The following is a 141,283-nucleotide window of genomic DNA, read 5'->3' as shown; positions in this document are numbered from 1 at the left end:
CTGGCAGTGATGTCCTTTGACAGGTATGTGGCCATATGTAACCCCTTGCATTATGTCACCATCATGAGCAAAAGAGTCTGTGTCCAGTTAGTCCTTTATTCATGGATGACAGGATTCCTTCCTATTGTCGTTCTAAGTTTCATCATATTTCGGCAGCCATTCTGTGGCCCCAATGTCATTAATCATTTCTTCTGTGATAACTTCCCGCTCCTGGAACTCATATGTGCAGACACAAGTCTGATAGAGCTCCTGGGTTTTATTATGGCCAACGTCAGCTTACTGGGCACCCTGTTGGTGACGGCCACCTGCTATGGCCACATCCTCCACACCATCCTGCGCATCCCCTTGGCCAAGGAGAGGCAGAGAGCCTTCTCAACCTGCTCCTCCCACATCATTGTTGTGTCTCTCTTCTATGGCAGCTGCATCTTCATGTATGTCCGGTCAGGCAAGGGCCGCCAGGGGGAGGACAGGAACAAGGTGGTGGCCTTGCTCAACACTGTGGTGACCCCGGTGCTCAACCCTTTCATCTACACCCTGAGGAACAAACAGGTGAAGCAGGTGTTTAGCGAGCAAATGAGCAAGCTCCTTTCCTAAAGATGAGCTGAACATGAGAGTGGGAGAAAGCTGACTCCTTACCTGAATCTGTAAACATAGCTCCATCCTAATCTCCACGAATTATCCCCTCCTAGACAGTTTTATTTGTTTGTTTTGTTGCTACACCCATGGCATGAAGAAGTTCCTGGGCCAAAACCATGCCACAGTAGTGACCTGAGCTGATGCAGTCACAATGCTGGATTCTTAACCCACTGAGCCACATGGGAACTCCCATAGGCAGTTTTTTAGCATGTGCTCCAGTCTGCAGAAGTGTCTTACATTCTATCTTCGTTGGCTCATGCAGTCTTGTCAGAGAATATAAAAAACTCAGTGTACCACAACTATGTCTGCTATGTCTTAATGTTTCTGACCCTAGATTATATGTGTGTTTCTTAATCTTGCCTCATTTTTAAGTTATAGTAATTCAACATACCTTCTTCACTAGAACCTTTCAAAACCAATTCAGATATTCTCAATGAGAATGTATTTATGATAGACTTCTGAATTATTAAATGTCCAAAAAATTAATGAGGTGAAATAGCCAAGAAATATTGAACAAAAAATTTATCATATATTAAAACACTAACTCAAGAACAAACAAGTCAAACAGTGGAATCGATAGTCTAGAAAGATAAAACAGTACACATAAACATCTAATAGAAGATTAAAATAGACTTTCTAATCATCAAAGTTCAAATCAACAAATGATGCCAAGAGTATTGACTAACCTCAGTAGAAGACTTCCTTAAAGAAAGATTTGGTCTAGTACATAGTTATTTGGGTGGAGCAAAGTTTGGAGCAGAAGATCAATTTAGGAGTTCCCTGGTGGCCTAGCAGTTAAGGATCTGGCTTTGTCACTGCTGTAGCTTGGGTAAGTGCTGTGGTGGGGGCTCACAATCCCTGGCCTGAGAAGTTCCAGGGGGAGCAGCCAAAAAAAGTCAATTTAAAAGAAATACATGCCTTAAATATTTATTTGAAATTAAAACCTGGAAATACATATGTATTCACTAATCTATGTATGTATCCTTATCTTTGAAAATGAATGTAATGATTGTTGTAGTCTTTCTTGTTTAAACTACATTCATTTTTTATAATGATTTTTATTTTTTCCTTTATAGTTGGTTTGCAGTGTTCTGTTAATTTTCTACTGTACAGCAAAGTGACCCAGTCACACACACACACATACATTCTTTTTCTCACATTATCCTCCATCACGCTCCATCACAAGTGACCGGATATAGTTCCCATTGCTACACAGCAGGGTCTCATTGCTTATCCATTCTGAAGGCAATAGTTTGTATGTATTAACCCCAAGCTCCCAATCTACCCCACCCCCTCTCCCTCCCCCTTGGCAACCACAAGTCTATTCTCCAAGTTCATGAGTTTCTTTTCTGTGGAAAGGTTCATTTGTGCCATATATTAGATTCCAGATATAAGTGATATCATATGGTATTTGTCTTTCTCTTTCTGACTTACTTCACTTAGTACAAGTGTCTCTAGTTCCATCCATGTTGCTGCAAATGGCATTATTTTGTTCTTTTTTATGGCTGAGTAGTATTCCATTGTGTATACATACAACTTCTTAATCCATTCATCTTTTGTTGTACATTTAGGTTGTTTCCATGTCTGGCTATTGTGAGTAGTGCTGCAGTGAACATATGGTTGCATGTGTCTTTTTCAAGGAAGGTTTTCTCCGGATATATGCCCAGGAGTGGGATTACTGGGTCGTATGGTAGTTCTGTATTTATTTTTCTGTGGTACCTCCATCTTGTTTTCCATAGTTGGAAATTTTCAACTTTCCAATGTATGTTGTACCAATTTACACTCCCACCAACAGTGTAGGAGAGTCCTCTTTTCTCCACACCCCCTACAGCATTTGTTATTTGTTGTCTTGTTAATGATGGCCATTCTGACTGGTGTGGAGGTGTATCTCATAGTAGTTTTTATTTGCATTTCTCTAATAATCAGTGATGTTGAGTATTATTTCATATGCTTATTGACCATCTGTATATATTCTTTGGAGAAATGTCTATTCAGTTCTTTTGCCCATTCTTCAATTGGATTGTTGGATTTTTGGCTGTTGAATTGTATAAGTTGTTTGTATATTTAGTGATTAAGCCCTTGTCAGTTGCATCGTTTGAAACTATTTTCTCCCATTCCACAAGTTGTATTTTTTTTATGATTTCCTTTGCTGTACAAAAGCTTGTCAGTTTGATTAGGTCCCATTGTAAACCACATTCATAATGTGTACTTTCAGGAATTCCCATTGTGTTTCAGCAGATTACAAATCCGACTAGCATCCATGGGAGTGAGGGTCCATCCCAGGCCTTGCTCACCTAACACAGCTCATAGTATTGCCGTGAGCTGTGGGGGTAGGCCGGCAGCTGTAGCTCCATTTCGACCCCTAGCCTGGGAACCTCCGTATGCCATAAGTGCAGCCCTGAAAAGCAAAATAAATAAATAAATAAAGTGTACTTTCAGAATTTGTTTCAGTGGTGAAAAAAAAACTTTTAAAGATGCTTGAGAAAAATATCTGTGAGCATAATTCTAGAGTTTTTGCTTTTCGTTTGTCTATTTGCCAATCTTCATAGTCCATGCCCATACCTAAATCAACAACTTTTTTCATTATCTGGCTTTATGTAACCCACTGAAATGAATCAAAACTTAGTTTTCATAGAATCAGCTTTGCTTTTACACTCATATTTCACTGGCTTATCTTTAGCTAAAATATCTCATTAAATAACAAATCCAATTATGAAATCAAAGCTTGGAAGCAAACAACTGATTCTTGGTGCAAGCCAACTAGTAGGAATAAAAATATTCATGAGTACAATAGAAACCTACTAGCTGCAAAGCTGGTAGTTGCAAGGCATGCTATAGACATCAATGATTTTGAAAGACAATATAGCAGAGACTGAGAACAGCTACTAGAAGCCTGCTACCTAGCTGCCTATTAGCCGTTTGATCTTTTTTTTTTTTTGGCTTTTTAGGGCCGCATCCATGGCATCTGGAAATTCTCAGGCTAGGAGTCAAATCAGAGCTGTAGCTGCCTGCCTATGCCACAGCCACAGCAACGCCAGATCCAAGCCGCATCTGTGACCTACACCACTGCTCATGACAATGCCGGATCCTTAACCCACTGATCAAGGCTAGGGATTGAACCTTCGTCCTCATGGATACTAGTCAAGTTCATTACCACTGAGCCACAACAGGAACTCCTAGCCATTTGATCTTGAGTAATCAATACTTCTTTGCACCTCATGTATATATATGGAGATAATAATAGTAGTTACCTCATAAAATCCTTATAAATGTTAATGTCTTAATATATGTTAGAATGCTTAGCACAGGGCTTGTTATAGAAGTACCGGGTTAAGTATCAGGTTTTACTGAAGGAATAAGTGGAATAAGTGAAGATAAGTTAAAAGATTACTTAGTAACTTGGAGAAAACTTTCTTAGATCCTCACCTCATATCTTAAACTGAAATAAATTCAGGATGAATTAAGTAGATAGATATAAACCATGAAAACATTAAGAAGAAAATTAGGTAAAAATTATCAAAGATATGAGTTTTTGTGTTCCTTTGGCTGTGCCCTCAGCATGCAGAAGTTCCCAGACCAGGGACTGAACCCACACCACAGCTGTACCCAGAGCCACAGCAGTGACAATGCCAGATGCTTTACCACTGAGCCACCAGGGAACTCCCCAAAGATGCAGTTTTTTAATGGAAAAAATATGAAAATAAATTTACAACTTTGGCTTCTTTATGTAACAGCAAAAAATATAAATGCTGTATAGCCATACGTATTTTCTATCTACCTGACGTCCATTCCCCATTCTTTGTTAAATGGTTTTTATTTTCCCATTATACCTGGTTTACAGTGTTCTGTCAATTTCATTCCCTGTTCTTAAAGTAATAGGACCCTGATCTTTCTCAATAAAGCCCCTTCCCCTTCTCAGTTCATGTAGCAAGGGTGGTGGTGACTTCATCCCCAGCCAACCAGAACATGACCATGGTTATTGGCTTAGGACTGTGACTACATGGATGAATCTGGAGGGCATTATGCTAAGTAAAATAGACAGACAGAAAAAGACAAACACCACATGGTATCTCTTATATGTGGATTTTTTTTTTTTTTTGCTTTTTTTTAGGGCTGCGCTCGTGGCATGTGGAAGTTCGTAGGCTAGGGGCTGAATCAGAGCTACAGCTGCCAGCCTACACCACAGCCACAGCAATGCCAGATCTGAGACACATATGCAACCTACACCACAGCTCATGGCAACACCGGATCCTTAACCCTCTGAGCGAGGCCAGGGATCGAATCCAAAACCTCATTGTTCCTAGGAGGATTCGTTTCCTCTGCCTATATGTGGAATCTTTAAAAAAAAAAAAAAAAAAAAAATACTGGAGTTCCCTTCGTGGCTCAGTGGTTAACAAACCTGACTAGGATCCCTGAGGTTGCTGGCTCGATCCCTGGCCTCCATCGGTGGGGTTAAGAATCTGGCGTTGAGGAGTTCCCGTTGTGGCTCAGTGGTTCACGAATCCGACTAGGAACCATGAGGTTGAGTGTTCGATCCCTGGCCTTGCTAAGTGGGTTAAGGATCCGGCGTTGCCGTGAGCTGTGGTATAGGTTGCAGACGCGACTCGGATCCTGCGTTGCTGTGGCTCTGGTATAGGCCAGTGGCTACAGCTCCAATTAGACCCCTAGCCTGGGAACCTCAGTATGCCGAGGGTGTGGCCCTGAAAAGCAAAAAAACAAAAAAAAATTTGAATAGAAACAGAGAGTAGAATAGTGCTTGCCAGGGAATGGGGTAGAGGAAATAGGGACAGTTTGGTAATAGGGTACAAACTTTCAATTGTAAAATGAGTAAGGTAGGAGGATCTAATGTATAATGTGATGAGTATGGTTGGTAACACTGTATTGTATAACTGAAAGTTGCTAAAAATGTAGAATTTAAATGTTCTCACCAAAATAAAAAGGTAAATCTGTAACATGATTGATATGTTAATTAACTCTGGGGGGAATCCTTTAATAATGTATATATCTATCAAGCCATCATGTCATACACTTTTTTGTTGTTGTTGTCTTTTTGCTTTATTTCTTTCTTTCTTTCTTTCTTTATTTATTTATTTATCTATTTTTGTCTTTTTGCTATTTCTTGGGCCGCTCCCATGGCATATGGAGGTTCCCAGGCTAGGGGTCGAATCGGAGCTGTAGCCACTGGCCTACAGCTGTAGCCACCGGCCTACACCAGAGCCACAGCAACGCAGGATCCGAGCCGGGTCTGCAACCTACACCACAGCTCACGGCAACGCCGGATCCTTAACCCACTGAGCAAGGGCAGGGACCGAACCCGCAACCTCATGGTTCCTAGTCGGATTCGTTAACCACTGCGCCACGATGGGAACTCCTCTTTTTGCCTTTTCTAGGGCTGCTCCCACTGCATATGAAGGTTCCCAGGCTAGGGGTTTAATCAGAGCTGTAGCCGCTGGCCTTCGCCAGAGCCACAGCAACGCAGGATCCGAGCCGGGTCTGCAACCTAAACCACAGCTCATGGCAATGCCGGGTCCTTAACCCACTGAGCAAGGCCAGGGATCAAACCCACAACCTCATGGTTCCTAGTCGGGGATCAAACACTCAACCTCATGGTTCCTAGTCGTATTCGTTAACCACTGTGCCACGACGGGAACTCCTGTCATGCACTTTAAATACCTTACAATTTTATTTGTCAATTGTACCTCAATAAAAAAAAAAAAAAAAGGCCCACAGTTTGGGGAGGTGGAAGGAGGTAAAATTGTTTTTGTTTGCAAATGACAGAATCGTTTATGTAGAAAATCCTAAGGAATATACCCCAAAATGTTCCTAGAATTAATGAATACATGTAGTAAGATTGTAGAATACAGGATTTTTAGAGAAGCCTATATGCTAGCCTATATACTAGCAATAAACAATCAAATTGAATTTTTTAAAACCATTTAAAACAACATCAAAAATATGAAAGACATTGGGTTGAATTTGACAAAAGATTTTTCAGACTTGAATATGCAAGTCTGAAAAAAAAACTGTACTGAAAAAATTTAAAGATTTTAGGGAGTTCCCGTTGTAGCTCAGTGGGTTAAGGACCTGACACAGTGTCTGTGAGGATTGGGGTTCCATCCCTGGCTTGGCTCGATGGGTTAAGGATCCAGCATTGTGGTAAGCTGTGGCTTAGGTCACAGATGCTGCTCCAATCTGGTGTTGCCATGGCTGTGGCATAGGTTGCATATGCAGCTCCAGTTTGACCCCTAGTCCCAGGAAACTTCCATATGCCATAGGTATGGCTGTTAAAAAAAATTTTGGAGTTCCCATTGTGGCTCAGTGGTAATGAATCTGACTAGTATCCATGAGGACACAGGTTCGATCCCTGGCCTATCTCGGTTAAGGATCCAGCGTTGCTGTGAGCCATGGTGTAGGTTTCAGATGCAGCAGGGATCTGGTTTTGCCGTGGCTATGGCATAGGCCGGCAGCTACAGCTCCAAGTAGACCCCTAACCTGTGAATTTCCATATGAGGTGGGTATGGCCCTAAAATAAAAAAAAAGAAAAGAAAAAGGAAGAAGGAAAAGAAAAAAGGAAAAGAAAAAGGTTTTAAAGACTTTAATAATAAAAGGAGAAACATACCCATGAATTGGAAGACTCATTAAGATGTCACTTCTCATACATTTCTGCTGAGTTTATAAATTGGTGCAATTTCATGCTGTCCCATGAAGGTGAAGATCTGGATAACCCACAGCCTCCTAAAACCACTCATAAGCATGTGCCTTGGAGAAAATCTTGCACGTGTGTCCAAGAAACACGTCCAAAACATTCATAGCCGCACCACTAGAAACTAAGGGGAAGAAACTGAAAAAAATCCAAATGTCTGTCCAAAAGTAATGGATAAAGCAATTTTACTTAGTGGAATACTATACGGCAGTGAAAATGAATGAACAATAACCACACACCTTAACATGGATGACTGTTGGGAACATAATATTGCAGTTAGGGAAAGATAAAATTCAGGACTACAGTAAGCGCAGGTTGGGAAGGAAGATGGCATTGGAGAGGGTACACACAGACCATCAATAGTGTGATGATGTCCTGCTTCTTAAGCTGGGTGGTAGATACATGCGTGTTCATTTTACTGTTGTCCTTTTATTTTACATGTAGATTGCAAATATTTAATATTTATTTAATGTTTAATGAATTTTTTTTAATCTTTTGTCTGTTTAGGGCCACACCTGAGGCATATGAAGATTCCCAGGCTAGGGGTCCATTCGGAGTTGTAGCCACTGGCCTATGCCATAGCAATGCCAGATCCAAGCCTCATCTGTGACCTACACCACAGCTCACAGCAATGCCGGATCCTTAACCCACTCAGTGAGGCCAGGAATTGAACCTGTGTCTTCATGAATACTAGTCATATTTGTTTCCTCTGAGCCTGATGGGAATTCCAGAACTCGTCTTAAAGCACCTGCTCAGAGACACCAGCACCAGCTGTCTGGTGCTCCCTCCTCGGATCTCTGAATTCAGTTCTAGGATTCCCTTTGCTAAGCTTCAAAGTTCTACTAACACCAGCTCTTTCCCAGTTGTTTCCTCCCCGTGCGGGTAGTAGCTGCTTTCTGTGGTTGCTACTTCTGCCGTATTTTAAGAGTTCTCTTTTGCCCTCTTGGTTAGAGAATTAACAATTTTAGACCTAACTTAACAACTCTATATCCAGTTCTCTCTGTGGAAATAACTGATGTGGTTTCTGCCTCTTGACTGGAGCCTGACTGTTGCAGAAGTGAAGCTGGATTTCAGGGAAGGTGTCAGGTTTAGCTTTGGCTATCTGAATTTGCAAAGACAGTGGGATATTTAGGTAGGACTATCTTGTCCATGAATGGGAAAATGACACTAGAGTTTGTGGGAGAGATGGGAAACTGAAAAATGTTTGTCATTGTTGATACCGATGTGAGGATGGAAACTGTAAGCCTCCTTGAATTCTCCCCATGGGTGGAGCGGAGAGCCAAGGGCAGGTGGAGGACAATGGTTTCACATGCACTCACAAAGAAAAAAGTAGCAAATTAGAAAAAAAAATCACAAACTTGAAAGTATAATGATAATTTTATGATTAAAGCACTGCTAAAATGAAGCTCATACCAAGGTTTTTGGGGGGTATAGCTAACTTCTTACTCAACTGGTGTTTCCAAGCTTGTCCCAATATTGGGGTTATTGCTACACATGAAAGCCTAAGTATCCCAGGGCTCTTACTGTTTCTCCAAGACCTTTGGGGAAAGCCACCAGGTCACATCAAAGCCCGTGACTTATTTTTCCTTTTTTATCTTTTGGTCCTGCCAATCTACTGCCAACACGATAGTGATACTGCAGAAGATTACAAAAAGTGATGAAAAATTCTTATTATCTAATGAACAGATGAGACTCTCCCTATTACTTGACAATTATTTTTTCAATGTCTTATCAGTTCATTCAAACATCCACTGTGTGGCTACTTTGTGTTGGGTGTCTGTTATGTGTGGAGTTCACTGCTCACACTTGTTCTAAGCCTTTTCTCTCCTTTGGTTCCCTCTGGCTGCCCCTCAGTAGCTGTACCCACTTCTCTTTTGGTTTTGTTTGTTTGTTTTGTCATTTTAGGGCTGCACCCACGGTATATGGAGGTTCCCAGGCTCAGGGTCGAATCAGAGCTACAGCTGCCGGCCTGCACCACAGCCACAGCAACACCGGATCCAAACCGAGTCTGCCACCTACACCACAGCTCACAACAACACCGGATCCTTAACCCACTGAGTGAGGCCAGGGATCAAACCTGAAACCTCATGGTTCCTAGTCAGATTTGTTTTTGCTGCTCCACAATGGGAACGCCTAATGAAATAATTTTTAAATTAAATTAAAATCCTCATGAGAAGCACTTCCAGCCAAAATTAACAAGGCACACACCTTGCTGAGAATTAGCTTAATCATATAATCCTGCCAAAAGCTGGCTGAGGACTGCTCACTCATAAAAGGAATGTGAGTTTGACAGATAAGAGGAAAATGTAGTATTTCATTTTGAGTAATGTATAGGTCATTTTTGGGGGGGGTGGAGGGACAGGCCTTCATAATAAATAGAGAGCTTATGATATTTAAAAAGCACTAACACGAATTCCCTGGTAGCCTACTGGTTAAAGATCCTGCATTGTCACTGCTGTGGCTCAAGTCACTACTGTGGCTCAGGTTCAGTCTCTGACCTGGGAACTTCAGCATACCAAGCGCACAGCCAAAAAAAAAAAAAAAGTTTTAATAAATGTCCGGGAAATAGCAAAAGATTCCCCCCAAAATTAACTTAAAAATAAAAAATAAAAAGCATTTGACAAAAGCATTGTATCATTTGAGCCTTATAACACTTGTTTGAGATGCAGTACCTAATATTTTGGTCTCCATTTTTCAACAGGGAAGCTGAGAATCTCAGAGAATCTAAGCTCACACCGCTGTCAGTGAGTGGCAGAACCAGAACTGGATTCCAGACCTTCCGATTCCAAGTCCAGTGCACTTGCAGTGCTGCTCACCCTGAGCCTGGTGTGGAAGCATGTGGCAGGCAAAGAGCTGCCAGAGGGCATGTAGACTCAGGAGAGGAAGAGAGATGGAGAGAATCTTGGCCACCTTCACGGCTTTGCTAGGACCAAACCTGAATCGGGGGTCACATCACAGCAGAATAGAAATCTCCACTGGCTGTCTCCATTCTCATCTCCAGCCTTCCCACACCCTCTCCACACCCCTGTGCCTCTGCTTCCTGCTTCCAGCATTCTCTGCCTCTGGGTTCCTCCCTACCTGCCCCATGATGATGCCATCAGCATATTTCTTAAAAAGAGAATTTAGTCATGTCCCAGCTTTTCATCTTAAATTCTCACACACTGCTCAACAAACATTCTTAGGATATTCCGTGTCCATAGAGCAGTGAGGAACTATAAAGGATAATGTTCCTTCCCATTTTGCTGTGACACCACGCTGCAGACTCCTGGTCTCAGTGCCCAACTCATTTCCTTCAATGTGTCCCTTTATCTTTCTCCAACGTTACACTGCACACTTGAGAGTTACACTGTCTTAGGAACCTCAGAAACTTTACATTGTTCATGTAAAGGATCTAAGGCCTTTTGTACTAGAAGGTATATTACAGATACATGGTATATGTAGTATCTAGCTTTGTTCATACCACAAACCAAACAACTCCAAATTCCCTTGGTATAAAATTCATTCATTCATACAGCCATCCATCCATCTCTCCATTTTTAGCTAATATATCAACTGCTCCACTAATCCATGGAGATATGTGGCTGCATGTGGTCATATCTTTTTTTTTTTTTTCAGTTAATTATACAAGTCCTTGTCTTCTCTGTTGACATCAATTCCAGTTATCTGGTCACACACACACACACACACACACACACGTATTCACTAGGCCTTTCACCATTTCAACACACACTAGCAACTTCCAACGGTGCATTTCAAAGAGATCTAAGGGCTTTCTGTAGCCACAGGAGCCCCTCTGCCATGCTCACAGCACCAGGAGCAGGCACTCACCAACTCTCCTTTAGAAGAAACCCTTTAGGGAACTTCTGAAAGGAAATGGCCTTTAGTGAGTCCACGATCCTTTGTCTTTCCTTTTTTTTTCTCCTGTGTTTTTCTAGGGCCACTCCCATGGTATATGGAGGTTCCCAGGCTAGGGGTCGAATTGGAGCTGTAGCCAATGGCCTACATCACAGGCACAGCAACACGGGATCCTTAACCCACTGAGCGAGGCCAGGGATCGAACCCACAACCTCATGGTTCCTAGTGAGATTTGTTAACCACTGAGCCACGACGGGAACTCCTCCTTTGTCTTTCTAAAGGAGATTCCCAAGGTGCTTGTGGGTCCCCTTGTGGGAGAAATCCTGGCATAGGAGCTGGCTTCAGTGATTCAGGGAGACTTTCAAGTTTCAGCACCTCTGTCACTTTTGAAAAGGAACACTTAACCTCTGTCACTTCTTTCTTGTAAACAAACCTCAATGCCAACTTCTTCTCCCATCTCACTGCACTCACCTGATCTTCAGCATCTCTTGTGGATGAGTTGTGATGATATCTTCACTCACCTCCCTGAGCCCTCCTTTGCCTGCCTCCTGCCTCTCCTCTGCACAGCAGCTAATGTGATCTTTTCTTTTTTCTGTCTTTATTTCTTTCTTTCTTTCTTTTTTTTTTTTTTTTTTTTTTTTTTTTTGCTGTGCCACAGCTGGTGGAAGTTCTGGGGCCAGGGATTAAACCTGTGCCACAGCAGCGACTCAAGCCACACCAGTGACAACTTTCAGATCCTTAACCCACTGCACCACCAAGGAACTTCCAGAGTGAACTTCATAAAATGGAAATAAGGTCAAGTCCTTTCCTGTCTAAAACTCATGAGTAGCTTCCCTTTAACTTTCAAATTAAACCCAAATGGCTTACTTTAACCTGCAGTGTCCTTTGGTGATTCCAAGAGCGTTCAATTTTTAAGAGAGAGGTCCCAGCTGATTGCAGGGTGCCTTATCTGGCCCAGGTCTGGCTGGCCAGTGGCAACTCCTGCCCTTGCCCCTTACCCATCACCATTCAACCACACTGGCCTCCTTCTGGTACTACGATACACCAGCTCTCCCAGCACGGGGCCTTTGCACATGCCCTTTCCTCTGGAGAGTTCCTCTCCCCCCAGCCTTGCCCATGTGAGCTCAGTTCATTCCTAAGGTGTCAGCATAAAGGTCACTCCCCAGGGAGGTCTTCCCTGACCAGTCAATTTATATAGATCCTCTCGCTCAGTTTTTCTACTTCAACACCTATTTGTTTCACTGACAGCACTGCAAATTCAAAGCGAATATTTCCTTCCCTAATTCAGTGTTAGCTTCTTGAAGACAAGGACTGGTTTCAGGTCTAACATATAGTTGGTGGTCAGTAAATATTTAATGAATGGTGAGCAGCATGTTATTCATATATTCATTCCTTCAGTAATTTTTTTTTTTGCTTTTTTTTTTTTTGCTTTTTAGGGTTGCACTTGCAGCATATGGAGGATCCCTAGGCTAGGGGTCGAGTCAGAGCTCCAATTGAAGTCTTCGCCACAGCCACAGCAAAGCAGGATCTAAGCCACATCTACCACCTACACCACAGATCATGACAACACCGGATCCTTAACCCACTGATCAAGACCAGGGATCAAACCTGCATCCTCATGGATACTAGTCAGGTTGTTACCACTGAACCATGACAGGAATTCCCAGTAATTGTTATTTCAGCATCCTCTTGCTGTCTACAGACAGAACAACAAGGTCCTCCCTCATCTGTGTTTATCTGCCACTACCTACTTGTCCCTTAGGGTTCTCAAATCACATTATAGTTTTAACAATCGAGTGAAATCATTCTTTGCTTGTTCCTTGGAGAACGGAGTTGACATATAATTGTACTTCTGCCTTAATCATCAGAACAACTCATAGAGAAAAATCTCAAATGAAGGTCTGGCTAGCTTCTCAATCTGGAAGGCTCTTTCTCTGACAGAAGGATAACGCTTAGGATAAAGCAGCGCAGCGTGGCTCTCCTTCCTCCCTGTGCTGCTCACAGCTGCCTGCCTTGGAATAACTGGAGAGAGGAGGAAAGAGAGATTGGCCATGGAGAAGGCATACTAAGATGCTATTCTGCCAACTGGGAACCATGAAGTTGCGGGTTTGATCCCTGGCCTTGCTCAGTGGGTTAAGGATCCGGCGTTGCCGTGAGCTGTGGTGTACATGGCAGACGAGGCTTGGATCCTGAGTTGCTGTGGCTGTGGCCTAGGCGGGCGGCTACAGCTCTGATTAAACCCCTAGCCTGAGAACCTCCATGTGCCACCGGTGCCGCCCTAGAAAAGGACAAAAAAAAAAAATGCTATTCTGGCTTCTCTTCCTAACCTGTGACATCCAGGTGAAGCCTTCCCTTTGGGCACAGTGTCCCTTCCCCCAGAGGGCTGTGTGAGATCCTCACTGCAAAAGCCCCTGCCATCCTTAGAAACAGGTACTATGCTCAGTGGTTTGTACCAACCGTATGTTGAACAAAACCTTGCCTGCCCAGTCATTATTTGCCCAACACTTTTCACGTAATCATTATGAATATAATTTTCAACCTGTGGAGCCACATACAATTCATAACCAAGATTTCAAAATATTTTAAAATATCTTCCAGTTGTCTGTTTATCCCTCCTAATCCTCCATATCCTCTCCTCTTTTATTTAATCTACCCCTTTGCTGTACAACTCACTGTAGGGAGAGAAAAGGAGTCAATGCTGGAGGAAGACATGAGGGTGGGTAGTTGTTTTTCTCTTTCTTTCTTTCTTTTTTTTTTTTTGTCTTTTCAGGGCTGCACCCTCAGCATATGGAGGTTCCCAGGCTAGGAGTCAAATCAGAGCTCTTGCTGCTGGCCTACACCACAGCCACAACAACATGGGATCCGAGCCACATCAGCAGCCTACACTACAGCTCATGGCAACGCCAGATCCTTAACCCACTGAGCAAGGCCAGGGTTTGAACCTGGGTCCTCATGGATACTGCTCAGGTTTGTTACCGCTGAACCACGATGGGAACTCCTTTTCTTTTACTTTTTTTTTTTTAATTTTGGCCACACGCATGGCATGTGGAGGTTCCCAGGCCAGGGATCAAACTCATGCCACAGCAGCAACCCAACCCGCTATAACGACAATGCCAGATTCTTAACCTGCTGCACCACAGGAGAACTCCAAGGGTGGGTAGTTTCTAACTGAACCTCTACAGCTAGTGCAAACCAGCATTAAATTGATGCTGTGAATTAGTTTATATTGAGGCAGGAGATATATCAGCCCCAGCCTGGGCAACTAGAATCCATCCCTTGTGGACAGATAAAGATTACGGCAGGAACAAGGAGGAGTTGAGTCCTGCTTAGATAAAAGATGAGACCATATATTTCTCCTTCTTGAGGTCACGGAGACCTCCTGAACTACACCTGCACCGAGAGGTTCCTCAGGGGTCAGAGAAGACAGGGGGTGCCAGATCATAGTACATCCTGTCAACTTCCCAGAAACCCTTGTGTTAGAATCTATCTTGGCTAAAAATGCACATGCACACAGAGAAGGGCCCTGAGTCAGGCCAAATATGGACTCAAGGCCAGACAAAGCAAGACGATTGGCCAGAGGAAGCCAAGAAGAACCACCCCCACCTAAGTGATTCAACCACCCCAAAGCATGTGGCTCTCTCTGTCTGTCTCTGTCTCTCTGAGCCCACCCATGCTTTCTCTCAGTAAACACTTCACTTGCCTCACCACCTTCAGTCTCTTTCCTGAGTTTTTTTTTCCAAAGAGGCAAGACTGGGGACCTACATCAAGCCGTCAAGCCTGCTGACTCCTGTGGTCTACTGGTTAGGATTTAGCGCTCTCACCCCATGGTTACCTGAGAAAAAATACAGCATTTTTTTATGGCTGCACCCACAGTATAGGGAAGTTCTTGAGCCAGTGACTGAATCTGAGCCACAGCTGCCACCTACACCACAGCTGTGGCAATACCAGATCCTTTAACCCACTGTGCTGGGCCAGGGATGGAACTTGTACCTCTGCAAGTGACCCGAGCTACTGCAGTCAGACTCTTAACCCACTGCACCACAGCTGGAACTCCCTAGCATTTCTTACGATGGCCCCTTAATCAACCAATCAACAATTGTTTATTGAGTACCTGCCATGTGCCTAACATTCAGTCCTCATTGGTTCAACAGAATTTTATGTTGTCAGAATCTGTATTAGGCACTGCAATGCAAAATGAGAAAAGACATGGTCTCTACTCTCAAATAGCTCATTTCTGCAAAAAGAGACAAGATCACCAATTCATACAACTGAAGAATAATCTGAGTTAAATTACATGGACTAGAAATGAATGTTCATAGACAGGAGAGCTCAGTGGACTGAAATTGTAAAGTTGGGACAAAAAAAAAAAAACTTCTAAAAGGAAGAATTGCCTGAAAAGAGCTTTGAAAGAGAAGTAAATAATAGATAAGTAAAAGAAAGGAGAGAAGGCACCCCAGGCTGTGGGAACAGCTTTGGCAAAGGCCAGAGGCTGAAATAGGCCTGAAAGGCTTTAGGAGCAGTGAGGAAATGGAAAGTACAAAGTAAGCTCTTCATTAGACCCACAGACCAGTTTAAATCTCTTTCCAAAGGAATGGCGAAATTTTGATAAGATATTGTGTGTGGGTTATGAGTCTTTTAACTGTGGCAACTTATAATTAAACCATTGTTTCTAGCCATTGTTCGATAGCTACTGAGAAAAGCCAGTTACCCCATGCTAATGTATAACTTCTTTGTTTTATGCAAAATAGCCAGCTCTAGTCTAAAAAAGAACTGTGTGTCTCTATTCAAGTGAAAATGAATACCTCCCTCTGGTTGGATAATAAAAACCCAGGGCTTTCATGCTCACAGGGCCTTTCCTGGACACACACAGACAGAGCATCATGTAACTCTCTATTTCCCTTCTAACAGCATGCAAAAAGAAGCAGAAAAATTCTGTATTATGGAAGGCCAAAAATGAGCCAAGGCCTGGGCTGTCCTATTGCAAAGGAGCAATGCAGGCAGATGCAGCCACCAATCCCAAAGGCAAAGAACATAGGGGACACTGGAGGGACACACTGATGAAGAGTAGAAGGAGAGGGAGGACTTCCAAAAAGAGTGAAACTGAGGGTAAATATAAATCACCAGGAAATGCTTTTGTCTATAAAATTAAAATTCAGAGAGAACAGATAAAGAAAAACTGAAGAGGAAAATTCCATGTGGGACAGCAGGTTAAGGATCTGGTATTGCTGCAGCTGTGGTTACAGGTCACAGCGGGTGATGCAGTTTCGATCCCTGGCCCAGGAATTTCCACATGCCACGGATGCAGCAAAAAAAAAAAAGAGAAAAAAAAGGAAAATTGAAGAATGAGTAGAAGCCCAGAAATGCATTTTGTTCTTTTTTTTTTTTAATATCAGAGATAAAAATCCCTGATATTACTAATTGGTTTGCTAGCCAAAGTTTTTAATTTTGGTCATCCTAATGATGAGGGTAAAGAGAATTCAGAGGAGTGATGAATAAAGAGGACTGGCATTCAATATTCTTTCTTTCTTAATAGCGTTTCCTAATAATGGAGTCTGTTATGCTACCCATTTAGAGTGAGTAACTGAAACAGATTACATAACCTTCTCTGAAGCTTTCACAGAAAGGATCCTCCCAAAATGACCCATTACTGTAGGAAAAGTAGAGTGTATGTATGTGAAGGATCCTTAAAGAGTCTGCAGATGACGGGAGCTCATACACTGCTCGTAGGAATGCAAAATGATGTAACCACTTTGGAAAACAGCTTGACAGTCTCCCTAAGCATATCAAGATGTACCATGAAAGAGTTCCTGCCGGTTTCTGCACAGCAAAGGAAATCCTAAACAAAACGAAAAGACAACCCACAGAATGGGAGAAAATCTTTGCAAATGAATCGACTGACAAGGGATTAATCTCCAAAATTTATAAACACCTTCCGCAGCTCAATGCCAAAAAAACAAACAACCCCATCAAAAAATGGGCAGAAGATCTAAACAGATGATTCTCCAAAGAAGACACACAGATGGCCAAGAAACACATGAAAAGATGTTCAACATCATTCATTATTAGAGAAATGCAAATCAAAACCACTCTGAGGTACCACCTTACACCAGTCAGAATGGCCATCATCCAAAAGTCTACCAACAATAACTGCTGGAGAGAGTGTGGAGAAAAAGGAACCCTAGTACACTGTTGGTGGGATTGTAAATTGGTGCACTGTGGAAAGCAGTATGGAGATTCCTCAGAAAACTAAACATAGAACTGCCATTTGATCCAGCAATCCCACTCCTGGGCATCTATGCAGAGAAAACCATGACTCACAAAGACACATGTACTCCGATGTTCACTGCAGCACTATTTTCAATAGCCAAGACATGGAAACAACCTAAATGTCCATCGACAGAGGAGTGGATCCAGAAGATGTGGTACATATACACAATGGAATATTACTCAGCCATTAAAATGAATGAAATACTGGCATTTTTAGCAACATGAATGGACCTAGAAATTATCATGCTAAGTGAAGTCAGTCATACAATGAGACACCAACATCAAATACTTTCACTGACATGTGGAATCTGAAAAAAGGACAGAATGAACTTTTTGCAGGACAGATACTGACTCACAGACTTTGAAAAACGTATGGTCTCCAAAGGAGAGAGTTTGCGGGGGTGGAGGGATGCGCTGGGTTTTGTGGGATGGAAATCCTATAAAATTGGATTGTGATGATCATTGTACAACTATAAATGTAGTAAATTCATAGAGTAATAAAAGAAAGAAAGAGTTCCTGCTGTGATGCAGTGGATTCATGATCCAGCTTGTCCCTGTGGAAGCACAGGTTCAATCCCCACCCCCGTGCAGTGGGTGCAATGGATGCAATGTTGCTGCAACTGTGGCATGTTTTGCAGCTTCAGCTTGTATTCCATCCCCTGGCCTGAACAGGAACTTCCACATGCTGCAGGGGCAGCCAAAAAAGGAAAAAAAAAAATGTACCATGATTCTCTTTCTTACATATACACAGAGTCAAACAAGACTTTCCCTTCTCCCCCTGCTTTAAAGCAGTTGTCAAAAAAAAAAAAAAGCGGTTATCATATTAGGAAAGTATTAAAGTGGGGAACAGTTAAGGGATCTTTATATGAAACTTCCAAGAAATAAACATCTTCTTCCAGTAGTCATACTCAATTAATGGGGTCCACCATCATGTTGAAGTTTTTAACAATATAATATAGGTGGCCTGACATCTGTTTTACTTGAGTCAAAATACAGCCCTTTAGTGTGGGTTCATCCTTGGGAGAGGAGCAACTGAGAGAACATGAGGTTCAAGTGTTGGCCTGGATATATTTAGGCTCTGCCATCCATGCTATACCATTTGCAGCCTCCTTTGACCTCAGCTCTTGTTTTTAAAAATGAGAATAATGTTTATTTTAGCATCTAAAAATGGGGAAAAAAATTGTAATACCCTGTGTTGTAGAAGATTTGCAGGAAAGATGCTCTCCAACAGCTGGTGAGATTCTTCAGAAGTCCAGTCTTGGAAATGTGGCGGTGGGGGGAGTCATGAAATGTAAACCTACTGATCCAAGTTATTCCACTTGTAAACAAAAAATGTCACCTACCATGTCAGTAAACAAAGGATACTGTGGCCCTCAAACCATTAGCCACTGCAGGTACCCCCAGCAGTGCACTTTGAGGGGATTCAGGATGGAAATAAACAGGATACTGGCCCTAGATAGTTAAGGTGCATATCAAAGGAATGATTTCAGTGAGTCTAGATGTATGCATCTTCCCATACAAGGTGTGAAATTTATTAACTTGAGATATCTAGTTTTCTTTAATTAAGAATAATCTTTTTTTTTTTGTCTTTTTGCCATTTCTTGGGCCGCTCCCGTGGCATATGGAGGTTCCCAGGCTAGGGGTCTAATCGGAGCTGTAGCTGCCAGCCTACGCCCGAGCCACAGCAACGTGGGATCCGAGCCACATCTGCAACCTACACCACAGCTCATGGCAACACCAGATCCTTAACCCACTGAGCAAGGCCAGGGGTCGAACCGGCAGCCTCATGGTTCCTAGTTGGATTCGTTAACCACTGCGCCACGACGGGAACTCTTAATTAAGGATAATCTTTCGATATTCCAGATACCTGTTTCTTTTTACAAAAACTCGTTATCCAGACTCCTCCCTTACCTCTTCAGAATAGTCCCTTAGAGCTGAGAGTCTGTCTCCTGGGCTTAAGTCTGCCAAATAAAACATAATTCTCAACTCGTAGGTTGGGCATTTTTTTTCAGCCAACAGGTTTTGTGACCAATGAAGGGATCCAGAGCAGACCTCTCTCCTTCACCTCAACTCTAAGAATTGAGAGCCTGGTGCCAGCCAAGGCCCCTTGGGTTCGTCTGCGTCCTCAGAGTCCAGACAAATTTAAATGAGTCTCTCCTGGTTCTTGGATCTCCTGATTATTGGTTTATGATCCTGAGTTTTATTTGGCAGTGTCTAACAGGTACCTGGCTCCCCAGCTGAAAGATACTGCAGAGTGACCCCCCCACCCCCAGTCAAGAGCTACTGGAGGACTCTAGTTGAAAGACACTGGGAGTTACTCAGTTGAGACACTGAGAGGTCTGGACTGGGTGATTAGGTGAGAGGCTGGCCTAACGTCTTTGCCTCCAATTAACCTCTAGCCAGGTCTATGTATGTACAAAACACTTAATTGGGAATTAAAGGAATTCTTGCCCTGGAAATGGCCAACATGAGGCTCTTTTATTGAGTACGCAGTTGCATTACAGAAAGCTGGCTTCATAAAATATCTTTTCAGGAGTTCCCTTTGTGGCTCAGCATTTAATGAACCCAACAAGGATCCATGGGGATACAGGCCCAATTCCTGGCCTTGCTTGGTAGGTTAAGGATCCAGCGTTGCTGTGGCTGTGGCATAGGCCGGCAGCTATAGCTCTGGGAACTACCATATGCCACCGGTGCAGCCCTAAAAAGCAAAAAATAAAATATCTTTTCAGAATTTTGATCTTAAAGGAAAAAAGCCCTTCTAAGTGGAAACTTGCATTTCTCTCCTTTGAAATGTAAATATTCTACCTGATTTTCTGCAGGCTGTGTGTGTGTATGTGTGTATCTTGAGAACTTAGTCTCTGCCCTCCAGAAAGTATACATATGGCATACATCTGGCAACTGATGGAATAGACTGGGATTCTGAGCAGTCTTTTGCCTGAATGTGCCAACTCTCAGGGGCTTTTTGCCATCTTAACCTTCAGTGAATCTGAGGTAGGAGGTAGATGGGCCCCTGGGCTGAGAACAGTTGGGACTTGTTAGGCCAAGTAAATTGGGCCTTATTTCTCTCTCTTTGACACCTCAAGGAAAAAGTTAATGGCAGGAGCTGAGCTCTGCTGGAGCAGAAAGATACGATGACCAATCAATCACTCCTGGGGTCAGGGAGAGCTCCCCAATTACACATGCGCAGTGATGCTCCTAGGAGTCAAAATGAGAGGGGGTGCCAGGCCATAATAAGTCCTGATACCGCCCTGGCACCCTTTGCTCTAGAATCCTTTTTTGCCAAAAGATGTACAGACATATCGCATATCAGGGAGGGTCCTGTGTCCAGTCAGGTATGAGATAACTGGCTAAAAGTTAAAAAAAAAAAAAAAAAAAGACCAGGAAGAACTGTGCTATATAATCACCCCTCTGGCGTCCTCCTCATTGAGGGGGACACCCGCACCTGCACTCATATTTAGGGCGTGTATTACTGCTTTGCTTCTGACTTAAATAAACTACTTCTTTGTGTGCTCTCCCACATACCATACTGTGACTCTAACAATAAACTTTATGTATTTTCAAAGTCTTTGCCTCCTTGAAACATTCTTGCTTTCAAGAGGGGGCAAGAATCAGGGAAATTCTGTTTCTAGCCTCTAGTTAGTCTAGTGTCTAGGACTCCTGGTTTTCAACCAGGCTGCCCAGGTTCAATTCCTGAGCAGAAAATTAAGATCTTGCTCCATGCCAACATTCACTGCTGTTTCTCTGATATCAAATCAGCGTGTACAATGAAGGACTTTAATTTCCTAGACTCTTTGGGGAAATAAACTTTCTGGATCTTGTATAGGTGGCATTCTTTACACTCTCTAGTGGGAACATCTCTTGTATCTTATTGGTTTGAGTCACTATAAAGATATGAATGGCTATTAATGGCCAGATGATGGATCCTTTAAGTTGGAGAAACTTCTAAATTGGCAAATTTTTAAAGAGCTCTCATTATAAACATCTGTTTTACCAGTACCTATGGAGAAAAAAACAAATTAGAAGGTGGAAGTGTGTGTGTGTGTGTGTAATGGCTAACCTAAGAACTCAATTTTAAAAAATGTATTTATGATTTCTGCTTCCCCTCAGATGGGTTTTACAGCTGCTAATAAAAACATTAGAATAATTAATGTTAATTAGGCTGATTAACAGGGAAGTAAGATAAAACTGAAGAAACATCTAGAGGCTTCTTCCTAACAAGATGGAAATTTTAAAGGAATTCATCACAAAAGAATAAAAATCTTTAGATGGTTATTAAGAAATGGTGTAAATAAAATGGGTATTAATAGGATTAAAAACTTTGGGGAGTTCCCTTGTAGCCTAGCAGGTTAAGGATCTAGGATTGTCACTGCTGTGGTCAGGGTCACTGCTGTGGCAAGGGCTCAATCCCTGGCCTGGGAACTTTCACATGCCTCAGGTGCAGAGAAAAAAAAAAAGGTTTTGATACAGCACTACCTAAGGGTCAAAAGGACTCCCATTTGTCCCTAACTGTATGGTCAGGCCACTCAGGATGGCTGTTCTCTTGTTCTTTGTGTGTCCCCTGCTAGACTAGTTCCTGCTTCACCTATACCTACTCACAAGAATGTGCTCACCCCTTGGTCCTTAGGCCAGAAAGTCTCCACCTGCTTGTTTATTAAAGGGAAACATTGTTTACCTGAGGGGTTAACCTGAGGGACTAACCTGAGTGGTTGTTAACCTGAAGGACACACCCCAACTGTCGGTTTCCTTGGCAACTAATGAGCCAACCTGATGGCAATTCCCCCTATAAATAAATGGTAGCCTCCTTCTTCCCCAGGTAGCAGAGACTGCAGCCCTGTTCTGTTTGCACCCTGTCACACGCAGTGGGATGCCACGCCAGGACCTTAGGACCTTGCCTCAGGTATGTAAGATCCCCTGTCTATAAACCACTGATGTCTCTGTCGCTGTCTTGGGGCACTTTCTTTGGTCTCAAAGCTAGGCAGTTACAAAACTTTTATGCCCCCGGAGTGCAGCCCAATACCAAATTTAAAGAGTGCCAAACAAGTTTGTTCTATTTATCCCAGTTTAATGTGTGTATATGTATATATATATGTGGCTGGAAGAAAACTGTGATGAGATACCCAACCAGCAATTGCTTGGGCCAATTAATCAAGCTCAAAAAATTGAGAAAAAGGCCTGAGTCCTTTAGTTCAACTCCTCACTGGGGACCCCAGAGCCTTTTATACAAAAATAGATAAAGTGATCAGGGTAAATAGGAATGTTTTTGGTCTCTTTGTAAGACCAAGGCTTGTTGATGGGATCCTAATGAAACTAAAGTTAAAGGTATAAAAGTCGATAGACTTGAGATGAAAGTTTATAAAAATTGGTATATCTAAGCGGGCTTTATATAAGATGGTTACATCTCTTATTCCTAATTATGTTGCGGCATAGATATTATGTCTCGCTGGGGAATGCTTCCCCTGCCTGGAGTTATAAGACAGGGCATATAAATCTGCCCCTCAGTAATAGAGATTTGCTCTGGGTTAACAACAGAAATGAATCTGACTAGGAACCATGATGTTGCAGGTTTGATCCCTGGCCTTGCTCAGTTGGATTAAGGATCTGACGTTGCTGTGAGCTGTGGTGAAGGTCACAGATGCCACTTGGATCCTGAGTGGCTGTGGCGTAGGCTGGAAGCTGCAGCTCTGATTTGACCCCTAGCCTGGGAACCTCCATATGCCCCAAGTGCACCCCTAAAAAGAAAAAGAGTTCCCGTCGTGGCGCACGGAAACAAATCCGACTAGGAACCATGGGGTTGTGGGTTCAATCCCTGGCCTCGCTCAGTGGGTTAAGGATCCGGCATTGCTGTGATCTGTGGTGTGGGTCACAGACGCAGCTCCGATCCCGCGTTGCTGTGGCTCTGGCGTAGGCCAGCGGCTGGAGCACCATTTGGACCCCTAGCCTGGAAAGCTCCATGTGCCGCGGGTGCAGCCCTGAAAAGACAAAAGACCCAAAAAAAAAGAAAAAGGAAAAAAACAAAAGAAAATACAGTTGGGGAAATTAATCTTTTAATAGTTAAGTGTCTGATCAGTTCTTTGGAGGATTAAAAAGAACTGTCTGCAAATCTCTACAATTAGAAACCTGAGCCTAATTATAAAGACCTGAGCCTAATAAGCTCAATCAAGTAAAACCTGAAACCAAAGGGGGGGGGAGGAAAAGGGGCCTTTTAAAACTCAAACTGCTAATGTTGTGAGTGTGGCCCTAAAAAGCAAAAAATAAAATAAAAATAAAACTGCTAGAAAGTCCTCTCTCACTCCAAATCTAATTCATAGATTTAAGGGCTTATTAAAGGCAAATACAAATCTTAAAATCCTTTTCCGTAAATACTAAAGCCTTGGAGTTCCCATTGTGGCTCAGTGGTTAACAAATCCGACTAGGAACCATGAGGTTTCAGGTTCGATCCCTGGCCTTGCTCAGTGGATTAAGGATCTGGCATTGCTGTGAGCTGTGGTGTAGGTCGAAGACTCAGCTTGGATCTGGTGTTGCTGTGGCTCTGGCATAGGCTGGCGGCCTCAGCTCTGATTAGACCCCTAGTCTGGGAACCTCCATATGCCACGGATTCAGCCCTAGAAAAAGACTAAAGCCGTAGTCATCTAAGCAAATAAATCTGACTTAATGACAACTGTTATTTATAAACTAGTAGGTTTATATTGTAATACCTATTCATAACTAAGTTTTCGGAATGAATCTATGAGGTCTCTAAATTTGTCTATTTACATGTCTGTGTATACATAGTACATATGAGAGATCTCTACCTCCAGGAAATATTATCAAAATTAAACTGATAAAAAAATGCTATTTTACTGAGTTAAAAGTAAGTGCTTACAGAGTTCCTGTTTGTGGGGCAGCGGAAGCGAATCCAACTAGGAACCATGAGGTTGCAGGTTCAATCCCTGGCCTCATTCAGTGGGTTAAGGATCCGGCGTTGCCCTGAGCTGTGGTGTAGGTTGCAGACGCAGCTTGGATCCCGCGTGGCTGTGGCATAGGCCAGCAACTGTAGTTCCCATTCGACCCCTAGCCTGGGAATCTCCATATGCCACGAGTGTGGTCCTAAAAAAAAAATAAATGCTTATGAATTAAATGCTTCTAAATAGAAATGAAACTGGGCAGAATGAATTTCAGGTTCATGTGACCTAGAAATATTCAATATTAAGTTAATATGTATTCAATATTAATATCTGGTATTAAAGCTAGCTGCAGCTTTCTGCTTTAATCAACATAGACCTGTCTTTCTTGGCATTCCCTTGGCACGGTGGGTTAAAGATTGGGCATTGCCACTGCAGTGGCTTAAGTCACTTCTGTGGCGTGGATTTGATCCTTGGCCCAAGATCTTCCACATGCCAAGGGCATGGCCAAAAACCCCAAAAACCTGTCTTTCTTTTAGTGTACCTAGGTTTACTGAAGGTCAATAAGTTCATGTTATTTCTGTTGCAGAGTTTGTTAGTAACAAAAAAATTTACTTGGTATGGTGATATTTGTGTGTTATAAAATAAGATACCTGAGATAAGAATTCTCATGTGAACTCTGTAGGAATAATTATGTTGGGTATGTCTATCTAAATAGTTTCTCCAAAATAAATAATTTCTCCAAATTTTTGGTAACCTGAGTTTTGCTTAGTCAAGATAAATGATGGGAAATTATTGAATATCCAGGTCATTTCAAATAAAATACTGAATATTAATTGCTAAACATATCTAAATTTTACCTGCTTTTGTTTCCTTATGAGAGAAGCTAAAGATTTTTGTGTTTATTAGACACACCTTGTACCACATTGAAAAAAGGAATTAGGAGTTCTTGTTGTGGCTCAGTGGTTAACGAATCTGACTAGGAACCATGAGGTTGCAGGTTTGATCCCTGACCTTGCTTAGTGGGTTAAGGATCTGGCGTTGCCATGAGCTGTGGTGTAGGTCCCAGACGTGGCTCGGATCCCATGTTGCTGTGGCTGTGGTGTAGGCTGGCGGCAACAGCTCCGATTAGACCCCTAGCCTGGGAACCTCCATATGCTGCGGGTATAGCCCTAGAAAAAGACAAAAAAAGAAGAAAAAAGGAATTAATGCTATGAGAAAATGAATGTTTCTGGAGATTATGGAATATTCCAATCAGAAAATGCTGGTATGAGAAAAGTTCACAATTACTTTATCCTTGTTGGTTTTCACTAGAGATTAAGGTTTTTAAGGGTCAAAATTATAATATGTAATTAAAGCTACTAAAAATATTAAGGTAAACATTTCAGGAGTTCCTATCGTGGTGCAATGGAAACAAATCCAACTAGCAGCAATAAGGTTTCGAGTTCGATCCCTGGCCTCGCTCAGTGGGTTAAGGATCTGGCATTGCTGTGAGCTATGGTGTAGGTGGAAGACCCAGCTTGGATCCTGTGTTGCTGTGACTGTGGTGTAGGCTGGCAGCTACAGCTCTGATTAGACCCCTAGCCTGGGAACCTCCATATGCTGCGGGTGTGGCCCTAAAAAGACCAAAAAAAAAAACCCACAAAAAAATTTTCAGTATGCAAGGAGAGTAGGATGTGTGTCTTTAGCAAAAGAAGGTATGAGGAATGGAAATACACTGTGTTAAAGAGAGTGATTTTTTTTTTTTTTTTGGTCCTATAGATAATGGTTTCTGGATGGAAAAAGGAACTCCATAAAGATGGTTTTAAGAGTGATTTTTTCTTTCCCTTTGTGTGTCTATGTATTTTAATTTTCCACAATAAACATTGCTTTTCCAAGCAAACTTATTTTTAATAGTAGTATGTACTTTTCTCATAGAGTTGCTATGAGGATAAAACAGGATAATGCACCTGATGTTTGTGGAAAGGGAGCCCAGAAAAAGGAGTTTTATGCATGGTCAGGCTATAATTAGGTTAAATTTAATTAGGTAAATAGACTTAGTTATTAAAATTAGGCTGGTTCAGGGAGTTCCTGTTGTAGCTCAGCAATACCAAACCCAACTATTATCCATGAGGATGCAGGTTTGATCCCAGGTCTTGCTCAGTGGGTTAGGTATCCAGCGTTGCAGTGAACTGTGGTATAAATTAAAGATGTGACTTGAATCCTGCTGTGGAGTAGGCCAGCAGCTATGGCTCCAATTAGACCCCTAGCCTGGGAACTTCCATATGCCACAGGTACATCCATAAAAAGAAAAAAAAACTAAAAATATGTTCATAATACCCTAAGCAAAAAAAAGCAAGCTTAAGAACAGACTGAAGTATATAATATCCCATTGTTTAATTTAGAAATAAATAGGCATAGAAAAGCTGAGAGGCCAGCATCAAGATGTTAATAAGGATGGGTTTTTTGTTGTTTGTTTGTTTGTTTTGTCTTTTTAGGGCCACACCTGCAGCATATGGAGGTTCCAAGGCTAGGGGTCTAATCGGACCTACAGCTACCAGCCTACGCCAGAGCCACAGCAACGCCAGATCCAAGCCACATCTGAGACCTACAACACAGCTATGGCAACGCCGGATCCTTAACCCACTGAGCCAGGCCAGGGATTGAACCTGCAACCTCATGGTTCCTAATTGGATTTGTTTCCACTGCACCAGGACAGGAACTCCATAAAGATGGTTTTAAGAGTGATTTTTTTTTCCTTTCCCTTTGTGTGTCTATGTATTTTAATTTTCCACAATAAACACATTGCTTTTCCAAGCAAACTTATTTTTAATAGTAGTATGTACTTTTCTCATAGAGTTGCTATGAGGATAAACAGGATAACGCACCTGAAAAAACACTTTTGGTATTGTGTTAAAGCATCCTATAAAAATACTACTATCTATCTCAGCCTGGGTGTCCTTTCCCATTATTCATCTATAGAACCTGTCTTCCTATTTGGGCTCTCCTTTGGTATATTCTTCTATGGCTTATCTCCAACCTGGTTGACCTCCAGACAATTCATTCTTCTTACCCTCAAGCTGTACCAGACATGGTTCTTCACTCATCTTATCTTTGACCTTTATTCTTTAGCAAATGCTTATATAGTTAACAAAACTTGATGCTTTTCTCTTTTTTTTTTCATATAGAGTAGTGTTGACATAAAAAAAAAAAAAAACAATACACAACCTAAAAGTTGAGAGTTATGTTTTATTTGGCAGACATTCTTAGGACTTCATGCCCAGGAGGCAGCATCTCAACCCTGAGAAAACTCCAAGGAGGTGATGAGGGAGTTAGGACATATATGAGTTTTGCAACAAAGAGCAGGTAGTTGGAACAAAAGATTATTTTTAATAAAAGAAAACTAGATATCTCAAGTTAAGGAATTTAGTATTTTTCTACATATGGGAAGACACAAGAGTCTGGGCTCAATGAAATCATTCCTTTGATATGCACCTCAGATATCAGGGGCCAGTATCCTGTGTTTTCACAGCCTGAGTTTCCTCAAGCTGCACCCTTTAGAGAGCTGTCTGATGGCTGCTAGATGGTGATACTGTTTCCTTCCCGGGTTCCCTCAGGGCTCACCATGAGGGTGGCTGCAGTTGCTGATAACTGTGACATCCTTTGTTTACTGACATGGCAGGCAGGATTTTCTCAGTAGATTATTAGAAACCCAATGATATTACTCCGTGAAGGCCCACATTTCCATTTATCCTCTTCATGATCCCAACCCCTTCAACTGTTGCTCTGCTTTGTCTCTTCATATTCTACCCTCTCCACTATGGTCACCATCCCCATCCCACTTATAGATTTGCCCAAATCTGTAACCTCTCCTTTTCTTTCATTCATTCCTCTGTTCATCAAAAAAAGTATTGGTTGCTTAATATGTAACAATCACTGACTAGTTGCTAGGCCATGAAAGACAGAATACCAATGGGGGGAGTAGGAGGACAACATAGGGGACAGATGAGTAAAGACTCAGAAATGAACAAGAGCATGGCATTGCAGAAGACCTAGTTTTATTAGAGAGTGAGTACTGAATGAGAAGCAGCTGATTTCAAGCAATTAGGAACCTGCCAGAAGCTGCTGCTCACCCAGACCTCACAGTCCTGAATCAGCTGGGGAGCATCATGGCCACTGTGAAAGTTCACGTCTGAGAAGCCCACACATCCACTTACCAACACTGCCACACGAGATGGGTGTAAATGTTTTGGACTTATCTTCTGCTTTCCAAACTTGGCCAAGTGCCCCTCACTGGAAGAACATAAACTACAGTAAGAACCCTGAAAGCAAAGGAGTCTGGGGAATACCGTTCAGGGTTTCCAGACTTTGTGATACAAAGAAGACCACACAATGGGTGGAAGAGGCCCTGACTGCCTAGGGCACCCTTCCCCAACGCCCTTATTACAATTTCCTTCTTTCCCCCAGTTTACTATGAGATGCTGGATTCTGCATTTATTTGATTCAGTCTCGTATGACAGCTGCTTTGTTTTTCCAACTAGGTTGTGAGACTCTGAGAAGAAAGTCCACTTGTTTGAATCCTTTCTTTGAATCCCCTCAGTGCCTGGCAGGCATATTGCTTCACACTTAGAACATACCCAGTAGATAATTGCAAATAGCTACAGTATTGAAATTTGAATTCTGGCCTTCTGGCTCCCAATTCAGAGCTCCACCCAACATCATTCAGTGTTTCTTCCTCAACAGAAGAGTTTTTTTTTAAGTTAAAAGTTAAGTACAAATTTGGAGTTCCCATCATGGCTCAGTGGTTAATGAATCTGACTAGCATCTATGAGGACACAGGTTCACTCCCTGGCCTTGCTCAGTGGCTTAAGTATCTGGTGTTGCCATGAGCGGTGGTATAGGTCACAGACATGGCTTGGATCCCACCTTGGTGTGGCCAGGTCATAGTCCAGCAGCCACACCTCCGATTTGACCCCTAGCCTGGGAACCTCCATATGCTGCGGGTGCGGTCCTAAGAAGCAAAAAAAAAAAAAAAAGTACAAGTTTGAAATTGCTCAGTTCAGTTTTTCTTGACAGAGAAATCCCTCTAGAGTAGAGAGAATTAAATAGACCACAGTGATTGAAAAGTTGTCAGCAAATGCTGGGTCAGATAGTGGAACATTGGTATCTATGAAGAGCAGTTTCAACTTCCCAGTGAGAATGATGAAAACATAAATGGGATTGAAGAAAACTACAGCTAGATCCAACCAGCTATTTTCCCAGAATGGACCAACTCAGTCTCATCTATTTCAAAATAATGGAGAAGCAAATAGAGGTGCTCTCTATATATGTTCAGTCATAAACAATAAGCTCCTGATGTCAATAGGAGAACCAAGACAAAGATGATTAGATTTGTTGTGGAATTTTTTGCTAAGGATGCTTAAGATGATAATAACAATTACAACTGCAAACTGATATTTATTGCATGCTTCTCATGTGCCAGGCACTGCTCTAAAAATTGTACATATGGTTTCTCACGTAAACCTCATAAGAGCCCCATGCAGTACTTTTGCAGATGAGTGAACTGAAGCACAGAAAAGGCAACTGACATGTCCAAAGACACACGTCTAGTGAGTGCTATCAAGTTACAAACCCAAGGGAGTTCCCATCGTGGCTCAGCGGAAACGAATCTGACTAGCATCCATAAGGACACAGGTTCAATTCTTGGCCTTGCTCAGTGCATTAAAGATCCAGCATTACCGTGAGCTGTGGTGCAGATCACAGATGCAGCTCGAATCCCGTGTTGCCGTGGATGTGGTGTAGGCCAGCAACTACAGCTCTGATTTAGCCCCTAGCCTGGGAGCCTGTTTATGCCTCAGGCGCAGCCATAAAAAGACCAAAAAAAAAGATACAAACCCAAGCAGTCGGAGATGATCCTTGAACTTAGCCACTGTTCTACACAGCCAAATATGTGGTACCTCGGCTATCATCACCCACTGTTAGAAATTCAAACAACTACATCTTACAGACTGACAGTAATGACTACATCAAACAAATCTTTGTACTTAACATTAATTCATGATTTTGCTAATTGCTATTACCTATTTATAGTTATGAACCAAAGAGTCTCATATAAATATATATAGATATAACTTTATAACATTAGATAAATGTCATTTAACTTTTCTGAGTTTGATGCCAGAACATACAACTCTTATTCTTTCCAGTTTATTAGACAAAATATGGAAGAGTCTGCCAAGGAGTTCTAGAAGTTTATAACAAATGAACAAGGCAGTGGAAGTAGTTAGAGCCGATGAGCACTGGGGAAGATCACATGGTGCTCCTCTGCCCTCCAGAGGCCATTTGACTCCAGGCTGGGGGCAGGGGCCTGGGAATCTGAAGCTGCTTAAGGGTCCAGCCTGACCACAGAGCATCTAGGGAGGCCAAGTTGATTCTAAAATGTGCATTCCACTACAGGATGGATCTGAAAACCTATCTACCATCCCCATGCCAACCCAACCAGCCTTTCTATAGCAAATTCATGCTCCAGGGCAGGAGCACTGATGGGAAACATTCTCACTATAAAACTAAGACTGGAGGGGAATTCCTGTCAATGGCTCAATGGTAGTGAACCAGACTAGCATCCATAAGGATGCGGGATCCCTGGCCTCGCTCAGCGGGTTAAGGATCCGGCATTGCTGTGAGCTGTGGTGTAGGTCGCAGACACGGCTAGGATCTGGCATTGCTGTGTCTGTAGCATAGGCCAGCAGCAGCTGCACCAATGTGACCCCTAGCCTGGGAACCCCCATGTGCCACAGGTGCAGCCCGAAAAAGAAAAAGAAAAGAAAACTAAGACTGCAGTTGACCTCTAACTAAGACCCAATTGGAATAGTGATTATTTCTCTATATTTTCTTTTTTTTAATTTTATTTTTTCCATTATAACTGGTTTACAGTGTTCTGTCAATTTTCTACTGTACAGCAAGGTGACCCAGTCAAACATACATGTATACATTCCTTTTTCTTACATTATCACACTCCATCATAAGTGACTAGATATAGTTCCCACTGCTATACAGCAGGATCTCATTGCTTATCCATTCCAAAGGCGATAGTTTGCATCTATCTATTAACCCCAAATTCCCAGTCCATCCCACTCCCTACCCCTGCCCCTTGGCAACCACAAGACTGTTCTCCATGTCCATGATTTTCTTTTCTGTGGAAAGGTTCATTTGTGGCAAATATTAGATTCTAGATATGATATCATATGGTATTTGTCTTTCTAACTTAGTATGAGAGTCTCTAGTTCCATTCATGTTGCTGCAAATGGCATTATTTTGTTCTTTTTATGGTTGAGTAGTATTCCATTGTGTATATATACCACATCTTCTTAAGCCAATCATCTGTCGATGGACATTTAGGTTGTTTCCATGTCTTGGCTATTGTGAATAATGCTGCAATGAACATGCAGGTGCATGTGCCTTTTTCAAGGAAAGTTTTGTCTGGATATATGCCCAAGAGTGGGATTGCTGGGTCATATGGTAGTTCTATGTATAGTTTGCTAAGGTACCTCCAAACTGTTCTCCATATTTCCCTAAATTTTCTTTCCTACCTGCTCCTGCTTCTCTTTACCCTAGTCTCATTAAACAATGCTTAATCCTGCAAATATTAGTTACTTTAAGTCATTAAATAACCCAGTACCCTGGAATATCTTAAGGAGCCAACCTCTTGGTGGACATAAATTTTCTAAAGAGAGTCAGATTCTCACTAAGGAGCCAGATGAGTAAAACACTGGCCTAAGATTCAGAATAGCTGGATGGCTCTTCCTCTTCCCTGCCCTTCCTTTCTCATCCCTTGAAGTGCCAGTATGGCCACCAAAAACGGCAGGCATGGGAAAAGAACAAACAAAGGCAGATGCTGGACAAAGAGGTGGCATCAGGGATGGAACTGAGAAGTTGGGAGGACCAAGAAGGAAGCCAACCAAGGAGGAAGTCTTTGTGGTTGGGAGATTGGTTACATACAGGAAGTCTGAGAAATAAATAAATACATGAAGATAGGAGCCAGGCTTATCAGAGCCTGAGGAGGAATTAACACATATGGAATGGAAGGAGACTAGGAGAAAAAAAAAAAAACAAAAAAACACTGGAGGTACTGCATTGGAATTAGAGATGTTGGTGTGAACTCATACTTGATAAAAATAAATGATTGGTCTCAGCAGGTTCCTTAACCTGTCACTGCTGTGGTCTGGGTTTACTCCCTGGCCCAGGAACTTCTGCATGCCGCAGGCATGGCCAAAAAATAAGTAAATAGATGATGGGTAGATAGACAATCAGTGGATTCATGTGATACATAGTTATTATAAGCCTACTATTTACCCAGATCTTGGTTTCTAAATACATTCTCTGCTAAAAGGAACTGGGGCTCCTTTCAGAAATGACTGGTTCTAGGGCTGGGCAGAAAATGAGCTTGGAATATCTTTTTATAAGAGAAAATAAGGAAGTACTCAAAGGATATGCGTAAAAGGCAGGATTTAGCCTGAGGGGGTTCTCACTAGCCAAACCTGGGACAACCTGAACATCATCATCATCATAGTAACAGATCCTAATCCACTGACCTAACATAGGAATCCCTGGGTCCATAAAGATATGAACAAAAGAATGATTGAATAAGGAAGGAGGGAAATCTTTTCCTTACAATAGAATATTATCCAATAATGTAAAAGCAATTGTGGACTTTAAAAATCATCACTTGAGAGTTCCTGTCGTGGCGCAGTGGTTAATGAATCCGACTAGGAACCATGAGGTTGCGGGTTCGATCCCTGGCCTTGCTCAGTGGGTTAAGGATCTGGCGTTGCTGTGAGCTGTGGTGTAGGTCACAGATCGGCTCGGATCCTGCATTGCTGTGGCTCTGGTGTAGGCCGGTGGCTACAGCTCCGTGATTAGACCCCTAGTCTGGGAACCTCCATATGCCTCGGGAGCAGCCCAAGAAATGGCAAAATAATAATAATAATAATTAATTAATTTAAAAAATAAAAATCACCACTTGGCAGCCACCATATTGGTGGCTGACTGAGGAATGAATCATCAATGGATACTAAGATTGGTAGGCAAGGTTTGATAAGGAACAGGATATTGGAATAGTCTGGGACTGTCTCTCTACAAAACACTATTAAATTACAAGTAGAAAAATGATGACTTCACAGTGGAGAAACTTGGCAGTGTCAACTTAGCCGGGCAATCATGGTAAACCCCATCAGCAATTGGACTGGTTAACATTGGATGTCTCCTGATGTGATGTGCTGAGAAGAGCACAGCATCAGTTTGGGGGGGTGCTTCTGCCAAATGCATAGCCTGAGCCTGGACATGAGGAAGCATTGGACAAACCCCAATCAAAAGTACTAATAGGAGTTCCCGTCATGTTAACAAATCCAACTAGTATCCATGAAGATGTGGGGTCAACCCCTGATCTTATTCAGTGGGTCAAGGATGTGGCGTTGCTGTGAGCTGTGGTGTAGGTTGCAGCTGTGGCTTGGATCCCGAGTTGCTGTGGCTGTGGCATAGGCCAGCAGCTTCAGGTCCAGTTGGACCCCTAGTCTGAGAACCTCCATGTGCCACAGGTTCTGCCCTAAATAGGTCAAAAAAAAAAAAAAGAGTACTAACAGAATGAAATGCATATACCCTTTAAAACTATCAAGGTCATGAAAAGAAAACATTAGGGAACTATTCTAGCTTGCTGGAGATTAAAGAGATATGACATTTAAATGCAACATGATACTGGGTTGGATTCTAGACTAGAAAGAGGGAGAGAATGGGATAGTTTTCAAAATTTTAACTGGGTCTATGGATCGAATAGTAGTGTATCAATGTTGATTTTCTGATCCTGAGTGGTTATATTATGATTATATAGGAAAGTGCTGTTGTTTGGAGGAAATGCACTGTGTTATTTAAGGGATGTGTCATTATGTTTGCAATTTGTTCTCCGGCTTGTTCTCAGAAAAAAAATCATCATATACATTAGAGGGAGAGTGAAATATGGTAAAATGTTAAAATTTAGGAATCTAGTAAAGAGAACATGAAAGTTTTGTGTACTGTTCTTACAACTTTTCTCTCAGTTTGAAATTATTTCAAGATAAAATTTTTTAAATGAGATACCATAGTGACTAAAATTTAAAAAAAAACAATAATGCTTAGTGCTGCCAAGAATATGGAAGAGTGGGAAATCTCATATGTTGTTGGTAGAGGTATAAACTGGTAAAACCACTCTGGAAAACTGTAAGGCAGTATCTACTAAAGCTATCAGAAGTGTACCCTGTGACCCAGTCATTCTACTCCTAGGTATACACTCCAAAAGAAATGCCCACATATGTGCACTGCACATATAAGAAGATTCATCCAACACTATTTGAAATAGTCAAAAACTAGAAAGAATCTCTTAGATCTCAATTACTGCAAAACAAATTACCCCCAAATTTAGCAGCTAATGACAGACATTTGCCTCTCACAGAAATCCAGTGTGGCTTAGCTCACAGTCTGTTGCGATACTGCAGTCATCTCAAGCCTTGACTGGGACTGGAGAATCTGCTTCCAAGCTCACTTGTCTCTCACCTCTTGGACCTCTCCAGAGGGCTGCCTCATGACATGGCACTGCTTTTCCCCAGATATGCAATCTGAGAGAGGGGACTCACAATGGAAGCCATAGTCTTTTTGTAACTTAATCTCAGAAGTGAAATTCCATGACTTTTGCCGTATTCTATTCATTAGAAGCTAGTCACTGGGTCCAGTTCACACTCAGGGAGAGAGGATTACATGAGGTGATGAATAACAGGAAGCAATGATCACTCAGGGAGGACCTGTTGTGGCTTAGTGGAAACAAACCCAGCTAGTATCTATGAGGATTCAGGTTAAGGATCCAGCATGGCAGTGAGCTGTGGTGTAGGTTGCAGATGCAGCTTGGATTGTGCATGGTTGTGGCTGTGGTGTGGACCAGTAGATGTAGCTCTAATTTGACCCCTAGCCTGGGAACTTCTTCTATATGCTTCAGGTGTGACCCTAAAAAGAAAAAAAAATCAACTCAAATGTCTAACAGTGGTAGACCAGGTAAAATAAATTATGGCTTATTTAAATACAGTGCAATGTTAATAAGAAAATAAATGATTTACAGATACATGCAATAGGAAATGACTCTCACAGACAAAAAAGTGGGGAAAAAAACACAAAAAAATCATATGGTATGATCTTGTTTACATTACATTCAAAGAGAGGAAAAACTGTGATAATAGGAGTCATAGAAAGGCTGCCTTCGCCGAGGAATGATGCAGTAATGACTAGGAAGGGCGCTTCCAGAATGTTGGTAATGTTTTAGTTCCTGACCTGGATTGTGATTACATGGGAGGTTCATTTCATAAAATGTATGAGGCTGTATGCTTTTGGTGTCTGCACTCTTCTGTGTGCTTACTACAATTAAAGATTTTACCTTTAAAGAGGTTCTCCTGTGGCACAGCAGATTAGGGATCCAACATTGTCACTGCAACAGCTCAGGTCGCTGCTGTGGCTTAGGTTTGATCCCTGGCCCAGGAACTTTCATGTCATGGGCGTAGCCAAAAAAAAAAAAAAGATTTTACCTTTAAAAAACTAACTCCCAAAAGTCAGAATTGGGTTTATTTGGTAACTTTTTATTTTGATATAATTTTAAGTTTACAGGAAAGTTGCAAGAATCATAGAAAACACTTCAATATACTCTTTCCCAGATTCACCAAGTGTTTACATTTTGCCCCATTTGCTTTATTATTCTTTCTGTGTATGTGTATTTGCTTTTTTGAACCATTTGAAATTATGTTGCAAACATCATAGCTATTTGCCCCTAAATATTTCAATGTGCATTTCCTATGAACAAGGACACTGTCTTATATAATTATAATAAAATTATCAAAATCAGAAAATTTAACATCAGTATGATACCATTCTGTAATCTACAGTCCATAGTAAAAGTACATCAATTGTTCAACAATGTCCTTCCTTTTTAAATACAGTCTCCAATTCCAGGATTGCATGTTACATTTAGCTGTCATGTCTCCTTAGTCTCCTTTAATCTGGAACAGTTAATCAGTTTTTCATGACCTGAACTTTTTTGAAGACTACATCCCAGTTATTTGTAGGCAGTCCCTCAACTGAGATTATTTTGATGTCTCTGCATGATTAGACTGAGTTTATGCATTTGGATCAGGAATGCCAACATATCAGTGCATCACATCAGAGGGAGAAGATGCTACTTGGTCTCATTGGCAATATTAACTTTGGTTATTTGATTAAGGCAGTGTCTACCAGGGTCTATCTTTCCCTTTGTAATCACTAGATAAATCTTGGAGGAGATAGTTTGAGACCGTGTGTCATGTTCCTTAGCAAACTCCTCCACAAATGTTGGCTTCTATTGATGATTTTTGCCTAAAACAATTATTAACGTGGTGGTTGCCAAATGGTGATTTTCTAATTCCATCATTCCTTCTTTCCTCCTTTATTACATTCATTAGTTGGCATTCTGCTGGAAGGAGATTTTCCCTTCTTTATCTTTTACATATTTATTCATTCTTTTGTGTACATGGGTATGGATTCGCAGATTCTTAAGTTAGTGTATTATTATATTTCTATTATTATGAATTTTGAGGTTCTAATTGATCCCAATTTTGCTAATAGGAATTGGAGGATAAATTCTTGACCTGACTTAGTTATTATTAGCCAAGTGACCTTATACTCTGAAATTCCCTCACATGGAAATAAAAAATAGACTGTGAATTTGAACTGTACAACTCAGCTGCAACAAATGTGTAGGGAAAAGGCAGTACAACATAAGAGAAGAAAAAAGGGAAAATTAGAGAAGGGCTCTGAACCTTAAGAAGAGAAATCTCTCTAGTTTGAATCTTTAAGTTTCAGCAATGAGTGGTTAACACAAAGTAAATGACAGCAGCAAGGATGAGTTTTAAAGCTCTAGTAAAATCTGCCATGATTGAAATCAGGGATAAATTATAGTTAAAGTTCATAGAGAAACAACTTCAGCCTTCTTTTCTTTGTTGTAGAGGCTCCTTTTTCCATCAACTCACAATGCTCAGTTTTCTTTCCGTTTGGCCTAAGTCTCCACGATAAGTATCAACTAACAAAAGTAAAAACTAGAAGTTCACCTATAACTTAGCATAATACAGAACTATCTCGTTTATAAGAACAGATTTTTTTCTTATTCTTATGCAGTCTCAGTAAGATGAGGACGTTTTTCAAGTACTCACTTTGAAGAGACAATTCCTCTCAGACAGCAAGCTCTATTTTCGCATCTTGAATTACAAACATAAAATTTCCAATAAGCATTCTACTTTTCAAAATCTAGATTATGTTAAATAACTCCTACATTTAAGAGAGAAAAGCCTGTCAAACTGGAGCTTTTTTCTTACATAGAACACTGTGAGGTGACAGCAAACACCTTCAGAACTCTAAAAACTTGACAAATAAAGTCAACACATACCCTCAGGAAATACAAAGTAAAGGTCAGAAGACAGAACTTGACCATGGCCTCAATAATGGAATTAATGTAGTGGAGAAATTAGTAACTGAAAGGTTGAAATTTTGGAAAAGAAAGGGGATTGGGGCCACTGCCCTCAGCTCCCCCCAACCCCCACCTCTGGCACCCCCTGAGCAGAGGCTGGAAGGGAACCAGGCCAGAAGAGGAAGGAGGCATAGCCACCACTGCAACAGCCACACACATGATGCAAAGCCACAGGTGTGTGGCGGTGGGCGATGGTGCTGTAGGCAAGATGATGTGCCTGCTCATCTGCTACACAAACAGCGCCTTCCCCCAAGGAGCACCTCCCCACAGTGGTCAACAATACAGTACACAGAGTGCAGTGGAGGGGCATCCTGTGAACTGGGACCTGTGGGACATAGAGGGCCAGGAGGAGTATGACAACCTCTGCACACTCCTCAGACCAGCGTCTTTGTCATGTTTCTCCATTGCCAGTCTGCCCTCCTATGAGAATGTGTGGCACAAGTGGCATCCAGAAGTGGGCACCAAAAAGGGCCTGAGAGCCAAGCCTGACACCCTACGGTGTCTCTAGAAGCAGGGTCAGGCGTCCATCACACTGCAACAAGGCCACGCTGGCCATGCAGATTTCTTCTGTACACTACTCCAGTGCTCAGCTCTGCAGCAGAAGGGTGTCAAGCAAGGGTTTGCAAAGGCTGTCCAGGCGGTACTAAAGCCTACCCATCAAGGGTGGGCAGTCCTGCGTCCTCGGGTGACCCTGGCCCTCAGCTTGGAGTTGCCCTGCCCCCCTACCAGTTATGCCTTGGTGCCTTGTCTTCCCCCAGCTGTGCCTTAAGGACTAATTCTGGCACCCCTTGCTAGGGGGCTCCCCAAATACCTTTTTCTCCTTAAGGACACCCACTGGGAAAGGGGCCTTGGGCCCCGCCCCTCTGGGAACACCAGGTATTCTTGAGAGTTCACGCAGGCCAAGGTCAGCCCCCTCCCCAAGAAGCCAACCCAGTGCCCCCTCCCTACTTTCCCCTACTGACCAGTTGGTCCAGCTTTCCACACAGATGTTACTGCCTGTTGTGCCTTCTCTCGGACTGGAGCTCTTCCAATTGCTCCTGCCTTAAGATGCTCTCTCCCATCCCCAAAGAAGTAGCCAAAGAACCCTAGGAAGATAAATGTACCCTAACCTACTCCATGTGCCCAGGCCCTATGCATGCACTTACTGACTCAAGCCCCCACCCCATCCCCACAGGGCTCCTGGGGGCCTTTCCTACTCCCACCATCATCAATAAAACCCCCTGTATCCAGTGGAGGAAAAAAAAAAAAAAGGGAATTGAAATGGCAAGCTCTGTTCAGAGAAGACACTACATAGGGACCATTATCTCTTAAAAGATTGGTTACTTTAACCAGCCTTGGACACAGTCAAATACCTAGACCTTCCAAGTGAAGGATATTTTAACATCATTGGACAGCATCTTACAAAGCCTATTTGAGCAGCAATCAGCTTTTAGTGACACCCAGAATTCTTGCATGCCCTCTTCAAATTGCAACAGATATTGGAAATTAAGTTCCAATATTTAGTCATCCAAACTATTTGAAGAGGTTAGAGCAAAAAGATGAGAAGAAAGTCATATGTTGTGCTATGAAAATGAGAAAAGAGTGTTAAGGCGGAGTGGAGATCAACAGTGTCAAATTCCTCAACTATAATGGAAAAAATAAAAATCATAAAATTTTAAAAAACAGTGCCAAATACCACAGAAAAGCTAAGAGAATGAAGGCTAAGAAAAACCCACCATGTTTTGAGATAGGAAGCCAGGATGGCCTTTCAGTGACCAGTCCGAATGACAAGGACAGAGCCTGAAGGAACAGCACGGGTCAAGAGAGCAGAACTAGGAGTGACTGTGCATTGAGAAAATGAAGTTTCATTCCTAAACTTGCAATAAAAGGATGAGAAAAATAGGCTAAGAATTGCATCAAGGTCAAAGGAAGGTTGTGTATATGTGTACGTGTGTTTTCCAGCACAGGGAAAAAAGATTATGTCTGTAGGCAAAGGAGAGAAGAGGAAATTAAAGGTGCTTAAGCTAGACAAAAAAGCAGTTAATTAAGGGAGAAAATCTTTGATTCTAGATGTTGTAGCACCCCCAAGGGAGAAAACAAAGAGGACTGAGAACACAAGGATAGTTCAAACTTAAAAAGTGGAAATTCAGTTCTTCTGAGTTGGGGAGAAAGAGAGAATTATTTTGGAGTGAATTAAAAGGCTCATTTCACGTAGCTTTTTTTTTTTCCCCTGTGTTTGATTTTTTTTTATGTGGTAAAATATCCATAATATAAAATTGCCACTTTAACTGTTTTTACTTGTACGTTCAGTGCCATTAAGTACATCTACACTGTTGTGCAGCCATCACCACTCTCCATCTCCAGAACTTTTCATCACCCCATACTTGAACTCTGTACTCATTAAACAGTAATTTCCCATCTTCCCCTCCCTCTGGGCCCTAATAACTATTACTCTGCTTTCCATCTCTATGATTTTGGCTATTCTAGGTACCCCATATAAGTAGAATCAGACGCTATTTGTCCCTTTTGCTTTAAGTTCTTTTTGGTGTGCCATTTCTGTCTTAAGGTACATTCTAAAGCTCATGGTTGTAAATGAGGCTTCTGGTATTTCCCACCCACTGTTGGTTATTTTTTTTCTTTGCCATGCTTGTCTCTCTCTAACAATCCTTTTGTGGGGTGAAAAAGCAGCCAGAGATTAGCAAAGTGAGGGTTTGATGTCTCTAATTAGGACAGAAATGGAACCCCCCCACCGGTTCCTGCTCTGTATGAGGACAGGAGGGCTGTGCTAACCTGTACTCCTTGGGATGAATGGATTCCCCTTTTAAGTTTCCAGTAACCACTGCCTTCTAAGTAAATCCCTTCCGGCCCAAAGAAAAACAAGTTGAAAAGAATGATAAGTTTAGATGCTAAATTAGTATTCTTAATTTCTTTTTTTTTATTGTAGTTTTTCTATCATTTTACATGGTCTTGGAAATCTTTTTGTGGCAGAAGTGTCACATGACCTTTTCTTAATTTTGTCTGGAAAGTGGGAGGTAAGAACCCCTGTTAAAAGAGAAGTGAGTAAGAGTTCCTGTTACGGCGCAACGGAAAAGAATCTGACTAGGAACCATGAGGGTGAGGTTTCGATCCCTGGCCTCACTCAGTGGGTTAAGGATCCCGAATTGCTGTGGCTCTGGCGTGGGCTGGCGGCTACAGCTCAGATTAGACCCCTAGCCGGAATCTCCATATGCCGTGGGTGTGGCCCTACAAAGACACACACACACACACACACACACACACACACACACACACACACACACACACACACAGAAGTGGGTACAGCTACTTGAGGGGCAGCCAGAGGGAACCAAAGGAGAGAAAAGGCTTAGAACAAGTGTGAGCAGTAAACTCCACACATAACAGACACCCAACACAAAGTAGCCACACAGTGGATGTTTGAATGAACTGATAAGACATTGAAAAAATAATTGTCAAGTAATAGGGAGAGTCTCATCTGTTCATTAGATAATAAGAATTTTTCATCATTTTTGTAATCTTCTGCAGTATCACTATCGTGTTGGCAGTAGATTGGCAGGACCAAAAGATTAAAAAGGAAAAATAAGTCACGGGCTTTGATGTGACCTGGTGGCTTTCCCCAAAGGTCTTGGAGAAACAGTAAGAGCCCTGGGATACTTAGGCTTTCATGTGTAGCAATAACCCCAATATTGGGACAGGCTTGGAAACACCAGTTGAGTAAGAAGTTAGCTATACCCCCCAAAAACCTTGGTATGAGCTCCATTTTAGAGGTGCTTTAATCATAAAATTATCATTATACTTTCAAGTTTGTGATTTTTTTTTTCTAATTTCGCTACTTTTTTCTTCGTGAGTGCATGTGAAACCATTGTCCTCCATCTGCCCTTGGCTCTCCGCTCCACCCACGGGGAGAATTCAAGGAGGCTTACAGTTTCCATCCTCACGTCAGTACCAACAATGACAAACATTTTTCAGTTTCCCATCTCTCCCACAAACTCTAGTGTCATTTTCCCATTCATGGACAAGATAGTCCTACCTAAATATCCTACTGTCTTTGCAAATTCAGATAGCCAAAGCTAAACCTGACACCTTCCCTGAAGTCCAGCTTCACTTTTTTTTTTTTTTTGTCTTTTTGCCATTTCTTGGGCCGCTCCCGCAGCATATGGAGGTTCCCAGGCTAGGGGTCTAATCACGGAGCTGTAGCCGCCAGCCTATGCCAGAGCCACAGCAACGCAGGATCTGAGCTGCGTCTGCGACCTACACCACAGCTCACGGCAATGCCGGATCGTTAACCCACTGAGCAAGGGCAGGGACCAAACCCGCAACCTCATGGTTCCTAGTCGGATTCATTAACCACTGCACCACGACGGGAACTCCCCAGCTTCACTTCTGTAACAGTCAGGTTCCAGTCAAGAGGCAGAAACCACATCAGTTATTTCCACAGAGAGAACTGGATATAGAGTTGTTAAGTTAGGTCTAAAATTGTTAATTCTCTAACCAAGAGGGCAAAAAGAGAACTCTTAAAATACGGCAGAAGTAGCAACCACAGAAAGCAGCTACTACCCGCACGGGGAGGAAACAACTGGGAAAGAGCTGGTGTTAGTAGAACTTTGAAGCTTAGCAAAGGGAATCCTAGAACTGAATTCAGAGATCCGAGGAGGGAGCACCAGACAGCTGGTGCTGGTGTCTCTGAGCAGGTGCTTTAAGACGAGTTCTGGAATTCCCATCATGGCTCAGCGGAAACAAATATGACTAGTATTCATGAAGACACAGGTTCAATTCCTGGCCTCACTGAGTGGGTTAAGGATCCGGCATTGCTGTGAGCTGTGGTGTAGGTCACAGATGAGGCTTGGATCTGGCATTGCTATGGCATAGGCCAGCGGCTACAACTCCAAATGGACCCCTAGCCTGGGAACCTCCATATGCCTTGGGTGCAGCCCTAAAAAGACAAAAAAAAAAAAAAATTCTTCTGCAAGTGTTGGGGAAAATTGAAAATCAGATTCAGCAAATGCTAAGAGAATAATTACTGAGGTAACAATACATGTCTGGGATGCTGCTCCTATGAAATGCAATGAGAAAAGAAGCCCAGAGGGAATAAGCAAATCCCTTTCCCCTCTCTAAGCTTCCAGTCTCCCTCTAGCGCCCTCTACTGCCAGATTTGAACAAGCAGCCAGGGTGGAGCAGAAATGCAGTTTGTAGATTATTGCTGCGCCTCACCCCCACCCAGCATCACAAAGAGGTCAGATTGGGGAGCTAAAACAATTAACTAATAACTGACACAACTTCTGAGATATGTTAGCTAGGGTCCAGCCAGAAAAGAGATGTCAGAGGAATTTTACCATAGGGAATTGGTACATGGGTAACAGAAGGGCAATGAAGTCAAAGAAAAAACAGGGAAGCCACCCAGAAATTCTTTTTTTTAAGAAACTCCCTAGATTCTCTCGTTTATTTCTACACTCTTCAGCCAGTGACCATTGCCAGTTCTTCAGAAGCCAGACGCAGGGAAATGTAGTTCCATGTGATAGAAGACAGGGAGGGTAAGAACAGAGAAGGATCTGAGAGCAACCAAGAAAATGACTAGTGCACTAATTTATCCAGGTATGTCAGTGACACTATTTTCCTGACTTTCCTGCTCAGAATCCTCAGTATCTTTAGTCTTTTTCGACCTCAAGTCCCACAGCCACTGATCTCCATTTTTCTCTTAAAATATCTCCAATATCTGTCCCTTTCTATCACATTGGCCTGGTGTAATTCAGGCCCACTTCATTGCAGATAGGGGTAATTGTGATATTCTCCTCCTAACTGGTCTCAGACTGCCAGTTTTTTTCTGTTACTGTCTATTCAGGGGTCAGCAAACTGTAGCCAATGGTCTGTATCTAGCCCACCACCTATTCTGTACATAAAGTTTTATTGCGACACTGCCACACCCATTTGTTTACATACTGTTTGTCACTGAAACCACTGTGGAGAACACTATGGAAGTTTCTTAAAATCCTAAGGATAGAGCTACCATATGATCCATCAATCCCACTCCTGGGCATATATCTGGAAAAGAAAACTCTTAATTCAAAAAGGTACATGCATCCCAATGTTTATAGCAGCACAATTTACAATAGCCAAGACATGGAAGCAAACTAAATGTCCATTGATAGATGAATGGATAACAGAAGATGTGGTACAAATACACAATGGAATATTATTCAACCATCAAAAAGAATGAAATTATACCATTTGCAGCAATATGGATGGACCTAGAGATTATTATACTAAACGAAGTCAGAGAAAGACAAATATCATAACATCACTTATACAAGTGAACTTACTTACAAAACAGAGACTCACAGTCATAAAATATAAACTTACTGGTGTGAAACAACTAATTGTCGGTGCTAACAAGATGGATTCCATTAAGCCACCCTACAGCCAGAAGAGATACAAGGAAATCATTAAAGAGGTCAGCACCTACAGTAAGAAAATTTGCTATAAACTGACCCAGTAGCATCTGTACCAATTTTTGGTTAGAATGGTGACAACATGCCGGAGACACATGCTAACATGCCTTGCTTCAAAGGATAGAAAGTCACCTGTAAAGATGGGAATGCTAGTGGAACCTTGCTGCTTGAAGCTCTGGATTGCATCCTGCTACCAGTTTGTCCAACTGACAAGTCCTTGTGTCTGCCCCTCCAGGATGTCTACAAAATTGGTGGTATTGGTACTGTCTCTGTGGATCAAGTGGAAACTGGTGTTCTCAAACCTGGCATGATTGGAGTTCCAATTGTGGCTCAGTGGTAATGAACCCTACTAGCATCCATGAGAACACAGCTTTGATCCCTGCCTTGCTTAGTGGATTAAGGATCCAGTGTTGCAGTGAGCTGTGGTGTAGGTCACAGACACAGCTCAGATCCCATGTTGTTGTGGCCAACAGCTGCAGCTCCAATTTGACCCCTAGCCTGGGAACTTCCATATGCCACAGGTGCAGCCCTAAAAAGACAAAAATAAATAACTAGTATCCATGAAGATGCAGGTTCAATCCCTGGCCTTGCTCAATGGTTTAAGGATCCAGTGTTGCTACAAGCTACAGTATAGGTCGCAGACACATCTCAGATATGGTATTGCTGCAGCTGTGGTATAAGCTGGCAGCTACAGCTCTGATTTGACCCTTGCCTGGGAGCTTCCATATGCTGCAGGTGTGGCCTTAAAAAGAAAAAAACAAAAACCTGGCTTGGTGATCACCTTTGTTCCAGTGAATGTTACAAATGAGGTAAAGTTGGAAATGCACCATGAAGCTTTGAGTGAAGCCTTTCCTGGGGACAGTGTGGCTTTCAGTATCATGAATGTGTCTGTCAAAGATGTTCATTGTGGCAATGAGGCTGGTGACAGCAGAAATGACACACAAGGGAGTTCCCATCGTGGCTAAGAGGAAACAAATCTGACTAGTAACCATGAGGACATAGGTTCTATCCCTGGCCTTGATCAGTGAGTTAAGGATCTGGCGTTGCTGTGAGCTGTGGTGGAGGTCACAGACGAGGCTCTGGTGTTGCTGTGGCATAGGCCTGTGGCTACAGCTCCAATTCAACCTCTAGCCTGGGAACTTCCATATACCGTGGGTGTGGCCCTCAAAAAACCAAAAAAAAAAAAAAAAGTCTTCACCAATGGAAGCAGCTGGCTTCAAAACTCAGGTGATCATCTTGAACTATCCAGACCAAATCAGTGTTGGATACACACATGTGCTGAATTCTCACACAGCTCACATTGCTTGCAAGTCTGCTGAGCTAAAGTAGGAGATTGATGGTCATTCTGGGAGCAATCTGGAAGATGGCCCCAAATTCTTGAAATCTGGTGATGCTGGTTGCCATCATTGATATGGCTCCCGGTATGATTCCATGTGTGTTGAGAGCTTCTCTGACTATCCCCCTCTGGGCCATTTTGCTGTTCATGACATGAGACAGGCAGTTGCTGTGGGTGTCATCAAAGCAGGGGACAAGAAGGCAGCTGGAGCTAGCAAGGACACCAAGTGTGCCCAGAAAGCCAAGAGAATGTTATCCCCAATACTTTCCACCCATTTTAATCAGCGGTGGAAGAATGGTCCCAGAGCTATTTGTCTCAATTGGCCGCTTAAGTTTAATAGTAAAAGACTAATGGAGTTCCCAACATGGCTCAGTGGTTAATGAATCTGACTAGGAACCATGAGGTAGCGGGTTCTGTCCCTGGCCTTGCTCAGTGGGTTAAGGATCCAGTGTTGCCGTGAGTTGTGGTGTAGGTTGCAGACACGGCTCAGGTCTGGCATTGCTGTGGCTGTGGTGTAGGCTGGTGGCTACAGCTCCGATTGGACCCCTAGCCTGGGAACCTCCATTTGCTGTGGGTACAGCCCTAGAAAAGACAGAAGACAAAACAAAAACCAAAAAAAAAGTAGTTAATGATAACAATGTATCTTAAAACCTTCAGAAGAAAGGAGTATATTTTGTAGACTACTTGTTTTATATGGGGCGGTTTTAAGTCATTAGTTTTTAAATTAGTACTTTTTAATGAACAACTTGACCAAACATTTGTCACAGATTTTTTTTTCTTTTTGTTTGCTTTTTAGGGCCACACCCACATCACATGGAAGTTCCCAGGCTAGGAGCTGAATCAGAGCTAAGGCTGCCAGCCTACACCACAGCCACAGCAACACAGGATCCAAAGTGCACCTGTGACACCACAGCTCATAGCAATTCGGAATCCCTGACCCACTGAGCAAGGCCAGGGTTCGAACTGGCATCATCATGGATACTAGTCAGATTCGTTTCCACTGCGCCAAGACAGGAACTCCTATGTCACAGAATTCTGAACTCCATTAAAAACAAGCTTAACGAGGGGAGAGAAAAGTGCAAAAGACAGGCGACTTGTTCTCTGCCTCTAGAAATGTACAATCTAAAGGGGAAAAGAGGACCAATTCCCATGAAGAGGCAATAAAAACACACAAATAAGTCAGAAATTAGTGTAAACTAATATAAGCAGAACTCAGTTAGCTCTACTGATAAGGAAATGCTGGCTTCCCAAGTACAAATACCTACTCAAATAACACTAGAATACATTTCAAGTTATCTATTGCCACACAACAAAGTACTCCAAAACTTAGTAGCTTGGAACCAGGTCATTTTGTGTGCTTCTATTTTTCATGTTGGGCAAAGCCAGACAGAGAAAACAGCCTTTTCTTCTCCATATGGAGTCACCCAAAGTAGCTCCAGTAGGCTGAAGAATCAATTCCAAAACAGCCTTCTTCACATGACTGAAGAGTTGGGAACTGCTGGCTGGGAGCTGAGCTGGAGCTGTTAGTCAAGGGCCCAGTGTTCCTCCATATGGTCAAATTGGGCTTTTCACAGCATGGAAGTCTTCAAGTCAAAATTACAGTAGTGGCTTCCCCCAAATGCCCAAGCAGAAGCTATTGTCTTCTTAAGGCATAGTCCTAAAACACATTCTAAGGACTAAAGCAAGTCATAGGCCAACCCAGATTCAAGAGGAAGAAACTATCAGGGGTGCAAAATTTGGAGGCATGATTTACTTGGGGCACCAAAGTAAGTTTTTTACTTTTTTGTAAGTTGTTTTTAGGGTTGTTTTTGTGGGGTTTTGGGGGGGCATTGGTTTGGTTTTTTGTTGTTTTGTTTTGTTTTATTTGGCCAAAAGTACTGTAGCTGTCACCACCTCTAACTGTAGTAATTATTTTTTATTTATTTTTTTTGCTTGCCACACCTGCAGCATATGAAGTTCCCAGGCTAGAGGTCAAATCGGAACTACAGCTGCCAGCCACAGACACACCAGATCTGAGCCGTGTCTGCAACCTACACTATAGCTCACAGAAACACGATCCTTAGCCCACTGAGCAAGGCCAGGGATCAAACCCACATCTGCATGGATACTAGTCGGGTTCATTACCACAGAGCCACATTGGGAACTCCCTGATTTTTCAAAGTTAACTTTAAGAATATCGTTTATGGAGTTCCCGTCGTGGCGCAGTGGTTAACGAATCCAACTAGGAACCATGAGGTTGCAGGTTCGATCCCTGGCCTTGCTCAGTGGGTTAATGATCCGGCGTTGCCGTGAGGTGTGGTGTAGGTCGCAGACGCGGCTCAGATTCCGCGTTGCTGTGGCTCTGGCCTAGGCCGGGGGCTACAGCTCCAATTCGACCCCTAGCCTGGGAACCTCCATATGCCGCGGGAGCGGCCCAATGAAATAGCAAAAAGACAAAAAAAAAAAAAAGACTATCGTTTATGATAGTATCCAACATACTTGACTGATAGGTAATACCCCCAAATTACTACTAAATCTGTATCATATTCCTTTGCCTTTTTTTTTTTTAAACCATTCCTGTCAGGTACATTTATAATCAGCCTAAACTAGCAATGATTGAAAGCATTTTGGGCTATCATATCTTTCCTAAAGCTACACTTTGTTATTCCAAAAGCACTCTGTTGTTTGAGAGGCTTTATAGGGTTTCTCACATAGTCAACTCCTATCTTTCTAAGCAGTACTTTTTTCCCCCCTTTAGAGGAAAGGGACTTTACCTCATATATCTCCAGAAATGATTTCAGTTTCAAGAACCCAAGCAACAGAGACTTAAGAGTCTAGACAACAAAGACCTTTATTTATGGTACACAACAAAATCTAGAGTTAGGTGGTTCCAAGCTTGCTGCAGCAGCCCAGTGACTCATCAAGTACTCAGCGTTCTTCTATCTTTCCATACAACCACCTTCAGCAGGTTACCTTTGCATCTTTAAAGACTTGCCCCTCTGGAGTTCCCTTTGTGGTTTAGTGAGTTAAGAACCTGACATAGTGTCCATAAGGATGCAAGTTTGATCAATGACCTCACTCAACGGGTTGAGGATCCTGTGTTGCCACAAGCCGTACCATAGGTCTGCAGCTGCAGGTCTGATTCATCCCCTAGCCCACGAATTTCGTATACCACAGGTGCAGCCGTAAGTACAAGAAAAAAAGATTTAAAGATTTATGCCCTCAGTGTCACAAGATTCTCCTCAACCAGACCCTACAGGGGGAAAGGAAAAGGGAAGTATGGCGTCTCCTTTTAAGCTTTGTCTGGGAGATATATATTTCCCTCAATTTCTGTCAAACTCCAGACCACTCTCAAATTTCACTTTATCTGCGATTGCAATATTATCTAGCAACAAGAATTGAACATCACTGGGCAGGAAAAACCCACTCCAAGTACAGCCAAGACCTGACGTGGCGAGGATGCTTTTTAACTTAACAAAGCACAGAAGAATCACAAGTTTAGAGGACGAAGGAAAAGTCCCCAGGCTCACGCAGCCATTAACGAAAGCCTGTTAGAAGGCTCTGAACTTCAATCTCGGGAGAACACTCTCTGCGAGATCTTGTTAAAGCAGCTCTGTCTTCTTACCCTCTTCAAATATGGCCGCCAAGCTCCAGTTTCCTTTACCTCCTGAGCCTGCCGGCTGTGTGGCTTAACGCCCACTTCCAAAAGGGCCTCCTCTCGCGAGACTGCGGTTCTGAGTGCGCAGGCGCAAACGCAAGCCCTTTCTCCGGCGAGATGGCGATGGGGTCGGTGTGCGGACGCAGGGAGCTTCTGCGCTTGCTACGGCCTCAGCGTCAAGTAAGGACACCCCGAGACTGAGCTCTGATGCCACCCTATCCCTGTGACTCGAGCCAGGGGTGACTCGTGCTGTGTGCATGAATGAGTGGGCCCACACTTCACTGGGACTTGCGTCTCCTGACCTCAGGTCACAGGAGGACGCGGTAGGGTTACGTCCCCAACCCTACGGGCTCGGCAGCCGGGTCTCCTGGTCTGTTCCCAGAAACAGGCGTCATCCCTTCCAAGGAAACCTCAGCCTGAAACTCTGGGCCACTGGGTGGCTCTGAGGTAGCTGAAATGCAGGACTCGCTGATTATATGCCTTCACACTCGCAGTCTGAGCGCAAGGAGTAGCAATGTCCTCACCTGTGGTAGCGGACTGCCTTTTTCTTGGAAGGGTTGGGGCGGAGCGTAACTATTGACTTATCTCGGTAAAAGGACTCCATCCTTCTTTTACCCACTCAGTTCCACAGCGTCGCAGGGCTCCGCCAATGGCCACGGAAGCCGCTGACACCCGGGCTCCGGTTCCCAGCCGGCCGGCGCTGCGGACACCCACATTATGTCCTCCTCGCGGCCCCAGGCCCCCGGGGCCTCAGTACCTCTGCCATATTTTATGCAGAAGCCCAGGTAAGTGACGTTTCGACCCAGCAGCGTTAGGAGTGGTGCTGGTTTCTTGATTTGTTTTTAATCCTGTTTTGACTGGGGGAATCGTGGAGCACTCCATCTAGCTTGGGATAGGTTTTCAAATCACTAGGGAAATGATTGAGAGCCCTGAAGGAGAGACTTCATTATGTACCAGGTATTTCCACAATGATGGCAAGCCATTGATAGTGGTATGAGATGTGATTCTGTGTGTGTATTAAAAATTATAACTTGAGTTCCCGTCGTGGCGCAGTGGTTAACGAATCCAACTAGGAACCATGAGGCTGCCGGTTCGATCCCTGGCCTTGCTCTGTGGGTTAAGGATCGGGCGTTGCCGTGAACTGTGGTGTAGGTCGTAGACGCGGCTCCGATCCCGCGTTGCTGTGGCTGTGGCATAGGCCGGTGGCTGCAGCTCCGATTAGACCCCTAGCCTGGGAACCTCCACATGCTGTGGGAAGCGGCCCTAGAAAAGACAAAAAAAAAATGTCACTTGCTATGTCAGTAAACAAAGGATGTTACTGCCATCAAGCCATCTGAGGTCACCCCCAAGTGTGCACCCTGAAGGGATTCAAGATATAAAGAAACCCAATACTGGCCCTGGATAGTTAAGGTACATATCAAAGGAATGACTGCCATAAGCCCGGACTTTTGCTTGGTTTTTTCATGTGTGTGTTTTTTGTTTTATTTTGTTTTGGTGCCCCTGGCCAGGGAAGGAACCCATACCACAGCAGCGACCTGAGGCACTGCAGTGACAACACCAGGTCCTTAACCTGCTCTGCCACAAGGAAACTCTTGCATCTTTCCAAACACAGAAACAAACATTAACTTGAGATGTCTGTTTATTCTCTAATTAGCAGTAATCTATTAGTGTTTTGGGTTTTTTTTGCAGGGGTGGGGGGGCAAAACTTCTAAATATTCTGGCTCCTCTCTTACCTTTTGGCAACAGTCAGAGTTGAGAGACTGTATCCTGGGCTTAATAATGCTCCAAGTAAACCATAATTCTCAACTTTTAGGTTGTGCATTTTTTTCAGTCAACAGTTTTTTGGCTGCCAAAGAAGGGACTTAGAGCAATTTCTCCTTCGCCTTAACTCTAGGAGGAACAGGAGCCTTGGGACCAGCAGAGGCCTCTTGTGCCCATCTGTGTCCTGGGAGAGTCCAGATGCATTTGGTGAGTCTCTCCTGGTTCTCGGGTCTCCCAATTATTGGTTGATGATCCTGAGTTTTATTTGACAGTGGCTAATAGGTGCTTGACTCTCCATTTGAAAGATACTGGGAGTTGCTCAGTTGAGAGACTCTGAATAGTCTGGACTAGGTGGTTAGGTGAGAAGCTGGCCTAACATCTTTTCGGAAAGCCAGCCTCTAATTAACACCCTAGCCAGGTTTCTATACTTAAACTGACAAGTACTACTTTATTGGGTATTATGGTATTAAAGGGAGGAGTTCCGGTTGTGGCTCAGGGGAAACGAATACCGACTACGAACCATGAGGTTGTGGAGGTTGTGGGTTCGATTCCTGGCCTCCTTCAGTGGGTTAAGGATCTGGCGTTGCCATGAGCTGTGGTGTAAGTCACAAACACAGCTTGGATCCTGTGTGGCTGTGGCTGCAGTGTAGGCTGGCAGGTACAGCTCCGATTTGACCCCTAGCCTGGGAACCTCCATTATGCCTCGGGTGTGGCCCTAAAAAGAAAATAAATAAATGAATAAATAAAAATATTATGGGGGGGTTCCTGTTGTGGGGCGCAGTGGAAATGAATCCGACTAGGAACCACGAGGTAGCAGGTTCAATCCCTGGCCTCAATCAGTAGGTTAAGGATCTAGCATGGCTGTGAGCTGTGGTGCAGGTCACAAAAGCAGCTCAGGTCTGATGTTGCTGTGGCTATGGTGTAGGCCAGCAGCTGTAGCTCCCATTTGACCCCTAGCCTGGGAACCTCCTTATGCCACAAGTGTGGCCCCAAAAAAGCAAAATATGTGTATATATGTATATGTATATATATTATGAGTATTAAAGGGACTCTTGCCCTGAAAATGGCCAACATGGATCTCTTATTTCATGTGCAGTTAGGTTGCAGAAAGCCAGCTTGATAAAACATCTGTTCAGATTTCTGACCTTGCAAAGAAACAAAAGCCCATCTAGGGGGAACTTAGATTTCTCTCCCCGTGTCCTTGAGATGTGAATGTTCTACCTGGTCTTAGAGTCCTGCGTGTGTGGTGTGTGTGTTGAGAAGTTCGTCTCTGACATCCAGAAGGGTACATACATATCTGGTGTACATTTGAGAGTCACTTAGACCGAGATTCTGAGTGGTCTTTTGTTTGTGCCCACTCTCAGGGACTTTAGTCAACTTAACCTTTTTGCTTCAGCCTATACCACAAAGACCTTTATTTTCGTAGACTTTTTTTAGGAGTAGACTGTCTAGATTTGTGAAGGCTACATCCTTTTACTCTCTTCTGGGGCTGCTTCCTGCGTCTTAGTGGTTTTGAGTCATAATTAACATACTACCTGTTAATAGCCATTGGATCCTTTAAATTGGAAAGACTTCTAAATTGGTAAATTTTGAGAGTTCTCATTATAAAAAGCTGTTTTATTGTTACCACTGAAAAAGCCAAATTACAAGGTGAAAAAAATAGTGTGTATGTGTGTATATATGTCTGTTACACATACACACATACGCAAAATAGTTAACCTACGAACTTAGTTGTGTTTCGATTTGGTTTGGGAGTGTGTGTGTGTATGTTGTTGTTGTTGCTGTTTTCATGGCCACACCCATGGCATATGGAAGTTGCCAGGCTGGGAATCAAACCCATGGTGCCTCCTCAGCAGCCCAGGCCACTGCAGTTGTATTCTCAACTCACTGTGCTGCAGCGGAAACTTTCAGAACTCACTTAGTTTTTTAAAGGAAAAAAAAGGAGTTGGAAAACCTTATTTGTGGTCTCTGCTTCCCCTCAGTGGGTCTTACAGATACTGATAAAAACATGAACGTAATTAATGTTAATTAGGTTCATTAACAAGGAAATAAATTTTTAAAACCGAAGGAAAAGTCTAGAGACTCCTTTCCAGCAAGATGGAAATTTAAAGGAAATTGTCCCAAATGGATAAGTCTTTAGGTGGTCATTAGGAAATGAGAAATTCTCTGCTGGCCTAGCTGTTAAGGATCTAGCATTGTCATTTGTCACTACTGTGGCTCAGGTCACTGCTGTGGTGTGGGTTCAGTCCCTGGCCCAGGAACTGCAATGGGGAAAAAAAAAGAAAGAAAGAAAGAAATGAGATAAATAAAGCAGATGTTAATGAGATTAAAACAAAAGATTTTAGCAGAATATTAAGGTTGGATAGACCACAGAGACAACCCCACCCCCTGGCCGTTGGTCCCCAACACTGAAAAGCTCCAAACAAGTCCACTCTATTTACCCCAGGTTTTTGTTTTTTGGTTTGGTTTTGTTTTTTGGTTTGGTGGGTTTTTTTTGTTTGTTTGTTTGGGTTTTTTTTGTCTTTTTAGGGCCACACCCGCGGCATATGGAGGTTCCCAGGCAAGGGATCCAATAGGAGCTGTAGCTGCCACCCTACGCCACAGCCACACCAGATCCTTAACCCACTGAGCAAGGCCAGGGATCAAACCGCAACGTCATGGTTGGATTCGTTTCCACTGCACCACAATGATGGGAACTCTTTTTTTTTTTTTTTTTTTTTAAAGTCTGGGAGAAAATGACACTAAGGTACCTGACCAGCAGTTGCTTGGGGCTACAGTTAGGCCAATTGATCAAATTAAAAGAAAGACTAACACAAAGAGTTCCCCTTGTGTCTCAGAGGTAACAAACCTGACTAGTGTCCATGAGGTTGCAGGTTCAGTCCATGGCCCTGCTCAGTGGGATAAGGATCCAGCTTTGCTGTGAGCTGCAGTGTAGATCCCAGAAATAGCTCGGATCTGGCGTAGCTGTGGCTGTGGCTTAGGCCCGCAGCTGCAATTCAACTCCTAACCTAGGAACTTCCATATGCCCCAGCTGCAGCTCTTAAAATTAAAAAGCCTGAGTCCTTGGTTCAGCCTCTCACTGGGGACCGCAGAGCCTTTTATACAAAATAGATTAAATGATCAGGATAAAAAGGAAGGTTTCTGGACTCATTTTAGGCCAAATCTTGTCAGAATTTGTGCTGTGGCACATTGGGTTAAGAATCCAACTGCAGCGGCTTTGGTGACTGCAGAGGCTTGGGTTTGATCCCTGGCCTGGGAACTTCCATATGCCATGCAGCTATGTTTAAGAAAAAAAAAAAAAAGACCAAGGCTCGTTGATGGGATCCTAATGGAAACTAAAAGGTATAGAAGTTGATAGAATTGAAATAAAAGTTTATAAAAATTGGTATATTTAAATGAGCTTTATGTAAGATGGTTACATCTCTTTTTCCTAATTTTATTATTAGACATGTCTTACTGGAGAATGTACCCCCTGCCTGTAATTTTAAGACAGGGCAGGAGTTCTCTTCTGAAACACTGCAAGTTGCTGCTGTGGTGAGGGTTTGATCCTTGACCTGGGACCTTCCACATATGGCAGGTGCAGCAAAAGGGGGGGTGGCATTTAAACCTGCCCCTCAGACAATATTAGTTAAGCATGCTGAAGGAAACCTATAGGGTTACCAGAGCGCACACTGTATAAAGTAAAAACTGGGATCTAATGTTCAGGGGCTAATTTAAAAATAGAGACTTGGCTCTGGTCTAACTGGTGCACTCAGAAAGAGGGCCTTTATTGAATGCCTTGCACAAACTTTTATTGAACCCTAAGTTTTAGAATGTAGAACTCGTGATCTTCAGTTTAGTTGGAAAACTTCTCAGTGATATAAAAAAAAACAAGTTAAAATATAGTTGGGCAAATCAGTCTTTCAGTATCTTTTAGGTGACCTACCAGTTCTTTGGGGAATTAAAAAAGCAAGCGCCCTTTGTCTTGCACATCTCTCCAAATCAGAAATGTAACTATTGCCCACAAATACCTGAGCCTAATTAATTAGCTCAGTCAGGTAAAATTTGAAACCAAAGAGGGAAGGGGGGGTAATTCAAACCAGTGGAGTCATTTTAAGACAAGGGCATGGGTAAAGATCGGATTGCAATGTAATTGACAGGAAACTTGGATATTTCTTTGACATACAACTTCTCCCCCCCCCCCCACTTTTTAGGGCTGCACTCACAAAATATGGAGGTTCCCAGGCTAGAGGTCCAAATGGAGCAATGCTGGATCTCTAACCCAGTGAGCGAGGCCAGGGATGGAACCTCAAACCTGGTTCCTGGTCAGATTTGTTTCCGTTGCACCACGACAGGAACTCCAACATACACCATTTTAAGATAACTAGAATTATGACTGATAACATTATACCAGGATATATCAGACTTTTTAGGAATTCCATGTAAATTTTGGAGTATTTATATCAGTCACATTTACACACACAATATAACCTAAGGCTTTTCTACATTCACTTGACAGTCTTTGTCAAGTAATTTAATACCAGATAAGCCTAAATTAGTTTAATATTTCTCTCTGAGATGCCTCAGGGTTTCTTTGAAGCATCCCAGAGTTAGCTGGAGATCAAAATAACTTGAGTTAGAATTTGTTATTTTGGGAGTTCTGTTGTGGCTCAATGAAAACAAATCTGACTAGCATCCATGAGGATGCAGGTTCAATCCCTGTCGTCACTCAGTGGGTTAAGGATCCGGTGTTGCTGTGAGCTGCAGTATAGGTCAGATATGCGGCTCAGATCTGGCATGGCTACGGTGTAGGCCAGTGGCTACAGCTCCAGTTCTACCCTTGGCATGGGAACCTCCATGTGCTTTGGGGTGCGACCCTAAAAAGACAAAAAAAAAAGAATTTATTATTTGGGAGATTTGTCAAACATATCAGAAAGGTTTGAAAACACTTGGTCATAGGTTACTGTGAAACAATACTTAAACACTTAGCCAAAGTGACAAAAGATTTCAAAAACAAATACAGATTTCAAAGACACTTAAAGGCAGTGAAATTCATATAATCTATTATCAAAAGTAGTATTCCAAGAAAACTTTTCTCTCTTGACAGAAAACCAAACACCTGTTCTGCCCTAGCCTACTTTTAATAACAAAAAATTCAGTTACTTAATTCCACACAATTTTAACCCTTAAAAACCTTAATCTCTGAGGAAGCCAAGAAGCAAGTGATTGTGAACAATTTGTTATACCTGTATTTCCTGGTTAACAAATTTAGGAATATCCTATAACCTTTAGAAATATACACCTTTTCATTGTATTTTTTTAGATTTCTTAATGTGGGACAAAACATTGATATTTGGGGGTCTAATAAGCCCCAAATATCTTTAGTTTTCCTCTTGTAAGAAGACAAAAGTAGTTAAATTTAAATTTGTTTAGTAGTTAATGTTTCAGTATTTTATCTTATTTGAAATAACTTGGATATTCAGTAGACTCTCATCATTTTAATTTTGCAAAACTCTGATGTACAAAAATCTGGATAAACTATTTCAGACAGACATACCCAAAACATAATTATTCGTAAGGAATTCACCTGAACACTCTTAGCTCATTTACCTTTATTTTATAACTTATGAAAACATCACATCAGGTTAATTTTTTTCTTGTTGACAAATTCCGCAATAGAAATAACATGAACTTAATGACCTTGAGTAAACCTAGGTACAATAAAAGAAAGACATATCTGCACCACTTGAACAACTCGTGAAAAGATGTTTTATCAAGCTAGCTTTCTCTGACTTAATGGCCTACACAATAAAAGAGCCCCATATTGGCCATTTTCAGGACAAGATTTCCTTTAATTCCCAATTAAGTAGATACTTGTAAAGTTTGTACATATGTAGACCTGGTGAAAGTGTTAGTTGGAGGCAAAGATGTTAAGGCAACCTCTTAACCTAATCACCCAGTCCAGACCTGTCAGTGTCTCAACTGAGCAACTCCTAGTATCTTTCATCTGGGGAGCCAGGTACCTATTAGACACTGACAAATAAACTCAGGATCATCTACCAAGAATCAGAAGAGACTCACCCAAATTCTTCTGGACTCTTCAAGGAGGGAGGCAGGGCCCAGAGGCCTCTGCTGCTACCAGGCTCTGGATCCTCGTAGAGCTGAGGTGAAGGAGAGAGGTCTGCTTAGGATCCATTCGTCACCAAGATTGTTTACAACAACAAAAAAGCACAACCTAAAAATTGAGAATTACGTTTTATTCAGCAGACTTGCTAAGGGCTTGAACCCCAAAGACAGCCTCTAAGCTCTGAAGGATTTAACTCCAAAAACAAATAAAGGAGGAGCCAGGTTATATGGGAGTTTTGCAAGAAAACATCAGAAGATTATTAGAGTTAAATAGCTCAAGCTAATGAGTTTAGCACTTTTCTATGTGCAGAATGATGTAAGAATCTGGGCTCATTGAAGTCATTCCTTTTTTCTTTTCTTTTTTTTTTTCTTCTTTACTCTTTTTCAGCCATACCCGCAGCATATGGAAGTTCCCAGGCCAGGGGTCAAATCTGAGCCGCATCTGCGACCTACATCACAGCTGCAGCAACAGTGGATCCTTTACCTACTCCACTGGGCGAGGGATCAAACCGTCACCCCACAGAGATAAGCCAGATCATTAACCCACTGCACCACAGCAGGAACTCCTGAAATCATTCCTTTGATACAAACTTTATCTAGGGCAGGGCAGGCCGAGTGTCCTGTTTTTCTCTATCTTTAATCCACTCAGGGTGTATCATTGGGAGTGGCTGATGGCTTGGTGGCTATCCTTTGTTTACTGATACAGCTGGACATTTTTTGTCCACATAAGACAGGCAATCAAGAGAATTTTTGATTATCAACAAGGCCTAATCAAAAAATTGGCACATTGAGCGGCCTATCAACAGAATCTTTTGTCTGATTTAGGAATGATAATTCCTGGCGCCATGGGACAGAATTGGTCATGAAATCTCTCCCAAGTCAAAATTATAACCAGGTCAAATTTATAACCAGGAAGAAGGTACTAAAGACAAAGAATGTCACCTGCGTATCAGTAAACAGGATGTTAGGGTAGTCAAGCCATCAGCTGCTGCAACCCTCCCCCCGCCCCCCATGGTGCACCCTGAGGAGATTCAGTATGGAGAAATGCATGATACTGGCTCTAGATAGTTAGGCTTCGTATCAAAGAAGTAATAATTTCTAATTTCAGGGGAGTTCCCATCGTGGTGCAGTGGTTAGCGAATCCAGCTAGGAACGATGAGGTTGCTGGGTTCGATCCCTGACCTCACTCAGTGGGTTAAGGATCCGGCGTTGCAGTGGGCTGTGGTGTAGGTTGCAGATATGATTCGGATATGGCGTAGCTGTGGCTCTGGTGTAGGCAGGTGGTCGCAGCTCCGATTAGACCCCTAGCCTGGGAACCTCCATATGCCGTGGGAAAAAGGCAAGAAGAAGTAGTAATTTCAGTAAACTCAGACTCTTGAATCTTTCTGTACACAGAAAAGCACTGGATTCGGGAGTTACCAGTGTGGCTCAGCAGTTTACAAACCCGACTAATATCCATGAGGACTCGGGTTCGATCCCTGGCCTAGATCAGTGGGTTAAGGATCTGGCGTTGCCATGATCTGTGGTGTAGGTCACAGACATGGCTCAGTTACTGCATTGCTGTGGCTGTGGCATAGGCCAGGAGCTTCAGCACCGATTCAGTCCCTATCCTGGGAACATCCATATGTCTCACATTTGGCTCTAAAAAGCAAAAAAAGAAAAAGAAAAAAGCACTTAACTCATTAAATTGAGACATCTGGTTTTTATTTAATTAGCAGTAATCTCTTGGTACTTGACCACCTGGGGTTTTTTCCACAAGAACTATATCTCCTGGTTCCTTCCTTTCCTCTTTGGAACAGCCCCTCAGAGATGAGAGGCTATTTCTGGGGCTTAAATCCTCAGTAATGACCCAGATAAAAAAAAACAATTCTCAACTTTTAGGTTACCCACTTTTTTTTTTTTTCTGTTTCTGTTTTGGCCTCCCTGCAGCATTTGAAATTCCGAGCCACAGTTACAGCAATACCTGATCCTTAACCCACTGTGCCTGGCCAGGAATCAAACCTATCCTAATGCTCCCAGGACACTTCCAATCCTGTTGCACCACAGCAGGAACTCCCTGCTATGTTCCCTAGACACACTTTATAATTTTATATATGTGGTCCCGGATTTCATGGACGTTAGTATTTCTCAGGATGAGACTGAATAGATATTTGAATTTAAAACCGAATTGTTTAAAGAAGAATTATAAATATAACATTTCAATATATGCAGAATTATGCCCGTGATACTCAGATGACTGAAGTTTGGAAAACACTGAAAGAAGAAATAACTTGACAACATGAAGGAGAGTCATTAAATCTTTTTTTTTTTTTTTCTTTTTAGGGCCACACCCACGGCACATGGAGGTTCCCAAGCTAGAGGTGGAATCAGAGCTCTAGCTGCCAGCCTATAGCACACCCACAGCAACACAGGATCCTCAACCCGCTGATTGAGGCCAGGGATGGAACCTGAAGACTCATGGTTCCTAGTCAGATTTGTTTCCGATGTGCCACAATGGGAGCTCCGAGTCATGAAACCTTACTCTGAGTAAATTATCTTCCTGCCTAAAGGAGAAAATGAAATGTCCATTTTAAACTTGGAAGTATCTGGACAGTGTTTTCTGGGAGAATGAGAAGTAGAAAGTCAAAAAGTACCCCATTATTTGTTATCATAGGGGAACCTAGATTTCTATGTGTTCTCCCTATGAAGATCTCATGCAGCTTTTTTTTTTTTTTTCCTGGTACAGGTTCAGGCTCCTCCAGTTACTCCTGCAACTCCCCCACCCACAGCAGTACCTGAGGTGGCTTCTGGAGAAACTGCAGATATAGTCCAAGCTGCTGCAGAACAGAGCTTCAGTGAACTTGGTTTGGGGTCATACACCCCAGTGGGACTGATCCAGAACTTACTGGAATTTATGCACGTTAACCTAGGCCTGCCTTGGTGGGGGGCCATTGCTACATGTAAGGAGAATATATCCTGTACAAGGGTAGAGGAAATGGGGACTTACGAATAGAGTTTTAAAGATATCAGTTCTGTGAGTGGGTTGAGGAAATAGTTAACAGAAGTTTAGGGATCAGAAAAGAAAATGATTCAAATGATGGCTAGGGACTCACGATACTTAGATACACTCTGCCTGTATTTCCTTAAGGGCATTATAAAACCACTTGGTCATCTGAGATTTAAGAAGTGTAGGTATTTGAATGTTAGACTAGGGTTCAAGTAAGGGGACTTCATTAGCAGTGATGAAGCTGCTTGTTTGAGAAGAACAGAAGGTCAGGTCAGTCACTTAAAATTGGAAGACATATTGCTCCTCTTGTACACTAAAACTATGCTTAATTTCTACTTTTTCAAACAGATTGCATCAGTGATCATCCTTTCTATTCCCCTGTGTCTTCAGCTTCTCCATCTTTACTGCCCTACGCTGGACATATAAACTTGCTCAAGCATACCATGTATTTCTTGGGGGAAATTTCTCCTCATTCATTTCTTTTTTTCTTTTTTTTTTTTTTAGTATAGTTGATTTATAATGTTCTGTCAATTTCTGCTATACTTCAGTGATGTAGTCATACATATATATACATTCTTTTTCTCGTGTTATCATCTCTCATTTTCTATCATAAGTGACTAGATACAGTTCCCTGTGCTATATAGGAGGACCTCATTGCTTATCCATTCTAAATGTAATAGTTTGCATCTACTAACCCCAAACTCCCAGTCCATTCCACTCCCTCTCCCTCCCCCTCAGCAACCATAAGTCTGTTGTTCTCCTCGTCTGTGAGAATGTTTCTGTTCTGTAGATAGGTTCATTTGTGCTGTATTTTAGATTCCACGTATGAGTGACATCTTTATCTTTCTCTTTCTGCCTTACTTCACTTAGTATGAGTCACTAGTTCTATCCATGTTGCGGCAAATGGCATTATTTTGTTCTTTTCTATGGCTGAGTAGCAGTCCATTGTGTATATGTACCATATCCTCTTCATTCATCTGTCATTGGATGTTTAGGTTGTTTCCTTGTCTTGGCTATTGTGAGTAGTGCTGCAATGAACATAGGGGTGTGTGTATATTTTTGAATGAAAGTTTTGTCCATATATGTGCCTAAGAGTGGGATTACCGGATCATATGGTAGTTCTACATTTAGTTTTCTGAGGAACCTCCATAGTGTTTTCCATAGTGGTGTTACCAGTTTATATTCCCATCAACAGTGTTGGGAGATTCCCTTTTCTCCACACCCTCTCGCATTTGTTATTTGTAGACTTATTTATGATAGCCATCTTGACCTGTGCGAGGTGGGACTGCATTGTACCTTTGATTTGCATTTCTCTAATAATTAGTGATATGGAGCATTTTTCTTTTTGTCTTTTTTGTCCTTTTAGGGCTGCACCCGCAGCATATGGAGGTTCCCAGGCTAGGGGTTCCAATCAGAGCTGTAGCTGCTGGCCTACACCACAACCACAGCAACGCTGGATCCTTAACCCACTGAGCAAGGCCATGGATTGAACCCTCAACCTCATGGTTCCTAGTCGGAATCATTAACCACTGAGCCACAATGGGAACTCCGTGGAGCATTTTTTCTTTGCCTACTGGCCATCCATGTATCATCTTTGGAGAAATGTCTGTTAGGTTTTCTGCCCATTTTTCAATTGGGTTGTTCATTTTTCTTGCTGTTGAGTTGTATAAGTTCGTCTGTTTTGGAGATTTGTCATTTGCATCATTTGCAACTATTTTCTCCCATTCCGTAGGTTGTCTTTTCCCTTTTTTTATGGTTTCCTTAGCTATGCAAAATCTTGTATGTTTGATTAGATCCCATTGATTTGTTTTTGTCTTTATTGCCTTGGGAGACTGTCCTAAGAAAATATTTGTATGGTTGATGTCAGAATGTTTTACATTTGTTCTCTTCTAGGAGTTTTATGGTGTCTTATGTTTAAGTCTTCAAACCATTTTGAGTTTATTTTTGTGCATGGTGTGAGGGTCTGTTCTAGTTTCACTGGTTTATGTGCAGCTGTTAAGTTTTGCCAGCACCACTTGCTGAAGAGACTGTCTTTTCCCATTTAATATTGTTGCCTCCTTTGTCGAAGATTAATTGACCATAGGTGTTGGGTTTATTTCTGGGCTCTCTGTTCCATTGGTATGTATGTCTCTTTTTGTGCCAGTACCACACTGTCTTAGTTACTGTAGCTTTGTAATATTGTCTGAGGTCTGGAGGAGTTATGCCTCATGCTTGTTTTTTTCCCCTCAAGATTGCTTTGTCAATTCTGGGTCTTCTATATAAATTTTTGGATTGTTTGTTCTAGTTCTGTGAAAAATGTCATGAGTAATTTTGATAGGGATCCCATTAAACCTGTAGATCATTTTGTGTAGTGTGACAATTTTAATGATATTAATATTAATTCTTTCCACCCAGGAGCATGGGCTATCTTTGCATTGCTTTGAATCCTCTTTAATTTCCTTGATTAATGTTTTATAGTTCTCAGTGTGTAAGGCTTTGATCTCCTGGGTCAATTTTATTCCTAGGTATTTCATCTCGGGGCGGGGAGGGGTAATTTTTTTTTTTTTTTTGGTCTTTTTAGGGCCGCATCTCCAGCATATGGAAACTCCCAGGCTAGGGACTGAGTTGGAGCTGCAGCTATCCACCTGTACCACGGCAATGACAGATATGAGCTGCATCTGCGACCTAAATTGCAGCTCAAGGCAGCACCAGATCCTTTAACCCACTGAGGAAGACCAGGGATCAAACTCGCATCCTCATGGATACTAGTTGGAATCTTAACCTGCTCAGCCACAACAGGAACTCCTGGGGTGCAATTTTAAAGGGTACTGTTTTTTTATATTCCTTTTCTAATATTTCATTGTTAGTATACAGAAATGCAACTGATTTCTGAATGATAGTCTTGTATCCTGCTGCTTTGCTGAATTTGTTGATCAGTTAGAATAGTTTTTGTATGGAATCCTTAAGGGTTTTCTATATATATCGTATCATCTGCACATAGCGACAGTTTACCTCTTCTCTTCCAGTTTAGATACCTTTTATTTCTTTCAATTGCTGTGGCTAGGACTTCCAATACTGTGTTGAATAAAAGTGGTGAGAGTGGGTACCCTTGTCATGTACCAGATTTTAGCGGGAATGCTTTCAGCTTTTCTCCATTGAGTATTATATTGGCTGTGGGTTTCTCATAAATGGCTTTTATTATGTTAAGATTTGTTCCCTCGATACCAACTTTGGTAAAAGTTTTTACCATGAAATGTTGGATTTGTCAGATGCTTTTTCTGCATCTTTTAAGGTGATCATCTGGTTTTTGACTTTTCTTTTGTTCATGCGGTGTATGATATTGATTTGAGTATGTTGAACCATCCTTGTGAACTTGGGATGAATCCCATTTGGTCATGATGCATGACCTTTTTTATATGTTGGATTCAGTTGGCCAAAATTTTGTTGAGAATCTTTGTGTCTATAGTCATCAAAGATATTGGCCAAAATTTTCATTTTTGGTAGTATCTTTTTTTTTGTCTTTTTGCCTTTTCTAGGGCCGCTTCCTACGGCACATGGAGGTTCCCAGGCTAGGGGTCTAATGGGAGCTGCAGCCACCGGCCTATGCCAGAGCCATAGCAACGCCAGATCCGAGCCGTGTCTGCAACCTACACCTAAGCCCATGGCAACGCCGGATCGTTAACCCACTGAGCAAGGGCAGGGATCAAACCCGCAACCTCATGGTTCCTAGTCAGATTCATTAACCACTGCACCACGACGGGAACTCCGTTTTTGGTAGTATCTTTGTTTGAGTTTGGTCATAGGGTGAGGGTGGCTTCATAGAATGTTTTCAGGAGCATTTCTTCTTCAACCATTTGGAAAAGTTTAAGAAGGATGGGTATTCTTTATTTGGTAGAATTTGCCTGTGAAGCCATCTGGTCCTGGACTTTTGTTTGTAGGGAGTTTTTTTTTTTTTTTTTTTGTCTTTTTGCCCTTTCTAGGGCCACTTCCCGCGGCTTATGGAGGTTTTCCAGGCTAGGGGTCTAATCGGAGCTGCTGCTGCCGGCCTATACCAGAGCCACAGCAACACAGGATCCGAGCCACATCTGCTACCTACACCACAGTTCACGGCAACGCCGGATCCCTAACCCACTGAGCAAGGCCAGGATCGAACCCGCAGCCTCATGGTTCCTAGTCAGATTCATTAACCACTGCGCCACAACGGGAACTCCAGTAGGGAGTGTTTTTATTACATATTCAATTTCATTTCTAGTGATTCGTCTGTTCAAATGATCTGTTTCTTCTTGATTCAGTTTTGGTGGGCTGTATGTCTCTAGAAAGTTGTCCATTTCTTCTATGTTGTCAAATTTGTTGATATATAATTGTTCATAGTATTCTCTTACGGTTTTTCATATTTCTGCAGTGTCCGTTGAGATTTCTCTTTTTTCATTTCTTACTTTGTTATTATTTGGTTAGGTTCTTTCTTGGTGAGTCTGGCCAGAGGTTTGTCGATTTTGTTTACCCTTTCAAAGAACCAGCTCTTGGGAATTCCCATTGTGGCTCAGTAGAAATGACTAGTATCCATGAAGTTGTGGATTCAGTCTCTGACCTCACTCATTGGGTCAGGGATCCAGCTTGCCATTAGCTGTTGTGTTGGTCACAGATGTGACTTGGATCCCACATTGCTATGGCTGTGGCATAGGCAGGCAGCTGTAGTTCTGATCCGACCCCTAGCCCGGGAACTTCCATGTGCTGCATGTGCAGCCCTAAAAAGCAAAAATAAAAAATAAAAACAAAACACCCAAGGGGAGAAAAAAATACACAGAACCAGCTCTCGGTTTTATTTTTTTTTTTTCTTTTCTTTTTTAGTGAATTTTACTACATTTATACTTGTATAGCAATCATCACAACCCAGTTTTATAGCATTTCCATCCCAAACCCCCAGCCCATCCCCCCACCGCCCCAACCCCCCACACACACCTGTCTCCTTTGGAAACCATGAGTTTTTCAAATTCTGTGAGTCATTATCTGTTCTGCAAAGAAGTTCATTGTATCCTTTTTTTAGATTCCACATGATAATTTTTAAGGTCCATCCATGTTGCTACAAATGCCATTATTTCATTCCTTTTTATAGCTGAGTGATAGTCCATTGCATATATGTACCACATCTTTATCCACTCCTCTGTCAGTCAACATTTAGGTTGTTTCCATGTCTTGGCCTTTGTAAATAGTGCTGCAGTGAGTATTGGAGTATATATATCTTTTCAAGTCATGGTTTTCTCTGGATAGATGAGTTTTGTTTTGTTTTGTTTTTGAGGAATCTCCTTGCTGTTTTCTTTTTTTTTTTTTTGTCTTTTTGCTATTTCTTTCGGCCGGTCCTGCGGCATATGGAGGTTCCCAGGCTAGGGGTCTAATCGGAGCTATAGCCACTTGCCTACGCCAGAGCCATAGCAACACGGGATCCGAGCCGAGTCTGCAACCTACACCACAGCTCATGGCAACACTGGATCGTCGACCCACCGAGCAAGGGCAGGGACCAAACCCGCAACCCCGTGGTTCCCAGTTGGATTCGTTAACCACTGCGCCAGGACAGGAACTCCTCCTTGCTGTTTTCTATAGTGGTTGCACCAGTTTACATTCCCACCAACAGTGTAATAGAGTTCCTTTTATCCCACACCCTCTCCAGCATTTATTGTTTGTAGACTTTTTGATGATGGCCATTCTGGGTGGTACCTTGTTTTGATTTGCATTTCTCTAATAATTAGTGATGTTGAACATCTTTTCATGTGTTTTTTGACCATCTGTATGTCTTTTTGCAGAATTGTCTATTTAGATCTGCTGCCCATTTTTCAGTGGGATTTTTTGTTTTTCTTGGTATTGAGCTGCGGGAGGTATTTATAAATTTGGGTGATTACTCCTTTGTCAGTGGCTTCATTTGCAAATATTTTCTCCTATTCTGTGGGTTGTCTTTTCGTTTTGTTTAGGGTTTCATTTGCTGTGTAAAAACTTTTAAGTTTAATTAGGTTCCATTTGTTTATTTTTGTTTTTATTGTCATTACTCTAGGGGGTGGATCTGAGAAGATACTGCTGTGGTTTATGTCAGAGAGTGTTCAGCCTATGTTTTCCTCTAAGTTTTATACTATCTGTTCTTTATATTTAGGTCTTTAATCCATTTTGAGTTTATTTTTGTGTACTGTGTTAGGTAGTGTTCTAATTTCATTCTTTTACATGTATCTGTCTAGTTTTCCCAGCACTGCTTATGGAAGGGACTGTCTTTTCTCAATTGTATTTTCTTGCTTCCTTGGTTGTAGATTAGTTGACTGTAGGTGTGTGGGTTTAATTCTGAGCTTTCTATCCTGTTCCACTGATTTGTATTTCTGTTTTTGTGTCAGTATGATGGAGTTTTGATGACTGTGGCATTGTAATATAGTCCAAAGTCAGGGAGCCTGATTGCTCTAGCTCCTTTTTTTTTTTCTCAGGATGGCTTTGGCTCTTCCAGGTCTTTTGTGCTTCAAAACAAACTTTAAAATATTTTGTCTAGTTCTATGAAAAAATGTCCTTTGTAATTTGATAGGAATTGCATTGAATCTGTAGATTGCCTTGGGTAGTATAGTCGTTTTGACAATATTGATTCTTCCAATCCAAGAGCATGGTATGTCTTTCCATCTGTTGGTGTCATCCTCGATTATCAGTGTCTTATAGTTTTCAGAGTACAAGTCTTTTGTCTCCCCCCCCCCCTTTTTTTTTTGTCTTTTTAGCTATTTCTTGGGCCGCTCCCTCGGCATATGGAGGTTCCCAGGCTAGGGGTCGAATTGGAGCTGTAGCCCCTGGCCTACGCCAGAGCCACAGCAACACAGGATCTGAGCCGCGTCTGCAACCTACACCACAGCTCACGGCAACGCCAGATCGTCAACCCACTGAGCAAGGGCAGGGACCGAACCCGCAACCTCATGGTTCCTAGTCGGATTCGTTAACCACTGCGCCATGACGGGAACTCCTGTCTCTCCCTTTTTTTTTTTTTTTTTTGGTTTTTAGGGCTGCACCCATGGCACATGGAGGTTCCCAGGCTAGAGGTCAAATCAGAGCTACAGCTGCTGACCTGTACCACAGCCACAGCTATGCAGGATCTGAGCCACATCTGCAACCTATACCACAGCTCATGGCATACCAGATCCTTAACCCAGTGAGCGAGGCCAGGGATTGAACCTGCAGCCTCCTGGTTCCTAGTTGGTTTCCTTTCTGCTGCACCACAAAGGGAACTCCAGGTCTTTTGTCTCTTTAGGTAGGTTTATTCCTATGTATTTTATTCTTTTTGATACAATGATAAATTGGAATTGTTTCCCTAATTTCTCTTTCTGAGCTTTTGTTGTTAGTGTATAGAAATGCAGTCAATTTCTGTGTAGTAATTTTGTATCCTGCAACTTTACCAAATTCATTGATGAGCTCTAACAGTCTTCTGGTAATGTCTTTAGGATTTTCTTAGTATCATGTCATCTGCAAACAGGGATGGTTTTACTTCTTCCTTTCCACTTTGGATTTATTTCTTTTTCTTCTCTGATTGCCATGGCTTGGACTTCCAAAACTATGTTAAATAGTAGTGGTAGAGTAACTAGAGAGCAGACATCCTTGACTTTTTACTGATCTTAGCGGAAAATCTTTCAACTTTTCACTGTTGAGAATGATGTTAGTTGTGGGTTTGTCATATATAGCCTTTATTGTGTTGAGATAGTTTCTCTCTATGCCCACTTTCTGGAGGGTCTTTAATCAGAAATGGGTGTTGGATTTTGTCAAAAGCTTTTTCTTCATCTATTGAAAGGATCATATGGTTTTTGTTTTTCAGTTTGTTAATGTGGTGCATCACACTGATTGATTTGCAGTATTAAAGAATCCTTGCATTCCCGGGATAATCCCACTTGATCATGGTGTACAGTCCTTTTAATGTATTGTTGGATTCAGTTTGCTAGTATTTTGTTGAGGATTTTTGCATCTATGTTCATCAGTAATATTGGCCTGTAATTTTCCTTTTTTTGTGGTATCTTTGTCTGGTTTTGGTATCAGAATGATAGTGGCCTCATAGAATGAGTTTGGGAGTGTTCCTTCCTCTGAAATTTTTTGAAATAGTTTCAGAGGGATAGGTGTTAGCTCTTCTCTAAATGTTTGATAGAACTCACCTATGAAGCCATCTGGTCCTGTACTTTTGTTTGTTGGAAGTGTTTCAGTTTCAGTACTTGTGATTGGTCTGTTCGTCTTTTCTATTTTGTCTTGATTTAATCTTTGAAGATTGTACATTTCTAAGAATTTGTCCATTTCTTCTAGGTTGTCTGTATTGTTAGCATATAGTTGCTTGTAGTAGTCTCTCATGATCCTTTGTATTTCTGGGATGTCCATTGTAACTTCTCTGTTTTCATTTCTAATTTTATTGATTTGAGTCCTTTTTTTTCCTTAATGAGTCTGGCTAAGGGTTTATCAATTTTGTTGATCTTTTCAAAGATCCATCTTTTAGTTTCATTGCTCTTTTCTATGGTTTTCTTATTTCTATTTCACTTACTTCTTTTCTAATCTTTATGATTTCTTTCCTTCTGCTAACTTTAGGTCTTGTCTGTTCTTCTCTCCCTAGTTGCTTTAGATGTAAAGTTAGGTTGTTTGTTTGAGCTTTTTCTTGTTTCCTGAGGTAGGCTTGTATTGCTGTAAACTTCTCTCTTAGAACTGCTTTTGCTGCATCCCATACGTTTTGAGTTGTTGTCTTTATTGTCATTTGCTTCTAGATATTTTTTAATTTCCTTTTTGATTTCTTCAGTGATCCTTTAGTTGTTTAGTAGCATGTTGTTTAGTCTCCATGTGTTTGTGTTCTTTGCAGTTCTTTTCTTTTTGATTTCCAGTCATATTGCATTGTGGTCAGAAAAGTTGCTTGATATGATTTCAGTTTTCTTAAATTTACTGAGGCTTGATTGGTAGCTCAGAATGTAATCAATCCTAGAGAATGTTCCATGTGCACTTGAGAAGAATGTGTATCCTGCTGCTTTTGGATGGAATGTTCTATAGAATATCTATTAAGTCCATGAGGTCTGATGCATCATTTAAGGCCTGTGTTTCCTTGTTAATTTTCTGTCAGGATGATCTGTCCATTGCTGTCAGTGGGGTGTTAAAGTCCCCCATTCTTGTGTTGTTGTCGATTTCTACTTTTAAGTTTGTTACAGTTGCCTTATATTTTGAGGTGATCCTATGCTGGGTGCATATATATTTACAATTGTTATATCTTCTTCTTGGATTGATCCTTTGATCATTATGTAATGTCCTTCTTATAATATTCCTTATTTTAAGGTCTATTTTGTCTAATATGAGTATTATTACTCCACCTTTCGATTCCCGTTTGCATGGAATATTTTCTTCCATCCTTTCACTTTCAATTTGTATGTGTCCCTAGAACTGAAGTGGGTTCTTGAAGACCACCTATATATGTATATAATTGTCTTGTTTTTATATCCATTCAGCCAGTTTATGTCTTTTGCTTGGGGCATTTGATCCATTTGCATTTAAGGTAATTATTGAGATGTATGTTCTTATTGTCATTTTAATAAGAATGGCAATAAGACTTGTTTTTGGACTTGTTTTTGTTGGTCCTTTTTCTTCTATTTTCTTTTGTTTTTGTTTGTTGATTGGTTGGTCTTCTTAGGGCTACACTCTCAGCACATAGAGGTTCCCAGGCTAGGGGTCAAATCGGAGCTACAGCTGCCAGCGTACACCACAGCCACAGCAACACCAGATCTAAGCCATGTCTCTGACCTACACCACAGCTCACAGCCACACCGGATCCATAACCCACTGAGGGGGACCAGGGATTGAACCTGCATTCTCATGGATCCTAGTCAGGTTCGTTTCCTGCTGAGCCACAGTGGGAACTCCTCTTTGCTTGTGGTTTGATGACTAGCTTTAATGTTGTTTTTGGATTGCCTATTTTGGTTTTTTGGCTTTTGGGTGTTTTTTTTTTTTCTTTCTTTTTAGGGCCGCATTCATGCCATATGGAGGTTCCCAGGTCTGCAACCCATACCACAGCCCACAGCAATGCTGGATCCTTAACCCACTGAGTGAGGCCAGGGATCAAACCGCAACCTCATGATTCCTAGTCGGATTTGTTTCCAGTGTGCCATGACAGGAAACTCCTGGATTGCTGTTACTTATTTGTGTGTGTATCTATTCTAGATTTTTGGTTTGCTGTTACCCTCAAGTTTTGATACAGGAGTCTTTATATATACAAGATTGTTTTAGTTGTTGGTCTCAAAATTGCAGGTGCACCTCCAGTATCCTGCATTTGTACCCTCCTCACGATTTCTGATTTTGGTAGTATATTTGTGTGTGGATGATTTCTTACCTTTACTATATATATGCCTTTACTGAGGTGAGCTTTGTCATTGTAATATTTTTGTTTGTTTCTAGTGGTGGCCTTTTCCACCTAGAGAAGTTCCTTTAGTATTTGTTTTTAGGCTGGTTTAATGATGCTGAATTCTCTTAGCTTTTGCTTGTCTGTAAAGCTTTTGATTTCTCCATCAAATCTGAACGAAGCCTTGCTGAGTAGAGTAATCTTGGTTGGAGGTTTTTTCCTTGCTTTAAGTATATTGTACTGCTCCCTACTGGCCTGCAGAGTTTCTGCTGAAAAAATCTGCCGATAACCTTATCAGGGTTCCCTTGGATGTTTGTTTCTTTTTCCTAACTGCTTTCAATATTTTCTCTTTGTGGAATTCCCTTTTTGGCACAATGGAAACGAACCCAACTAGTAACCATAAGGTTGCTGGTTCAATCCCTGGCCTTGCTCAGTGGGTTAAGGATCCGGTGTTGCCATGAGCTGTGGTGTAGGTTACAGACTCAGCTTGGATCCTACGTTGCTGTGGTGGTGGTGTAGGCCAGTGGCTACAGCTTCTAGCCTGGGAACCTCCAGATGCCATGGTTACAGCCCCTAAAAAGAAAAAAAAGATTCTCTTTGTCTTTAATTTTGGTCAGTTTGATTAATACATGTCTCAAGCTGTTCCTTCTTTGGTTTATTTTATATGGTACTCATTGTGCTTCCTGGATTTGAGTGATTCCTTTCCCATGTAGGGAAGTTTTCGATTATGATATATATGTTTTCTTTGACAAATGTTTTCTTTGGCCCTTTCTCTCTCTCTCCTCCTTCTGGCACCCCTGTAATACAGATATTGGTGCCTTTAACATTTTCCCAGAGTTCTCTTAGACTGTATTCATTTCTTTTTTTTTTTTTTTTTTTAATTATTATTTTTTTTCCCCACTGTATAGCAAGGGGGTCAGGTTATCCTTACATGTATACATTACAATTACATTTTTCCCCCAGCCTTTCTTCTGTTGCAACATGAGTATCTAGACAAAGTTCTCAATGCTTGTATTCATTTCTTATCAGTCTTTTTTCTCTTTTCTGTTCCACGTCAATGATTTCCACTAATCTGTCCTCCACCTTGCTTATTCGTTCTTCTGCCTCCTGTAATTCTGCTGTTGGTTGCTTCTAATGAATTTTTATTTCAGTTATTATATTTTGCATGTCTGCTTGCTTAAGTTTTAAATCTTGTATATTTTTGCTCAATGTTTGCTGTAAATTATCAGTCTTTGCCTCCAGTTTATTTCCAATGTCTTGCCTCATCTTCACCGTCATCAGTCTAAAGTCTGATAATGCTGATAATCTCCAGATCACTTAGCTGTTTTTTGGGGGTTTTTTCCTTCCTCCCTTATCTAAGTCATAGTTCTCTGCCTTTTCATTTTGTATAGATTTTTGGTGTGGTCTCCTTTTTGCAGACAACAGAATTGTAGCCTCTCTTACTTATGGTGTCTGTGTCCCCCTTATGCCTGAAGTTGGTGTGGGGGCTTCTTGCGGGCTTCCTGATGGAAGGGGCTGGTGCCTGCCAACTGGTAGGTGGAGCGGATTCTTATCTCTCTGGTGGGTGGGGCCTTGTCTCTGCGTGGGATTGATTAGAGACAGCTATGGGGAGGGGGGGGGCTGCAATCCCACCTGAATTATTGTTTGTCCTGGGGCCTCTCAGCCCTGATGGGTGGGGCCAGGTATTTCCAAAATGGTCACCTCTAGAGGAACACACACTGACGATTATTCCCAAGACTTTTGCTTCCAATGTCCTTCCCCCACAGCAAGCTACAGTCACCCCTTGTTTTCCCAAGAGATCCTCCAAGAATCTTAGTCAGGTCTGACCCAGATTCCTGTGGAGACTGCTTTGCCCTGGGACCCAGTGCACATGAAAGCCTGTGTGTACCTTCTAAGAATGGAGTCTCCATTTCCCCTAGTCCCATGGAGCTCCTGCACACAAGCCCCACTGGCCCTTAATGCCAAGTGCTCTGGAGGTCCCTTCTCCCAATGCCAGATCCCCAGGTGTGGGGACCTGACATGGGGCTCAGAACTCTCACTCACATAGGTGAGTCTCTGATATAGTTTCTTGTCTGTGGGCCACCCACCCAGCAGGTTTGTATCATGTAATAGTCCCCCTGCTGTCTTGATGTGGCCTCCTCTTCATCTTCTGGAGTAGGATATCTTTTTTTAATAGTTTGCAGTCTGTTTGGTTGAAGGTGGTTCAGCAGTTGATTGTGATTTCGTTGCTTTTATGAGAGGTGAGCTCTGGTCCTTCTAGTCCACCATCTTAATCCCATCTCTGAGAAATTTCCCCTCTCATCTTTATGATTTCCTTTTTTCTGCTGACTTTAGGTTTTGTTTGTTCCTCCTTTTCTAATTTTTTTTTAATTTTGTAGCCGTACCTGTGGGATATTGAAGTTCCCAGGCTAGGGGTCAAATTGGAGCTGCAGCTTGCAGCAATGCCAGATCCTTGACCCACTGATTGAGGCCAGGGATTGAGCCCATATCCCCATGGATACCAGTCGTATTCTTCACTTGCTGAGCCGAAACAGGAACTCCTGTGGCCTTTGTTTTAAAGTCTATTTTGTCTGATGTCAATATTGCAACTCCCACTTTCCTGTCATTTCCATTCGCATGAAACATCTTTACCAGCCGTTCATTTTCGTTCATTTCACTTTTCCTTGGCCCTAAGGTGAGTCTCTTGTTGGCAGAATATTTTAGGCTCTTGTTTTTTTTATCCAGTCTGCCACTCTGTCTTGATTGGAGTATTCAGTCTGTTGACATTTAAGGTAATTATTGATAAATACGTATTTATTGCCATTTTCAACTTTGCTTTCCGGTTGATTCTGTTTCTCCTGTGTTCCTTTTTGTGTGTGTGTGGTTGCCCTGTTTTCAAGTATGTTAACCCCTTCCTATATCTGCTTGCTTTAGCATGATAGTCATATAGGCTCAAATACATTCTTTGGATGTTCTTTTTTACATCTTCATGTTTATCCTTTGGTTTTTCCTTGTGTTTATTGTCACTTTTTTTTTTTAAGGGCCGTACCCACAGCATATGGAGGTTCCCAGTGTAGGGGTCCAATCAGAGCTGCAGCTGCCAGCCTACACCACAGCAACGCAGGATCTGAGCCACATCTGCGGCCTATACCACAACTCATGGCAACGCTAGATACTTAACCCACTGAGTGAAGCCAGGGATCCAACCCACAACCTCATAGTTCCTAGTCGGATTCATTTCCATTACACCATGACGGGAACTCCCAGGTACGGAAAGTTTTCAGCCATAATTTCTTCAAATGTATTTTCAATCCCCTTTTCTTTTTCTTCTCCTTCTGGAATCCCGATTATATGTAGATAATTATATTATCCTATAGATCTCTTATATTGCTTTTATATTTTTTCATTTGGTTTTCTGTCTGCTGTCCTGATTGGGTGATTTCCATTATACTATCTTCCAAGTCACTTATTCATTCTTCTGCATTATTCAGTCTGCTCTTCAGTGCCTTTAGCTCAGCTTGTGTCTCTGAAAATGAATTTTCTCATTTTTCTTGGCTCCTTATATTTTCTAGTTCCTTTCTAAAGTAATCTGCATTACTGTTCATACCTGCTCTTAATTCATGCAATATTTTCATTTGTTTGTTTTTGCTGTTTAGGGCCGCACCCGCGGCATATGGAGGTTCCCTGGCTAGGGGTCAAATTGGAGCTACAGCTTCCTGCCCACGCCACAGCCACAGCAATGCCAGATCCTTAACCCGTTGAGCCAGGCCAGGGATCAAACCCACATCCTCATGGATACTAGTTGGGTTCATTACCACTGAGCCACAACGGGAACTCCTCCTTCAGTATTTTCATTACCTACTTTTTGAACACCGTGCCTGTTAGACTGTAGAGGCCTCTTTCATCGTTTCTTCCTTCAGGGAAATTCTCCTTTAGCTGGGGATGGTTCCTTTGCTCATTTTGCTTATAGTTTTCTTATTCTGAGTTTAAGGAAAACAGTTATCTACTGTAGTCTTAGAGGGTTATTTATATATAGAGAGTGCTCTTGGATAGTTTGTGAGGTCTTACTGATTTTTTGGTTTGTATTTTGGTATGAGGGCTTTTTTTGGTTTGGATGCTTGCTGTCACTTTCTTCGATATGTACAAGCTGTTATCCCCTTGATCGGGGGTATGCCAGTGTACAGCCTGTGTGTGCTTCCAGATGAGGGCAATAGGCAGGGCCTCTAGCCAATGCCTTGTTGCTGGGCCTTTGACAGTGGTGAGGACCTGCAGGGAGGTGGGGGCAAAGGCTGCTCCTGGTTGCCATGGCCCTGGGCAGTGGCAGTGATGCTCAAGGAGGTGGAGACAGCTCCCAGAGCCTTTGACAGCAGTGAGGCAGGGCATGTGTGTTCCCAGGGGAGTGAGGGCAATGGGTGGTACTTGGTTGCAGTGCCCTCCTTGGCAGGTGACTGGGGCCACAGGTGGTACCTGTTCATGGGACACAGTAGTGGTGATGAACCACCCCCACCTCTGGAGTCTGAGATGGCTGTCCACACAAGAGGTGCCCCACTGCCCAAGAACCCACAGATGCCCAGAGAAAGATGTTCTATGGTGTTCCTGCCCCTCCTTCTCTCACTCCTCCCAACAATGGCGCCTTGCTTCTCCTTCAGGCCCAGGACTCCTCTTGTACTCACTCTGCTGTGATGCTCCACTTCCCAGCCCTTTCAGGGAGAGCCAACCCTAGTCCTCTCCCTGGAACTGACCCAAGTCTCAGCATCCAGCCCCCACCTTTGTGTTGTGGTGTCCCATGCAGTGGTATCAGTGGTCTGTGCATCTCTCTTGGCTTTGCCCTCCTCAGTCCTGGTGCTGCACTTTAAGCTTTTTCTCCGAGACTTTGAGGTTCCCTGTCTGTCCTAGCTCTTTCTCCTTTCACAGCTCCCTCTCAGGAGTGATGGTCCCATGTTAATTCCTGTTTTCTCTTTTTTTTTTTTTTTTTCTTTTCTACCCCCACCCCACCACCCCTTTTTGCTCTGGAGGGTTTCTTGCCCTTTTTGGAGGTCTCGGGTCTCCTGCCAGAGTTCAGTAGATGTTCTGTGTAAATCTTTCTACAAGTGTATGGGTTTTGGGAAGTGTGTTTATGTGGTTTTTTGTTTTGGGGTTTTTGTTTGTTTTTTGTTTTTTTTTTTTTCCCTCGCTTCTTAGGGCCACACCTGTGGCAGATGGAGGTTCCCAAGCTAGGAGTCGAATTGGAGCTACAGCTGCCAGCCTACACCACAGTCATAGCAACAAGGGATCTGAGCCACGTCTGTGACATACACCACAGCTGACAGCAACGCTGGACCCTTAACCCACTGAGTGAGGCCAGGGATTGAACCTGTGTCCTCATGGATACTAGTCAGATTCATTACCGCTGCGACCACAACAGGAACTCCTGTTGTGGGGGGTTCGATGTGTTTGTGTGAGAAGGTGAGTGTCAGGTTTTACTCCTCCACCATCTTGATCCCCTTTCTCCTTGATCCCGTACTACCTTTTCTCCTTCCTTTTGTAGATACTATTTAAAAGAGTGTTCTGGGCGAGTTCCCATTGTGGCACAGCTTAACTCCCGTCTCTTTCCACTCCACACCATCCACCGTAATGTCAATAAAGCCTAAAGCTCTTATCTCCCCCTGGCCTTTTCTCAATCCAGGCCCACTTGCTTATCTATAGATACATAAACTAAATAAACAGTTTTTGGAATGATCAGGAATGTGAAGTGTAAGAAAAGAATAGGAAGAAACTAAGCGGTAGACCACCAGATTACCTCCTACTCCAGAGATTTCTAAGGACAGTGGCTTTCATTCTTCATTCTTGGGAGCCCCAGCCATCTATAAAAGTGCTTCTGCATAAAGCAAAGGCCAGAGCTTGAACAATCCTGTAGTCAGACTATCTCCTCACCCAGGGCGGCTTGATTTTATTTGTTATGTATATTGGGGTTCCACTTAAGAGTCGAGGCAAAAAGGATTCCATTGGTTATAGAAAAGTTTAGAAACCACTGATCTAGAAAAGTGGCTTCTGTCACCTACGTTTTTGTTCAGGGAAACAAACCAGATTCCTGGTCATTTGCTTAGAGAAGTTAATGCCAGACTTTTGATGTCAAAGCAGAAGACTGAGACTCGAAGGAACTAAGTCCTACCCGTGTCCTTTGTCTTGGGGCCCGTTGGCATGAATCAGAGGGTAGAAAAGTCTGAGCTAAGAGACCTTTTCAGTAGGACCTAAAAACCTTCAGCCTTGTAGCTGCAGAATGCTTGAATTTCACTCCAGTCCTCGTTTGTGTTTTCCAGGTACAGTCCTTGCCCGTTGCCTGGTGTTTCCTCTCATCGTGAAGGGCCAGCGAGAGGCAGCCAAGATCCACAACCACTTGCCAGAGATTCAGAAGTTTTCCGCTCGAATCAGAGAAGCCAAGTTGACAGGAAACCACACTGAGTGTGAGTCAGTTAAGAACGAGCGTGGGAGAGGACCAGAGTTGCCCTTTCCCTGCCATTCAGCCAAGGGGGAGGGACAGCCTAAGTCAGGAGTTGCTACAGTCGAGCAGGTTCTGAAGATTCACCTGTTTCTTAGGCCTGATGCTTCCGGTGACTGGCCCGGGTCAGTTAGAAATCTCACGGGCCATGTGATGAGGATGGTCACCTCCACCAACATAGCTGTTAGCCCAGCCATTAACTTCCACTCCCTTTACAGTTTACAGGGCCTCCTCGGAAATGACGTTCTACCAGAAAAAGCATGACATTAAACTCTTTAAACCTCTTATTCTGCCTTTGACTCAGGTGAGCAAATATACATTTCCCTTCGTTAACTTCATCTAGAACCAGTCAGATTATCTCCTGTTTCCTGTGCTCTAGACCCCCAGAAAGCAGATGGTGATGATACTATGCTACATGGGTTTCAGTAATGGAGTAATGCCAATGTCCCCTCTGCTAAAGGGTCCTGACACTGTTTATCCTGTACCATAGGCCCCGATCTTCATCTCCTTCTTCATTGCTTTGAGGGAAATGGCCAACCTTCCTGTGCCCAGCCTGCAGACAGGTGGTCTCTGGTGGTTCCAAGATCTCACACTATCTGACCCCACCTACATATTACCCCTGGTGGTCACTGCTACAATGTGGGGTGTTCTTGAGGTAAGCTCAGGTTTGCCAAGTGCCAGACTTGCACAGTGTGGGGACTGAGGGGAAAGTAGTTGTACAGAATGGTCATTCTTTTCGAGTTGATGGATAAGAAATATGAGCTGGGAGTTCATTCAGTGGTTAAGAATCTGACTACAGCACCTGGGGTCACTGCAGAGGTATGGGTTTGACCCTCAGCCCAGCATAGTAGGTTAAAGGATCCAGCATTGCTGCAGTTGTGGCAGTGGCTCAGATTCAGTCCTTGGGCTGAAAACGTCCCATGTCCCACGGGTGCAGTCATAAAATTCTTTTTAAAAAAGAGGAGTTCCCTTCATGGCTCAGCAGTTAACAATCCTAACTAGGATCCATGAGGATGCAGGTTCAATCTCTGGCGTCACTCAGTAGGTTAAGGATCCAGCGTAGCCGTGAGCATGTCACAGATGCAGCTTGGATCCCATGTTGGTATGGCTGTGATGTAGGCCAGCAGCTGCAGCTCTGATTCGACCCCTAGCCTGGGAACTTTCATATGCCATGGGTGTGGCCCTAAAAAAAAAAGAAATCTGAGCTAAATGCAATTAAAATTGACATGCATTTGCTATTCTTCCTCTGTGCTTCTTTTTTTTTTTTTTACTTCAGTTAGGTGCAGAAACTGGCATGCAAAGTTCTGACCTTCAGTGGATGAGAAATTTTATCAGATTGATGCCCCTGGCAGTCTTGCCCATAACTATCCATTTTCCCTCTGTAAGTAATGGTTTAGGGGCTGGCTCCAAGTCTCCTGGCAGTCTGACCAGGATGCAGCTTCTGAGTAACTTCTCTTCCTTCTCGTGCAGGCAGTGTTCATGTATTGGTTCTCCTCCAACATGTTTTCCCTGGGCCAGGTGCTTTGCCTCCGTATTCCAGCCGTCCGCACAGTACTTAAAATCCCCCAGCGTGTTGTACATGACTCTAGCACATTACTTCCACGGGAAGGCTTCATTAAGAGCTTCAAAAGAGGTAATGGCCTGTTCTCTGTGAACAAGACACCGGGGAAATGGTCTAGAAGTGGCTCCAGGACTGAGTGATTATCTCACTCCTCTTCACACAGGTTGGAAGAATGCTGAAATGGCACATCAGCTACAAGAGCGGGAACGACGCATGCAGAATCACTTGGAGCTAGCAGCCAGGGGTAAATAACCCTTGCAGGCTAAATTCTGCCGTTTGTTTCTTCCTTTCCTTTGTTCATTGAGATTTTTTTTTCTCCTCTTCTCCCAGGTCCTTTACGCCAGACCTTTACCCACAACCCTCTGCTACAGCCTGGAAAGAATGACCCTCCCATCACCACTAACAGCAGTAGCAACAAACCAAAGGCAAAGCATCCCTGGCGTGACACACTTGGCTGAATTCTGTTCCCTGCTCGTACTGGCAGGAACTCTCTCTCTTTTCAGAGAAGTCAGCCTTAGAATGAGATTTGATGCTGGGTCCTTGCCCCAGACCTAGAAACCGTGGGACATGTTGATCTTCACTTTAAAAGTGGATTCTGCTCCAGACTCTTCCACCTAAGTGTAAGAGAGCACTGGGGAACCAAGTGATCTTCCCATCCACAGAGTTAGTAGACCTCTGTACTACCCTCTGCTTTTGGATGCTTATTAAACAGGGAAATGGATTGTGTGCTTCAGAAAAAAACAATGGGTTGGGTGGTGATTGCTCTTGCTGGCCTGTGTTCTTAGGAGGTGTCTCAGTGTTGTAACCTGGCATGAAGGGCTTAGATGTGTTGTCCTGTCCATACTTACCGTATAGTCAGAAATACGTCTGTTAAGTGGAGATTATATCTGGAGGAACCACATTCATTTATTCCAAGATTATATATAAAAAGTAGATGTGCTCAAGTTTTTAATCATAATTAAGAACAGAAGTTGATAGAGCTTTTAGCTAACAAGCTAATATTTTGCTATAGCAGCTTAGGTGTTTTCTTCAGTAGAGATGGTTGTATCAGCTTTCAGCATTTGGCTTGAGAGGGAAGAAATACTCAGATACTTTCTACAGACGATTGTTTCTAGTGTTCCTGCCAGGCTAATGTGAGCTGTCCTCAAGACACTATATAAAAATGAAGCCACTGAGAGCTCAGGATCATACCCTTTTATTGCCCAGCACCTGTGACAGTTTCATGTCTCTAAAGGAGACTGGAAATTTGGAGCATTATTGGATCTTTCAACAGAAAAGAGGAATGGGCAGGCACCCCAGAGGTGAGTGACTATCTTAATACATGGCAGCGTGCTGCCAGAACAACCAAGCCCACACCTGGCATGCTCCCCATCACAGTCTGCTTTATCATCCCTTTAAAAGAAACCTGGAACAATATGTAGCAAAACAAATAAATTACTCTCTATTTCTCAAAAGGCAAGTTCAGAGGTTGGTGAAGCTGCCTAGGAGGCTTCTAGTAGCTGCCTCCAATGAAGTGAGCTTTCCTTTCAACTTCTTGGCTCTGGCTGGTAGGAGATAAAAGAGGCCCCTGCTTTCCACATCTCAAGATTCCTTGTGATGTTTAATTAGACTTGGGATCTTGTTGCTTGAGCATCTCTCCTCCATCTTCCAAATCCATCTCTGCAGCAACTGACATACACAGGACCTGAAGGTACCATGTGATGGATGCTACAAAGAGAAGTTTGAGTCAGAACTGAGAAGAGGTCAGGTGGGCTGAGTTCAAGTGGCACTGAATGGGACTAGGCCTGGGGGGGACAGTTAGGCCTTAACAATAGGTAGGCACTATAGCAAAGACAACTTGGGAGACTAGATTTGCAGAAAAAGCCAAAAAAAAAAGGATAAGAGCTGAGCCAACTTGAGGATGCAAGGCTTACCCACAATCCTGCGGAGACAAAGAGGTCGTTTGTGTTCTGGCACTCTGATGATGAAGAAATAAAAGGGCAAGCCTGAGAGGGCAATGCCAATGCCGATAAGGGAGTTGATGGTATCACTGTAGAGTGGAACAGCCACCAGGAAGATGGTGCAGAGGCAGAAGACAATGGGAAGAAAATGCTGAGCTGAGGGCACAGAAGAAATACCTGAGGTTAGACAGCTCAGGACAGACCGCTAGGGTGACCCCAGCTGCCTGTGAAGAGCAGAGCTCTGAGCCTTTTTGCCATCCCCTTCATCTCCACAGGGTACCACTCCCAAGTCCTGGGCAAAGGTTTCTGAGTAGTCCCCTGAAGCAGAGGTAGGATGGAGAGGGGTTACCTTGAGAGGACGAGGCCTGTCAGGCTCCTTCCAGCGCAAATAGAGCTGACCCACGATAGAGAGCCCCACGAAGAACCAGTAGCTGAAGCTGTAGTAGTTGATGAGCTGGAAGATGTCCTCCACGCACAAGTAGATCAGCGCCATGAGACCCTGCAGGCACAAGCCCATGTCAGCTTCTCTCACAGCCTTTACTATGCAGGACATTCCTCACTCTCCTTTATCCCCCACAAACCCACCCCCTTGTCAAGTCCTCAGTCTCCCCAACTGTCTTCCTACCCCCTTTACCACCTTAGTTTCAGCATCTCCCTCCTTTTCTATTAAGTCAGTAGCTCCTCAGTTGCTTTTCCAGCACATTTTTCAAACTTGTGCTCTTTTATAACTATATAGGTTACTTCTCTATACAGCTCAAAACAATTCCTCAAATAGCTTTTGCTCCAAACTACACCTCCAGCTCTTACCTCCTAACACCCAATTCCATACTGCTTCACCTCCAGACTCTGATGCCATTTCTCTTAACCTAAAGCCTATCCATCTCTACCACTGGCAACCCTAACCTTAAAAATCCACTTCACATTCACTTTCTCTAAGAAGTCTTGGAAGTTCCTGTCATGGCTTAGCAGAAACGAATCCAACTAGTATCCATGAGGATGTGGGTTCGATCCCTGACCTCAATCAGTGGGTTAAGGATCCTGCATTGCCGTGAGCTGTGGGTAGGTCATAGATGCCACTCGGATCTGGCATTGCTGTGGCATAGGCCAGCAGCTGCAGCTCTGATGAGACCCCTCACCTAGTAACTTCCACATGCTGTGTGTACAGCCCTGAAAAACAAGTCTTTCCTCATTCACCCTCTACCCACATGGAGGTGAATGTTTTTCCCCTTAAACAATACATCACTGTGCCACAGCAGTCATTACAGTATATTCCATGACTTTTATGCCTTATCCTAGACCAGCGGAGGTCACCATTCCTTAGAGAAGATGGTTCTCTCTCAAGCACCACTGCAGCAGTTTGCAATGTCTTGCCCATGGTGGATGTTTCGTCAATAGTTTGATTTCGTCAATAGAATCTTCTCTAGAGCTTCTGGGAAGCTAGAACAGTTTTATCTATTGTTACGAAAGTTTCCTCCACCTTCAGGCTTGCAGCCCCAATCTTGAGATCACTTACATTGAAGAGCAGAGCAGGTACCGGTGTGAACCGCTCGACATGAATCATGCAGATGGTATCAGGGAGATGGCCTTCTCTTGAGCCCACAAAGAAAAGCCTATTTTGGGTGAGATAGGAGAGGCTAAGAAATTCGTGGGACACCAGGTGTGGCCATGTTCACATGCCACAAGGCCCCCCATCTCTGCCTATTCAAAAGGATTTTAATATGGAATAGAGCTCAATATTGAGATTTCTGAGAACTGTAGGTTGCTGATGGGAACAAGAACAAAGGGGTTGTGGCGATCATGTGGGGAGTTCCGTGATTAAATTCTGTATCCTGTAAGTTCTACTCTCTCCTGGTATATAGCTCTTCACCATATACCCCAGTAAAAGATGCCACTCATACCTAGAAGCAGCCACAATGGAGGCATTGAGGCCACCAAAACAGGATAATGCAACTGCCACTGGAATTGTCCAGTTGAATATTCCAAAAATCTGGTCTGCAAAAGTCTAAGGAAAATGAACAGAAAAGTCATTAGCAGGACCTAACAGGGATGGGAGGCAAGGAAGGACAAGTATGCCCCTAGGTCCCCCCTACTACCCACCCAACCCTTCTTACATGGTGGGCCTAATAGGACTTTCCTGCAAGCCCAATATACTACGTATACTCCTTTCAAGGACTACCCCCTTTGGGGGACTTTCAAGAGCAGCAAGATACCCAGAAGCCCACAAACACACCCTCACCCTTCTGCTAGTGAAAATCCTTTACCACAGCAACAGCATCACTGGCCAGGATGTCCCTCATGTCTAGCACAGTGTAATAGGCCACGTTGGTTAAGATGTAGATGATGGTGACAATGGGCATGGAAATGCCAATGGAGAGGGGCAGATTCCTACAGTCAAAACAGAATGATGGACACATTAGTCCCACAGTCTCCCTCATTCTCCACTTCTCTCTGCTACTCTCATCTGGGGATGAGGCCAGCCCTGGCATTTCCCCAGTGCTTTTGCCTTTGAAGTTGCCTAAAATAGTGGCTTAGGATCTGAACTCAAGAACTATAAGAGCATCAAGTGAAAGGAAATGTCACATTGAAAAAAAGGCCCACACACAAAAAAAGGAAAAGGAAAAAGGATCAACAAAGAACTATGTCACAGCATAATAATCGCACAGGAAGGTTTTATGTGGTTTTTGTTTTACATCTAGAGGTCAGGATTCCTTCTCTAAGGTTGTCAACACTGGGAAATTTGTCTTAAGTATAAAAGAAATTATGGAGGTAAATTGTGAAATTTAGCATCTCCAGAAAATCAGACGGGCCCTCAGTAGGAAGAACAAAACATGTACCTGAACGAGCAATCTGGGAAATGTCCATTCCCCCAACCCCCTGCCTTAGAGAACCTTGGATGCCTTTCTAACCAGTGGCAAAGAGAAAGAGACCTTTCAAGGTTCCTCTGGCCCAATAAAGCTATGATCTTTACAGACTCTTTGCCATGAGACTGGGAGGAAAACAGGAGAGAAGGGTAAATACTTAGGTCATTCACCTTCTGTCCGGCAGGTGGAAGCACCACCCAGGCCTTGATCTGCTGTTTTCTGCTCCCAAGGTTGCAACACTGGATATGTATCAAGAGTATGTTTTGTTTCTCAAAGCCAAAAGGAGTTTATTATTATTTTGGCTTTGAAATTTACAAAAACATCTCCCTGGCAAGTCTTAGTTCCTAAAATCATTGAAGTTTAGAACCAGGCTCTGGAAAACATATAACCCCCCTCAATTACAGATAAAGATCAGGCAAAGAGATGACGGGATTCCCACAAGGTCATCCCACAAATCAGTGGAAAACTGGTCCAGGCCCTTTCACTCTTCCCTCACTGTTCTTTTCACTCTACCTGACTGCAGAGCAATCCAGAGTAACAGTGGGTAATATCATTGAATGACTGAAACAATGCCATTAGTCAATATGAATTTGAGAAACAAGGAAGGGATCAGAGGAGAGGAAGGTTTATGGTAGTCTTTGACCTAAAGTTATCTATATAGGGATAAGTGTGAAAAAAAATCAAAGTATTTTAAATATACACAAGCACATGGTACAACCTGCTTTAGTTAATACAGAAATGCATGAATATGAAAAGGCCTGTAAAAAATTTTTTTTAACCTAAGAAAGTTCACCTCTTAGCTGTTACTGTGATCTTGGTCAAGTTACTTCTCAACCTCAGCCCTCCCATCCATTAAATGAGGCTGATAAAACTGACTGGTTGTGGCATGCTGTCTGGCACACAGCAGAAGCTCAATAAGTGGTGGCTGTTGTTACGGAAAGTTGATGATGAGGTACCTACCTCTCAGGATTCTTGATCTCTTCAGTGACATAGTTGAGGGTGTCCCAGCCCGAGTAAGAGAAGAGAGCTGAGTAGAGTGCCAGAGCGATGTCACCCGTTGAAAATGATGAACCCTCAAAGGCATTCTCAAAGTGAGTCGAGGCTCCTGGAACCCAGAGAACACAGAAAAGCAGGAAGATCAGTGGCCTACACCACAACTACAAGGTGACCCAGTAAAGGAGAGGAAGAATGTGACAATAGGAGGTGTGTGGCCTAGAACTACCCTTGCAGCAAGGGTACAAGTGAAAGAAAAGGGAGCAGAAGACATACATCTACAGTAACCAGCCAGAGTGCAGGGGGCAGCACAGGGATCTCGACAGGAAAGACCCCAGTGGATTTCTAGGGTGAAGAACCACCACGGAGCAGAAGGGCTGGAGAACAGGAGGGATGCAGTTCTGTTTGCCCTCTTTCTAACTCCAGATAGCTGAAACGGGGTGGAAGAAGGGCAGGGCTCCGTGTGCCCAGCCAGCAGTGTAATTACAGGGAAGGAGTTCACCCCTGGAAAGAGGAGTGAGTACAAGAGGTTCATTCTGTTGATTCCCAAGGAGCTAACAATCATAGCCTCAGAATGGGGCTCGACAATCTTCAAAAGCCAGCTCCGGCACAAGGCTGCCAGCCCTTTTGCCAGGATGAACCTCCTCTGGGAGGCAGCACACACAGGAGTAAAAGGATAGGCTTTGGCATCAGTCTGCCAGGGTACAAATTTCAGCTCCACTATTTATTAAGCTAGGGGCTTCAGGGAGTTCCTGTCGTGTCTCCGTGGTAATGACCCCGACTACTATTCATGAGGATATGGGTTTGATCCCTGGCCTCGCTCAGTGAGTTAAGGATCTGGTGTTGCTGTGAACTGTGGTGTAGGTCGCAGACGCAGCTCAGGTCCTCCATTGCCTTGGCTGAGGTGTAGGCCAGCACCTGTAGCTCCAATTCAACCCCTAGCCTGGCAACTTTCATATGCCACAGGTATGGCCCTAAAATGACAAAAACAAAACAAAACTAGGGACTTCAGCAAGATATTTAATTCTGCAGCATCAGTTTCCTCATCTATAAAATGGGACTAATAATAGTACCTATTAAATGAAACCATGCACAAAGGTCAATTAGAGGAGTATGGCTCATAGAAAATGCTTCACAAATGTTAGTTGCTATTCCTATTATTTCTTACCCTGACCAAGTCTAACAATGCCTGCGATGATGATGATGATCAGTGCCAATACTTTAGCATAGGTGAAAATATCTTGTACCAGGGTTCCCCACTTGACATAGGCACAGTTAACGAAGGTTAGGAGACCTGAAAGAAAAATAATACTGATTGGTGACTGAGCCTACCATCCGGAGGGCCTTATTAAACTCCCAAGCAATGTTTCCTGTACCAGTCACCAAAATAGACCCTTTGGCCAAGGACAGAAATGTTTGGGCTCTGACCTGCTCTGCACTGGAAACTTCTGCCACCGTTATCATTCAGAGGCACTTGCTGAGCACCTGTGTACATAGCACCACACACAGACACACACCCTCAGCTCTTACACGGGAGACATACAACAAAGTGTGGATTTGCTTACACACAAAAATGTTCACAGCAATAGGAGGCAACTGTTAGCATTACAGGATTAATGATGTGTTACGGCTGTTGGCTCTGAAAAGTCACGGTCTCTCCCCCTCTCCAGCCCTGTATCCCCCCTTATATGGACCCCAAGATCCAGCACGCTAATGCTGTGGTAATACTGTTAACCTTGACAAGTCCTGTTGTGACTTATCCAACGTCTGGGCCAGCAGGTCAGGATGTGTGGCCAGGATTAGGCTGGAGGCCAGACTTCCTGCTACCGCCAGCCAGCTCAGCTGCCTGTTTTCATGCCTGGAAAGATTCTTGGAGCCAAGGTTCCTATAGAAAGGGGACAGGGCATTTTTCCTGACTGGACAATGCAAAAGTCAGAGCCACAAACATTCCTCAAGTCCTTTTACCCTGGGGAAGAGGCAATCATTTTATCTGGACGAGCTCCAGTAAAGTTCATGACTTGCCCTTGGAGCCACGGTTCTTAACCTGGAACTTCCACAAAGACTGAAATATGCCCAAAGTTTATGCATTTTTCTAAGAAAAATGTCCATAACTCATCAGAATCTCAGAGAAATCCGTTACCTTCCCCCCCAAAAAGCTATGAACTGCTACTTCAGATGAAGAAATTCAAGAAGGGAGGCCCACACGTTCTGTAAGGTTGACTGATAGCCCCGGGATGTGGTGGGGAAGAAAGCTGAAAGAAACAATTCTGAAATTCAGCAGAATATTCCTCAATCCCTCACCAACCTCTTAAGCAAGCAGGCAGACACGCAGCCCGTACCTTCCCCGCTGCGGCAAAGTGGACCGCCTCTCTGCTCCCTCCTGCCCAGCTCAACAGCTAGAGCACAATGAGGGTTTAACAGCCCTTCTCCCAGCAACTCCAAAGGCAAGGTGAGAGCCAGCCTGCCTCACCAGTGGAGAAAGTGCTGGGCTTGCCTGCTTCAGGCCACCAGCACAGTCACAAGTACTCGCTGTCTCAGTTCTGGTAGTGGTGTGGCCCTCAGTGTCCCCAGTCCTCCTGTTTTGTTGTGTCCTGGTCTCGTCACACTCTGGCCCAGAGCCGCCTTCATCCTGAGAGGTCGGAACAGCTGTCTGACCTTCTGTCACCCCCTCCCTGCCTGCCCAAGTTCTTTTCTGCTCTTCCAGAAAGGGGGCATTCCTATCCCAAACAAACATTTGCCTTTCTGCTTAATAAACAAGACAATGAACAACCAAACCTTATCACAGGGCTGGGCAAAAATGCACCCATAACTGCAGGCCAAGGCAGGGCTAAGTTAATAATTAAAGACACAAGCATGTAGTCTCCCAAGCACCCCACAAAATGGCCAGACCTTTCAAATCTGCTGATCCTCCTCAGCCGGTCATCCGTCCTTTACTCCCCATTGAACTTCTGCCTCCAGCTATTGAACAACCCTCTTGCCCCTTCTCTCTTTCCTGTAACCTCTACCCCTTAGCCTCGGGCTCTGCTGCTGACTTAACAAACATAACCCAAGCCAGGTTTGGATTAAAAACACCAGGGACAACTGAAGCCGCCATATGCGCAAGGGAATGGGATCCCCTAATTAAAAGGTGTGGTTAGCCCTTGGGGTCACCTGGGAGCCCACACCAAACTGGGATAGGCTTGAGGCTCCAGGGACTATTTCTGGTTCACAGTCAGTCTGCAGCCATGTGCCACAGGTTCTATTTTCAGCTTTGTTGAGGGATGTGGGCAGGGAAAAGCCAACTCATCCTTTACTACAACAAATTCTGAAAGAAAATACATGGAGTTCGTGTTGTGGCTCAGCGAGTTACGAACCCAACTAGTATCCACGAGGATACAGGTTCAATCCCTGGCCTTGCTGTGTGGATTAAGGATCTGGTGTTGCTGTGAGCTGTGGTGTAGGTCACAGATGCAGCTTGGATCTAGCATTGTTGTGGCTCCAATTGGACCCCTAGCCTGGGAACCTCCATATTCCACATGTACAGCCCTTAAAAAAAAGAAAGAAAATTCATGGATTGTTTACATTTTAATATCTACTGCTTCTCTATTCTACTTCCCTATCCATCCATTTGTATCCTTTTTACCCCACAGTGTTTTCTCCTGCCCCCAATCTAGAGCCTTTGTCCTCAGCCACTGACCCACCATCTTGCCCTGATCTGCTCTCTGTATGAGCACAGGAGGCTGCATTTGAATGAAGGGAATTGTATGGAAAGGGCTGACCCTTCATCTTCTCCAGCACCCAGCTTCCTCCAGGGCCTCTTGGCTGTGGGAGCAGGAAATAGGTATGGCAGACTGTAGTGCTGACCAGGCTCTTTGTCTCCACCCCCAGCGGATACAGCTGACCAGCGGCCCCAGAACCCAGCCAAATACACTGTTCTTGAAGTAGAGCCCAACGTCCTGCTTCAGAGGTGGGGGCATGGTGGGGGGGAGCAAGGGACATAGGGTTAAAATAATAAGCAGGCAACTGCAAGTTACCCTCAAGGACAGAGATGCACTACCTCCTACCTCTAGTTACAATTCAATCTCCACCAACACTGGACCAAGTCCATAGGAAGATGGCCTGAAAATCACCACAGACCCCTGACTTGTGTGCAGCTCCCTTCTGGCTTTGACCCCTGCTTTGGAGGAAGAAGCAGATTCGAAATCATTTCTATAATCATCTAAAGGGATGCTCCTGAATGGTCATCAAACCCAGCTTCCATGGGCTCCTTGGAGGAGGTGGCCAGTTTCAAGACTAAAGCCCAACATCAGCTCTAGAACTGAAAGCAAGAACAGCACCTGCCTGCATTGATCCAGAGCAGAACAAAGCTTGCAGGCCCACTAGGGATCAGATGCCCAGATTTCTCTTTTTTTCCAAATTTTGTTTGTTTGTTTTTGTCTTTTTGCCCTTTCCAGGGCCACAGGCGTGGCATATGGAGGTTCCCAAGCTAGGGGTCTAATCAGAGCTGTAGCCACCGGCCTACACCAAAGCCACAGCAATGCTGGACCAGGATCCGAGCGGAGTCTGCAACCTACACCACAGCTCACAGCAACACTAGATCCTTAACCCACTGAGCAAGGCCAGGGATCGAACCTGCAACCTCATGCTTCCTAGTCGAATTCGTTAACCACTGAGCCACGACGGGAACTCCCCAGATTTAGTTTAGATGCTCAAACTAAACAGTCCCTGAAAAAGAACATTCAACCTACAATTCTCCCAGCACCATTAGTTTTTTTTGTTTTTATTGTTTTTAGGGTTGCTGTGGTTTTTGCCACATCCACAGCATATGAAAGTTCCCAAGCCAGGGATCAAATCTATGCCACAGCAGCAACCCAAGTCACTGCAGTGACAATGCCAGATCCTTAATCTGCTTTGCCACAAGGGAACTCTGAGCACTCTGAGCACTACTAGCTTTAAATACATATAACATACAACTTAGGCTGCTATTTAAGCCATTTTCTGTTTCAAATCCCCAGAGATGATATAGACCTCAACACTTTATTAGGCCACTCATTCCATTTTTAAAGAGATCAACAGCTCTTCCTCCCACTGAGCCAAAAACTTTTCTCACAACTTCTGGCCAGTAGTCTTGGACCTCCCCTCCAGAACCACATGGAATCAAATTAAAGCCTCTCTCACATCATAGTCATTCTTAATATTAAAGATTAACATCCTGTCCCCCTTGGGTCTTCCTTCTTCAGGCTAAAGACCTATTCAACCTCTTGTGTGACAAATATGGTTTCCCACTGATAGCCCAATTTACTCTTCTGCATTAACTTCATTTTGTCAGTGTCTCCCTGGAAACTGGGAGCCACACAGAAAACTACAGATATTGTTGCAGGCTATGGAGTCTTAGTTTGAATTTACTGTCAGTTATAACTCCCTCCCCACCCCCTACCCCAAACTAATGAGCTTTTCCCTCTCTCCATTTTGGGCCTATTAAAAGCAATTTTTTTTTAATCCCAAATATGAGGCCTTCCTAGCAAATTTCCTCTCTGAATATTTAGGCATCATTCTTATCTACTACAAATGGATCTTTCATCTTAATTTTACTTTTTTTTTTCTTTTGTCAGGCTCACACCTCAAAGTGCGAAGTTCCCAGGCTAGGGGTTGAAGCAGAGCTGCAGCTGCCAGCCTACCACAGCCATAGCAACGCCAGATCCGTAAGCCACTGAGTGAGGCCAGGGATCAAAACCAAATTCTCATACTAGTGGAGTTCTTAACCTGCTGAGCCACAACAGAAAATCCTCCCCTTAATTTTAATCGGTTAGTTAAAATGCTTTCAATTTGTGAAATCTGCAAATCTGATTAGCATACCTTCTGTATCTTCACTGAAGTCACTTATAAAAATGCTATATATATAGTGCCACACCGGAGGCAGAGGAAGTTCCCAGGGGTCAAATAGGTGCTACAGCTACCAAGCTATGCCACAGCCACAGCAACGCTAGCTAGATCTGAGCCACATCTGTGACCTACACCACAGTTCACAGCAACGCTGGATCCTTAACCCATTGATCAAGGCCAGGGATTGAACCTGCATCCTCGTGCTTACTAGTCAGATTCACTTCCACTGAGTCACCAAGGAAACTCCTCAGCCTATCACTATAGACCTTCCTCTCTGCCATCATTATTTCACAACATCAACCAAGAATCCACCAAAGTACTTTTACCTAGTCCACCTTTTTCTACCTTGTCAACAAGAATATCATGAAGGTTTGCCAAGAACCTCTCTGAAATCTGTATACAAACATCTCTGCTCTAGCAATCTAATGATGCTGTCAAATGATTCAAATGAAATATAGTACATATTTATGCTAGAATGTCCATAGCTATACCATTCTAATAGTCAAGAGCTTGAACAACCCAAATGCCCATCAACAGTAGAATGGCTACATAGGAGAATACATAATGGATACTAAACAGCGGTGAAAATGAGCCATCTCCAACTACAGACAAAAATATGGATGAACTGCACAAACATATTAAGTGAACAAACCAGACACAAGAGAGGACATAAAAACAGGCTGAATTAATCTATGCTACTAGACATCAGAACAGTGGGGGTGGGACCGGAGGGAGTGACTGGGAGAAACACAGGAGAGGTTCTGGGGGCTGGTTTCTTCCTCTTCTTTTTTTGCTTTTTAGAGCTGTACCCATGGCATATGAAGGTTCCCTGGCTAGGGGTCAAATCGGAGCTACAGCTGCTGGCCTAAGCCACAGCCGCAGCAACGCCAGATCTGAGCAGCACCTGCAACCTACACCACAGCTCGCGGCAACGCCGAATCCATAACCCATTAAGCGAGGCCAGAGATCGAACCTGGATCCTAGTTGGGTTCGCTGAGCCACAAAGGTAACTCCAGGGCTGGTTTCTTAATGTGGATGCTGGCGGCACATGAATTTTCACAAATTGAACACACATCAAGCTCCCCACTTGTGACACAGGCACTGTTCCTTTTATATATTACACTTGAATAAAAAATTAAAACTGAACCCCCAAAATGAGGTTCACTTCTTTTTAGTAAATCCATACAGGTTACTAGAGAGCCTTCTTTCAACCCTTCATACTTTGCTAACCAGGTTGAACAGATGAGCCTAGAATTGGGGCAGGGATCAATGTCGGATTACCAGTGCAGAATGCTCAGAATCCACCGCTTCCTCTTTCTTGGAAAGCCAGGTTATCACTTGTGATGGGCACAGTTGCGGCCCTAAGAGGCAGAAGAGTCAGGGTCAGAATGATCTGATGTGAGAAAGACTTGACTAGCTACTGCTGGCTTTGAAGATGGAAGGGCCCCATGAGGTAAGGAATGTGGGCAGCCTCTAGAAGCTAGAAAGGGTAAGAAAAGGGGTTCACCCCAGAGCCTCCAGAAAGGAGCATGGCACACTGACACCTTGATGTGAGCCCAGTGAGACCCATTCATACCTTGGACCTACAGAGCTGGGAAATCATACAAATTTGCTTTGTTTTAAACCATGAAATTGGTGGTAATTTGCTACAGCAGCAATAGGAAACTAATACATCACACAACAGCTTCCTTTTTACACCCTTCCTGTTCTCCAAGATCCTGGAGATGCCTAACAGTCATTCTGTCATCTCAACTAATTATAAGTTCTTTCCATCTGCCTGCAGGGGATAGTTAAAAACATTTAGGGCAGTGACATGCTTTATTACTATCTCTTCAACTCTCTCGGTCCTTTTTGTTGTTGTTGTTGGTCTAGATCTATTGGCCTGTTGGGTTTTTATTGAATTCTTAGGTGAGCAGTCCCTCTGCAGGCAAAGTTAGAAGTGGGACTGTGGACACTCATAGCATCATAGATCCAACTGCCCCAGAGCAGCCAGCCTTGCCCCTGCTGTTCTCACTCTAAACACTGCTCTTGGAGTCTTTTGTTGGCCTTAGTCAGTTTTCAGGTCCTAGTTTATGCTGGTCTTTAGCCTTTGTGGCATTCTCCTGGCAGGTCTGGGCCACTCCTGTATTTATTTAGTCTTGTTACATCACCTCTCATAGTCTCTTGTATATCTTATTTCTAAAAATCTAAGCTCATCAAAAAGCAACATGTGGAATTCCTGCTGTGGCACAGTGGGTTAAGAATCTGACTGCAGGGAGTTCTCGTTGTGGCTCGGCAGGTCAAGAACTGAACTAGTATCCATGAGGATGTGGGTTCAATCCCTGGCCTTTCTCAGTGGGTTAAGGAACCTATATTACCACAAGCTGCAGCACAGATCACAAATGCAGCTCAGATCTGGCGTTGCTGTGGCTGTAGTGTAGGCTGGCCAACTGCAGCTCTGAATCGACCCCTAATTCGGGAACTTCCATACGCCACAGGTATGACCCTAAAAAGGAAAAAAAAGAATCTGACTTCAGCGGATTGGGTCACTGCAGAGGCGTGGGTTTGATCCCCAGCCCAGCCTAGTGGGTCAAAGGATCCTTTGTTGCCACAGCTTCAGCTCAGATTCAATCCCTGACCAGGGAACTTCCATGTGCTATGAGTGCTAGCACATGGTTAGGACTCAGTGCTTTCACTACTGTGGCCTGGGTTCAATCCCTGGTCTGGGAACTGAGATCCCACATCAAGCTGCTGCATGACGTGGCCCCCCAAAAAACCCCAAACATGTTCCATACTAAACCATTCGTTAAACGTAGAGAGTTCCTACTTCTCATAGAATGCAATTTTAGCAAAAGATGCTCAAGGTATTGAAGCTTCCTTTGCTACCATGTTTATCTTTTATACAAATTTTATAATTTTTACAAGGAGAGCAAAGAATTTATTCTTCCAATCTAATGGTGCATGGCACATGCCCACCATTACATCATTCCTACATCTTTTTGCTTTTATCCTCTTGTTCTTTTCACCGCACTTCTTCCCTTAGGATGGGGGTTTATTTCCATGCACTTTACCATGGGAGACCTTCAGGAAAAATCACTAAGTGGAAACCAAGAGCCCTCTGATAGCACCATGTAATAATTCTTCCAAGATAAGTAGATGGGATTAACAGAGGCTAAGAGAACCTTGCTGCCCTTTTTTTTTTTTTTTCTTTTTTCTCTTCACTTTTTAGGGCCACACCTGTGGCATATGGAAGTTCCAGGGCCAGAGGCCGAATCAGAGCTGCAGCTGCTGGCCACAACCACAGCCACAGCCACCCTGGATCTGAGCTGCATCTTCTACCTATACCAGCAATTGCAACAATGCCAGATCCTTAACCCAATGAGCAAGGTCAGGGATAGAACCCATATTCTCACGGAGACAATGTCAGGTTCTTAACCCACCGAGCCACAATAGGGATTCCTTTTTTTGTTTTTTTTGTTTGTTTGTTTGTTTGTTTGTTTTGGCTGAGCCATGGCATGCAGAAATTCCTAGGCCAGGGACTGAACCCAAGCCGCACCAGCAACCTGAGCTGCAGCAGTGATAATGCCAGATCCTTAACCTACTAAGCCACCAGGAACTCCCGGGTGCCCTTTCTAAGAGACGGGTCATGTATCTGTCATGAGAAAGAGACTTCTGTTTAGTTGTAAGAAGCAGCCCACCTGCAGGCAGGCCCTGGAGGCTGTACTAGGTAGCACTGTTCATTACATTTGTTGGGAAAGAGGAAAGGGGGAGATAAAATCCTTTGACAACTCTCTGTGTCTTGGTCCTGAAACTTCCCTCTCACTATAATCAAAAGACTCAAAATGTGACCTTGCCCAGAGGGAACGGGCATCCCTTATTAGAGCAGATCATCATACCTCTCTTTGATATACCACATCAATCTCAGCTCTTCTAGCAAATCCATCACTTTTGAACAACATGTACTCTTTCGTTGTCATATTCTAATCAGACTTGAACTTGTTTTCTCCTTGCAGAAAAAGTAAGGAGCAAATGTGCTGGAGTTCCTGCTGTGGTGCTACAGGATCAGTGGCATCTTAGGAGCTTTGGGACACATGTTCGATCCCCGGCCCAGCACAGTGGGTAAAGGATCTGGCATTGCCACAGCTGTGGCTTTGGTCTCATCTGTGGCTCAGATCTGACCCCTGGCCCAGAACTCCACATGTCTTGGACAGCCAAAAAAAGAAAAAGAAAAGAAAATGTGTTTATTAGCCTCATTGAATGTTTTTGAATCCAAAAACATCACTCTCAATCTTCTATCTTCTCCAAGTGGTGCATTACTAAGCAACTTTTCCACCTTTATTCTTCTTTCTCTAGAATACCTCACAGCCTCCAAAATACCCAGATACTCCAATATACTTTTATCTGTGCATTTTTCTCCTTTCCTCTAAAATTTCAGTTTAGGAGTTCCCCTGGTGGCTCAGTTAGGTTAGGATCCAGCATTGTCACTTCAGTGTCTCAGGTCAGTGAGGTGGCACGGGTTCCATTCCTGGCCCAAGAACTTCCACATGCTGCAAGCACAGCCAAGAAATTTTTTTAGTTTAAAGCTTTATTAAGTGTGTATCTCTCAATCGCTATGAAATCCATCCCCTCACCAAAGTCTATCCTTCTGGTATCTTGGCATTTACCGTCTGGTACCAGTTCTGTGGGGGGTGGGGGGGAGGTTCTCCACATACACAGTTTTCAAATGACAAAAAAAAAAAAAAAGAAGATTCTACCTGCCACTCTCTTCACTATCTTGAACTTTAAAATCACCAGTGACACAGCTCATGTGTCTTCTGACTAGTGACGTCATTCAGCCCCCAGCAATCAGCAGGACAGCAATCTATGGGCTTCACTGCTGTGAGCAAGCACTTCGTCACCTTGCTCAAGAAAAACCACCCCTCGCTGCATTAGGCCAGTCTTGGTATAGTTGGAGTCACACTGCTGGGGAGCAGCCCAGCCTCTTAACAGGTACATGCAGGCTGTGAATACCCAGCTGTCTCCAGAATACTCTACTGAGCCTGCTTCCTCAGAAGGACCAGATTTAAGCTCTCCAAAAAAGCCTCAGATCTCTTGCCTTAAACCAGACATTTCAGGAGTTCCCATTGTGGTACAGCATAAACAAATCCGACTAGTATCCATGAGGTTGAGGGTTCAATTCCTGGCCTTGCTCAGAGGGTTAAGGATCCGGCATTGCCATGAGCTGTGGTGTAGGTCTCCCAGACATGGTTCGGATCCTGCGTTGCTATGGCTCTGGTGTAGGCTGTGGCTCTGATTAGACTTCTAGCCTGGGAACCTCCATATGCCGAGGGTGCGGCCCTAAAAAGACAAAACAAAAAAGACACAAAGCATAATCCCCACTGGTCACTGGATCAGGTTCCTCCCACTCTGCCTCCACGAACTCAGTCAGCACTTCAGTCACCATGGTTCTGCCCCGCTTAGAGGGAGCAAGCAAGCACCTTGTACCTGGAGGCTCTCAGTGCTAATCGACACCACTGGCCCCTTCAAAGCCAGCAAGGCCTTGTTCACTGCACCCTAACTGGTTCGCTCAGCTAGGTCCAATTCAGGTTCTCAGAAACAGGACTGCAAGCCCGAGTGAGCAGCAGGATCACCTGAGGAACATGAACCTACAGCTCTGGGGCTGCACCCCAGAGCCCCTGATTCAGGAAGTCTGAGATGGGGTTCCCCAGGGGAGTCTGCTGATCGGCCTGCTTGGGGGCGTGCCACCATCATCAAGTCATCACGTACAGAACCACTTTGATGAGAACAAGCCCAAGCCCTCACCTAACTCTGGGCTCCTGGCTCCAGCTGACATCGCTCGACCAGCTTTAACCAAGTCCAGGGCTCAGGCCCCACCCAGGCCAACGAAGTCAAATTGCGGGGTGGAGCCCAGGCATTGGCATGTGTTTCAAGTTCCCCAGGCAATTCTCAAGAACAGGGACAGCTGAACACCTCTCTTTCCAAGGTCTCCTTCAGTTTTCAGCAGCAACTTTCTGCTTTCTCAATTCTTGTTCTCCAAGCCCATCCCCAGTCTTCTACCCAGGGGTTCAGAGTTATTTGGTTGGGGGAACAGGGAGGGAGAAGAAGGGGCCATGAGTATTTTTTAAACCTCCCCCCCCACCTGCCAAGGTGATTCTAACGTTCAGCCAAGGTTGGGGCCCTCTGTCCCTAGCTCCTTCCCCAACCTCCCCTAGGCTGCCCTCTTAGCCTCTTCTGAGGCAAACAGAAAGACCAGAAAAAGAGACCAAGGGTGAACCCCTGAAAAGCCTGGGGGATCAGGCCAGCACAGAGCTCTACCTCCCTCCCTGCTGGTGAAGAGTTTGTTCCAAAGTCTACATTGGGAGTTCCCGTTGTGAGGCAGTGGTTAACGAATCCGACTAGGAACCATGAGGTTGCAGGTTCAATCCCTGGCCTCAATCAGTGGGTTAAGGATCTGGTGTTGCCGTGAGCTGTGGTGTAGGTCGCAGATGCAGCGTGCATTTGGCTTTGCTGTGGCTGTGGTGTAGGCCAGCAACTGTAGCTCAGATTCACCCTCGCCTGGGAACCTCCATATGCCGTGGGTGCAGCCCTAAAAAGAAGAAAAAAAAAGTTCACAACGATCCCAAACCAGAAAGAAGCCAAGGCTTTGACTTCAGCCCATTTGTTGCTATGAATGCGGAACATGAAATGTAAGTTTCCTCACTCCCATCTCAAAATGGAAAATCCCTCTGGAAGAAGTGACTAGAAGCGACTAGCTTCCAAGTAGAAAGCTCAAAAGGCAAAGTTCGAGGCACAAGGCAGTTGGGGGGCCCAGAGTCTGGCTTTTCCACCTCACTGGCCACAAGGACTTGAAGCCAGCGGTTCTGGTCCCAGGAGAAGCTGCCTGAGGACGGGCCAAAGCTCCCAGAGATCTTAAGTCTTCCAGAGTCCACGAGCGGCTCCTGCAGACAGGGGGCGAGCTGTCCACCCAGGCCCTAAAGCGGCCGGCAGCCCCACCAGTACTCTGAGAGCCGAGAGCACGCAACTCCCTTCTTGACCAGGCTGACTCCGGAGCCAACCCTTTCGTCCAAGCCTCCAGCCAACATTCCACTGCACAAAAGTCAGGAGGCCCCAGCAAAGACCGCCTGATCTCTGAAGAGCAGTCTGTTCACAGGGCCCCCACAGATGAGCTGCTGGCCGACTGGTACAGCAGACCCAGCACACAGAAGAAAAACTGTCTCATTAACAAAAGGCAAAGATCTAGACCAAAAAAATTAGGTCCCAGGGTGGGCAAGTGTAGGCAAGGCGGGAGCAGAAACGTCCAGCACTGCCAACAATGGACCAAATGGCTCCAAAGAAAGGGCTGTCAGGTGGAGCTTGGTTTCTGGACACCCAGACCTGGTGACGCCGAGAAAACTGCCACCTCCATTCTCCCGCAAGGAAGAAGTGTCTCAGCCCTCCCCTCTGATCTCCGAGCTGCTGGAAAATTAAAACTACTTTTAAGTCATCTAAAGACAGAACGCTGAAAACAAAGTTTTAGCAATTAAGAAGATATACATGAGTTCCCATCATGGCTCAGTGGAAACAAATCTGACTAGTATCCAAGAGGACGCAGGTTTGATCCCTGGCCTCGCTCAGTGGGTTAAGGATCTGACATTGCCGTGGCTGTGGTGTAGGCTGGCAGCTACAGCTCCGATTAGACCCCTAGCCTGGGAACTTCTATATGCCACAGGTGTGGCCCTAAAAAAAATTTTTTTAAGATATATAGATGGCGATGTAACTTGAAACAGTAGATACCTTTTTTTTTTTCTTCTTCTTCTTCTTAGGGCCGCACCTGCAGCACATATAAGTCCTCAGGCTAGGGGTCAAACTGAAGCTGCAGCCGCTGGCCACAGCAACAGCCACACCAGATCTAAGCCACGTCTGCGACCTACGTACACCACAGCTCACAGCAATACCAGATCCTTAACCCACTGAGTGAGGCCAGGGATCAAACCCACATCCTCACAGACACCATGTTGGATTCTTAACGCACTAAGCCACAAGAGGAATTCCTATAAATACCATTTTGACTGACAATTATGTATTAGGCCACTGAACTTCTTACATCATCTAATTTAATCTGGCAGAAGTAAGTTTATTACCTTTCTCCTACCATTGAGCAAACTGAAGCCACTCAGCCAGGGGCCTGCTCCAAAGACTGCACACATTCCACCACACTTTATGCCCCCTATTATTTGCATGCAAGGAAGTTGGCCTGCAAGTGGGACTATCTCCCTCTGGGGTGATGGAGCTTCTGGCTGCAAAGAACTAGAACAGTCCTCAAAGAGCTGTTAGGTGGGGCCACGGGCACGCCCCTCTGGTTGGAAAAAGTAACCATTTCTAGCACCCTGGACAGGACAGCAAGGGTCCCTCAGAACTTAAAATTCATTCATTCATCCATTCATTTCTCCAACCATACATCCAGTCAGAAAGCATGGGCTGAACTTGAACCCACTGTGTTCCAGACTCTGTCATTAAGACCCAGTCCCCAGCCTCCACAAAACATTACTAGAATCGGGTACTATCAAAGTCACTGAGAAGCAACCCATCCAGTCTAGGGCAGCGAAGTGGGTGCAGGTAGGCACCGGGACCACAGTTACCTGGACTGCATATATGGAGGCTAATGCTGGAGTTGGAGAAAGGGAGGCAGAATTCCTGGCAGAGAAGGGCACATGTGATCACCCTGACAAGGAAATCAGCAATGAGTGAAGTCACCCATGCATAGGAAAAACTTACCTAAGCAATAATCAGTAAATGATTTCAAGGTCTATTAGCAAGACTAGCTTATCTAGGGCTGTAGTTCATCAGCAATTCTAAAAGAGGACTATGCCTGTAAAGGGACTGAAAGCCACTCCAGCAGCAGCAGAGAAATCATCACTGTTCGAATAGAAAAGGATCAAAGCACAGCAAAAATAGAAATCATGCCTCTGAGATAGAGCCCCATTCTCCAGAGGAGGAAACGGAAGCTAATAAATTTAACCTGCCTGATGCTATCTTCTTTTTTTTTTTTTTTGTGGGGGTGCACCCGAGGCATATGGAAGTTCCCAGGCTAGGGGTCGAATCCAAGCTGTAGCCACTGGCCTACACCACAGCCAGAGCAGCTCAGGATCTGAGCCGTGTCTGCGACCTACACCACAGCTCACAGCAACGCCGGATCCTTAACCCACTGAGCCAGACCAGGGATTGAACCCATGTCCTCACGGATACCAGTCAGATTCGTTTCCACTGAGTCACAACGGGTACTCCATGATGCCATGCTCTTAATCACCATGCACTGCTGCCTCTCAAAGGGACAAGGGTACGCCCTGCACCGTTCAACAGAAAGAAATGCTGACTGCTATTGGGGAAATAACGATTAAAAATAATAATAGTAAAAAAAAATAATGCTGACTGACCCAAGCATTCCAACTGTGCAGAAGACCTTATTGTAGGGTAAGATTATTTCATCCAACTTTTCCAGAAATACACCCTCAGGTGGGCTTAAGTCTTTCCCATAAACTCCTCCCTCTGACTTGGTCCCTTTCACTAACAACCACCCTCCTGGCTTCCACAGTCAACCTTCTAGAAAGCACATCTACCTTCTCTCCTCTGCCCTTATCCCCGAGATATGGTCAGATGTCCACTCCTCCACGCCGCTGAAGAGACCATCAAAGTTCCCCTTAACCCCTTCTTGCCAGTTCTGATGTTCCGCTCCCTGTCTGAGTGACCCATTCCTCTAGGAAAGGCTCCTTTTGAGTGTAAACCCACCTCCCTTGGGTGCACCACACTTCTCTGAACAGCTTCCACATCTGTCTCTCCCATCAACTGTGAGCCATGTGAGGATAGACTGGGTCACAGTTATCCTTGTATCCCCAGGACCTAACCTGGAACTAGGCAGAGGGCAGATATTCAATAAATATTACTGGTGGAATAAACAATCTCTATGAAATCTGACTCCACCCTCACTGCCCTGAAATTTCCCTCTCCAGAGTCACCCGTGGTCTTCCTGTTAGCAAATCCAGTCAATTCCACTCAGTCCTTATCTAGCTTGATCTCTTGGCAGACTGGACACTGTTGGCCGCTGATGCTTCAAATTGCTCTCTTCCACTCACCATCTCCCTGATTCCCTCTGATCTCTCTAGATGCTGCTTATCCGTCTTTTTTGAAGAATACCTTTCCCCCTGGGAGTTCTCTGGTGGCTCAGTGTGTTAAGGATCTGGCGTTGTCATTACTGTGGCGAGGGTTTGATCCCTAGCCCAGGAACTTCCACATACCATAGGTGCAGCCAAAAAAAGAATACCTTTCCCTCAATGTAAGTGTTCTAGGATTTTTTTGTTTGTTTGTTTGTTTCTTTAGGGCTGCACCCAAGGCATATGGAAATTCCCAGGCTAGGGGTCGAATCCGAGCTGTAGCCACTGGCCTATACCACAGCCACAGCAATGCAGGATCCGAGCCACGTCTGCAACCTACACCACAGCTCACAGCAATGCCTGATCCTTAACCCACTGAGCAAGGCCAGGGATCAAACCCAAAACCTTACGGTTATTAGTCAGATTCGTTTCTGCTGCACCACGACAGGAACTCCAGAATTCTTTTTTTGATTTTTATTTTATTTCTTTTTTATGGCCTCACCCATGGCATATGGAAGTTCCATGGCCAGGGACTGAATCGGAGCCTCATCTGCAGCAATGCCAGATCCTTTAACCCACTGCACCCAGTCACTCTGCTGCAACTCTGCAGCAACCCAAGCCACTGCAGTCTGATTCTTAACCCAGTACACCACAGTGGGAACTTCTCTAAGAATTCTTATAATTCTAAGAATTCTAAGAATGCTATCCTGGAGTTCCCCTCCCTGGAACTTCACTGGCTGTGGTGTAGGCTGGCGGCTACAGCTCCAATTCAGACCCTAGCCTGGGAACCTCCATATGCCACAGGTGTGACCCTAAAAAAAAAGCAAAAAAAAAAGAATGCTATCCCTAAGCCCTTTTCTTTCTACATCCTATCCTATCCTAAAATCATCTCACCTGCTACCATGATTTCAACTAACTTCTACACACTGACCGTTCCCAATTACCAGCCCAACTGTCATGATTCCAGATACAGAGGAATATTCAACCACCTACAAGACATCATCAGGCACAAACTGATCCCACCAATTTCTTGTAAACTTGCCCCTCCAGAGTTCCTCCATAAGTAAATGGCATCACCATCCACCCAGCTGCCCAAGCCAGATGCCACATCTGAGTATCTTACCATCATTGACAACCTCTTCCCTTATCTCATCAGTGTCCAAGTCAACCAGTCTCCTCATCCTCAAAATATGACTCTAGTCCAAGCCACCATCATCTCTTAACAGGATCATGGCAACAGCTTTCTAACTGGTCTCCCTGCTTTCAGTCCTGCAAACTGAAGCCAGAGTAATCTTTCTAAAAATCACACATTCTAAAATCTGAATCTCAGGAGTTCCCGTTGTGGCTCAGCAGGTTAAGGACCCAGTGTTGTCTCTGTGAAGATTCGATTCCCACCCCTGGCCTCGCTCAGTGGGTTAAGGATCCAGCATCACCACAAGCTACAGCATAGGTCACTGACATGGCTCAGATCCTCTGGTGTTGCTGTGGCCATACGCTGGCAGCTACAGCTCCAATTCAACCCCAGCCCAAGAACTTTCCTTTTTTTTTTTTTTTTTTTTTCCAGGGCCGTATCAGCAGCATATGGAAGTTCCCAGGCTAGGGGTCCCATCAGAGCTGCAGCTGCTGGCCTACGCCACAGCCACAGCAACAATAGATCCAAGCCACATCTCTGACCTATGCCATAGCTCACGGTAATGCCATATCCTTAACCCACTGAGTGGGGCCAGGGATCAAACCCACATCCTCATGGATACTAATCAGATTCATTACTGATGAGCCACCATGAACTTTCATATGTCGCAGATGCAGCCATAAAAAGGAAAAAAAAATAAATTTTTTTTTTCTTTTTAGGGCTCCACCTGCAGTATATGGAGGTTCCCAGGCTAGGGGTCAAATCAGAGCTGTAGCCACCAGCCTAAGCCACAGCCACAGATCTGAGCTGTGTCTATGACCTACACCACAGTTCACAGTGACGCTGGATCCTTAACCCACTGAGTGAGGTCAGGGATAGAACCTGAGTCCTCATGGATGCTAATCGGGTTCATTAACCACTGAGCCAGGCTAGGAACTCCTCCCTCTCTACTCTTAATTCTTCCTCTTCATTCAGGTGCCAGCTTAAATTTCCTTATGCAGAGTTTCTACACCCCTAGGCCAGTTCAGGTTTCCTCCTGGGCCTCCCTGGACCTCTCAAATCACGACGCACATATAACCCACTGTAATCTTGTGGTGGGTCGCCCATCCTGCCCCTTCCCTCCTGCTGCATGCACATGTACACACACACACACACACACACACACACACCTCCATAAAGACAATAACCAGTGCTGGGGAAATAGCAAGTGCCCCAAGAATATTTGTTGAATGCTCCTTCCCAGCCCCACCTCTTTCCTGAGCTCTAAAAGGCACAGCCACCTACTACACTACAAATCAATTTCAAATTCAACATGAGTCCATCCTCCCCCTCCCCAAAAATGATGCCACCACCTACCCACTGTCCAGACTAGAAACCTCAACTCTTCATTCAAGGAATATTTATTGAGCTCCTGTTTCTCTGCCAGGAGTACAGTAGATGAGACAGGCTCAGCCTCTGTTACATAACTCACAGGCTGGTGACATTTTCCTTGTCACCTGCCTCTCCTACACCAGACACCTCAGTGAAGAGTTATTGGTTGTACTGATTATACCTTGTGTTTTGCTTTTTGTCTTTTTGAGGCTACACCCAAGGCATATGGAAGTTCCCAGGCTAGGGGTCAAATCAGAGCTATCGATGCCAGTCTACACCATTGCTCAGAGCAACACCAGATCCTTAACTCACTGAGCAAAACCAGAGATCGAACCCGCCTCCTCATGGATACTAGTCAGGTTCATTACCACTGAGCCAAGATGGGAACTCCCTGATTATACCTTCCAAACCAGCTCTCTGATCTACCCCCATCCACCCCCACCAACCACCACCCTAGTTCAGGCTTGTCATTTCCTGCCTGGATTGCTCCAAGAGCTTCCTAGCCCGTGTCTCTGCCTCCAGCCATGCTCTTATGCCCCACCTCAGCTGTGTGCCGATTCCCTCCTTCAAACCCTGCTATGGCTCTTTATATGCTTTAGGATAAAAATCCAAACCCTGTAGGAAGGTTTTGCCTCGTGTGCTAACCCTCTGCCTCTGCTTGGCTCCTCACATCCCACAATCCCCCACACACACCCCACACCCACAAGCTATTTTTTTTTCTTTTTTTGCTTTTTAGGGCCGCACCCACAGCATATAGAGATTCCCAGGCTAGGGGTTGAATCGAAGCTACAGCTGCAGGCCTATACCACAGCCACAGCAACACAGGATCCAAGCCACATCTTCGACCGACACCACAGCTCACAGCAATGCCAGATCTTTAACCCACTGAGTGAAGCCAGGGATCGAATCCGTGTCCTCATGGATGCTAGTCAGGTTCGTTAACCACTGCACCACGACGGGAACTCCCCCAATATGCTTTTTTTGGCTATACCCACAGCATGCAGAAGTTCCAGGGCCAAGGATCAAACCCATGCCACAGCAATGACAATGCCAGATCCTTAACCCGCTGAGCCACCAGGGAACTCCCTCTCACACTTTTTCTCACCTTTGTGCCTTTCCATTGCCTTTCCCTGTGCCTAGAATGTCTTTGCCCCTCCTTCATTCCACAGATATTTCTGCCAGGCACTGTCCTAGGTATTGGAGACTCAGCAGTGAGCAAAACAAAGTCCTTACTCTCATGATGTGGATATTCTAGAGGGAAAGATAGACAATAAACAAATAAGTGATTAATCCCAGGTCATAAGATATTGATAGAGAAAAACAAAACAGGATGGGTGACTTAGAATGACCATTTCAGATAGAACAGGTCTTTGGTAAGGCAGTATTTGTGCAAAGACGTGAATAGAGCGAGGGAATAAGTGCTGAGAGCATCTGGGGAAAGAGTCTTCCTGGCAGAAGCAACAATAAGCGCAAAACCCCTGAAGCAGGAACGGCCCGGCAAACTGGGAGGAAAGCACGAAGGGCAGGAGCTAGAGCAGAGAGAGGGGGACAGGTCGGGGAGCAGTCAGTGTCAGACGGCGCTGGCCCTGCAGGCTGTGGTGAGTGGGTGCTTCACCCACCCCACCCTTCAGGGTGGAGGGCAGACCTCCTCTCCCAAATTAGCCACGCTCCACCCCTCTCCCAGCACTGAATACGCTGTTTAATTGACTCTTTTCTCCCGTCTCCTCCACCACACCATGAGTTCCCTGCGGGCAAGGGCTCTACCTTTTGGCTCCGTATTTTACAGACAACACACATTCAGCACACTTTCCTCATACAGTCAAAACGTTCAGGAGTTCCCGTCGTGGCACAGTGGTTAACAAATCTGACTAGGAACCATGAGGTCGTGGGTTCGGTCCCTGGCCTTGCTCAGTGGGTTAAGGACTGAGCGTTGCCGTGAGCTGTGGTGTAGGTTGCAGATGCAGCTTGGATCCCCGCGTTGCTGTGGCTCTGGTGTAGGCCAGCGGCTACAGCTCCGATTAGACCCCTAGCCTGGGAACCTCCATATGCCGCAGGAGCGGCCCTAGAAAAGGCAAAAAAAACAAAAAAAAAATTTGTCCTTTGTTCTGGTTCCATGCTCTGCAAGCAATTCCCTGAGGACTAGATTTGTTTCCCAGGGACTATGGCTCTAGGAGAGGGGGTGTCTTAACAGTGAGCACATACCTTCAGGTCATTAGAAATTACACATGTACGCTCATCACAGTACACTGATGGGCTGGCAGCACCATGTACATTTCAGCCTCTCTTATGTACGTGTGACTGGGGTGGGAAAACGACTGACTCATGATGACCCTAAGAAGGCACATGAGCAGCCCAGCAGAAGCCCCAGATGCCCCCCACCTCATCACTCAGCCCACCTTCCCTGCTTCAGATGGCAACCCCATCACCCCCCATCTATTCAAGCTTGAATCCTTAGCATCACCTGGGAGAGCTCCCATGCCCTCCACTTCCAGAAGTCCTCAAAATTCCACCTTATAACTATTTTTTTTTTGTCTTTTGTCTTTTTAAGGCCACACCTGTAGCATATGGAAGTTCCCAGCTAGGGGTCAAATCGGAGCTATAGCTGCCAGCCTATGCCACAGCAACACAGGATCCTTAACCCACTAATCGAGGTCAGGGATCAAACTCGCATCCCTCATGGATACTATGTGGGTTTTTTAACCACTGAGCCACAACGGGAACTCCTTTTTTTGTCTTTTTAGGGCTGCATCCATGGCATATGGAAGTTCCTAGGCTAGAGATTAAATTGGAGCTACAGCTGCCAGCCACAGCAACACCAGATCCAAGCCGTGTCTGTGACCTACACCACAGCTCAGGGCGACCCCGGATCCTTAACCCACTGATCGAGGTTAGGGATTGAACCCTTGTCCTCATGGATACTAGTTGGATTCGCTGAGCCACAATGGGAACTCCTATAACCATTTCTTTATCCATCCCTTCATCTCCCTCCCAAAGGCTCCGCCCACAGCACAGTCCAACACTCCCCTTCCGGTTCTAGCTCCCCAACCTGGTGTCCCTACCTTGTGTCTCTCACTCTTTCCAAAAACTCTCCACAGAGTTCCCTTGCTGCACAGCAGGTTAAGAATCCACCATTGTCACTGCAGAGGTGCAGGTTGCTGCTGTGGTGAGGGTTCCATCCCTGGCCTGGGAACTTTCACATGTCGAGAAGTCAGCCAAAAAAAAAAACCAAACTCTCCGCAAGGCCAGAACTCTTCTTCAAAGCAAATCTGATTTCCAGTCTCCACTTAAAGTCAATAGCTTCTGCCTACTTTCAAGATAAAGTCTAACCTGTTTAGGCACCATATTAATCTCTCCAGAGCTGGCCCTGGGCTATGTTTCCAGCCACTACCTTCTCATCCATCTCCTACCCACATTCCAGCCATACCAACCACCTGGAATTCCTTGACCCAGTTCTATGCATTTTTCTACACCGGCACTTTTTCAAGAGCAGCTCCCTCTGTGCAAAGTGTCTGAGGAGACCGCTAGGCATCTATTCAAAATTCAGTCCAGGAGTTCCCATCATGGCACAGTGGAAACAAATCCGACTAGGAACCATGAGGTTGCAGGTTCGATCCCTGGCCTTGCTCAGTGGGTTAAGGATCCAGCGTTGCCGTGAGCTGTGGTGTAGGTCAAAGACAAGGCTCGGATTTGATGTTGCTGTGGCTGTGGTGTAGGCTGGCAGCTGTAGCTCTGACTGGACCCCTAGCCTGGGAACCTACACATGCCGCAGGTGCAGCCCTAAAAAAAAAAATTTAGTCCAGGTACCATGGTCCTTGTGAGCCCTTCCTAGCTGCTCCCCCCCACAAGAAAGTCATCTCACTTGGTCCTAGGCTGCCTCTTCCCTGGCTCCTTGCAGGTCTTTTCCTTTCCCTACTTCTTGGTTTTCTCGCAAGTGATTACAGTTCAACAAATGAGCTAATACTGCCCAGGTGCTATTTGGACGGAATGTCTTGGCATGGCTTGTCCTGGGCACTCAGTAAACAAGAGCTGAAGGAAGAAAACTCATGAATCATATGTCCCTAAATTCTTATTTACAATCTCCGTTGACCTTCTGAACTTTCTTCCAGATCTCTATGTCCCTCTGAAGATTATTACAGATAGAACACAGTCCTATAAGCAACCAAGACAGAGCAATTTGAAACATCATAATCATCAATACCTTACACTTGAGTCATGATTTATAGTTTTCAATGATTCTCGTTTCATGCTCAGAGCAGCCTGGAAATAAACAGTCCTTATCCCTTGGCTAAGGTCACGCAGCTATTGAGCCCAGCCTCAACACAAATTTTTTTTTTTTTTAATGGCCTCTCCTGCAGGATACGAAAGCTCCCAGACTAGGGGTCGAATCAGAGCTACAGCTGTGGGCCAAGCCACACCAGATCCGGATCAGAGCCGCATCTGTGACCTATACCACAGCTCACGGCAATGCCAGATGCTTAACCCACTGGATGTGGCCAGGGATTGAACCCACATCCTCATGGACGTTAGTCTCATTCATTACCACTGAGCCACGAAGGGAACTCCTCAAACACAAATCTGATATTCTTTTCACTCTACCAGAGTTGTCTCAAATATATGCCTTAAATTCAGGTGCAAAACTCTGTCTTTTATTAACTAGAGAGCTCTACAGACTAAGCACAACAGTGCCTACTCTGCAGGTATTCTTAGAAGGGTGCATTTATGTGTGTGTGTGTACTTGGATGCACAGGAGGAGTTTGAGCACGTCTCTATTCCCAAGTTAGAAGAAGCAGCAAATTTAAAAGACTGATGAAGGCAAGCACAATGCCAGAATCAAGGAACAATAGGAGTTCCCCTTGTGGCTCAGTGGGTTAAGAACCCAACTAGTATCCATGAGGATGCAGGTTTGATCCCTGGCCTTGCTCAGTGGGTTAAGGATCTGGCATTGCCTCAAGCCATGGCAGAGGTCGCAGACGTGGCTCGGATCTGACATTGCTGTGGCTGTGGCATACATAAGCAGCTGCAACTCTGATTCGACCCCTAGCCTGGGAACCTCCATGTGACCCAGGTGCAGCCCCTAAAAGGACCAAAAAAAAAAAAAAAAAAAGGAACAACAGGTGTTGGAAAGACACACATCACAATCATGAAAGAAGAAAACGTGAGACACTGAAGCCAGGCCGGCACTCTCAGGCCACTGAGGAAGCAATCATTCATCCCCACGCTGGTGGCCAGGAAAGGCCCCAGTCATAGAAGATTTGATATGGTATAGTAGTGACCCTCAGTCACCCCCAAAAATGTCAAGTTTTGAGGGCATGCAGACAGATCACTGGTTTGGAAGAGATTCCAAAAAGATGGCTAAGATAGAATTCTGGTGCTTAAAGGGATGCAGCCATCTTGGAAATTCTACTCATTGATGGAATAATCCTTATTCTACACAAGGTATGTAACAGGACACACACCTGAGGGGACCCCAAGACCAACAGGATCCTAAAATTAGTTTCATCAGTAAGCCAATCTACCAGATGATCTGTAAACGATGCCAGAGAAACTACAGAGATCACAGTTAAGATTTCAAGGGAGGAGTTCCCGTCGTGGCGCAGTGGTTAACGAATCCCACTAGGAACCATGAGGTTGTGGGTTCGGTCCCTGCCCTTGCTCAGTGGGTTAACAATCGGCGTTGCCGTGGGCTGTGGTGTAGGTTGCAGAGGCGGCTCAGCTCCAGCGTTGCTGTGGCTCTGGCTTAGGCCAGTGGCTACAGCTCCTATTGGACCCCTAGCCTGGGAACCTCCATATGCCTCGGGAGCGGCCCGAGAAATAGCAAAAAGACAAAAAAAAAAAAAGATTTCAAGGGAAAACCTCCCTCTTGCAACACAAGGCAGTTGCCCCTTCCGCACTTTCTTAACTGTGGCCAGCACGACAAACAGCCTCATACACAGACATGAGTCTGAACCCAAACACGACACCTGGGAGCAGCCCACAGAGGACAGCAGGCTCTCGGCACAACAGCCCAAAGAGGGAGGCTGGAGAGAAGGCTGAGAGCAAAACGGGGCAGTGAAGAAACCGAAAGGAAAGAGCACATGAGGCTGCTTGAGAGGGCTGACTCGGCAAGCACTTGTACTTGTTACAAAATGCCTGCGCCCCACGTGGCGGCTGCTGCTGCTGCGGCCCTTCAATTGACAGGACCTCTGAGCTTTACCACAGCTGGGGGTAGGGGTGGCCAAGGTCCCAGGGTCTCCCACGGTGGGAGGGCACTTTTCCAGAACAGAGGCAGCTAAGGGATGGGACTGCCAGAGGACCAGTCTCCTGGTACCCTCCAAGATGGCTTGGCTGAATGTATAGATTTAAACAATATTTTATTTATGAACCAGAGAAAAAGCCAAGGTAGATTGAAAAGACAGGTTTGTTTTGCTTTTGTTTTGTATTTTAAAACAATATTTTATTTATGAGCCAGAGAAAAGGCCAAGGTAGATTGAAAAGACAGGTTTGTTTTGTTTTGTTTTGTATTTCTAGAGCTGCACTCGCGCCACATGAAGGTTCCCAGGCTAGGGGTCTAATCAGAGCTGTTGCTGTCAGCCTACAACCAGAGCCACAGCAATGTGGGATCCGAGCCACGTCTGCAACTTACACCACAGCTCATGGCAACATCAGATCCTTAACCCACTGAGCAAGGCCAGGAATTGAACCCACAACCTCATGGTTCCTAGTCGGATTCATTAACCACTGAGCCACAAAGGGAACTTCTGAAAAGACAGTTTTAAGAATCTAGCCCACAGAGAATGTCAATTGGTGCAGCCACTATGGCAAACAGTATGGAGGGTCCTCAAAAAACTAAAATAGAATTACTATACAATCCAGCAATCCCACTCCTGGGCATCTATCCCAAGAAAACCATAATTCAAAAAGATACCTACATGCCAATGTTCACTGCAGCACTATTTACAAGAGCCAAGACATGGAAACAACCTAAATGTCCATCAACAGAGGAATGGATAAGGAAGATGTGGTACATATATACAATGGAATATTACTCAGCCATAAAAAAGAATGAGATAATGCCACTTGCAGCAACATCGATGGATCTAGAGATTATCTGTCTAGGAAGCCAGACGGAGAAAGACAAATAACCACAGGAATATTTTTTTAAAAAATGAGCTTAATTTACAACACAGAAAGAGATTCACAGATATAGAAAACAAACTAATGGTTACCAAAAGAGAAAAGAGAGTGGGAAGAGGGATAAATTAGGAGGCTGGGATTAGATATTCACACTACTATATATAAAATAAACAACAAGGATGTACTATATAGCACAGGGCACTCCACTCAATATTTTGTAATAACCTATATGGGAAAAGAATGTGGGCCACAAGGGAAATCCTGAAAAGGAAAATTATATATACATCACTGTGCTGTACACCTAAAACTAACGCAATATTGTAAATCAACTATACTTCAATAAAATAAATTTTAAAAGAAAGAATCTAGAAAGTCCCCTTGTGACACAGTGGGTCGAGGATCTGGCATTGCTGCAGATGTGGCACAAGCCACAACTGCGGCACAGGTTTGATCCCTGGCCTGGGAGCTTCCACATGCAGCAGGTGCAGCCCAAAAAGAATCACAGAAAAACTCATGCAAATGCAATAGGATATTCACTGGAGCATTATCTGTAAGACTGAAAAGCTGGAACCAACTAAATGGGCATTAACAGAGATCTGATGAGTTAAATAAATGCATTGTTAAAATTAACATGGAACAACATAAAGCTTTTTTTTTTCTTTTTTTTTTTTTCTGTCTTTTTAGGGCCGCACCAGAAGCACATGGAGGTTCCTGGGCTAGGGGTCGAATTGGAGCTACAGCTGCCGACCTATACCACAGCCACAGCAACGCCAGATCCCAGCCCCATCTTCGACCTACACCACAGTTCAAAGCAATGCAGGATCCTTAACTCACTGAGCGAGGCCAGGGATCGAACCCGCAACTTCATGGTTCCTAGTCGGATTCATTAAACACTGAGCCACGACGGGAACTCTGAATAATGCATTTTTTAAAGTAGATCTATAAGTAGAAAAGAACATCACTCAAAAATTCTGGGGGAAGAAAAGAAAACTGTAGAATTATATGTGTACTATGATCCCGATCTTTTATAAAAGAGAACAAAACTCCACCTCCTGAAGGAAAAATAAAAAATCAGGAAGGGCAGAGCGTGCTAATGATGTTTACCCTGGGAAGCTGGGAGAATGGATTTTTTGACACTTAGACGCCGGCTACATTTTCACACTTAGCATACATTAACTTAACAACAAGAAAAAAGTGTTTGTCAGAGGCATTCCTTTCCGTCTCATTCTTATTGGCTGATCCGAGTCACATCGGGCCTCTGCCCACCACCCCACCCGCGACCCGCTCCACACACCGCCCCGCCCCGCCCCCGGCCCCAGCCCCGCCCCCGGCCCCGGCCCCACTTACAGATGCAGGCAGCAGCCAGCAGGCGGTCGGCAGCGTAGGGGGCGAAGCAGCTGGGAAAGAAGGGCTGCACCACGTAGTTGGCAAAGGTGATGGCAATGACGGCCTGGCTGGTGGGCTCGATGATGAGGAGGGAGGTCCAGAGTCGGATGAAGGCAAGGAGTCCCCCGAAGGCCTCGAGGATGTAGGCGTAGCTGGCCCCAGACTTCTTAATGGTGGTGCCCAGTTCCGCATAACAAAGGGCCCCGAAGACAGAGAAGAGGCCCCCGACGGCCCAGATGACCAGGGAGAGGCCGAAGGAGGCGCTGTATATGAGCACGCCTTGGGGGAGACGAAGATGCCCGAGCCAATCATGTTCCCCCACAATCAGGCACACGCCGTTCAGCAGTGAGATCTCCTTCTTCAGCTTTACCTGCTCGGACCGGGGGCCGGCCTCCTCGGCCAAAGGGGAGGCGTCCCTCTCGTGCTGGGAGGCCACCTCATACTTCATGCCGTCAACCATGGCGGAGGAGGAGAAGAAAGCCTTCAGCAGCTTCCTGGCATTGCCCTCTAAGGAAGAAAGGTGAAGATATAGAGCAGATTGCCAAGGGCAGAGAAGTCTCTCACAGGGGCCAGTAGGGGCAACTCCCCCACTCCCCACCATTTCAGAGACCTCTCTCGCCTCCCACCTCCCATGAACTTCTTCTCTAACTGGCTCAGCAAAAAACAACCCTACCCGGATTCTTAAAGGGGAAGCACTCACGCCCCAGAGAGAAAATACCTGTGCTTCTCATCATTCGGCTGCTGCTGCCCATCTGATCTACAGAAGAGACAGACTAAATCCTGGTTCTATCTGAGGCCCCTGGAGAGGGGAACAAGAGCCATTTGGCAGTTCCCAGGTGTAAGCGTGATTTGAGCTTGTGTTTTTCAGCCTCAGCCCCCAAAAGTCTGCCTTCCCTCCCATTTCAGTCTCACCTGTCACCAGTGATGAGCTGCAACCTTGGGAACCAAACTTGTAAGCAGCTAATCTGTGGGTTCTCCTCACAACACCACCCTTTTCCCCCAGGGACCCAAGCTGTGACAAACCTCAAGGCTTCGGAGATCTCCTGCTGAAAAATCACAACCACCCCCCAGCTCAGGACGCATCCCTTAAGAACCCCTAGCAGAACTCTTCAGCCCCAGCACAGCCCAAGCAGCCCAGCATCACCCAAGAAGAAGACAGGCCCTTCTCTTTCCATTGATTTCCTTTCCCAGATACCTCTCCCAGCCCCTAGTATTGAGGCCTCCAGCCATCAAATCCCCACAGAGTTGCATCACCCAAAAAAAGCAGAGATGAGAGGAGTTCCCACTGTGGCTCCATGAGGATGTAGGTTCAATCCCTGGCCTCGCTCAGTGGGTTAAGGATCTGGCATTGCTGGGGCTGTGGTGCAGGCTGGCAGCTGTAGCTCCAATTCAACCCCTAGACTGGGAACCTCTGTATGCCTCAGGTGCAGGCCCTGAAAAGACAAAAAAAAAGTAGGGATGAGAGAACAGTGACCCAAACATACAGCCCAACCTCGTGATGATTGCAGGTGGCTAATGACCACTCCCCACCCAGGAGCTGCTGCTGGAGAAACAGCATCAAAGCCCAGGAAGAAACAGCTGAAGCAGAGTAGCAGATGCTGGGCATTCCAGAGCAGGAGACACTAAGAGGAAGACAGGCTGAGCTGGCCAAGCAAGTGGGCAGCGACTGGACACTGCAGAGCAGCAAAAGGAGAGTGGGCAAGATGAGAGGGGCTGAGGGGGAGGGTGGGAAGCACACTCACTCCCTGGACCTGGGTGGGAAGCAGGTTCCCTGTGGCCGGCGGCAGCAGTGGCCACACAGAGAAGCAGCTTCCAGGAACTGTGGTCTGAGTGCTCCTGCCTTGCAGCCAGTAGTAAAAAGGAAAGGTCAGGCAAATGCTTATGGATTTAAGTCAAATCAAGAAGTCAAGAAGGGCGGAGGGAGGGAGGGAGAGAAGGAGGGGGAGAGGGGCATTAAGCAATTGTCTGGGTCCAAGGTTCACTCGCCCTTCACATCTGCAAGGGGAAGGCTAGGAGCCCTGGGCTCAGCACTTTCTGCGATAAGAAGGCGCTCTCTCAGGAATCTCCTTTGTCAGCTCTGCTCCAGGACTGGGGGCCAGAAGAAAGGACCGGACAGTCAGCTGGGTGCAGTTGCTGCAACCCTGGGGAAGCTGTCCCCGAGCAAAGTAGCTGAGCACAGGGCTGCGGCTGAGAAAGAATGCACAGCCCATTCTCCCTCTGTCCTCCAGGCCCCACCTTAGCCCCACTTCCCTCTCACCCCAAACAAGAAAGGCAGGAAGGTTGCACATTGTGACACACAGGCTTGTTCACAGGCAGAGATGAGAGGAAGTGTCAGTACAGTCCTGCAACTCGTGATCTGACGTCCTAGAGAACTCTGCCCACTTCCCCACACAGAGTGAGGGGTGCTGCCCTAAGCTGCCTCCGTGACCCCAAGGCTGAGCCTCGAGCTGCTTCCAAGGAAACAATGGAGAAATGAGACTCCACTCTCTGGCCGCATCTGCACCCCGATTGCATGCCCTTCCATCTCAGCCAGACCTTTGGAGGGAGCCTAAATTCCCATAAACACCCCCCTGAATACAAACCTACTCCAATTTCCTAAAAATATGGGGAAATAAGATTTCACTGAGTTATGCTGAACTGGCGCAGAACAGACAATGGAACTTGAGCATTTAGGGGAAATCATAAATTCTGTTGTTAGAGTGTACTTAAATATTCTGGGTTTCTTTTACCAACAGAAGTAAACTACTCATTCTGAAATCCAACTTCTTATCCTTTCTCATGCCCTTTCAAACACTCTTTGGTTATTCCTCTACCAGAGAATAAAGATCTAAAAAGCCCTTGGGGGAGGGAGCTTATCGCTAACCCTACAGCCTCCCATTCTAGTTCCTTAATTTTTTTTTTTTTTAACCCAGACACGGATCTTGGTGTCCTCCTTCCCAGAGATCAAGCGTCTCCCAAGGCACCCTCAACGAATACATTGAAATCCATCCAGAAGCCTGTCCTTTTTCTCCCAGCTCCCCTCTAAATGTTCCTATAATAACAGCTGTCACTTATCAAGCACTTACCCAAGCCAGACACACTGCTAAACACCTACATGCCTTATCTCACTTAATCCCCCCAGCTGCCCCTTAGGCAGACACTAAGTCACCTGTCCTGATACCAAAGTAGCCAGAGAGGCAGGAAGACTGGCCAGCAAAGACCGAGATCTGTGCTCTCTCTCCAATTTCCCCACCCCCTCCCGACCTGTCCAGTCTCTAGCCCTCCTCCTAGGCAAGAAAGCACTTCAGATGGCTCCCTAATGAATTACCTGGGTGAGGAGGTGATTAGATTGAAAGAACTCCCTCTGCCTTTGTCAGCTAAAGGCCCTCTCCTTCCTGGCTGCTCCTCCCCTAGCTCATCCCTTTGCAGGGATGAGAGGCAATTACCAGTCCTCTTGGCAGTGCTGCTATTGCCAGGGTGCCCACTTCTAAAGCAAACAAAAACACTGGAAACACATCATCAGGCCAGGCTTTTTAAGATCAAATTCCCTGGCACCAAGGGGACTGTGTGTCCTAATGGGATAAAGGAAAAAGGAGTGAAGGAGCGACAGAGGATGGGGAAGTGTGAGGGTATGGACAGAGGGTTTAGTTCCTGGCTGGTGGTATCTGAAATGTGAAATCCTCATCATGGAATCTGGAGACAGAAACCCTGGGTGAAACAGAGAGAAACTAGGGGGTGAATGGCACACTCCAGAAAACAGCACACCCTAGTGGTCTCCCCAGGAAGTGCTATTCACGAGGAATCACCTTCCTAGCCTGTCTAAACTGGACAGAGGACCCAGTCCTTCAGAGAAGGATGCCCCCTCTTTTCTCAGTCACTGTCCAGCACGAGCTCCGTGGCCAGAAGGCACTGTCCTTGGTGACTCACAGTCCTCCCAGAGATCGCAGCTCTCAGGTTCATTGCGTCCACCAATCAGGCAGCCTGGGACTCTCCTGAAGTGCTCTCCCACCCCAGGCTTTACAAGAGAACCTTGCAGAGCCTGGAACCCCAGAGAATAACAGCATTCCTGATGCTCAGCACCCCGTGTCTTTGCCATGTGAGGCACATTCATCTCTGAGGTCCTAGTGGAGATTTCAGGACAACACACTCTTCCTATAGGAGAAGTTTCAGATACAGGGAACCCAGAGAGCAGGGCCCCCAGCAGGCAGTGCTGGGCACAACAGCCAGTGAAGCCCCTTGCCTGGACCCCACCCGTGAATGACAAAACCAAAACACTCTTCCTCCAGGAACCAGTGCATATGTCAGGGTTTTGGTTCCTCAGTCAAGCTCAGGGAGCTAAGGTGAAAAGATGCTTTCTCCCCGAGACACCCAGTCCTGCCTTCCTGGCTCCAGCCAGGCTGTGCCGCCTCCCCTAACAACAGAAACAGAAAACAGACGCACTCTGCTCCGGCTGGATCCCCCCATCTCCCCAAGATGGAAACTCAGCTCCTCCCTCCCCAATTCTCCATTTGTTTTCCTATATTTCACTATGGCTATGACAGTCCCTTAAAAGGTGGGGGGGGGGGCAAGAAAGATAGAAATTGTTTACTTCTGTGGCCAGGGGTTTCCACTAACGTAGAACGGCTGAAGTCTCTGGGCAGAGGCTCTGCCTGGGGAGGGCGAGGGCTAAGAAACAAGACACTCTAGGGTCTCCCGGTTCAGCCAAATCTCAGGACTCACTCCATCCTCCAGCATGTCCCCTCTCGCCCATTGTCCCTCCTCTCCCATCTCTTACCTGTCCTGGGACCTTAGGGCAGGTGCGAGGAGGAGGAGCTACCAGCGCTCGGGAGGAGGGGCAGGTGCGGGAAGGGGAACCCGGGGTGAGGCTTGAGCTCCAGCAGCTAGACGTTGACTCTGAGGAGCAGAAAAGGCAGAGGGTGACGACGGGGACCGAAATGGAAAACAGGAAAACACATGTGTGACTCTGGCCGGCAGCGGGGAGGGGCGAGGGGACGGCTTGGAGCTGGGATTGCCGGTTCAGACCCAGAGGACCTCAACGCCAGGCCGCCTCCGGGCACCTTGTCTACTCAGAGCCTCAGCCCCTCCTCTCCGCTACTTCAGTCCCTGAACTTCCTGGTTGTCTTACATTCACTGAGCTCTCAAGTTCTCCCAGTGATCTAGGCTCTGCGGTGCTCTCTGGCTGAGCTTTACAATGCTCCTCCCCCCTCATTCCATGCCCTGTTCATCTCCTACTTACATACTATCCGCGGCCCTGGGGAGGGCATAGGATCCATGGGGAGGGCGCTGACACTCTATGGTCCTATCTCAAGAGCCTCAGTGCCATTTCAGTCTCCCTGTAAGGCAACTGGTGCCAAAGAAGGCCCGTGGGGGTGGGGGTAGGCAGAGCCATGCACACGTGGGAACGCTAGGCGAGCCGGTTCACATCTCAGGTCCCCAACTGCTTCAGGTGATATGTGTGTTGCCAGGTAAGAGGTGGGCAAGTGGACCAGAGCAAGCCCTGGCACCCTGCAAGATTATGAGTGGGTACCCCCCTCAAGTCAGGATTATTTAAATATCTATTGATTGAATACCCGTTTTCTCAGAATAAAGACTAAAATCCATAAGCCTCATTCTTTCTACTCAAATCAAAGAGCTTATCTCAAGACTTCATTACAAGTGAAATTTACTGAAGCAGACCGGTTCTTGGAGGCATATCAAGTCATTTTAAATGTAGACAATAACATAAATCTCAGGGAGTGGCACTTTACAGTGTGGTGCATTTTCAGAATTCCAGCTGTGACCACTGCCTTTAGGCAATATCAGCTGGCTGGTCTAGGGGCTAACCCTGCAGTTTGTCTGTACCTGCGTGTTGCAGAATTATTCCAGAGACAGGTGGCCTAGGTCAGCAGTGGTCAAGGATTCTGTCAGTGGAGGGGAGCCAACTTACAATTCACCAAGAGACACAGACAAATCAGAGTTCATTGGCTCCAAATGTCTGAATTACTCCAAGGATAATTTAGTGCCCTTTTAGACCAGGCTGCTTGCCCAGCTGGCCCGCCCCTTAATCCCACTCTGGGCTCAGGTCCAAGTTGTAAATGAGTGAAGTCCTACGAAGACAACCCTAGAGCTGCCCCTGTGGGCCCTGGTCTCTGCTCCCCCTCCCTCCACTCCAGCCACACCAGCCTCCTGGCTGTTGGCCATACAATCATGCTCCCTCCCATCTCAGGGCTTTTGCAGGTACTGTTCCCACTGCCTGGAACATTCCTCCCCACTGATACTGTTCATTCCCTCGCGCCCTCCATTCAGCTCTGTGCTCCAAGCCACTTATGAGAGACCCTTCCTGAGGAGTCTCTGAAAACTAATTTCTTCCCAATCACCATCCTTCTCACCAAGTCAGACTTTTCCTCAAAGGCACTGACTACCACCTGGAATATATTGGTTTGTCACCTCCCCCACTAGAATGCAGAACCACCAGAGCTTTACTTACTTCTATTCCCAGTGCAGGACGTGTAGACCGTCCAAAAAAATAAAAATAAAAATGTTTGCCCAAAGAATAAATGAATGAGCAATGCCCTTTCTCCTAAAGTAATTTCCCGGTTGGGCTCCAGTTTTGCCATGAACTTGCCCACAGGCCCACTTCGCTGCTGCTCTGGCTCCCAAACAACTGAGTATTTGGGGTTATTTATTCTTTTTAGAGAGAAGGGGTTGAAGGGAAGGGAAGAGTAGAGTTTCAGTTTTACCCGGAGGCCTGGAATGGTTTGAAAGGGACTTTCTGCTTCATTAATAGAAAAACAAAACAAAAGGCCCCTCATCTAGCTCGACTTCTCCGGATCGGAAGCTGCTGTGGCCGCACACCCGGGCTCGGGCTCGGGTGACCAGTCTGGGTGCGTCAAGAGCAAGGTGCGAAGGGATGAAAGGGCAGAGGTGGCGAAGGCAGAGGGTGGCGAGCGCTCAGGTTCACACAAATGCAGGTGGGTTCGAGGAAGGGGGAACCGCAAACCCTGCTGCGTGAACTCTTCCCAGAACACCCCCCTCCGCTGCAATCCTCCCCGCTCCGCGTGGCCTCCCTGCCCCCGCCCAGCGCAGCGTTCACCTTTGCCCCCTGCTCCCTCCGTCGTCCCCCACCCCCTGCCCCAGCCTAGATCTCCCAGCCCGGCCCCCGACGTCGTCCCGCGGTTTCCCAGTTATTTCCCTCTTTCTCTCGACCACGGATTCCGTGTCTGCAGCCGGAAGTTCTCGCCTTTCCAACTCCGACCCAGCCACCGCCTGTCCCCAAAGCCCCTCTGGAGAGCTCGGTAGCCCCCGAAGTCTAGGTCTGGCTGCGGAGGCCGAGGCGGGCTCTGCCCTGGGAGATCAGAACCCCGTCTCGCCCGGATCCCGTCACTCCCTCCACCTGGCCAAGCGGCCTCTGCCCCTCCCCAGGCTCCGGGAAACTCTAGGTGAGGGGGGGTTGTGATGGGTGTAGACGAAAATCGCAATGGTCTCAGAACCGAGAGGCCCCGCAACCCACTCCCCAGTCCTGTCCTCGCTCAGGCACAGCTGCGCCCGCCCTTGGCAAATGAAAATGACCGTGGATACCCTTAGATGCGTCCTCCGCCCCGGGAACGCTCAGCTTCCTCTTCCCTCCCTCCCAATCCAGCACGAGCTGGCGGCCCCGACGGGTCTGGGCGAGGGCCCCGAACCCTGGCAACCCCGCCTCCGGCCCCGAGACGCTCTCGGCTGAAACTCTGAAGGGACTCTGGACCGCAAAGCCCCATGGGGGAGGGGAGGGAGCGGCGCCAGCTTGGAGCCAGGAGAGGGGTCTCCCGGAAGGGCACCTCAGCTCTCCGCCCCCTCAGGGAAGCTGTTGCATCAGCTTCCAGATCCCAAATTAAAGAAAGTGGTCTCCAACGGGCTGGGAAGGTGTCATGCCAAAGGCTGCCGCCAGGAGGCAGCACTTAACAAAAAATGTTCAGGCTGAGGGTGTCCGCGAGACTGGAGTCCCCACTGCAGCTTTCATCTGAAGACTCTTAGCTGAAGCGTGGACCCAATAAAAGAGGGAGTTGCTGGGCTAATTCAAGGAAGGGGATCTGGAAATGTTTCACCACATTTTGAAACTAAAAGATGACTTGTAAGCAATACAGTTTCCTATTTAGACCTTGCTGTGTCTACAACACTGTCTGGCTCTGGCCCCTTTTAAAGCCACTCTGCAGAGATTCGCAGAGAACCCCCCATCTTCAAGATCAGCCTGGTGGAAAGGGACACCGCTTCAGAGAAGTCCCAGCTGCCGGGGCAAGAAAAAAAGAGTGTAGCCCGAGGTCATAATTTACCTATCTTGAAGCTGTGTCATTTAACGCAGAATTTAGCCCTTACTGATTGAACAGGGATTTGACAGCCATGAGAAAAGAAAAGGAATATGTTACAATAAATTATGTAAGTAGTAAGGAAATAATATGCAAAGCAGTGTGTTGTGTGAGTGGGTGGTTTATAGCTGTCAGTTCCCACAGTTCTTGCATGGAGTGACAGTGATTTGAGGTGACAGTGATTTGATCTTAAGCTGTCTTAAGGAGGAAGCTAATGAAGGAATGTGAAACAAGACACTTCCCAAATAGTTTGCTCTTCTTCAATCTTAGAATTTAGTCACAGTATGTAAAAAGGGGAAGAGGTTGCAAAATGAGGGGGAATTAGCTCCCTAGAGTCAGCTTTACTTACCATCTTTCTCCAATGTCATCATTATTCATCACAACGGTTTTAAAAGCACTGAATTTCCTAGGGCACTTGTACAAAAATTACCATATACAGACCTGACAGCAGGGCATTTGAATAAACACGCTGGACAAAAACATGAGTGGATTACAAAATATTAAAGCCAAACACAGGCCATGATGCCCTTGAGAGGCAAAGGAGTTTAAGTAAGAGAGGAAAGACATGAAGCTCAGTTTCCTGATGCTTCCCACCTTTGCCGGATGAAGTCCAGAGGATGAAAGACATTTAGCTAGGGGATGATGAAGCTGCTTTCCTGTGGCTTAGAGTCTGATGAAGTCATTGAGAAGTGCTGTCCCTGTGCCAGACCCCATCCCCCCGCAACAGTGTTCCATGAGGTCCCTGAGAATGCTGATGATGTTAGCTGTCAGCACTAGTATTCCCTCTCTCTCTCCCTCTCAAAATCCTAACCCATATTTCCTGCTATTTGCAACCCATTGATTGTCCCCCGCCACATCACTCTAACCACGTCAAAGGCTGAACTTGATTTCCTTCCAAAGACCTTTCGCCTCCCAGATTTCCCAGTTTTCCAGATCAAGCTTCCCTTTCTGCCCCAAAGTCCTCAGCTCTGGTTCCTTGACTCCCACAGCTATTAAATTGGTGCATATATTCACTTCTGCATGTGGAGTCCCTATTGTCCACATTATTAGTTCACCTTAAAGCATGTGGCCTTTTTTATGATTTTGCACCCACAGTGTGTGTGAGCTACTAGAAGATAGAAGTGTTGCTGGTTCAACTCCTTTACATAGTATTGGTGGTAGTGCCAGCCTGTCATCTTCCTCTCCATCTTGAATGTTGACACTGAGGGGTTTTTTTTTTTTTTTTTTTTTTCCCCAGCCCTTGGCTTCTCCTGCTTTATTCTCCAACTGTAAATTATGTAATGGGATTGCAGCACTGTCTGCTTCAGCTGTCCATCTCAGAACCAGCCAAAGCCACATGGAGCCTGGCTTGGGAAAGGTGTTACTCAGTCATTATTGCAACTGTAACACAATAAATCTACAGCCACATTTTGATTCAATTTCCTGATCTCTGAAAATTGCAAGCAATCTGTAAGGTGATTGCTTCCTAGACTTTACAGGTTTATGAAAATTTATATAGAAGTGTTTTGATAACTGAAAACTAAACCTACAAATGTAAAATGGTATTGTATTCTATTGTCTTACTTCTCTTGCTTAGTTTTTTGGGACCATCCATTGGCATATAGCCAAGTTCTTTATTCCCATCTTTTCTAGGTCAGCCCTCCTCTATTGCCATTCTTATTGTTATCAAAACAGCTGCTTTTACTTCTTAAACCAGGATCCACCCTTCCCCTCTTTCAAAGCACAGTTGAGAGCCACCTCCTGTGGAAAAACCTCCCAGTCTTACAGGAGGAAATGATAAACTTCCAGATAGGCCATTACACCACTCCTTCAGGTTCGCCCAGTCAGCATGTGTTTAAGTGTCTAGTCTAGTCCTACAGTAACGGCCACTTTTGTAGGAGTTCCACCATTTATAAAGCACTTTCACTTACCTTATCATTATTAAAATGTTTTCATAAATGTGATATAATAAGCTTTTTTTCAATGAAGAAATTAAAGATAAAGGACTTCCCCAAAGCAAGTACAGGCATACCTCAGAAATAATTCATGTTCTGTTCCAGACCAGCACAGTAAAGCAAATACCAAGATAAAGTGTGTCCCACGAATTTTTTACTTTCCTAGTATATGTAAAAATTATATTCACACTATACTGTAGTCTATTAAGGGTGCAATAGCATTATGTCTAAAAAAAAGGATATACCTTAAAATACTTCATTGCTAAAAAAGGCCAAAACAATTACAATAGTAACATCAAAGATCACTGATCACAGACACCATAACAAATATTATAATGCCAAAGCTGAAAATACTCAAGAATTACCAAAATGTAACACAGAGACAGGAAGTGAGCTGTTGGAAAATCTGGCATGGATAGACTTGCTCTATGCAAGGTTGCTACAAACCTTCAATTTGTACAAAATGCATTACCTGCAAAGCACAGTAAAATGAAGTATGTCTGTGAGTGATTCTTTTTTTGTTTAAAAGGAGAGAGGAAGCCACGGATCTGGGTTGGCCACTTACTACCTACCTCACAAAGTTTTTACAGGCTTATATTAGACAATGGTGGTGGAAGCTCTTAAAAAAACGAAATGGGATCTTAGCTCTTCCTCAAGAAAACCTTCTTTGACTGCCTACTCTGGATTAAGTTCTCATCATATACTCACAAACAACTCCTACTTCCCTTCCCAGCACTCATCTCAGCTGTAATACTACAGCAATGTGTGTAATTGATAATTGTCATCTCTCTCTAGACTAGGAGCTCTATCCTAATAGCGACTTCTGCTTTGCTCTCCATAGACTCTCCTGCACGGAAGGAATACAGTGCTTGTCACACATAAACTCTTCAATATTGTTTCATAAATAAGTGAGAACTGAAACCTAGATTTGAGTCTTAGGCTGGGGAAAATGTTACAGTGATGCTAGAAGACAGAATGAGGTCACGTGAATGTCACTCAACTGAGAAATGAGAATAAATTTCAAAGGACTAGAGATCGCCAGGGGCGACGGAGGGCGTCTCCAAAGGACAGTTCAGAACGGCTCAGTCTGGAAGGACGCGACTTCCACTAAAGTTGTAGCCACCACTGAGGATGCACACGACGCCTAAAAAACCGGGGAGGCAGCTTTATCCCTCTATTCCGTACGGCGAGCCAAGATGGCGAGGCCCGTGATTGAAAACCAGATTCAAGATGGCTGCTTCCGGCTTCCCCCCGCAGCGTCGCGCGTGGCCATCGAGGCCACGCCCACTTCCGGCTCCGCGCCTCAGCATGGCTGCTTGGGGTATATTGCTATCTAGTAAGTGGGTAAAGGGTAGGTGGCTCGGGAGCTTGCAGGGATGGGACGGGACCCCTGAGTTGGCCGCACAGTCGCTCTTCCAACTCTGTCCTCTGTTCCCAGCAGGTGTCCGGAGGCTGCACTGCGGAACGGCGGCTCAGGCGGGCAGCCAGTGGCGACTCCAGTGAGTGCCGGTCTGGGGGGCTCTGGGGTGGACCAGAAGCTGAACTTAGTCCTCACCGGGCTGTTTTTCTCCACCCAGGCAGGGCTTTGCTGCCAACCCCTCTGGCTACGGACCTCTTACGGAGCTCCCAGACTGGTCTTACGCGGGTGAGCACTAATCAGGCTAATTCTACTTCAGAGGGAACGCCTCTGGACGGAGTTGGGGGAGGTGTCACGGTGGGGGTGTGTCTGAGCCGACCACGTATTGAGTTTTTTTTTTTTCCCTTTAACTTTATTGGGGTGTCGTTAAATGTATTGAACTTTATCTTTGCAGTGGGGACGGGGCGGGGGCGGGGGGGGGGGGAGAAACCCTGTCGTTTGTTTTGGAAATTAAACTACCGTCTATGGAAAGTAAAACTAGACAGGATCTTCTTGGCTTTGGGGGATAAGCAGAAGATAATTCTGATTTGGGACGTCCTGGGGGAGTGACAAGACTTTATGCTTGTCAAAGAGGAACATGGTTTTTCTAAGTTACCAAGAACCGCTCTTCTGTGTGGTGAATACATTGTTGAGAATTTGTTACCAAGCTCAAGGAGAGCTCTTTGAAAGGCTGCCTAAATGAGCATCTCAGACACAAGTGCAGAAGGGCGAGGACAGAGGATGGTGAGCTCCCTTAGGAAAAGTTTCTCCCTTTACGTTAAAAAAAGAAAAAGAAAAAAGAATCCTAGAAAGGAAAGCCCTTACAAAAGTTGAAGCCTCTCTCCACTCTCTTGGGACTCCAGTTCACAGGTGGGAAAATTGATGCCTACAGAAGTATTGCTAGGGAGCACACAGCTAGGTAGTAGCAAAGACAGGAGTAGAACTGGGCAAAGGCCAGGCCCCCTTCAGCAGCACAGAGACTTGAGTATTGGATTCTGTAGGATAAAACCTGCTCAATCAAATACTTTGTGACAGAGGAGGATGGTGAAGATTGTTTCCTACTTTTTTTTTTTTTTTTCTTCCTTTTTTGGCTGCCCCATGGCATATGGAGTTCCCAGGCCAGGGATCAGATCCACACCACAGATCCTTTAACCTGGGCCGGGGACTGAACCTGTGTCCTGGTGCCACAGAGATGCTGCCTATCCCACTGTGCCATAGTAAGAACTCCTCTACTTGTTGTTTACTGCAGGAAGCCTAGGATCTCTCTGAAGTAGTATGGAATATTGGAAAGCCTGAAACTGATTCTTAATCCAGGCTTCTCTACTTGTTAACTTTGTGGTCTTACACAAATTACATACTTGTATCTCAGTTTCTACATTTGTTAAACAAGAATACCTATCTCAGATGGTTCTTGTAAGGATAAAATGAAATAACCAACGTAAAGCACCTAATATACACAGTACTGGTTTCCTTTCCTGATAAATAATCTCTTATTTGTCTTGGCTTTAGACTTTTGGGCAGAGTTTTCACTCTCTTTCTTTGTAGAAAGTAAAAGTATTTTAATCTCTATTATAAACTACTTGAGGCCACATACTGCATCTTTTCAGCAAGTCAGCAGATATTTATGGAATTGCTATTATGTGCCAACACTATACTACCGTGAAAGGAAGGGATATAGTCCCTGATCCCAAGGAACTTAAAGTCCAGCTGGAAAAACAAAGCATGGACATTTTAAAAATTAAGCAATAGGAGTTCCCGTCGTGGCACAGTGGTTAACAAATCCGACTAGGAACCATGAGGTTGCAGGTTCAATACCTGGTCTTGCTCAGTGGGTTAAGGATCCGGCGTTGCCGTGAGCTGTGGTGTAGGTTGCAGACGTGGCTCGGATCCTGCATTGCTGTGGCTCTGGTGTAGGCTGGTGGCTACAGCTCTGATTAGACCCCTAGCCTGGGAACCTCCATATGCCACGGGAGCAGCCCTAGAAAAGGCAAAAAAACAAAAAAGAAAAAACATTAAGTAATAATATTTCAGTGCTCTGCCCCTTTCCAGAAGGACCCAAGATGATGAAAGGAAGCTGAAAACAATCAATAGTACAATAAATGTCTCCAAACAAATAGATGAATATTAAGTGACGGATATGCACTTCTTTAAGAAGAGAGAGCTCATTGAGTTAAAGGGGTTAGTGAAGGACTTCTGGGACAGATAGGGCTTGAGGTGGGCCTAAGGAAGAGAATTTGGCCAGAAGAAAATGAAAAGAGCGTGTTTCGCTATGGAGTGAAGTAGAATTCAGCAAGGTGAGTAGGACAGTAATCAGATTGCTTGAGTGGAGGGTTTCTGAAGATCAAACTGGAGATTCAGCACCACAAGGGACCTTGAATTCCAAGCTAATGAGGAGTGAGTAAGATAGAGTAGGAAGAAGGGGGAGCGTGTTCTTGGTGGTTTTGGCACACCTCCCCCTTGAAGACAAGGGAAGTGTTCTAGGGGAATTAAGCTACAATGGGTGTGAAATGGAAGAGCCGAGCTTGGGGACTGGTTCTTCCTTCTTTCATGTCACAGCCATTTTCCCAGGGTGCTGCAGGCCATCTCTAACACTTGCCTTTTCTCTCCCTTCTATCTGCAGATGGCCGCCCTGCTCCTCCAATGAAAGGCCAGCTTCGAAGAAAAGCACAAAGGGAAAAGTTTGCAGTGAGTGGCTAGAACCCCCGGGCAAACTGTGTGTAACTGGAGGGAGGAAAATATTTTTTTCTTTCTTTTTTTTTTTTTTTTTTTTGGTTAGGGCCATACCTGTGGCATAAGGAGGTTCCCAGGCCAGGGGTCAGATTGGAGCTGCAGCTTCCGGCGTATGCCACAGCCACAGCCATGTGGGATCCGAGCTGCATCTGCGACTTAACACCACAGCTCACAGCAATGCCAGATCCTGAACCCACTGAGCAAGGCCAGGGATTGAACCCATGTCCTCTTGGATACTAGTCAGATTCGTTACTGCTGAGCCACAATGGGAACTCGGGGGGAGAAAATTTAAATCGTAATTTGTTGTTTTTGTTTTGGCTGTACCTGAAGCATGTGGAAGTTCCCTGGCCAGGGATCGAACCCATGCCACAGCAGCGACTCGAGCCCCTTCAGTGACAATGCCTGAGCCTTAACTTGCTGCACAAGAGAACTCTAGTAGTAATTTGTTTTGAGCTATGTTGGCATCTAACACCTACCCCTCACTCCAAAGTTTTATCAGCCAAAGGTTTTAACAGGACTGTGAGAAGGGAGGATAGCATGGGGCACTCTTAGGGCAGGAACCAGTGGTAGACACACATTTTGCTGCCTTCCTCCTGCTTCCCAGCCCAGGACCTGGTTCCACCCCTTCCCCAGTCAGCGGTGTCATATTCCAGCTGAAACCTCTGACTTTGATCTGTGTGAATGGAAGGATATACGGTGCAGAGCTCAAGCCCCAGATGTTATCCACACTGTTTTCCTGTCTGTTTCAGAGACGAGTTGTACTGCTGTCACAGGAAATGGATGCTGGGTTACAGGCATGGCAGCTCAGGCAGCAGGAGAAGTTGCAGGAAGAAGAAGGCAAGCAGAAGAATGCTCTTAAATCCAAAGGGGCTCTACTTCAGAACCCACAACCAAGTCAATAAAAAGCAACTCCTGTCTCCCTTCCCCAGCCTGTGTCTGGCTTTCTTTTCCATCACCTAGATCCGGCCTCCCAGCCAGAGGAAAAACTTTATGCTCCCCATCTGTCTCCCGGGCAAAGGAGGAAAGACACCAAGAAGAACCGGCTGTAAGGTTACTGCCTAGAAGGGATGGCTCAGTGCCCCCACCCCCAGCTCCTTTCCAGTTCAAAGGAATCTTGCTCTGGGATATTTACCGCCTCTTTTTCAGGCCATGGGACTAGCCTAACTATGAGCTATAGCTCTGCAAAAACAAAAAAAGGGGCAACAAACGAAAAAGGGGCAACGTTTTTCCTGCTTTTAGCCAGGCACCCAAGCCTTTTAACAGCCCATATACAGCTCAGGCTGCATGCAGTTACACATTTAATAAATGTTTTGATGAAAAAGGCTTTCCTAGCTGAGACCTACTTCTTGGCAAGCAATTGGTATCTGTTTTCCTAAACTTAAGATACATGGCCCTGGAGGATCGCCCCACTGGGAAGACTGACTCGGGGAAAAGCAGACTTGGGCATTGCTTGTTCTGCCGAAGAGTTGGATCCTGAGGTTTCTGTGGTTCTGACTGAATTCCAGAGGCCGGTTGGAGAGAGGCCTGCACTTCCTGACCCCTATTTGTATAGGGGAGCCCTGAGGTGCTCAGCCACCAAATAGTCACTGTGGACTAGGGCACCTCATAGCCACCATATACTTCTTGCAAACCTGTTAGCTGCACGGGTCCCAGGGAAACCTTTCCTTGTATTGATCATGGCTCCTCCCATGGAGTCTGAGGGAAATAGGACCTTTGCTCCAATACAATACAGAGCACTAACTAGACTTTTCTTTCATTCTCCTGCCACAAATGTGATAGTTCCTGGGTCTCTGGGGTTTCTGAAACTTCCTACCTGACTTAATTTCGTCCAACCTCCATTATACCTTCTTTTGCTGTCTTTCCCCCCACTACCTCCTTCCTCTCTCGCTGACCAATGCAATTCTTAGATCTTAGATTTTGCTGATGGTCGAGTTTTCACTCTCCCACACTTTTCCTGCCTCTTTCGTGTTGCTTTTCCAGATCTAGCCCTCAGCCTCTTATCTGTCTCCCTTTCCCACCATCGGCTCTAGCCTGCCCTCCCCCTTCCCAGCAAACCTCCACCTTTTGTTCTCAGAGTCTCCTCAGCCTCTGGAGATTATACTTTTTAAGGGATTGCCTCCTTTTCCGGGGTAGCAGGGGAACTGAACCCCTTAGTCCTGACTCCCATTCTCCCTTTTTCTAGCAATTTCACCAGACTCCGTTTGCCTTTCCCTAGATTCCATAGTCTTGCACTCCTTTCCTCCCCGGCCAGTCCTAATTTAAGGAGCAGCAGATTACAAATGACAATAATAAAGAAGTGCATTTGTCTTTCTACAAGGACAGGATCCCCAGATCCAGTGTGGTTGTGGGATCTCTCAGTGGGTAGTTAGGTCTTGCTATTGTTGCTTTTAGGGGGGAGGGGGTTGGTCAGGGGAGGGACACAGGTGCTTGTCAAGAATAAGGGACAAAAATACAGTTGAGCCACAGGTCCCAGGAGACAACCCCTCAAATCAGGTCTCCTGGACGAGCAAGACCGCCCCCCGCCACCATCACGGACTCTGAGCTTCTTGTTTGCCCCAGCCACTGAGCCTCTCAGTACTTCCCACGGAGGTGAGACAAATGCTGAATACCAGAGGAATCAAGCCACCCAAAATATGCTTAGAGAGAGAAAGTCTCCCACATCCCGTCCCCTGAGTCCCTCCACAGCCCCCCGCTCTCGACTGTGGCCTCAACCCCTGCAGATGGCAGCCTCCACCACAGAAAGGCAACTTAGGGGTTTTTTTACCCGGCTCTTGGCTGTAATTGGATTCAGGCTGAAACAACCACGTCCGCACCGGGAAAGGAGGGCATAGGGGCGGGGGCGGAGGGAGGCTGTGGGAGAAGGGAGGGACCAGTGGAGAGAGCAAGAGAGAGGGCTCGCGATCCAGTTCGCCCACTAAGCAGAAGAAAGATCAAAAAACGGAAAAGAGGGGACGAGCAAACAGGCGCTTTCAAGAACAAGCCCCTCATCTCCAAGAGGACAGCGCCCTAGGAACCCAAATTCAGTGCCTACCGAAGACAAAGGCTGCCCGAGGGAGCGGCGGCGCGACCCCGGGGCTTGGGCCCTGCCGCGGAGCCCGCACGGCCCGACTGCCTGGACGGTCGCGGACCATGTCTCCCGCCCCGCGACCCGTCCGCAGTCTGCTGCTCCCCCTGCTCACGCTCGCCTCCGCGCTCGCCTCCCTCAGCTCTGCCCAAAGCTTCAGCCCCCGAAGTAAGTGAGCTCCTCGGGCCCTGCCCGGAGTTGCGCCCGCGGGGAGGCGAGCCCGGGGGTCTTCGGGGGAACAGCCCCCGGTCGGAGAGGAGGGCTCTCGGGGTCTCGGCCTGCAGGATCCCCCTTCCTTTCCTTTCCCTCCTCCTCTCCAGACTTCCAAGTCGATCCAACTTTTGCCTCCTCTCACCGATCCAACTTTTGCCCCCCCACCCCAGCCGCTGACTTTTTTCCCCCATTCCTTTCCCTGGAAGAACTTTCCAGCGGGGGCCCACTCCCCACCCCTCCCCAGTTCCCCTGGGCTCTGAGCTCAGCCCTGGAACCGGTCAGGAGCCTGATAAATATTTGGACTCGGCTCAGACCCCGCGCTGTCCCGGTTTCTTGTCATGTGCGAGAGTTTGTTGTTTCTCCAACTTTCCAGCTCTCCAGCGCTCTGCCGCCCGCGCTCGCCGGCGGCGCTCGGGCAGCCGGGGGGACTCGGAGACCGCGCCGTGCTGCCCCCGGCCCCCCACGCTGCGGCCGCCGCTGCCGCCTCCTGCCTCCGGGGCGGTCCCGGCCCTCCCCCGACGCCTCGGCGGCCAGGTGTGGTCGGGGGGTGAGCGGCCCTGGCCCCCCTGCCACCCCCACCTCCACGAGAGAGCCCTCTGTGCCCCGGCTCGGAGCCCTGGCGTCGAGGGTCGCGGCACTGGCGCCCTGGCCCGAGTTTCTGGACACACAAAGCTCTCCTTGTGAGCCGGGGGCTCGGCCTGGCCGCCGCCTCCTCTCCCTGCTCCGCCACCGGCGCCTTTAGGCTCTTTTGTTAATTGCTTTTCTGTGTCAGTTGCAGGGAGACTGGGGGTGTCGTATCGGGGAGCAGGGCCAGGCCCTGGCCCTGGGTGCTTGCACATGTCTCACAGACTGGGTTGCCCCCCACCCATTCCCCGACGCTGGCCCACCGGGCCCGGGAGGAAGCTGCGTGGGAGTTGTCTGAGGAAGTTTTTCCTCTCTCTCTCTTTTATTTTGGGGTGAAGGTGGGAGACGGATTTGATCAGCTTCTTATTTTGGGCCATCCCAACCCACTCAGCACGGCCAGGGCCTGGGTGCGGTCGGGAGGGGCCGGGAAGGGCCTGAGCTGCAGAGCAGGGGGAAGGGATCTGGACTTGGCTTCCTCCCTCTTGGTCCCGGCCCTGGTCCCACCCCTGGAGGAAACATCTCCAGAAAGAACACACTCCCTCTGTCCTGAGGGGAAAAGTGTGGCCCTAGGAACGGGGTGACCTGGGAGAGTGAAAATCTGCCCAGGGGCTAAATCTGACACCATCCACAAGCAAGAGGCAACCTCTCCCCAGGCCTGGAGTCTTCCTCCGAGGCCTGAAGGGGAGAGCTCCGAACAAAAGGAACCTGGGCATCTGGGGGGCTTCTCACTGCCAACTTCGCTTGCCCTGCTTTCCTTCCCTCCCCTGCCCCACTAGGTCCCCTAGGGGAGGGGCAGCAGCCCTGGCTCCGTTTTAAGTGGGTCATGGGCAGCCCCAGTGCCAGAACCACCATTTGCGTCTGGGCCATGAAGGATGGGAGGCAGAGGGAGGGAGGAGCAGACCCAGGGGCTGGGATCCAGGGCCCTCAGAAAAGCCAGAGAGTCCCCCCAACCCGCTCCCCCCCAAGGACTCCTAGGCCAGGGGAGTCCCTGTCCTTGACTTTCCCCTAGGGCAATACCTTGCACCACTCAATTTTCAAGACAAAGCCAGCTGATTGAGTTCTCTGACCCAACAGGAGAGTTGCTCCCTCTCCAGGCCAATCTGGACGAGAGCTGAGAGCTGGGGTGGCCTGGGCCCCAGGCAGCCAGCTCCCTCCCACCACCTCGAGTCTTGCACCAGCTCCTGGACAGCCCTCTCCTCCCGCTGGCCTGTTTGGCACTTGGCCCTTCCCCCACTCAGCCGCAGACACAAGAGTCCTCTCTTCTGTGGTTCCGACCTCATAGTCTCCTCTGTGGTTCTTGCTTTGCTTAGATCCTAGGCCTGGGAGGAGGAGAGGAATGGGGGCCCTTCCTTTCCAGGACTTGCAGCTCTCCTGACTCCAGAGAAGTCCCTTTCTTGACTAAGTCTCCACCTTCCTCTGCTGGATACAGGGTGGAGATTGTAGGTGTGAATATTTAGACCTGCCTACCTTCTTGAAAGTCTCATCAGGAAGCGGGGTTTATCTTAGAACTCCCCCCGGATGTAGATTCTCCCCATCTCTCTGCCACCCTCTATCCTGTCATCCTACCCTAGAAGTTTCCTCGGCTTTGCTCCCTGAGGGTTGAGGGGGCCTGACCTCAGTCTTCCAGCTCCAGCAGTGGGCTGCTCCCATCCTTTCTCAAAGCTGAAGCAGCTGCTCCCCCACCAGAGGTCATAAGCCTGGGGTGTGACTCCCCTCTAGGTAAGGCCAGGGGCAAAGGGAGTTTCCTGCATACTTGGGCACAGGCCACAGCAGGTCTCCTGCAGGCACTCACTGTGGCATCAGCCAGCACAGGTCAGGGCAAGTTTGGAGCTCCCAGGAGACCAGCCGAGGAGCAGCGCACTCTGCTCTGCTCCCTTCTGGTATACCCGAGGTTAAACCTCGCTCCCCACCCCACCCCCACCACCGAGGAGGGGCTCCCAGAGCTGGGTGGTGCTAGGGTAGTTCTGGCCAGGCCTGTTGGCTGGGGAGAGGCTGTATTGTTTACATCTCGGGCCCTAACTCCCGTCATCAGCCATGGGGGATCACTTCCCAGAACCATGTTGCAATTCTTGCCCCTGCGGGCTCAGGTCCCCAAGTCAGCTGCTCCTGAATCACCCCCAACCCCAATGCAAGAGCAGCACTCCACCACCAGGGCCTGGGCCTCGAGGTGACAGGCCACATGGAGAGCCATCCTAATGACCTGGGGTAGGGGATGTAGCACCCCTCTGCACCCCAAGTTCACATTGCAGGTAACCTGCAGCAAGCACCCTGAGGACTCCTTAAAAAAGGCAAAGCAGACACGGCTCGGATCCCGCGTTGCTGTGGCTCTGGTGTAGGCCAGTGGCTACAGCTTCAATTCGACCCCTAGCCTGGGAACCTCCATATGCCATGGGAGTGGCCCAAGAAATAGCTAAAAAGACAAAAAAAAAAAAAAAAAAGGCAAAGCTGGAGCACGGACCAGAGCGGTCTGGGTAATGTCTCCCCATAGGAGGATCCGAGCATGTTCGTATTCCATATATAACTTAGCTCATTTTACCTTCCAGGCTTTAGGAAAAGACTTCATTGTTCTTACAATAAAGGCTGACTTTTTCCTCAACAGGCCTATGCAGTGTGTGTGCCTTTCAATCAAACGCCAAAAACCTAACTTTAAAGCAATATGCCAGCCTTTATATTATGAACAATTCACAACATATCTGCAATAAACTATAGTCACTAAAATGCTAGCCCTGGAGTTCCCTTCGTGGCTCAGTGGTTAACAAACCCAACTAGGGTCATGAGGACACAGGTTCGATCCCTGGCCTTGCTCAGTGGGTTAAGGATCCAGCGTTGCCATGAGCCGTGGTGTAGTTTGCAGACACGGCTCAGATCCCACATTGCTGTGGCTGTGGTGGAGGCCGGCAGCTGTAGATCTGATTTGACCCCTAGCCTGGGAACCTCTGTATGCTGTGGGTGCAGCCCTAAAAAGCAAAAATAAAATAAAATACTAACTCTAACCCTAACCACCAACCCAATCTCTCACTCCCTCTACCGAGAATCTCAAATGGGTCTTTAGGTCCCAAGCCCTAGGTTAGATGCTGTTTGGATGAAGATAGTGGCAGGGTCCTGGATCACATCCCTGCCACCTCTAAAGACCCCAGCTTTCCCTATCAGCAGCCCTCCAGAGCCCTAGCTTCTTTTTGCCCTCCTTTTTGAAAAGATCTCAGCTGTAAAGATCCTGGAGGCACAGGCATACATGCCCCAGGAGGGCCTCTTGCCAGGCTCCAAAGTGGGGCCCCCTCAGCCTTCCCCCTCTTCACCCCCTGTAGGCACATCCTAGTCTCAGATGGGACATGCTGTATTTATAAGAACACTGACACAGAGGAGGAAAGCACTAGAAGCGATCTCAGCTCTGAGAAGACATCCTAGAACTCAATTAAACCACCAGGGCTCCCATCAAAAGATTTATAGCCAAAGCCCAGAGCTCTGGCTCCCCACCCCTCCAAAAGAATCCGCCATACTAGGGCCCGGGCCAGAGTTTGGATCCAGCCTGGGAGTTCCTCCAGACCTACTGCCAGAGCCAAGCTGGGAGCTTGTTGCCCTTTCCACACCAAGCCAAGGGTGCATTCCAGGTGCTATGAGGAGGCAGAAGCTCCCCTTGGGCCAGGTGGGGATGCTCCAAGCCACATCCCTTCCCTACAGGCCTGGCTGCAGCAGTATGGCTACCTGCCCCCTGGGGACCTGCGTACCCACACACAGCGCTCGCCCCAGTCACTCTCAGCTGCCATTGCTGCCATGCAGAGGTTCTACGGTCTGCGAGTGACAGGCAAGGCTGATGCAGACACCATGAAGTAAGTGCTGGACCCCGGCAGGAATTCTGCCCATCACCCACCAACATGACACTGAACACCAGAGAGGCTGCCACCCGAATGCCTACTTCCATCCCCATACCTTGTCCCCACAAGCTGATCCTGACCCTGCCCTGTTCCCTTGGACCTAGGACCTTGGCTCTTCCCCACACCGACTCCACACATTCCCCCTGAGACCTTTCTCTTTCACACACGCTCCTGACCACAATCCTCACCCCTCAACCCACCCTAGGGCCATGAGGCGCCCCCGCTGTGGTGTTCCAGACAAGTTCGGCGCTGAGATCAAGGCCAATGTTCGAAGGAAGCGCTATGCCATCCAGGGCCTCAAATGGCAGCATAACGAGATCACTTTCTGGTGAGTCCCACAGGCAAGTGACCTTTCTCACATCGGGTTACCCTTCCCTATCGGGGATGCTTAGAGACCCAGAGGCTCCCTGCCCTGCTCACCCGTGTTCCTGGGAAGCATCCTTGGGAGTAGGGAGGAAAACAGCTCTAATCCTGAAGAGAGGTGCAGCCTATGGAGGGGACATCCCAAAGCCAGAAAGCCTTCAATTCCTGGGGCAGAGGCATCGTGAAGCCGGTCAGACAAAGGTGGCTGGGCGGTTCAGGCAGACCTGGGAGAGCAGAGGGAAGGAGAGTTTGCCCCTTGTCATCCTAACACATTCCCATCCTCTCCCCACGTGGCGGGACCGCAGCATCCAGAACTACACCCCCAAGGTGGGCGAATATGCCACATTCGAGGCCATCCGCAAGGCGTTCCGCGTGTGGGAGAGTGCCACGCCGCTGCGCTTCCGAGAGGTACCCTATGCCTACATCCGTGAGGGCCACGAGAAGCAGGCGGACATCATGATCTTCTTTGCTGAAGGTTTCCATGGTGACAGCACGCCTTTCGATGGCGAGGGTGGCTTCCTGGCCCATGCCTACTTCCCAGGCCCCAACATTGGAGGAGACACGCACTTTGACTCTGCCGAGCCCTGGACTGTCCGGAATGAGGATCTGAATGGTGAGCAAGGTGGCCCGGAGACTCATCCCTGGGAGAGTTGAGAGTCATTTGTGTGGGGGTTCTCCTGCCTCCTCCCCAAACCTCAGACCTCCAAATCTTTGGGGAGGACCACAAAGATCCCCCAGTCTGACTTCCAGTGAAAGCAGGAATCCTGTTTTGAGCTTTTTACATCTGATCCTATCTCTTGCCCAGTAATTGACTTCCCAGTCAAGGATATCAGAGCATCTGCATCACCCACATTTCCAGGCAAATGTCATATCCAGCTTTTGGGAGAAGCAGAGGCCCAGATAAGGCCTTGGGGTTTGTTTTGTTTTGTTTTGTTGCTTTTTAGGGCCACACCTTGGGCATATGGAAGTTCCCAGGCTAGAGGTTGAATTGGAGCTGCAGCTGCCAGCCTACACCACAGCCACAGCCACACTGGATCCGAGCCGTGTCCACAACCTACACCACAGCTCACGGCAATGCCAGATCCTTAACCCACTGGGCGAGGCCAGGGATCGAACCTGCGTACTCAAGGATACTAGTGGAATTCGTTTCCACTGAGCCACGACAGGAACTCCCTCGGCTTCACCTTTTAACACAGTTCTTGCTGGGATGAGGATCTGCCCCCAGAGCACTGTCACTTCTACCCAGAACAGTTGCTGATTGGCTTTGTGCCTCATCTGCCAAAAATGTGGCTGGGACTCAGGGTTTGGTCACTCTGGGTAGAAACATAGCCAGCCGGCTTCCGGTGTAAACCTGAAGCTTCTGATGGGGAAGCAGGGAGTCTGAGGGAAGGGACCCAGGCTGCCATCCTAACCGCCCCACCCCTCCAGGGAATGACATCTTTCTGGTGGCTGTGCATGAGCTGGGCCATGCCCTGGGCCTTGAGCACTCCAATGACCCCTCGGCCATCATGGCACCCTTTTACCAGTGGATGGACACAGAGAATTTTGTGCTACCCGATGATGACCGCCGGGGCATCCAGCAACTTTATGGCAAGTAATCTCTGCCCACATCTGCTCTTTATCCCCTCCTGTTCTCTCTGGCCTGTGCATTTTCCCCTCCCTCATGCCCGATGGTCTCCCCCCAGCCCCCCAACTAACCCTGACACCACCCTCTCCTGTCGTTGCTGGGTTTTTTTTAGGGCAGCACCCACGGCATGTGGAGGTTCCCAGGCTAGGGGTCCAATCGGATCTGTAGCCGCCGGTCTATGCCAGAGCCACAGCAACGCCAGACCTGAGATGCGTCTGCCACCTATACCACAGCTCACGGTAATGCCAGATCCTTAACCTACTGAGTGGGGCCAGGGATCAAGCCCAAGTCCTCATGGATACTAGTCGGGTTCATTACCGCTGAGCCACAGTGGGAACTCCCCCAACTCCCGCTTTTGGTTCCACCTTTCCCAGCTGATTTCTTCAGCCTCCCCCAAGAGGACCATCCTCACCTTTCCAAAGATGTGGTCTGCCCATGTGTCTGTCCTTTCCTCCAACTCTGCCACCAAATCTGAAGTGCCCCTCGTATTCTCTGCCCCAGGAAGTGAGTCAGGTTTTCCCACCAAGATGCCTCCTCAACCCAGGACCACCTCCAGGCCCTCTGTTCCTGATAAGCCCAAAAACCCCACCTATGGGCCCAACATCTGTGATGGAAACTTTGACACCGTGGCCATGCTCCGAGGGGAGATGTTTGTTTTCAAGGTGAGTGGAACAAATGGGCTGGAATTAGAGGTGAAAGGGCTCTGTGACCAGGTGGCTGGGTGCAAACAGCAGTAGGAGGACTAAATACTAAACCTGAGCCTGTGGGGGCGCGATGGGGACTGAGCTGGAGGACTAAGCTACAAAGCGTGATAAACTGCCTCCCAGGAACGCTGGTTCTGGCGGGTGAGGAAAAACCAGGTGATGGATGGATACCCCATGCCCATCGGCCAGTTCTGGCGGGGCCTGCCAGCATCCATCAACACTGCCTACGAGAGGAAAGACGGCAAATTCGTCTTCTTCAAAGGTAACCTGACGTTCTGCCATAGTCTTTGGGTGTGGGGAGGGTCTCCCTGGTGGAGCAGATTCCACTTGACTCCTCCAAAGACCCTAGAGCCCAGCTGGAACCCAGGTCCCGCCCTTCCCTCTCCCCACCAGGAGACAAGCACTGGGTGTTTGATGAAGCTTCCCTGGAGCCTGGCTACCCCAAGCACATTAAGGAGCTGGGCCGAGGACTGCCTACTGACAAGATTGATGCTGCTCTCTTCTGGATGCCCAACGGAAAGACCTATTTCTTCCGGGGAAACAAGTAAGATCTTAGCCTCTCGGCCTCAGGCCTTCCCCCTCAGGCTGAACCACCAGCTTCCTTCCATTCTGGAGGAAGACCCACTTCCCCCTGAGGTGCTTCCCTGGGGAAAGAGCTGGCTGAGCCTCTGCTGTGACCTAGCAACGGGCAGCCTCCACTGGGTGCTGAATGAGTGGGATATGACCGGGTCACCATTTCAGACCTGGTCATTTGACGCCTCCTGCCCCCAACACCGTGCCTCCGCCCCAGCTGCCCGGCACTGTCATTAAGGGCTGCTGGTGGCTCCTTGCAGCCTGGGCCCTCCCTTCCACCCCCACCTTCCGCTGCTTTCAGCTGTAGGCCCTCATTACTCCAAACCCCCATCCCCACCCTGTCCACAGCACCCCCAGCTCACTGCTGAATTCAGTCTCGGGTCCCACGCCCCTCAGAGGACACGCCCAGGGTCCAACTACTTCCTTTCCTCTCCTGTCCTCCAGGTACTACCGTTTCAACGAGGAGCTCAGGGCAGTGGACAGCGAGTACCCCAAAAACATCAAAGTCTGGGAAGGAATCCCTGAGTCTCCCAGGGGGTCATTCATGGGCAGCGATGAAGGTGAGAGGGGCACAGGAGGTGTCTGAGAGGGGAGGATTGGGACAGGGAGTTGAGAAAGAGCAGGAAGGGAGTTCCCATCGTGGCTCAGCAGAAACAATCTGACTAGCATCCACGAGGATGCAAGTTCGATCCCTGGCCTCACTCAGAGGGTTAAGGATCCGCTGTTGCCATGAGCTGTGGTGTAGGTCACAGACCTTGCTCGACTCCTGCGTTGCTGTGGTTATGGTGTAGGCCGGTGGCTGCAGCTCCGATTCGATCCCTAGCCTGGGAACCTCCATGTGCCGCAGGTGCGGCCCTAGAAAAAAAAAAAAGAAAAGAAAAAAAGAAAGAACAGGAGGAGAGATGGAGAGCATTGGCTAGAAAATAATGATGAGTAGAGGGGAGCCCTTGCCATGGGCCAGGCATGGCTAAGTGCTCTCCACGCTTCAGATCCCTTAATCCCCAGCCCTCTCTCAACTCGGTGCTAGAATTACCTGGTTTTAAACAGCTGAGGAAACTGATGCTCAGAAAGATGAAAAGATTAACTCAGCTGGCTGGTCCCCTGATGGATTTCCTAATGCTCTTCTCTCTTTGGCCCGTCTCTGGACGCTGCCCCCACCTCCTGTCTTCCATGCCGCCTTTTCGCTGACCCCGCAGTCTTCACTTACTTCTACAAGGGGAACAAATACTGGAAGTTCAACAACCAGAAGCTGAAGGTCGAGCCGGGCTACCCCAAGTCAGCCCTGCGGGACTGGATGGGCTGCCCGTCGGGGGGCCGGCCGGATGAGGGGACTGAGGAGGAGACAGAGGTGATCATCATTGAGGTGGACGAGGAAGGCAGCGGAGCAGTGAGCGCGGCCGCCGTGGTGCTGCCCGTGCTGCTGCTGCTCCTGGTGCTGGCCGTGGGCCTCGCCGTCTTCTTCTTCCGACGCCACGGGACCCCCAAGCGACTGCTCTATTGCCAGCGCTCCCTGCTGGACAAGGTCTGACCCCCACTGCCGCCCGCCCACTCCTACCACGAGAACTTTGTCTCTGAAGGCCAGTGGCAGCAGGTGGTGGTGGGTGGGCTGCTCCCAGCCGTCCCGAGCCCCCTCCCAACCCCCCCCACCTCTCTTCTTCTCTGTCTCATGACTGGCCTGTCCCACCCTCCACGCTGGCATCGCTTCTTCCCTAGATGAGTCCCCTGGGGGCTGAGCGGCCCCTGCCCCTCAGGGGCCCCCCCATGGCTTGGTGTGTGTTCAGCCCCATCTGAATGTCTTAGGCTCTGCACTTGAAGGCAGGACCCTCAGACCTCGCTGGTAAAGGTCAAGTGGGGTCACCTGCTCCTTTTCCATTCCCTGACACACCTTTAACCTCTGAACTCTGACCTCAGGAGGCTCTGGGCACTCCCACCCCACAAGCCCCCAGGTGTACCCAATTGGCAGCCTCCCACCACTCTTTCTGGCGAAAAGAAATCTATTCCCCTTGTGCGGGAGACTCTGGGGGAGTGACAGGGTGGGGGCTGCACCGCCAACCTAAGACCTTGGGAGGAAAGCTCAGAGAGGGTCAGTCCTCTCCACAAAGATCTGCCTCTACCCCACCTGCCCCCGAGAACTTCCTCGGAAGGAGCCTGAGCCATTAAGGACTAAACTGGGGCTGCAGAAACTCTTGACAGCCCTACCCTCCCAAATGTTAGCCTCCAATGGGGACGTCAAGGTTGGAAGAGCTGAGGCCAGGGGGTGCAGCTCCCCAGGGTGGAGCCTAGGATGGTGACGGCCCGGAGCCCTGGGGGGGAGACTGGAAGCCGTGGAGAGAGAAACTTGCTCAAACACAGGCAGCTGGGGTAGGGACCCAGGGGCAGAGCAGTCAGAGGGAACAGGACAGGACCAAAAAGTGAACCAGGGAGGTGCGGCGGGAGTGGACGGCTAGGGGCCGGGCTGGCCAGGCCAGCAGGCAGGGCGTCAGGGTGGGCTGTGGTACCAGGAGGGCTTGTTTTCCGGGCGCTCTCAGGAAGGGCCCGAGAAAGGCACACCTGCTCCTGTGTGGTGCCATTTTGCTTCTATCAGACAGCAGGGAGGAGAAGGCAGGGAGCCAGAAAAAGGAGCAGAGAGGGCACACGTCCTGGGACTGGGGACTGGGGACCGAAGTGAGAGCAACCACCTAGTTAGGGAGCCGAGGATCAGCCAGGCTGCGTGATGGGGCGGGCAGGCGCCGGGCCGTTTCGGTCAGGTGAGCCCCTCCCTTCCCGATCCTCCTACTGCTCAGCCCATCCTACAGGTGTCCTGCCCCCCTTCCCACCCAGCCCACCCATTTGAAGTCTCCTTCAGCCACCGAAGGTGGTTATGGTACTGGAGACTTGGGAGAGTGAGAGACCCTGGGGACAGGGGTGGGGGGGGCAGCGAAGGGAGAGGGATGTCAGGGGTCGGGGGCAGGGGGGTGGGAGGAATGAGGTGAACGGTGCTGGCAGTTCGGCTAAATTGTCTTGTTTGGGTTTTTTGTTTTGTTTAATGTATATTTTTATTATAATTATTATATATGAATTCCCTTCAAATCGTTCCTTTTTGTTAACAAGGGGGAAAGGGAGGGGTGGGGGTGGGGGGGGCAGAGGCATCTGACCCCAGGAACCTGCAGGGCGGGGCTGGGTCAGTGCCCTCTAAGGACATTTTTGACCTTGTTCATCCTTTCCACGAAGAATAAACAGTGTTTCACATTCTCTGTGTGGCTGCAATTTGTGTGCCTTGGGATGTGGCTACGAGGGGAATGGAAAGCAGGAGGGCCATGCAGTGTTTTCTGTGAGGTAGGTTTTTGGTATTTTTCATAAAGGAATATGTTTACTCTTTTTTTTCTTTTTTGCTTTCCTTTTTTGGGCTGCACCCGTGGCATATGGAGGTTCCCAGGCTAGGGGTCGAATTGGAGCTGTAGCCTCTGGCCTATGCCAGAGCCACAGCAACACCAGATCCGAACCGCATCTGCAACCTACACCACAGCTCACAGCAACGCCGGATCCTTAACCCACTGAGCGAGGCCAGGGATCAAACCCGCAACCTCATGGTTCCTAGTCAGATTCGTTAACTGCTGCGCCATGACAGGAACTCCTTGAATCTGTGTACTCTTGATGGACAAAAGGGATGCAGGGCCCAGAGCTGCGGAGACAGGCACACTCCGGGGGGCCAGGGGAGTGGTCCACAGAGCCCGCTAGCTGCTCTCTCCCAACCTGGCCTAAGAGGCTACCTTTGAGGACCAGGACTTCAGAGGCAAGAGGAAGTGGCCAAGCTGAGGCCGCTCGGAAAATCTTCCTAAATTGCGAGACCCTGTCGTGTGATTTAGCCGCAGACCCTGGGTTTCGTCAGGCCTCGTGCGGCCTGCTGGGGGATTTCCCTGTCACAGTCAGCCTCAGGCTGGGGGACAGGCCCTTCACCCCGGCCCTCAGGACCTCAGCCTCTCCCCGGTCCGGAGCTCCTCTTCAGGGCCAGAAGCCACAGAAAGGAAAAGAAGGGGTTGCCCCATAGGCAGTTAGGAGCGGCCGATCCCTGGCAAAACAGGGGTCTCCCCCCAGAGGCCCAGAAGAGGTGAGGATGGTCGGGTTGGAAGGGCGGAATGACAGGGCTTTGTCTCCTCTTTCCTTCAAAACTGCTGCCCCAGACACAGTTCCTGGGCTGTTGACCCACTCTTTCTCCAAACCAGCCTGGAGGGAGGAATCCTTCAGCTGCTGAGTCAGCTCAGCTGGAGGGGAGCAGCCCTCTTTCTTCCCTCCTTCCCTTCCTGCCTCAGTCCAGCCCTCCCCGGGCTGCAGCCCAGGCCCCCTCCAGGGCCTGCCTCCAAGAGCCCTGGCCCCACCTAAGCCAGGCGTTCTGTCCAGCTGCTATTCAGGGCTGACTGGTGTGATTGCTTTGGCAGAAGGGGTACCCCACCTTCCTGCCAGCCAGGAACCCTGACCCTACGCCTGGCCTCCTGTGCCTCTCCTGCCAACAGCTGTTTGGCACAGCCTGTGCATCTCAGTGGAGTTGGGCACCACCTCCCTGCCACCCTCACTGGAGGGGATGGGGACCCTGAGAATTCAGGGGCATCTGGGGGCAGTGGGGCCAGTGCGTGTG

General features: G+C 45.9%; 5 protein-coding genes and 2 pseudogenes across 15 annotated transcripts in view; 6 read left to right on the top strand and 1 right to left on the bottom strand.

Moving 5' to 3' along the window:
- LOC125136458 (olfactory receptor 49-like) overlaps positions 1-807 on the top strand; it is a 1,466-nt gene extending 659 nt beyond the window's left edge. Inside the window, exon 1 of the mRNA XM_047797283.1 lies at positions 1-807. This exon is cut by the window's left edge and continues 659 nt beyond it. Coding sequence (XP_047653239.1) covers positions 1-594 — 594 coding nt within the window. The 3' untranslated portion in view covers positions 595-807.
- A 37,238-nt stretch (positions 808-38,045) lies between these two features.
- LOC125136649 (rho-related GTP-binding protein RhoG-like) lies at positions 38,046-38,574 on the top strand (annotated as a pseudogene).
- Positions 38,575-44,225: 5,651 nt separating this feature from the next.
- On the top strand, positions 44,226-48,939 carry LOC125136648 (elongation factor 1-alpha 1-like; annotated as a pseudogene).
- A 388-nt stretch (positions 48,940-49,327) lies between these two features.
- On the top strand, positions 49,328-79,228 carry OXA1L (OXA1L mitochondrial inner membrane protein). 2 transcript variants are annotated; one of them, XM_047796014.1, is made up of 11 exons: positions 49,346-49,481; positions 49,925-50,086; positions 51,196-51,269; positions 59,893-60,106; positions 76,768-76,911; positions 77,165-77,250; positions 77,437-77,601; positions 78,223-78,327; positions 78,417-78,579; positions 78,671-78,751; positions 78,838-79,228. In XM_047796014.1, the coding sequence occupies exons 2-11, from the start codon at positions 49,951-49,953 to the stop codon at positions 78,963-78,965; spliced, it is 1,296 nt and encodes a 431-aa protein (XP_047651970.1). In that variant the 5' UTR covers positions 49,346-49,481; positions 49,925-49,950; the 3' UTR covers positions 78,966-79,228. The 2 variants fall into 2 exon arrangements, with proteins under 2 accessions (XP_047651969.1, XP_047651970.1); XM_047796013.1 differs by lacking the exon at positions 51,196-51,269 and having other exon boundaries at positions 49,328-49,481.
- A 458-nt stretch (positions 79,229-79,686) lies between these two features.
- Positions 79,687-116,320, bottom strand: SLC7A7 (solute carrier family 7 member 7). Of its 7 annotated transcripts, none has more exons than XM_047796005.1 (11): positions 112,184-112,282; positions 111,990-112,070; positions 111,233-111,778; positions 85,470-85,595; positions 84,269-84,413; positions 82,709-82,832; positions 82,346-82,449; positions 81,961-82,057; positions 80,797-80,946; positions 80,421-80,603; positions 79,687-80,214 (listed from the first exon to the last, which is right to left on the bottom strand). In XM_047796005.1, the coding sequence occupies exons 2-11, from the start codon at positions 112,021-112,023 to the stop codon at positions 80,089-80,091; spliced, it is 1,635 nt and encodes a 544-aa protein (XP_047651961.1). In that variant the 5' UTR covers positions 112,024-112,070; positions 112,184-112,282; the 3' UTR covers positions 79,687-80,088. The 7 variants fall into 7 exon arrangements, with proteins under 7 accessions (XP_047651961.1, XP_047651963.1, XP_047651964.1 ...); XM_047796011.1 differs by having other exon boundaries at positions 80,108-80,214; positions 80,421-80,598; positions 112,184-112,286; XM_047796007.1 differs by lacking the exons at positions 111,990-112,070; positions 112,184-112,282 and adding an exon at positions 116,025-116,320.
- Positions 116,321-122,711: 6,391 nt separating this feature from the next.
- MRPL52 (mitochondrial ribosomal protein L52) lies at positions 122,712-126,555 on the top strand. 4 transcript variants are annotated; one of them, XM_047796015.1, is made up of 5 exons: positions 122,712-122,841; positions 122,944-123,004; positions 123,083-123,150; positions 125,522-125,586; positions 126,381-126,555. In XM_047796015.1, exons 1-5 carry the CDS (start codon positions 122,736-122,738, stop codon positions 126,531-126,533), a joined length of 453 nt encoding a protein of 150 aa, XP_047651971.1. In that variant the 5' UTR covers positions 122,712-122,735; the 3' UTR covers positions 126,534-126,555. The 4 variants fall into 4 exon arrangements, with proteins under 4 accessions (XP_047651971.1, XP_047651974.1, XP_047651973.1 ...); XM_047796017.1 differs by having other exon boundaries at positions 122,772-122,841; positions 122,947-123,004; positions 125,522-125,593; XM_047796016.1 differs by having other exon boundaries at positions 122,775-122,841; positions 122,947-123,004.
- A 1,928-nt stretch (positions 126,556-128,483) lies between these two features.
- Positions 128,484-139,902, top strand: MMP14 (matrix metallopeptidase 14). The gene is made up of 10 exons (XM_047796019.1): positions 128,484-128,867; positions 133,192-133,359; positions 133,610-133,732; positions 134,073-134,380; positions 135,196-135,357; positions 135,896-136,056; positions 136,222-136,360; positions 136,492-136,642; positions 137,116-137,231; positions 137,868-139,902. Exons 1-10 carry the CDS (start codon positions 128,761-128,763, stop codon positions 138,197-138,199), a joined length of 1,767 nt encoding a protein of 588 aa, XP_047651975.1. The 5' UTR covers positions 128,484-128,760; the 3' UTR covers positions 138,200-139,902.
- Positions 139,903-141,283: the final 1,381 nt, after the last annotated feature.

The sequence above is a fragment of the Phacochoerus africanus genome, chromosome 9 (assembly GCF_016906955.1).
Source record: "Phacochoerus africanus isolate WHEZ1 chromosome 9, ROS_Pafr_v1, whole genome shotgun sequence".
Lineage (NCBI taxonomy): Eukaryota > Metazoa > Chordata > Mammalia > Artiodactyla > Suidae > Phacochoerus > Phacochoerus africanus.
This window is presented reverse-complemented; position numbering and strand designations above follow the sequence as displayed.

What these genes read in the sequence shown, in the direction of transcription:
- OXA1L (XM_047796013.1), top strand. Translation starts at nt 49,419, where the DNA reads ATGGCGATGGGGTCGGTGTGCGGACGCAGGGAGCTTCTGCGCTTGCTA. An exon ending in TGCTACGGCCTCAGCGTCAA is followed by an intron (nt 49,482 to 49,924) that starts GTAAGGACACCC and finishes TTACCCACTCAG; the next exon opens with TTCCACAGCGTCGCAGGGCT. An exon ending in GACAGGAAACCACACTGAGT is followed by an intron (nt 76,912 to 77,164) that starts GTGAGTCAGTTA and finishes CTCCCTTTACAG; the next exon opens with TTTACAGGGCCTCCTCGGAA.
- SLC7A7 (XM_047796005.1), bottom strand. Translation starts at nt 112,023, where the DNA reads ATGGGCAGCAGCAGCCGAATGATGAGAAGCACAG. An exon ending in GAGATCAAGAATCCTGAGAG is followed by an intron (nt 82,833 to 84,268) that starts GTAGGTACCTCA and finishes TTTTGACTGTAG; the next exon opens with GAATCTGCCCCTCTCCATTG. An exon ending in TACCTGCTCTGCTCTTCAAT is followed by an intron (nt 80,947 to 81,960) that starts GTAAGTGATCTC and finishes TTGTGCCTGCAG; the next exon opens with GGTCTCATGGCGCTGATCTA.
- MRPL52 (XM_047796015.1), top strand. Translation starts at nt 122,736, where the DNA reads ATGGCTGCTTCCGGCTTCCCCCCGCAGCGTCGCGCGTGGCCATCGAGG. An exon ending in TTGGGGTATATTGCTATCTA is followed by an intron (nt 122,842 to 122,943) that starts GTAAGTGGGTAA and finishes CTCTGTTCCCAG; the next exon opens with CAGGTGTCCGGAGGCTGCAC. An exon ending in CCCAGACTGGTCTTACGCGG is followed by an intron (nt 123,151 to 125,521) that starts GTGAGCACTAAT and finishes TTCTATCTGCAG; the next exon opens with ATGGCCGCCCTGCTCCTCCA.
- MMP14 (XM_047796019.1), top strand. Translation starts at nt 128,761, where the DNA reads ATGTCTCCCGCCCCGCGACCCGTCCGCAGTCTGCTGCTCCCCCTGCTC. An exon ending in GGGCATCCAGCAACTTTATG is followed by an intron (nt 135,358 to 135,895) that starts GCAAGTAATCTC and finishes TCTCTGCCCCAG; the next exon opens with GAAGTGAGTCAGGTTTTCCC. An exon ending in CAAATTCGTCTTCTTCAAAG is followed by an intron (nt 136,361 to 136,491) that starts GTAACCTGACGT and finishes TCTCCCCACCAG; the next exon opens with GAGACAAGCACTGGGTGTTT.